Genomic DNA, 138,620 nt, shown 5'->3' on the forward strand with positions numbered 1-138,620 from the left:
GTTTTTTTTTTTTTTTTTTTTTTTTTTTTTTTTTTGAGATGGGGTCTCGCTCTGTCGCCCAGACTGGAGTGCAGTGGCTGGATCTCAGCTCACTACAAGCTCCGCCTCCCAGGTTTACGCCATTCTCCTGCCTCAGCCTCCCGAGCAGCTGGGACTACAGGCGCCCGCCACCTCGCCCAGCTAGTTTTTTGTATTTTTTAGTAGAGACGGGGTTTCACCGTGTTAGCCAGGATGGTCTCGATCTCCTGACCTCGTGATCCACCCGTCTCGGCCTCCCAAAGTGCTGGGATTACAGGCTTGAGCCACCATGCCCGGCCTATATATATATATTTTTGGGACAGAGTCTTGCTCTGTTGCCCAGGTTGGAGGGCAGTGGCACCATCATAGCTCACTGGAGCCTTGACCTCCCAGGCTCAAGCAAGCCTTCTACTTCAGTGTCCTAACTAGCTGGGATTACAGGCATGTGCCACCACACCCAGCTCTTTTTGTTTTTTTGTTTTTTGTTTTTTTGCAGAGACAGGGTCTTGCTGTGTTGCCTAGTCTGGTCTTGAGCTCCTGGGCGCAAGTGATCTGGCTGCCTCAGCCTCCCCAAGTGATGAGATTACAGGCATGAGGCGACCGCACCCAGCCTCATTCTGAATTTAAAATCGCCGTTGTCTAACGTTTCTCCATCAATCCCAGCAAGTGTTTTCCCAACTCCTCATCCAGTCCCTCCCCTCTGCGCCATGACGCTCCTGCCTGCTGCTGTGTGTTCTGCAGAGCTCTCGGGTGAGCGGGGGGCGTTAACATCGCTTCCCTTTATACTCCAGGCTGTGCAGGAAGCCCACGCTGCTACAAGCCTGTTTTCAATGAGCTCTTTATGGGGCACTAGACCAGACTGTCGGAAACACTGATTCGTTTTCATCCTCTCACAGGAAGCGGGCACTGCCTAGGCGGGCTGCTGATGCCAGGGAGACACTGTCCCCTGCTCACCCATGGCAAAGAAAGCCCCCAGCCCTCAGAAGAGAGACCAAGAGTCCAGGCCTAGGGGGTGAAATGAAAACAGCCAGGGCCCCAGGGTTACCAGCAAGCCCTTTCTTGGGGCTGGCCCTTCCCATGTGCCTCTGACCATGGTGAGAGTGAGCCCGGTTCCTGGCCTTACTCCCTGTGATATTTCGGGCCCAGGAAGGAGGGGGTGGGGCCTGAGTCAAGGGCTGCACAGGCAGCAGCTGTGGCTCAGGAAGGAGCCCCTCTGGGAAGTGAAACTGTCCAGAAGGTGTCACATGGGCACATCTGTTGCCTGTGGCAGGACAGTGAGCCCCCAGGCCAGCCCCCTTACCTCAGGCAGCATGCTGTCCTGCTCGCCAGGGTCCTGGTTCTCTTTCTCGGGTGGCGGGATGGTGATGGAGAGGTTGGGTGGCTTCCGGCTCTGCAGGCGGCTGCTGGACACAGAGGACACGCTCCCGCCATTCTTGTCAGCAGAGGCCATTGTGGGCAGGCGGTGGGAGGGCTGGAATGGAGACCGAGAGAGCAGCGGTGGGCGGTGGAAGGGGTGGCGGGGTGTCAGGACCCTGACGCCAGGGCACGCAGAGCAGACCGAGAACCAACCTGCCTAAAGTTGGTTCAAACATCTCTGCGGGGCCAGGCGTGGTGGCTCGCGCCTGTGATCCCAACTACTCGGAAGGCTGGGGCAGAAGGGCTTGAACCCAGGAGGCAGAGGTTGCAGTGAGCTGAGATCGTGCCACTGCACTCCAGCCTGGCAACAGAGCAAGACTCTGTCTGAAAACAACACACACACACACACACACACACACACACAAAACCAAAAACAAACATCCCTGGGGACTAAACCCAGCCTGAACCAGGCTGAACCTCATGCCCAGTGGTTGGAGTGAAGTCTATTTCTGAACATCATTTGCATCCCGGACCATATGGGTCTGGGAGGTCCTCAACTTACTACTTCATTCAATTTCTGATCTCTCCGCTCCAGGCAAGAAACAAAGCCTGAAAAGAACACGAAGATGCAGGCCAGGGACGGTGGCTCACGCCTGCAATACTAGCACTTTGGGAGGCCGAGGTGGGCCAAGAGATGAGAAACCTACCGTGCTGGTCCCTGTCCCCCAAGGTCGCCCAGTTTATTTTTCTTGTCTTTTTTCTGTAGAGGTGGGGTCTCTCCATGTTAGCCAGGCTGGTCGGGAACTCCTGGGCTTAAGCCGTCTGCCTGCCTCGGCCTCCCAAGTGCTGGGATTACAGGTACAAGCTCACTGCGCCCAGCCCCAGTTCAGTTTTCAAAGAGAACTAAAACTGGCTGGGCGCGTGGCTCCTGCCTGTAATCCTAGCACTTTGGGAGGCCGAGGCAGGTAGATCACCTCAGGTCAGGAGTTTGAGACCAGCCTGGTCAATGTGGTAAAACCACGTCTCTACTAAAAATACAAAATTAGCTAGGAGTGGTGGCACATGCCTATAATCCCAGCTACTTGGGAGGCTGAGGCATGAGAATTGCTTGAACCCAGGAGGCAGAGGTTGCAGTAAGCCAAGATCATGCCACTGCGCTCCAGCCTGGGCGACAGAGCTAGACAATGTCTCAAAAAAAAAATAAAGATAACTAAAACTGCCACCTGTCTGGCACTTTTTCCCCCATAGTGAGAACATTGTTTAACAATAAAAGTGGCATATGCTTATTGAAAAAAAAAAAAATCACACAGCCGGGTGCAGTGGCTCACACCTATAATTCCAACACTTTGGGAGGCTGAGGTGGATGGATCACTTGAGGCCAAGAGTTCGAGACTAGCCTGGCCAACATAGTGAAACTCCATCTCTACCAAAATACAAGAATCAGCCAGGCATACTGCCTCATGCCTGTAGTTCCAACTACTCGGGAGGCTGAGGCAGGAGAATCGCTTGAACACGAGAGGCAGGGATTGCTGTGAGCCAAGGTCATAGCACTGCATTCTAGCCTGGGCGACAGAGTAAGACTCCGTCTCAAAGAAAAAAAAAATCCAGCTGGGCACGCTAGTTCACGCCTGTAATCCCAACACTTTGGGAGGCTGAGGCGGGCAGATCACGAGGTCAGGAGTTCGAGACCAGCCTGGCCAACACGGTAAAACCCCTTCTCTACTAAAAACACAAAAAATTAGCCGGGCACGGTGGCTCAAGCCTGTAATCCCAGCACTTTGGGAGGCTGAGACGGGCGGATCACAAGGTCAGGAGATCGAGACCATCCTGGCTAACACGGTGAAACCCCGTCTCTACTAAAAAATACAAAAAACTAGCCGGGCGAGGTGGCGGGCGCCTGTGGTCTCAGCTACTCCGGAGGCTGAGGCAGGAGAATGGCGTAAACCCGGGAGGCGGAGCTTGCAGTGAGCTGAGATCCGGCCACTGCACTCCAGCCTGGGCGACAGAGCCAGACTCAGTCTCAAAAAAAAAAAAAAAAATTAGCCGGGCGTGGTGGCGGGCGCCTGTAGTCCCAGCTACTCGGGAGGCTCAGGCAGGAGAATTGCTTGAACGCGGGAGGCAGAGGTTGCAGTGAGCCAAGATTGTGCCATTGCACTCCAGGCTGGGTGACAGTGAGAGACTCCATCTCAACAAAAAGAAAAAAAATTCAGTATTCTATAAAGGAGAACATGAGCACGTGACCCACCTTTCCCCCCACCCTCTGGAAGGCCTCTCTGGGCCTGGAAACTACATACTTCAAAATTTTACACATACTCGTAACTTTTTTTCTTGTTTTTTGAGACAGGGTCTCACTCTGTTGCCCAGGCTGGAGTGCAGTGGTGTGATCTTGGCTCATTGCACCCTCCGCCTCCCAGGTTCAAGCAATTCTCCCGCCTCAGCATCCCGAGTAGCTGGGGTTACAGGTGTAAGCCACCATGCCCTGCCCACACTCTATCATTTTATCTGCATTGTAGACAAATTTTTCTGTTAACACATACAGATAGACCTTTTTTTTTTTTTTTTTAAGATGGGGTCTCACTCTGTCACCCAGGTTGGAGTGTAGTGGCGTGATCTCGGCTCACCGCAACCTCCGCCTCCCAGGTTCAAGTGATTCTCCTGCCTCCGCCTCCTGAGTAGCTGGGATTACAGGCATGGGCCACCATGCCTGGCTAACTTTGTATTTTTAGTAGAGATGGGGTTTCTCCATGTTGGTCAGGCTGGTCTTGAACTCCTGACCTCAGGTGATCCACCTGTCTCGGCCTCCCAAAGTGCTGGGATTACAGGTGTGAGCCACCATGCCTGGCCCTAGGCCTCTGTCTTTTTTGATGAATACAAAGATTTCATAGAGTGGAATGCACCAAGATTTACTTAAGTCCGGATTGCTGGTTATTTAGGATGTTTCCAGAATTTGAGACATGGGTCTGATGTTGCAACTAACACCCTTGCATACACCACATGTGCTTGTTTTAGTATTACAAGATCAAGTTCTGGAAGGAGAATGGCTGGATTGAAGGGTAAGCGCACACCGAATTTCAGAGCTCTTGCCCAGTACTCCATCTGGGGCTTTCCTGTGCATATGCCGCCAGTCCCCAATTCCCCTCTGACTCCACCAGAATTAACACCTCTGCCTGTTTCATTGCCTTCCTTTCATCTCTTGCTCTGCCCCATGACTGCCTTCTTGTTAAAACCCCCAGCTGTGGCTGGGCGCAGTGGCTCACGCCTGTAATCCCAGCACTTTGGGAGGCAGAGGTGGGCGGATCACCTGAGGTCGGGAGTTCGATACCAGCCTGACCAACATGGAGAAAGCCTATCTCTACTAAAAATACAAAAAACATTAGCTGGGCGTGGTGGCGCATCCCTGTAATCCTAGCTACTCTGGAGGCTGAGGCAGGAGCATCGCTTGAATCCGGGAGGCCGAGTTAGTGGTGAGCCGAGATCTCACCACTGCACTCCAGCCTAGGTGACACAGTGAGACTCCATCTCAGGGAAAAAAAAAAAAAAAAAAGAGCAGATGGCTTCACACACTGAAGCACTGTGTCCACACAGAAACCTGGACAGGAAGTGCCCGGCAGCACGGCTCTGCAGAGCCTGAGCAGGGAAACAGCACAAGTGCTCGTCAGCAGATGAAGGCACAAATATAAAATGTGATTGAGCCACACAATGGAGCATCCTTCAGCCACGAAAGGAAGGAAGTCCCAATAAAGCTACAACATGGGTGAGCCTTGAGAACATTGTGCCCAGGGACAGGAGCCAGTCACGGTGGCCACCTCTGCATGAGTCCATTCATATGAAAGCCCAGAATAGAATAGGGAAATCTACAGACAGAAGCAGGGTAGTGGTTCTTAGGGCTGGGAAGGTGGGGACTGGGTGGGGGGTGACAGCTAAAGGGTGCAGGCTTTCATTAGGGGGTGATGAAAGCAATCTAAAACTGTGGTGATGGTGGCACAATTCTGTGAATATGTATAAATATGCACATATACACACACACACACATATATATTTTTGAGACAGAGTCTTGCTCTGTCACCCAGACTAGAGTGCAGTGGTGCGATTTTGACTCACTGCCAACCTCCGCTTCCCAGGTTCAAGCGATTCTCCTGCCTCGGCCTCCCGAGTAGCTGGGAATACAGGTGTAAGCCACCACGCCCGGGTAATTTTTGTATCTTTAGTAGAGATGGGGTTTCACCATGTTGGCCAGGCTATTCTGGAACTCCTGACCTCAAGTTTGCTTCAGCCTCTCAAAGTGCTGAGATTGCAAGTGTGAGCCACCGTGCCCAGCGTCTGTGAATACATTAAAACTACGGAGGGTTGGGAGCGGTGGTTCATGCCTGTAATCCCAGCAATTTGAGAGTTTGAGGCAGGAAGATCACTTGAGCCCAGGAGTTCGAGACCAGCCTGGGCAACATAGTGAGACTCCATCTGTACAAAAAAAATTAAAAAATTAGCCAGATATGGTGGTGCATGCATATAGTCCCAGCTACTCAGGAGGCTGAGGCAGAGGGATGGCTTGAGCTTGGAAGGTCGAGGCTGCAGTGAGCCATGATCTCGCCACTGCACTCCAGCCTGGACAACAGAGTGAGACCCTGTCTCAAAAAATAAATAAATAAATAAAAACACTGATGGTACACTTTAAATGGGTGAATCGACTGGTGTGTGAATTCTCTCTCAGTGAAGCAGGTGCTCCATAATGTTGGGCCTCTGAATGAGCCAGTCCAGTCACTGTCCCAGACCATCACACAGCGGAGGGGCTGGCTCTTCTTAGCCTCTGCGTTGCAGTTCAAGTGCCCTCCTGCCCCACCTTGAGCAGTGCCGGTCCCACCTCACCTCCTTTCCTGTTTTTTTTTTCTTTTTTTTGAGACGGAGTTTTGTTCTTGTTGCCCAGGCTGGTATGCAATGGCACAATCTCGGCTCACTGCAGCCCCTGCCTCCTGGGTTCAAGCAATTCTCCTGTCTCAGCCTCCCGAATAGCTGGGATTACACGCATGCACCACCATGCCCAGCTAATTTTATAATTTTAATAGAGACCAGGTTTCTCCACGTTGGTCAGGCTGGTCTCAAACTCCCGACCTCAGGTGATCCACCCGCCTCGGCCTCCCAAAGTGCTCGGATTACAGGTGTGAGCCAGCGTGCCTGGCAATTTTTTTTTTTTTTTTTTTGAGACGCAGTCTCACTCTGTAGCCCAGGCTGGAGTGCAGTGGCATGATCTCGGCTCACTGCAACCTCTGCCTCCCAGGTTCGAGCGATTCTCCTGCCTCAGCCTCCCAAGCAGCTGGGACTACAGGTGCATGCCACCATGCCCAGCTAATTTTTTTGTATTTTTAGTAGAGATGGGGTTTTGCCATGTTGGTCAGGCCAGTCTTGAACTCCTGACCTCAGGTGATCCACTCACCTCGGCCTCCCAAAACGCTGGGATTACAGCCGTGAGCCACTGCGCCCATCCCTTCCCTGCCCTTATTCCTCCCTATCGCTCCCTGAATTAACTTGCTTCATTCACTGTCCACCGCTGTTCAGATAGAGAGTGTGGGCCCCGCAGGAGGCATCTGGATGTGGCCACAGCAGCCAGTGCCCTGGGTCCAGCCACCCAGCCGCCCAGCTTCCTACCTTTGAGTCTGAGTTTGCCTGCGGCTTCCTGGGTCTTGCTGTGAAGGGCTTTAGAGCATGTTCTTGTCTTCTCCTTGCTCTGTACAGATGCTCCGGCGTGAAGCCTCAGTCTGTGGAAGGGCAGACGGACAGATAGGTGGCTGCAAGGACGGATAGACAGCTCCAGGCCATGTGGTACAGCTTCCTGGGCACTCACAGCTGGAAGAAAGGAGGGCCGGTTCCAGGGAGCATGCCCACCACTGAGTGCTTTAACCTTCCTGACCTCAGTCTTCCCATCTGTAAAATGGGGCCAATTCCACCTGCCTTACTGGTGAGGGATTAAAGGTGCTAATCAGGCTTCTCCAAGTGCCAAGCAGCAAGGGGCACTGGCCTCAGGGTATTTACAGCCAATCACCTAACAACAGTCCTCTGGTCTGAGAACCTGATTGGAATGGGACATTAAAGTCAAGATGGCCCCTGTTGTTTTTCTCAATATTACTTGAATGGTACAGAAACATTTAACTTTCAGCCAGGTGCAGTAGCTCACACCTGTAATCCCAGCACTTTGGGAGTCTGAGGCAGGTAGATCACCTGAGGTCAGGAGTTCGAGATCAGCCTGGCTAACATGGTGAAAACCCATCTCTACTAAAAATACAAAAATTAGCTGGGCATGGTGGTGCACACCTTTACTACCAGCTACTCGGGAGGTTGAGGCAGGAAAATTGCTTGAACCTGGGAGGTGGAGGTTGCAGTGAGTCGAGATTGTGCCATTGCACTCCAGCCTGGGCGACAAGGAGACTCTGTCTCAAAAAATAAACAAACAAAACCACATATTTTCAGGCTGGGTACAGGGGCTCACGCCTGTAATCTCAGCACTTTGGGAGGCCGAGGTGGGCAGATTATGAGCTCAAGAGTTCGAGACCAGCCTGGCCAATATGGTGAAACCCCATCTCTACTAAGAATTCAAAAATTAGCCAGGGCTGGGTGCAGTGGCTCATGCCTGTAATCCCAGCACTTTGGGAGGCTAAGGTGGGTGGATCATGAGGTCAAGAGTTCGAGACCAGTCTGGCCAATATAGTGAAACCCTATCTCTACTAAAAATACAAAAAATTAGCCAGGTGTGGTGGCAGGCGCCTATAATCCCAGCTATTCAGTAGGCTGAGGCAGGAGAATCACTTAAACATGGGAGGCAGAGGTTGCAGTGAGCTGAGATCGTGCCATTGCACTCCAGCCCAGGCAACAGTGCGAGACTGTCTCAAAACCAAAACCAAAAAAAAAAAAACAACAAAATAACTAGCCAGGCATGGTGGCACATGCCTGTAATCCCAGCTACTAGGAAGGGTGAAGCAAGAGAATTGCTTGAATCTGGGAGGTAGAGGTTGCAGTGAGCTGAGATCCCACCACTGCACTCCAGCCTGGGTGACAGAGCAAGACTCAGTCTTGAAACAAAACAAAACAAAACAAAAGAACCCCACATATTTAACTTTCAAAGTCCAGAAATTACTAGCTGCCTACTGATACTTAAGGCAAAGTTCAAATGATCTGGAAGTGTTTTGTTGCTTTGATTAGTCATTTATTGAAGTTAAAAGCCATACAACATAAAATCAACCATTTTAAAGCACGAAACCCAGGGGCATTCCTGTTTGTTTTTAAGACGTCCTGACCAGGTCCTCCTTTGAGGGGAACCCCAAGGTGCCGCAACCCCTCTCGAGGCCAGGCAGGATTAAGTCCTTAACTGTGCTGGGCCTTGTTTGGGCCTTTACACGCATTACCCTTCAAAATACCTTCCAGGGAGACGTTAGCGTCTCTTCCATTCTGTAGATGGCGAATGGAGGCTCAGAGGGTTTCAGTAACTTGCCCAAGCTCACATAGCCAAGAAAGGGTGCAGCTAGGATGCCCGATGTCTGGCTCCGGGGCCTGGGGGCTCCTAGGGGACGGGCTCCTTCCTGCCCTAAGACTGAGGCTAGAAGACCCCCCTCTCAGGGAGCCAGAGAGGGAACTTGGTCCAGCATTCCAGTGCTTTCCAAACAAAGCTCCTCAGAGGCCTGGGGGTCCCCAGAGGTGCCTAAGGGGCCGCTATGGGGCAAATCAGAGGCTGGGGAGTAGCCCAGGCCCCCCAGTGATTCCATCAAGCAATGATGTTCCTTGACCCCCTGCATATTTGGGACATTTGGGGAGCAGAATGCTGGGTGCAGAGGAGAACTATTGAGGCAGAGCTAGGATGTGTCTCCCGCCTCTTTAAGGCTAGCAGTGCTGGCTTCACCTCCTTCCATCCCGAAGTGCTAGGGAGTCCTGACCCTACCCCTCCGGGCAGACTGCCCGGCTGAGTATGACGAGGTCCTCAGAGATCAACCCACTGGGCTAGGTTGGTGCCAAGGAGCCCTGGCAGCCACACCGGGACCCCACTCGGTTGAAGCTGTGGCCAGGTCCCCTCGTCCTGAGCCTGCTCTGGGGACAGCTCCAAGACAACAGCCTCACCTGGGACCTCTGCAGGAAAAGTTCATAGTTTGGTCTCCTTTGGGACCAGGGTACACCAAGAGGGCATGGGGAGGGCACTGCCCTGGGGAACTGGCACTGGGGGATGGGAGGCAAGTAGTGGAAGAAGCCGGGTGCAAGGGTGGGGCCTCTAGACTCCAGTTCAGTTAAGGTTGCCAAGCAGGTAGGAGCTTTCTGGAACTCAGATCTGATCACACCTCCCTGGAGGTCCCTTCAGGCCGGCCCTCCCTGCCACACCCTCACCAGACAAACCACATCCCTGTGCCATCCCCAAGCTCTCACCTCCTGTCATCTGAAGTGTTGCGCCTGGCACACAAGGCTCCACTTTCCCTGCCTGGCCAAGCCCCACTAGGAAAGTGAAATGTCACCTCCAGAGAGAATCAGTCACTTTATTGCCTGCTCTCTCCGCCATCTCGCAGATTTACCCACGTGTGGGAGTCCCCTACCCAACCCCGGGCAGCCCAGGATTCTGCAAGCAGGGGGCCCTCATCAATGGCTGACTGAATGGGAAGCGGAAGCTAGTGCGAGGGTGGGGCTGGGGGTGGTCAGTCAGTCCATAGCAGCCCCGGACAGAAGTGGTCTCCCCCATCCTGCAGCTGCTCCAGGAGGCCGCCCCCTCTGGAGGGCTCCACGGAGAGCTCCTACCCTGCTGGCTGTGCCCCCTCCTACCCTGCTGGCTGTGCCCCCTCAGCAGGGCCAGGATGGAGGACGCTACATGCTGTGCCAGGATGAGCGTCCAGTGGACCACCCCACTAGACTCCCCACCTAGCTCCCTAGCCGGCCGCAGGCACTGCTTTTGGTTCTGGGGTTCTGCCCAGCCAGCCTCCCTATCCCAAGGCCAGGCCATCCCAGCTGAGACCCCCGCCCAGGATCCGCTGCACTGCTGGCATCTGTGCCAACCTCCTGATGACAGAGGCTCCCAAAACCCACACTGAGGGAGAGGAGAGCCTGGTCAGCCCCAGGGCAATCCGTGGGGGGGGGGGGGGGGGGTTCCAAAGAGAGGTGGTTTGAGACCAGAGAGCAGAGACAGGCCCAAGGCGGGTGGGCACGTCTTCCTGGGCGGGAGCCTGGCATCAGGAGCACTGTCTGAACCACAGAGCACAAGAGGCCTGGGCGGCGGCCTGACAGCAGCTACACTCTCCGGCCTCAGTTCCCTTCTCTGAGGGAATGGGATAAGGTCATGGCCCAGCTTTGACACCTATGAAGCCTAAACACGGAGTGTGAAAGCATGATTGCACCAGCCGCTTTCCACCATTGAGATCAACGGCCTCCAACTCGTGCAGAAATTGGGGTAGGGGTGCAAAAGCCCAGTCCCCTCCTTGGGGCTCAACAGGGAAAGGAGTGGGGACTGTTAGACCCACTCTGGCCTTCAGCATGGCTCAAGTCCAGATGGCAGGAACCAGACAGAAAAAAAGTCCTGGCGAGCTGGAGCCGCCCCACACGGCACTTGTCTCCGAGCCCTAGAAATGCTTGCTCACTGCAGGGGAAATGGTGACACCCTGGGACCAGGCTTCCTCCTGGCCCGCAGTCACATCTGCCGCTGTCTCTCTAAGACCCCCAGGCCCACCTCCGCACCCAGCCCACAGGCGGAGCACTGCCACCTGCCCAGCCAGATCCTGACCTCACTGTGGCCAACCCCAGAGAAGGGCCTTCAGCCCCAGCCCAGCTGGGAGATGCCAAAGGGACCTGGGGAGAGGGACTGGGGCTTAGGGTGGGACAGATTCTATTTCCTCCTCCTTTAGGGTGGGGTGGGGAAATTCTGAGACAAAGTGAAGTGCAGAGTTCAGATCACCCCCAGGTCTCATGGGTTGAGGCCTCTGCACACTCCCCTGCCCAGGCTCAGGGCCTCCCCCACTGCAGATAGCTCTGGAGATAGCATAACCCAGCTAGCAGCAGCGGAGCTCAGGCACATCCAACAGAAATGCAGACTCAGACACCATTTACCACTGCTGCCCAGAGAATCCGGTTTCCCCACAAAGGGTGGGGCTGGGCACTCCCAACCAAGCCTGTCCTGCACAGCTGGGTAAGCAAGGCCACCCCCAGGGAGGTCCCCAACAGAGCCCTACCAGCCAGCCCAGGCAGGGTACAAGGGTCCCCCCACCATGCGGACTGTACAAGCCACACTCCTTCAGGAAGGCCCAGCCTACTGCCCCTCCCACCTCCCCCAGGTGCAGTTCCCTTTCTCTCTCCACCTGGTGCCACCAACCTCCCTACACTCCCCACCCCCACACAAGTGGGTTTCTAGAGGCTCCGAGTCTCGCTAACGAAGGGTGCAGTCCCCACAAGCCCTGGGCTCTATGGGCTTTAGGGGGCGGGGCAGGGAGAACGTGGCAGGTGCAGCCCAGAGGGAAACAGGCAGAGGCTTGATGCAAGGGCTTAGCCTGCATGTGGCCAGAAATGGGGACAAAGGGGTGGGACAGGCCCTTGGATAAGGAGTAAGCAGCCTCTTCCCCTCCAGACAAGAAAGAGGGAGACCACTATTACCCACTAGATATGACCAGGAAGTTTAGGGGACCTCCTGAAGGGAGGGGCTCTAGCCACCTGAAGAGAGGAAGTGGGGAACCACCCCCTGGGCCGGAAGCTGCTTCCAGCCTGGCTCCGGAGCTGCGGGTGGGTGAAGCGAGTCACCTGGCGTCCCTGGGAGTGGGCAGTCAGGACAGAAGGAGGGCGGTGGGAGGCGTGGGGCCACGTCTTCCCGGTTGAATCACAGGATGCTAGGGTGAGGGCTGGGGACGAGGAAACTGCTTCTCTCCCCAGCTTCCCTGCCATAGAAACTGAAACTCATTTTCCCTGCCTGTGGCCCTGCTGGGAACCAGGGCATTTTTAGAAAGCGGCAAAGAGGAAGCTGGGCCTCACCCAGTGTGCAATCCCCAGTAAAACCCGTAGTTCTGCTGACCCCGGGGTTTCTCCAGCCCCAGAGGCCCGGAAGGACAGCTCATGGGACAGCTGTCCTCACATCTCCCCATGCATCCCCAAGCTGGGCCTCACGTAGCCAGTGACGCCGCTCTGCACACTTCCTTGCCCTGGCAAGAGGTAGAAGGGGCAAGAGTAAAGGGCAGGAAAGTGGCAAGAAGGCTGGCTGGGGGCCTGGGGGCAGGCTTTGGGGAGAGTCACGAGAGACAGAACAGGAGGGCAGGGCTGGCAGGAGCTGCGGCGTGAGCTCCACCGGCAGAGTTAGCAGAGGGGAGAGGGGGCTGGGGACTCTGAGGGTGGGACACCTAGCTGTCTGTCTCCAGGAGCCAAACAGGAGCTGCTCTCCCTCCCTCTCAGCACCACCTCCCCAGAGGCCGGAGCTGGTGGTAGGTGGGCGCAGACACGATCTCAACCCACTCTGCCGGTACATGCTTCAGCCCACAGCCGCTGATGGAGAGAAACAAAACGGCCTGTGGGTTCACACACCTCCCCAGACATCCCACTAACAGCGGGCCCTGGCCCAGAGAGCCGTTTCTTTCTCCTCCTCACGCCTCCAGGGCTTGCCCCAAACTCAGTTCAGAAGCTCAAGAACCCCCAGGGGCAGGTTCAGGGGCTTGACCATCCCCTGACTTCTTTGGGCTTTTTCCCATCAGGCCCCAGGCTCTGGGCTCCCTTTAACCTGGTTAGAGTGGCTGGGGTGTCATAAGCCAACCACAGACACGGGAAGCGGGCGCTGCGCTCCAGGGAGCCACCAAGATCAGGGTATGAGGGTGTGAACCTGCGTGTGTGTGTTGCGGGGGGCTGGGGGGTGACATGTCATGTTCTTAGGGTGGTGCAGCCTGATGCCCCCTCTGCACCAACCATCTGGGTTTTCGCAGGACCCGTTGCCAGCAGGGATGGCAGAGATACAAACGTCCCTCCTCTGCTGGGGTTCCTGGTCCAGGAAGCAGGCTGAGCTGGGGGCGCCCGAGCCCTGCATCCCCAAAGCCCAAGGTGCAGCAGTTGCTGGCAAGATACAGGGGAGGGCATCAAAGGAGGTGGCAGTGCAGCCAGGCCTCTTGAGCTGGACACAGTGCCAGGCCCCACCCACCACAGTGCCCTCCCCTGGAAATTTCTGGATTTCAAAAGCTGCTGGTGGAGGCTGGGCACAGTGGCTCACGCCTGTAATCCCAGCACTTTGGGAGACTGAGGTGGGCGGATCACCCGAGGTCAGGAGTTCTAGACTAGCCTGGCCAACATGGTAAAACCCCATCTCTACTAAAAATACAAAAATTAGCCAAGCGTGGTGGCGGGTGCCTGTAATCCCAGCTACTCAGAAGGCTGAGGCAGGAGAATCACTTGAACCTGGGAGGCGGAGGTTGAAGTTAGCTGAGATCACGCCACTGCCCTCCAGCCTGGGCGACAGAGCAAGACTCCATCTCAAAAAACACACAAACAAAACAAAACAAAACAAAGCTGCTGGTGGAGGCAGGCAAGTGGCAGCAGCTGGGCAGGGATACAGGTGCCTTCCACATCCCAGGGAAGATGCAGCTGCTCCCGAGCCTGGGGCTGGACTGCAGGCTTCGGGGCAATGAAGGGAAGGGGGCACGCGCAGCCGCCGGACCCCAGTTCTCCTGCTCCCTCAGCATCGTTGTAAAGGGGAGGAGTTAGAAGTGGCCCCTGGGGCCCAAAAGGCCCTGTCCATTTGGGGTCAGACACCAGGACACTGGAGGGTTTCCAGGGTGGGGTGTGCACCACACGGTGCCACAGCAACACAGGCTCCGTGGGAACTGCCCTTTGCTGCAAACATTCATGAAAGTCTGCCTCTCTGCATCCCGGCAGCCGAGTTTTCATGGCCGTTGGAAGCAGCGGCGGACCAGCACAAGCCCAGCGGTTGGGGCAGGATGGGATGCAGCCTGGGGTCTGCGTGAGAGGTCCGGTTCACTCCCGCTGGAGCTCCTTGACACTAAGGTGTGACCAGGCCATTTCCATTCGTGACTGCCCCATGTACACAGACAGGGCTCTGTCCTGCGCTTACAAAGTAGGAGCCTGCCCGATTTCCACCTGCCTCCAGATGGTGAAAATCTGGCCTGATAGCGGAAGACAGGGTCATAGGCCCATCTCTAACTGCTGTGTGATCTTGGGCAAGCCACTGAACATCTCTGAGCCTCAGTCTGCGTATGCATAGGATGCTAGTATCCTCCCAGGGTCTAAGATCTAGGTGACTACATCACCATGAATGCGGGCTTACCCCAGGAGCAGCTCAGTTGAGGTGCGAGGTCTCACTTACTGCACAGAGAGGTAAGTACCTTGCCCAGTGTCACCCAGCCAGAAATAGGCCTGGGCTGGCTGGGTGTGAGCATGCAGAGCCCAGGGAGCTGACGGTGGCCCTGGCCCGCACCTTGACACACTCAGAGCACTTCTGGAGACCCAGTTCTGCCCCTGGCTGCATGGAGCCCCTCAGCAGGGAGGAAAATGCCAGGCAGACACTTCTGAGCTTGTAAACAGTCATTAAGGAACCAATAAACCTAATTTCCCAGATCCTTGCCCTGGGGCTCCCTGCTTCCCAGGGAAGAGGCTGGCCCTAGCCCCAGTGGCTGCCAGGGTTTCAGGACACTTGGACACCAGCCCATCAGGTTGCTCGTCCCAAGCAGGCCTGCAAAGCCAACCGCTCACGGCCCGCACCTTGCTTTGGGGCAGCGTGGGGCTCTCTTGCTGAGGAATGAGGAGGAACAGAGGACCAGAGACAGGACTCAAACCTGCCTTGGCCACCTACCTGCTGGGAGACTTTGGGCAAGTGGGTGCTGCGGAGCCTGCCTCCTCTGCTGTGAGATGCGGTGACGTCCCACCATGGAGGGAGCCGGGGAAGATGACAGCAGATATGAATGGACGCTGCCTGGCACACACCCAACGCCCAGTTGGAAGCTTCTTTTATTCCTGGCTGAGCTCTGCCACCATCGCTCACTTAGTCTCTATCTGAGCCGTGAGCCCCACAGGGGACAGATCTCTATTCGACAGGTGGGGAAACTGAGGCTCAGAGAGATGAAGTCACCTACCCAAGGTCCCACAGTTAGGGAGTGGTGGGGCTACAACCCCAGCCAGGGCCCTACGCTCTTAACCTCCACACTCTGCAGCCTCCTGCCACCCTGGAACTGGTGAGGGGCAGGGGAAAAAGAACGGGTGAGGACTCTGAGTGTTTGGGGTGCTGGAGTGAGTCCCGTGTGCAAAGGCCTTTAATTCATGAAGAAGGGACAGCACCTAAGTGCCTGGGTGGCACTGCTCGGCTTGCAAAAGACTTTTACAAACATGAGCTCATTTAGTTGAGGCTGAGGGTGACAGGCAGCTGTCATCATCCTCACGGGCGGGCAAGGTCAAAAGGGGCTTAGGCCAGGGTTCAAAGTCCTGTTTCCACTCCAAACCCCACAGCACATCCTCAATCCTCCTCTTCCAGATCGCTCTCTTTTTTTTTTTTTTTTTTTTGAGACGGAGTCTCGCCCTGCCGCCCAGGCTGGAGTGCAGTGGTGTGATCTTGGCTCACTGCAACCTCCGCCTTCTGAGTTCAAGCGATTCTCCTGCCTCAGCCTCCCGAGTAACTGGGACCACAGGTACCTGCCACCACACCCAGCTAATTTTTTGTATTTTTAGTAGAGATGGAGTTTCACCGTGTTAGCCAGGATGGTCCCCATCTCCTGACCTTGTGACCGCCCGCTTCGGCCTCCCAAAGTGCTGGGATTACAGGCGTGAGCCACTGCGCTCGGCCCCAGATCTTCTTATGGCTACATGGAGCTGACAACCTGGGGAGCCTTGGCGGAGATCAGGGCAGGAAGCCATCCCCGCACCACCTGCTAGCACAGGGTTGGGGGCCACATGGTGGAGGCAGAGGAGAAAACCAAGACTTGAAGTAGCTTTATCCTGCTCCCAGCCCCAGGAACCTACGCCAGGGAAAGAACAGCTGAGGGGCACCAGCTCCATGATCTGCTCCCTACCCCACCGTCAGTGACACACACACTGGCAGGCCAGGAAAACCCCCGGGCAGAGGTCAACAGTTCATGCCCAGATGGAAACCCACCCTCGTTTCCCTTGGTCACCAAGGCACTGAGGTCCCCCTACCCCAGACACACTCCTACGGAATAACAATAACAACAACAACAGTGCCACTGCTCCATATGCATGTTCCCGTCTAGTCCTTGACAGCCCATGAGGCAGGGCCTTGGCCATCTCCCAAGGCTGTGCTATGGACTGGCAGCCATGCCCCTACCTGAAGCCACCCTAACACCATTATCACAACGGCTCCCCTCACTGCTCCTGCCATGGCCGGGCACTGCACTGAAGGCTGCACACCTTCACCACAGGAATCCTCACCTCACACAACCCTCCAGGTAGATTACTGTTAGTGACTCCACTGTGCAGCTGGGGAAACTGAGGCACAGACTAGTTAAGTGACCCCATCCTATTGAGCACACACATGGATGACTGTGCCCGGCAGCCCCTGGGCCTTGGCCCAGCTCCTGAAGTTTGGAATCCTCCTCCATCCTTTTCCACTGGTCACAAGGTTCCCCTCACACTCCAAACAGTGTCTCCGGCCCACCTCCCGCGCTGCCCACTGGGCTGAAACCACTTTCCTGGAGGAGCCGGGCATTGGGGCTGGAACTGCCTTCCAGTGGCTTTTGGACCACAAACAACTCCCAGCTGGGCGCCCGGATACATTTGCCGAAGGACGGGCCGTGGACACGGTGGCGCTTTGTACTTCCCAGAAAATGTGTTTTCCTTTACACCCATCCAGGTCTCCTGGGAGGCAAAACGATGTTCCAGGCAGGCTTGGTTTCCCTGTGAAGCCGCCCGTGCCCTGAGAGCTGTCCCTGACTAGCCACCACCACTGCCGAGGTCAGCCTGCACTTGGGCAGGCGCAGACATCCCCGCCACTCCTCCCCCAGCCTGGCTCAGCTGGATAGGAAACCGGGAGCCGCTTCCGACAGCCAGTGCAGCCGGTGCAGATGCATGAGCTCACTCTGGAAACCCCCGGGGCAGACAGGGCAGTGCCGAGGTCTGCTCCAGAGTGCGTGGCACAGAGATCTGAGGAGAGTGTGGAGGGGGAGAGGCAGCCAGGAGGGCACACGTCTTCCCTGTGCTGTGCCAGCGGCAGGCGGGGGCCAGGCCCAAAGGGAAGCACCAGGCGGCTGAGCCATGCCACTCGGACACTCACGGGTAGGTGTGCGCAGCTCCTTGACTTCTGCTGTCATCTGTCACCTTGTCTGGGGCAGAGTTTACAGAGCAAGGAGGACAGAAACCTTGGTGGAGAGGCCACCACAGTATCCAGAGCTGAGGTCACAGCCAAAACAGCACCACTGACCCCAGAGCAGGACTCGGGTCCCAGGTCACCCAAAGCATTTGTAGTGTGATTTTTTCCTCCTCTTACAGGAACAAAAGTCCCCCTCCTGGGCTGGAGAGAGAGAGAGTGTCTGTGTGTGTGTGTGTGTGTGTGTGTGTGTGTTTCTGTGTGTTTCTGTGTGTCTGTGTGTATGTGTGTCTGTGTGTCTCTGTGTGTGTTTCTGTGTGTGTCTGTGTTTCTGTGTGTGTGTGTGTGTGTCTACACCAGATATAGACAGGTAGGAGTCACTGAGGGTCTGTTTGTGGGGCTCTTGGGCTGGGCCTGAGGGTGGGCAAGTGGGTTCACACCCGAGCTCCACTGCTGACTTTCTGAACAACTTTGTCTAAGTCTGGGTGCTCAGCCCTGTCCCTCAAGAGGCTCACAGCAATGGAGGCCACTTTTGTTTTTTGTGCAAATGAAAAGGTGGGAGTTTCACTTCGGCCTTTTACAGTCGAGAGACCAAAAAAACAAAAATAAAAACAAAAACAAACAAACAAAACCCCACCAACACCAGCAAAAAGAAGCCAGGCTCAAAAACTTCCACCAGGGTTCCCAGGCAAGAAGGCCGAGTCCAGAAGTGAACAGATGGGTGTGATGGCTACTGCAAGAAAACGGGGCGGGAGGGCAGCGAAGTGGCTCTGGCTCCTGGGCACGGACGCGGCTGCTTCATCCGATCCTCTCCCACCGTGCCAGCCACCCCTCCTTGTTGCCAGAAAACTGGAAGTACATTCCTCCAGCTCAACACAAACAACTCTGAGTCATCCCTACCGGGGGGCCGCCTGGCCTGTGCTTTGATGTCTCCCATCTCTCACCTCTGCTAACACCACAGGCAGGGTGCTCCCACCCCGCCAGCAGCTGGACCCACTCCAGGGCTCGTCCGCTAGCCCAGGGTGCCCTCTTTATTGCAGGAGGAAAGCAGCCTGGGGAGCTTCCAGGAATTAGGAGCCCTGATACTCCTTGGATGTCGCTTTCAAAAGGTGTACATCATTGGAGGAGTTAGGTGTGAGTTCAGAAGGGAAAATTCCAGCAGGTCACATGGTATCAGGCACCCATGCCAGCCTCAGCAATTCAGCTTTGGGAAAATCTATGGGAACAGGGTTCATCCTTTGCCCACCCTTCCAGCCCAGGGATATTTGAGCTCAAGGGCTGCCTCGGCCCAGCCTTCCTGGGAGGCTGCCCTGGGGTTAAGCACTCCAGGCCTGGGCTGCGAAGGGGTCCCCTGTTCCCAACCTCTACCCCACAGCACCCAGACCAGCTTCCTGCAGGGCCAGTGGAGATCGGGAACAGTGGTGGCTCATGGCACCAAAGGAGGACTCTTTTAAGGGGAATAAGTGTCCTCACACTGCCTTACCCCTTATCTCATTCAGGTTTATTTCAAGTTCCTCTTCTAACCACTCGGGAAAACTGAGGTAGTTTCCCCAGTGAGGGAGCATCATTGAGAAGGAACCTGACCGACCAGGTGCTGCACAGGGTTTCCCAGCCTCAGCACAGCACAGCACAGCACAGCACAGCACCGCACTTTGGGCTGGATAATTCCTCGTTGTGCGGACTGTCCTGTGCCCTGAAGATGTCTGGTGGCGTCCCTGGCCTCTACCCACTACCTGCCAGTAACAACACTCACTTCCCCTCCCAAGTGTGTGACACCCAAAATCACTCCAACATTGCCAAATATCCCATGGCAAGCAAAGTCGCCCCTGGTTGAGAGCCACTGCTCTAAAACACGCCTCCCTTTCCACTCCACTCCCTGCCCTACAGACAGTGATGGTCAAATAAGACAGATGCTGGTCTCATTATTTTACCAGCAAATGGCACACACTGGGGGCCTGATGCCAGCCGCCCAGGCAATAGCAGCCCCTCCCCATGTGGGGTCAGCTCCCCCCGCCTTCTGCTCCTCAGACACACCCGCTGCCACCCTCTCAGTAGCTCCAACCTTAGAGCCCCCTCCGTTAATCTTTCATGGAATGGGGCAGGACCAAAACCTAGGCTTCCTTTGCGCCCTGGCGTGGGAGTGGGGCGGGGTCTGTACCCTAGGGGACTCATCCGTCTCTAACCCAATGCCCTGGGGGAACATCCGAGGGGTCAAATAGGTAAAAGGCAAGCCCAAGCCAACCTTCCCCAGCCCCTCCATCCAGAAGTCAGGACTCCTGGGCCCAATTTCTGAGCTCCGGTTCAGCCCCGCTGTGTGAGTCCGGCTCCCTCAACCCCATCCCCGCACCTGTTTCCACCTTGGCCGGCTCAACCAACAAACTTCGGCCTCAGATTGCCCGGTGCTCTCCCGGGAGAAAACGGAGGAGAGAGAAGGGTCTGAACTGCAGGCACTTCTGGGACGCAGGCGGCACTGCTCTGCGCAGTTCCCTCTCTTCCTCCGGAGGTTTAAACCTCTGCCCAATCGTCTTGCCCCTACATCTGGCGCCCCGTTACCCAAGGACCCCTTAGGCGTCCTGTTCGAGCCGAGCCCTAGGGGCCAGCAGACCGGGTTCAGCGGCCCCGCCGGCGCCTTCCGAGCCAGCCCGGGCCTCCAGCCGAGCCCACGTGGGACCCAGGCGCTCCGCAGGGCGGGCACCGGGCACAGGGCACCCTCCCTGGCCGCGCACCACCGCTCCAGGGCAGGCTCGGGCACAACCTCGAGACCCTTCCAGCGCCTGTGGCTGGGCTGCCGTGAGCCCTGCCCCGCTCGTCGCCCCGCGCTCACCTCCCTGCGGCCCCAAGTCCCCGGGACGCAGCTCCGTGCGGCGCCTGCGAGCGGCTGGGCGGTGGCTCCTCGGGGGCGGGGCGGCAGCGCTCCGCCTCTTCCCTACCTGCGCGCGGGCGGTCGGGGGGCGGGGCCGGGCTCCGGGGGGCGGGGCCGGGCTCCGGGGGGCGGGGCCTGCCGGACGCAGCCTTTGCTCTGTCTGCTTCCTGGGTTCCCGCCTCCGCCTTCCACCCAGCTGGGTCCCCGCCTGGGCAGAGCCCTGTTTTCGCCCGAGCTGGTCTCTTCAGGGCGCCGTCCTTTCTCTCTTAGCGTCCTCACTCCACCCCAGACCAAACACGTCATCTAGGTCTGGATTGCTGTCTTTAAGTCGCCCCTCCCCCTCAAGAAAAAGCACCCAATCTCCCATCCCCTTCCTCCAGCGCCCTCATCCTCAGGCCAGGTGGGCCTGTTCCCTTGACCTTTTTAGTCTCTAGTCACACTGTACCCGGGAAGCTGGGCCTGAACACCTCTCCCTCCTGGACCCCGAGGCCTCTCCCCTAGCTCTGCTGTGCCCTTGGGTTGGGAACAGGCTCTCCGTGGAGGTCCTATCTGCTTTTGCCCTGTAGCTAAGGCCAACATTTTTGACTCCTGCCGCCCCCACCCCCGCAAACGCCCCGTAGAAGCATTGACAGAACCCACCCAGCTGTGGCCCTTCCAGCTGCCATGTGGGCCAGAGCCAGACTGGAGACTGGGGACGCTGGCGACACCTGGCCCCTTGACTTGGGTCTATCTGCCCAGGTGGTTCCTTCTCTCTTCCCTGGACTCCAAGGGCCTGACTCTTGGGACTAGACAAACAAAACCTTGGCCAGGGCAGCTAGGACCGAACTCCAAGGTCTGGATGCCCCGTTCTCAGCCCCATTGTTTATCATCTCGCCTGTCCTGCTCCAGGAGGCCAGGCCAGGAGAAGCAGAGTTTGAAGAGACTCAGCCTTGGAGGGGCGGGGGTGGGGGTGTCAGGGCCAAGGCAAAACCTCTGGACCGTAGAGAGCTCCTGAGCCACCCTGCCCCCCAACCCAAGGACTCTGGTGTTTACTGCTGACCCGGGTGGAGGTGGGGAGCACCTGGCTGCTGGGGATTATCCTGAGAGATGCATCTCTCCTCCCCAGCTTTGGGGCCACAAGGAGGGCACAGGCTGGAAGGAGGGGGAGTGGGCCAAAGCTGCGGGTTGCTCCTAATAACAAATGTAAGGGACCATTTATTGTGCGACCAGCATATTCCAGGCTTATGTGCAGACAGGAACAAAACCAGGGTCTGCCCACAAAGTGCCAGCATTTTACAGGGAGATGTTGGAACTCAATACTGTAACAGGAGGGGTGACAGCAGCTAGCCATTCCAAAGTGCTTTAGTCTATATAATCTGCGGTACTGGTCTATGAAGTGGGCACCATTATGATCATCCCCATTTTAGGGATGAGAAAACTGAGGCAGAGGGCGATGTGAGGGGAGCAGCTGGGGTTTAAACTCAGTCACGATCTGACTTTAGACTAACAAACACGCTACAAACGCCTGAGCTGGGTCCTCTCTCCTGGAGCTCTACTGGAAGCTCTGTAGGAGTCCCCAGGAGGGGAGGGATTCATGGTGGTGTTTAAGCTAGTGTCAGGGATTTGTCCCATGCAAATATGGCATGCTGCCCGGCCACATAGGTGCAGGGATGCTGATCACAGCCTTGGCTGCAGCAACACGCACCTGTGAGGCCAGAGAGGGAAGAGTGTTAAATAGGCCAGGGGTATATTTGTGATAATGTGACACAGCTGTTAAAAGCAATGAGGCAGCTATCCATGTACTGATAAAGGAATTATCTCCAACTTATAGTAAGTTTAAAAAAGCAAGCTGCATGTTTAGTGTAATCCCATTTACCTAAATTTAAATAGAACAGACATATATATGTTGGTAGATCCACAAAAACTTTCTGGAAGGATATTTGTGGGGTAACCCTGCAGGGGTTAGGGGGAGAGAGGCACTTGCTTTTCATTTTGTATCATGTGCATATATTACTTATATAACTTAAAGAGAAACACTGTCTAAACTCTGTTTTTTTTTGTTTTGAGACGGGGTTTTGGTGTCACCCAGGCTGAAGTATAGTATACTCACGGCTTACTGCAGCCTCGACCTCTGGGGCTCAAGTGATCCTCCCACTTCAGCCTTCTGAGTAGCTGGGACTATAGGTGCATGCCATCCTTCCTGGCTAATTTTTTATTTTTATTTTTGTAGAGATGGGGGGCGGGTGATGGTGGCGGAGTTTCACTACGTTGCTCAGGCTGGCCTCAAACTCCTGTATTCAAGTGATCCTGCTTTGGCCTCCCAAAGTGTTGGGGGAATACACTTTGCATATTTTACTTTTATAACTTAAAGAAAAACACTGTCGGCCGGGCTCAGTGACTCATGCCTGTAATCCCAGAACTTTAAGAGACCAAGGCAAGGCAGATCACCTGAGGTCAGGAGTTCGAGACCAGCCTGACCAACACGGAGAAACCCCATCTCTACTAAAAATACAAAATTAGCCAGGCGTGGTGCACATGCCTGTAATCCCAGTTACTTGGGAGGCTGAGGCAGGAGAATCGCTTGAACCCGGGAGGCAGAGGTTGCAGTGAGCTGAGATGGCGCCACTGCACTCCAGCCTGGGCAAACTCTGTCTCCAAAAAAAAAAAAAAAAGCAAAGAAAAAGAAAAAGGAAAGAAGTGAAAAACACTGTTGGCCGGCCGCGGTGGCTCACGCCTGTAATCCCAGCACTTTGGGAGGCTGAGACGGGCGGATCACGAGGTCAGGAGATCGAGACCATCCTGGCTAACACGGTGAAACCCCGTCTCTACTAAAAATACAAAAAAAAATTAGCCGGTCATGGTGGCGGGCGCCTGTAGTTCCAGCTACTCAGGAGGCTGAGGCAGGAGAATGGCGTGAACCCAGGAGGTGGAGCTTGCAGTGAGCCGAGATCGTGCCACTGCACTCCAGCCTGGGTGACAGAGCAAAACTCCGTCTCAAAAAAAAAAAAAAAAAAAAGTAAAACACTGTCTAAGCTTTTTTATTTTTATAGACCTACAGGTGTAGGGAAGATCTTCACAGATCGGGATGAGGAAAGGGATTTCTGGTGGGAAGAACAAGAACAAAGACACAGCCAGTAAACTGGCTGTGGTGGGGAAGCTTCTGGCGCTACGGCTTGGCTACATCGCAGGCTGTGTGAGGAGGAGGACAGGAGAAGCCCGGGAGGCAGGCGGGCCTCAGGGTGGAGGCTGCTGTGTGTCCAGATAAGAGTTTTCCTTTATTCTATAAGCAACGGGGAGCCATGAGGCATTTTCAACTAGGAAATTGCACCCTCATATTTTCTGCTTGTGTAGCCTCCTTTGAAACATGCTTTCACAGACACTATTTCATTTATTATTATTATTACTTATTTATTTTTAAAACGGAGTCTCGATCTGTCGCCAGGCTGGAGTGCAGTGGCACGATCTCCACTCACTGCAACCTCCGACTGCTGGGTTCAAGCGATTCTTGTGCCTCAGTTTCCCGAGTAGCTGGGATTACAGGCATGCGCCACCACACTCAGCTAATTTTTTTTTTTTTTTGAAATGGAGTTTCTCTCTTGTTGCCCAGGCTGGAGTGCAATGGCGCGATCTCAGCTCACCACAACCTCCGCCTCTTGGGTTCAAACAATTATCCTGCCTCAGCCTCCCGAGTAGTTGGGATTACAGGCATGCGCCACCATGCCCGGCTAATTTTGTATTTTTTTAGTAGAGATGGGGTTTCTCCATGTTGGTCAGGCTGGTCTCGAACCCCCAACCTCAGGTGATCCACCTCGGCCTCCCAAAGCGCTGGGATTACAGGTGTGAGCCACTGTGCCCGGCCTATTATTATTTTTTGAGGAAGTTATTTGCTCTGTTACCCAGGCTGGAGTGCAGTGGTACAATGGGAATCACTGTAGCCTGGACCTCCTGGGCTCAAGTGATCCTCCCACCTCAACCTCCTGAGTAGTTGGGACTACAGGCCACCACACCTGGCTAATTTTGCTTTATTATTTGTAGAGGTGGAGGTCTCACTGTGTTGCCCAGGCTAGTCTTGAACTCCTGGACTCAAGCAATCTTCTTGCCTCGGCCTCGGCCTCCCACGGTGCCGGGTTTATAGGCATGAGCCACTACGCCCAGCCTATTTTATTTTTTAAATCTTGACAACAATTCTGCAGATAGGCAGGTCAGGCTTTACAGATGAGGACACTGAGCCTGCTGTGGAATTAAGAGCAGCGACTCGGAGTTTGACATTGAGAAGCTTTGGTCCTCAGTGAGTACTGCCTAAGAGGAAGGTAGGAGAATGTGCCCCAGAGAGGGAACCACCCTGGGAACTGCACACCCTGAGACTCCCTCAAGACTCACCTTGTGATCCTCGGAAGAAAACAGCAGAGGGTTTGGAAGCCATGAGTTGGCGAACTCAGAAAAGCTCCGACAACACACCTATGAAAGACGCCCTGGTATTTGTCCATGGGAATAAAATATTAGGGGTCTATGGTTAGTTTTTTTCATTTTTAGAATGTGAGTGGGCTGGGTGCGGTGGCTCACACCTGTAATCCCAGCACTTTGGGAGGCTAAGCCAGTGGATCACTTGAAGTCAGGAATTCGAGGCTCGCCTGGCCAACATGGTGGAACCCCTATCTCTACTAAAAATACAAAATTAGCCGGGCATGCTTGTGTGTGCCTGTAATCCCAGCTACTTGGGAGGTTGACGCAGGAGAATCGCTTGAACCTGGGAGGTGAGGCTGCAGTGAGCCGAGATCACGCCTCTGCACTCCAGCCTGGGTGACAGAGCGAGACACCATCTCAAAAAAAAAAAAAAAAAAAAAAACAGTGAATATTTTGAAAGAAAGGATGCTGGATGCTGACTTCCTTGTCAAGGTTCAGAGAAGTGTAGGACTGTGCCCAAGACGGCACAGGTGGTGAGAGAGAGCAGGGCTGAGTGCTGGGCCCCACACCCAGACTCTTTCCAGCCATCCCGGCGGACCATTCCCATCTTTCCGAAGGCCCATTCTGGCTGTGCTTAGAACAGATGGGTTTGGGCAAAAGTGGGGAGACCAGGTGAGAGGGGCCAGGGGAGTGGCCGGGGGAGCAGAGTAGGGGGAGGGATGAGAAGAGCATCCCCTCTCTTCGGAATTTAGCTGACACAAGCCCCCAGACTTCCTCTCCATATGCATATATGAATTTACCTCCCCTTACTCCTGGGCCTCCAGCAGGGAGAGTCGGCGGCGGGAGTGGGACCAGGTGGGAGCCCCAGAGAAAGGAACCACAGGATCTTGCCGGCAGGGCTACAGCGATTGATGGTGCGGCTTTGCCATCTGGTGGCGAGAAGAGGTACTGCACCAAGGAACCCACCTGGTCTGGAGAACCTGGGGAAGCTGCAGTCTTAGTGCTCCCCACACCTCCTTTCTCACCAGATATCCTGGCAGTCCAGCCCAAAGGTTAAGGGCACAGGGGCACAGGCTCACTCTTAACAGGACTCATCAGTGGTTAGCAAGATGCCAAAGCCTCTGTAACGCCTCTCCTTGCCACCCTGCTTGCCTTTACGACATCATGCCCGGGAGGGCACCAGTGAGTGACCTTCTCTCTCCAGGGGTCCATGGGCCACCAGACCCTTAGGCACGCTGGGAGCTGCCTGCCACCACGGGAGAAGCCAGGATGCCCATCATTCCCAGGTGCTGGGGAGGAGGTGGATGTGGTCAGACTCCTTAGGCCCAGAGATACTTTTCAGCTGTTTCCTCCTGGTGCTATTCCTTCCCTCATGGTGCCCTTGAAATCCATCTCCACCTGCCTGCCAGCAGATTGCTCCTCACCAGTATTCTCACCCCACCATCAGCCCTCCACTGGGTCATCCTAGTCTCAGCCAGGGTTCGGTCATTCCCACCAGCCCTTGGGAATGGACTTTGAAAGCTATTTCAGAGCCCCTGTCACCTGCTCAGCCCAGCTATGCTCATCTTTCAGGCACCCATCACTGCTGTATCTCCCTCCCCAACCTTGGAGGCCTCGGTCACCCTGGGAGGAGAGCGAGGTCCAGGAGAATGGCGCTGGCCTCGGGGGCACACAAATGCTCAGGTACACCCAACTCATCAATAATTAGCTCGTGAGGTTAAGCAAGTTACTTAACTTTGGAATACTGAGGCTGTCCTAGAAACATGCCACCCAGAAGCCATAAACCAGAAGATCGACAGATTAACATAAATGCCACCAACTTCCGTGCCACAAAAAGCACCGCAGACAACGTTAAAATCCAAACAGCTGGGCGAGGTGGCCCATGCCTATAATCCCAGTACTTTGGGAGGCTGAGGCGGGAGGATCACTTGAGGCCAGGAGTTCGAGATCAGCCTGGGCAATGTGGGCAGACACCATCTCTACAAAAAAAAAAAGAAAAAGCCATCTAATTTTCTATTTTTGTAGAGATGGGGTCTTACTATGTTACCCAGGTTGGTCTTGAACTTTTAGGCTCAAGTGATCCACCCTTCTTGGCCTCCCAAAGTGCTGGGATTACAGGTGTGAGCCGCGGCGCTGACAGTTTTAACTTATTCATCATAGGACCCTCTGTCCCCCTGCCACAGCAACCAGCTGCAGTCCTACTGGCCCGTCCGCCCGACTCCTTCCGTTTCTTCAGTTGCCCTGGTTGCTTCAGGTGTAAGCCCGGGGTGGCCTCTGTGCCTTCCCCAGTCCATCCTGCATAGGCCGCCAGCTCTGTGGCCACTACTGCTCCTGTTCCAGGATCTCCAATGGCTCCAGGTCACCTCCCAAAGACAGTCCGAGCGCCTCAGCCATCGAGGGCCCCAAGACCTGGCACCAACACACTTCCCTGGTCTTACCTGGCTTGTTCTCCATCACAGATTTGACTTTCTCTAGCTCCCGGTCTCTGCTCACTCGCCCCCAGGGTCTCCACCACTGACATGGTCTCCCTGCCTCACGGAGCCTCGAGCCGCTCTGCGCCCTCTTTCTCAGAACCTTCCTTGAAGCCCCTTCTGGACAAGCGCCCTCCTCTGTGGTGTCCACGCCCATGTACGCAACCTCCCTCTTCTCTCATGGAGAGGTTTGAGAGGAGAAACAGGACCTCATTTAGTCTCTTTTTTTTTTTTTTTGAGACGGAGTCTGGCTCTGTCTCCCAGGCTGGCGTGCAGTGGTGCAATCTTGGCTTACTGCAAGGTCTGCCTCCTAGGTTCACACCATTCTCCTGCCTCGGCCTCCCAAGTAGCTGGGACTACAGGTGCCCGCCACCACGCCTGGCTAATTTTTTGTATTTTTTTTTTTTTTTTTTTTTGAGACGGAGTCTCGCTCTGTCACCCAGGCTGGAGTGCAGTGGCGCAATCTCGGCTCACTGCAAGCTCCGCCTCCCGGGTTCACGCCATTCTCCTGCCTCAGCCTCCTGAGTAGCTGGGACTACAGGCGCCCACTACTGCGCCCGGCTAATTTTTTGTATTTTTAGTAGAGACGGGGTTTCACCGTGGTCTCGATCTCCTGACCTTGTGATCCGCCCGCCTCGGCCTCCCAAAGTGCTAGGATTACAGGCGTGAGCCACCGCGCCAGGCAATTTTTTGTATTTTTAATAGAGATGGGGTTTCACCGTGTTAGCCAGGATGGTCTCAATCTCCTGATCTCGTGATCCACTCGCCTCGGCCTCCCAAAGTGCTGGGATTACAGGCGTGAGCCACCGCGCCCGGCCCTAGTCTCTAAAAAAAATAATAGTGGTGGGGTCTCGCTCTGTTGCCCAGGCTGGCCTCAAATTCCTGGGCTTAAACAATCCTCCTGCCTCCACCTCTCAAGTAGCTGGGAATACAAGGGCGAGCCACCGTGCCCTGCCTAACATGATTTACTGATGGATGGGATGCGAGGGGTGAAAGAGAGGACAGTTGAGGAGGACTCCAGGGCTTCTGGCTTGTTTAAATTGGCAAACGGAGTCACCACTTTCGAGGGGAAATAGCCAGGGGAGAGGAGGCTTTGGCAGAGGTTCCGCTTTGTCCACACGAAGTGTGAGGGGTCCAGGAAGCAACTGGAGGCTTCAGCCTGAATCAGGACAGAGATGTCAGGGCTGGGATTTAAATTTGGATGAGCTCACTGAGAAAAGAGTGTGGGAAGAGAAGAGGGGCAAGGACAGAGCCCTGGAGCCATCAGCTTTGAGGCCGGAATAAAGGGACCAGGGAGAGGGAGGATGCGGGGAGGGAGGATTAGGAAGGGGGAGGTGGCATTGAGCTGAGATCGAGCTACTGCATTCCAGCCTGGGCTACTAAGCAAGACCCTGTCTCAAAAAATAAAATAAAATAAAAATAAAAATTACAAAATAAGGCCTGGTGTGGTGGTTCACGCCTATAATCCCAACACTTTGGGAGTCTGAGGCAAGTGGATCACCTGAGGTCAGGAGTTCAAGACCAGCCTGGATAGTGAAATCCTATCTCTACTAAAAATACAAAAAAATTAGCCGAGTGTGGTGGTGGGTGCCTATAATCCCAGCTACTCGGGAGGCTGAGGCAGAAGAATCGCTTGAACCCAGGAGGCGGAGGTTGCAGTGAGCCAAGATCACACCATTGCATTTCAGCCTGGGCAACAAGAGTGAAACTCTGTCTCAAAAAAAAAAAAAAAAAAAAAAAAATACAAAAAAATCTAATAGAAATTTGGTAGAAAGGGTAAGAACAGACCATTCACAGAAGAATAAGTAAAAATGATCAATGAATATAGAAGATATCCAACCTCACTAGTAATTAGGGAGATGTAAATTAAATCTGTGATGATCCCTAGCAACCAGACCTCCATGTCTGAATGGCAGGTGCCACTCAAGGAACCCTGGGGAAGTGGCTCCCTGGGGAAGTGGCTGGCTCCAGGGTCAGGGTCAGGGCCAGGGCCAGGGCCAGGGCCAGGCAAGTGCATGGGGAGCCTGGCATATACTGTTTTCAGTAGAAAGAAGGAAGCTTTAAAAGATTAATGGGGCCATGTCAAAAAGACACAGGAACCAGCTGGAAGGGACTCCCACTGACCAAGTTGTAACAATTTGAACATCAAAAAGAAAAATGACTGGCCGGGCGTGGTGGCTCACGCCTGTAATCCCAGCACTTTGGGATTCCGAGGCAGGCGAATCACAAGGTCAGGAGATTAAGACCATCCTGGCTAACACGATGAAATCCCGTCTCTACTAAAAATGCAAAAAAATTAGCTGGGCGAGGTGGTGGGCACCTGGAGTCCCAGCTACTCAGGATGCTGAGGCAGGAGAATGGCATGAACCTGGGAGGCAGAGCTTGCAGAGAGCCAAGATTGCCCCACTGCACTCCAGCCTGGGCGACAGAGCAGCGAGACTCTATCTCAAAAAAATAATAACAATAAATAGTAAAATAAAATAAAAATAAAATTCATTTGTTCCTGAGACACTCAAACTGGAGAAATCCAGAGAAACTCTTGGGACCCCACCGAAGCATTTATTCAACCAAAGTCTTGGCCAGACACAGTGGCAGGTAATCCCAGCACTTAGGGAAGCTGAGGTGGGAGGATCACTTGTGCTCAGGAGTTTGAGACCAGCCTGGGCAGCATAGCAAGACTCAGTTTCTGAATGAAAGAAAGAAAGAGAGCAAGAAATAAATAAATAAATAAATAAATAAATAAATAAGCCGAAGATGGTGATGTGCATCCGTTGTCCTAGCTACTCAGGAGGCTGAGGTGGGAGGATCACTTGAGCCCAGGAGCTTGAGACCAGCCTGGGCAGCATAGCAAGACTCAGTTTCTGAAAGAAAGAAAGAAAGAGAGAAAGGGGGGGGGGAGGGAGGGAGGGAGGGAGGGAAAGAGGGAAGGAAGGAAGGGAGGAGAAAGAAAGAGAAAGAGACAAAGAAAGAAAGAAAGAGAAATTAGTCGAAGATGGTAACGTGCATCCATTGTCCTAGCTACTCAGGAGGCTGAGGCAGGAGGATCACTTGAGCCCAGGAGTTTGAGGCTGCAACGAGCATGATTGTGCCACTGCATTCTAGCCCAAGCCAGACAGCAAGATCCTACCTCTTAAAAAAAAAAAAAAAAAAAATTATCAGGCCCAAAGAAGGAAAAAAATTTAGCATCTATCCGGCCTTTCCAGTAGAAACTCTTTCGAAGCAGCGGAATAGTCCGGGTTGAGGAAGGAATGCTTGCTTTACAGAAGAATGCCAGAGGTATTAGGTATTTCTGGCTGCAAAACAATGTATCCCAAAACTTAGCTGCTTGAAACAGCACACACGTTTATTATCACACAGTTCCTGTGGGTCCAGGAAACTGGGCGTGGCTTAGCTGGGTCCTTGGGCTCAGGGTCTCTCATAGGCTGTCTGTCAACGAGGTGTCGGCTGAGTCTGCAGTCATCTGGAGACTTGACTGGGGGACACTCGCGCCGTGACAGGATTCAATGTCTCTCTGGCCTGTTGGATTGAGGTTTTCTTTCCCTACGGGCAGCTGTCCAGAGACAGGGACGCTATATGGGAGTGTCAGCTGGGCAGTAGCACAGGACTCCGGGCTCAGAAGCCTCTGTGCTTGGTTTAATGCTCTGCTATCGCCATATTGGAATTCGTAATCATTTTTTCTTTGAACTTGTGTCTTATAGTGAAGTCCAGCTGGACAGTGGAGCATGCACCCTACCCACAGCCGACATCCACTGGACTTTCGTACAGCGTTCTCCATGCCCATGGCACAGTGGTCTAGCGGACCTAGGTTGGGTGGGAGTCTAGCAAGATTCAACGTGCATACAAGGTAAGGGAGTTAAGGAAGCCACTGGCTTCCCTGGAGTGTTGGAAGAATCAAGAAGTGAAATAAAGGCGGGGCGCGGTGGCTCACGCCTGTAATCCCAGCACTTTGGGAGGCCAAGGTGGGCAGATCGCCTGAGGTCAGGAGTTTGAGACCAGCCTGGCCAACATGGCAACACCCTGTCTCCACTGAAAATACAAAAACTAGCTGGGTGTGGTGGTGTATGCCTGTAGTCCCAGCTACTCTGGAGGCTGAGGCAGGAGAATCGCTTGAACCCAGGAGGTGGAGGTTGCAGTGAGCTGAGATTGTGCCACCGCACTCCAGCCTGGGCAATAGAGTGAGACTCCGTCTCAAAAACAAAAACAAAAGTGAAATAAAAACAGGTGAGTTAGTTTTGTGCAGCGTTTCCACTGCTGTGGTAAGAACAACAGATGCATGTACGAGCTATGAAATACCAATTGTGTAATTCTGCTGATTCTGCATTAAGAATTCAATGTTCTTCTATTTGTGTGTAAAAACTGGCATTGCGCAATATAAAGATGAACAGTAAAATTCATGCTAATAATTTACATTTGTATTTTAAAATAAATGACATTGTCATCCCAGCTACTTGGAAAGCTGAGGCAGGAGGATTACTTGAACCCAGGAGTTGGAGACCAGCCTGGGCAACAGCCTGGGTGGGGGGTGCTGGCCTCCTGGGCTTTCTGCTCCCTGGGATCCCTCATCCTAACTCCCGGGGAGTCGTGTGTGGGGGCACTGGGTTCAGCAGAAGGAACAGGTAACCCAAAGCCAGCAGGTAACCAAGCTTTCACAGAGATGGTGAGAGGCTGGCTCCCGGTTGCACAGCAAGTCCAGGGAGATTGGAGCCCGTCTGGGTCTCTCGGGACCAGTCTAAAACCAAGCAGCCTTAGACACTGCTTTGCTGGCTCCACCGTCACCAAGGAGAAATAGAAGAGGCTCTTCCAAGGAGCTCTTCTCTCCCAAGGCCCTCAGAGGGTAGGGGAGGCAGAGGCTGGGTCCCATCTCATCTCCCAAGCTGCCACCGACGTCTGGGCCCTCCCTTTCTCCCTTGGCCCAGATGTCACTCCGGGGTAAGAAGCTGGGAACAGAAGTCTCTTGTCACTGGTTCCCCTCGATCACACCCCTGTGCTCTTCCAGCCTCAGATCCCAGCTGCTCTCACCACCCTCATCATCCTTCACCGTCAGCTGCTGCTGGTGTGGGGCCTTTGGAAGGTTTGAGCAGGGGCTGAGGAGGTCGATTTTCCTGAAGAAAGCTTTGCTGGAGGGGGTGACCTTGGAGACCACCAGGGAGGCCACGGGGAGCCCGGGCCAGAGCAATGGCTTCCTGCCCTGCTGTCTCCTCTCTGCTTCTCTGTAATGGTGGGGACTGTGGGAGAGGCTGGGACTTTGGGGTCAGCCTGTGGCTCCTGCCTTGCTCCATGGCCATGGGCGGCTTGTTGATGAGCCCAGCTGTTTGGCTGTAAGATGAGGTCATGAGGTGCATCTCAGAGGGTGATGGAGGAGAACAGACGAGGCCCATCCAGAACAGCCCCCCCTACCTCGGGGACTCTGTCCTTGCTCGTCTGAACTCAATCCACCGTTCACATGTTTGCTTACTATGTTCTTCGTCCTTGGGGATGGATGCTTCCTCGGGCAGGCCCTACCTGTCTGCTCTGGCACCCAGATCAGAAGGGCCCAGCTCCCAAAGGGCTCAAGAGGAGGAGGAGGAAGGGACTCTGGGTGGCAGATCCCTGCCTCTTCCCTGGCTCCTTCCTCCCAGTCCACAAGGGTAGTGGGCTAAATGGTGGCCCCCAGAGATATGAGTCCCAGGAACCTGTGCATGTGACCTTTTTGGAAAAAGGTCATTGCAAATGTGACTAAGCTGAGGGTCTCAAGATGAGATCATTCCAGATTGAGGGTGAGCCCTAAATCCAGTGACATGTGTCCTTAGAAGAGAAACACAAAGAGAGAGACTTGAGACGAGAGCAATACACAGAGAAGGCCACATGACTGCGGAGACAGAGGCTGGAGTGACGCTGGCCCGGGCCAAGAGCTCCTGGGGCCACCAAAGGCTGGCAGAGGTGAGGAAGGATCCTTCCCAGAGGCTTCGGAGGGAGCGTGGCCCTGGCCCCCACCTTGACTTCAGACCTGTGGCCTCCAGCACCCTGAGATAATCAATTTCTGCTGGTTTTTTTTTTTTTTTTTTTGAAATGGAGTCTGCTCGCCGCCCAGGCTGGAGTGCAGTGGCATAATCTTGGCTCACTGCAACCTCTGCCTCTTGGGTTCAAGCAATTCTCCTGCCCCAGCCTCCTAAATAGCTGAGATTATAGGCACCCATCACCATGCACAGCTAATTTTTGTATTTTTATTAGAGACAGGGTTTTGCCATGTTGGCCAGGCTGGTCTCAAACACCTGACCTCAGGTGATCCACCTGCCTCAGCCTCCCAAAGGCTGGGATTATAGTTGTAACAGGCTTTTCTGGCCTGCGCTCCCGGCTCTCCTGGAGGCAGAACCCCCAGGTCCCTGCCCTACCATGGGGCCCCCAGCCGGTCTCTTCCTTCACTTCTTTCAGGACCTGCTAGCCAGGAAGGGGAAGGGGGCTCCTCAGGACCCCAGCCTGAGCCCCGGGTGGGAGGTCTCATTGAGCAGTCCCCATGAGCCACCCCACTTGCTTCTTGCTCTTTGCCTCCGCCTGACTTATGTTCAGTTTCTTCCCCTGCTCTTCTAATTCATTCAGCCATATTTCCCAAGTGTGGGCTGTGGGCAGGAGGGCCAGACAGTGAGGATAGAGGGACAGGGAAAAGGGATCCTCACTGTATTTAAAATTTTGGCATTTTTTTCGTCATGGATTTTGGTGGGGGGAGCGTATTTTTGTTGTTGTTGTTTGTTTTGTTTTTTGAGAGAGAGTCTTGCTATGTTGCCCAGGCTGGTCTCAAATTCCTAGGCTCAAGTGATCCTCCCACCTCAGCCTCCCAAGTAGCTGGGGCTATGCGTGTGAGCCACTGTACCCGGCTAATTTTGATTTTAAGAGTTACTGTCGCCAGACGTGGTGGTTCACACCTGTAATCCCAGTACTTTGGGAGGCAAAGGCAAGTGGATCACTTGAGGTCAGGAGTTCGAGACCAGCCTGGCCAACACAGTGAAACCCTGTCTCTACTAAAAATACAAAAATTAGCTGGGCGTGGTGGCAGGTGCCTGTAATCCTCGGGCAGCTGAGGCAGGAGAATTGCTTGAGCCTGGGAGGTAGAGGTTGCAGTGGGCCGAGATACACCACTGCACTCCAGCCTGGGTAACAGAGCAAGACTCTGTCTCAAAAAAAAAAAAAAAAAAAAAAAGAGAGAGAGATACTGCATTAGGCCGGGCACAGTGGCTCACACCTGTAATCCCAGCACTTTGGGAGGCTGAAGTGGGTGGATCACCGGAGGTTAGGAGTTCAAGACTAGCCTGACCAACATGATGAAACCCCATTTCTACTATAAATACAAAAATTAGCCGGGTATGGTAGCTCGCCCTGTAGTCCCAGCTACTCAGAAGGCTGAGGCAGGAGAATCACTTGAACCTGGGAGGCAGAGGTTGCAGTGAGCTGAGATCATGCCACTGCACTCCAGCCTGGGCTACAGAGTGAGACTCTGTCTCAAAAAAAAAAAAAAAAAAAGAAGGCGAGAAGGGGAACCAGGAGGAGAAATCAGCCTGGAAAGATGGCCCGGGCCAACTCAGGCGGGCTAGTGAGCCAGGCCGGGACTCTGTTTTCTGTTTGGCTGTGACTTCAGTAAGCTAGGGCAGGGTTTTGATGGGACAGGGAGGAGTCCACACGATCTGATTCATATGATGAAAGCATTTCCTGGGCCCTGCGTGGAGACCACAACGTGGGAGGGCAGAGCGGAGGCCGACAACTGGGAGGAGGCTTTGCAGTCGCCGGGAGAGATGATAGCTTTCTTTCCTGGCTCATTTCACACTAAACTGGGGACCAGCCAGAAAGCCTTGGGAACTTGTCAGACCCACATGCGCTGCCACTGAGTCAACTGCTACTATCATCCCCGTGTGACCTGAACCGAAACCCACTCACTTGCGAAACTGCTGGAGGCTTCTTCACTAAAACCAATATGCGTGCTAAGATCCTGGAGTAACATAAAATGTAGTGTGTGTGCCACGTAAAATGTGCGCGTGCACAGGAAAACCACTGCCAATATTTACAGGAAAACACTGACAGGGACTCTCAGGTGGAGGGATCATAGGGGACTTTTATTGTCACAGCCCTGACTTCTGTCCTGCTTCAGACCAGTCTCCAACCGCTTCCTGGATACCTCCCTTTGTGCTTTTCTTTCCCCCTCAAATTTCCTGCAATTTTTTTTTTTTTTTTTTTTTTTCCTGAGACAGAGTCTTGCTCTGTTGCCCAGGCTGGAGTACAGTGGTGTGATCTCGGCTCACTGCAACCTTCGCCCCCGGGTTTTTAAGCAATTCTCCTGCCTCAGCCTCCTGAGTAGCTGGAATTACAGGCACCTGCCACCACGCCCAGCTAATTTTTGTATTTTTAGTAGAGATGGGGTTTCACTATGTTCGAGACCAGGCTGGTCTCGAACTCCTGACCTTGTGATCTGCCTACCTCGCACTCCTGAAGTGCTGGGATTACAGGCCTGAGCGACTGCACCCGGCTGCCTTTGTTTTGTTGTTGTTGTTTGAGACGGAGTCTTGCTCTGTTACCCAGACTGGAGTGCAGTGGCGCGATCTTGGCTTACTTCAACCTCCGCCTCCCGGGTTCAAGCGATTCTCCTGCCTCAGCCTCCCAAGTAGCTGGGACTATAGCCACTTGCCACCATGCCCAGCTAATTTTTGTATTTTTAGTAGAGACAGAGTTTCACCATATTGGCCAGGCTGGTCTTGAACCCCCGACCTCAGGTAATCTGCCAATCTCGGCCTCCCAAAGTGCTGGGATTACAGGCGTTAGCGACTGCGCCCAGCCTGTTTTTTTTTTTTTTTTTTTTTCACTCTTGCTGTCATCTTATACATATTGCCTTTGTAATCATATAGAATTCCCAGGAATGCTACTTCAAAAACTTTGTATAAGGCCAGGCACTGTGGTGTACGTAGTCTCAGCTACTCAGGAGGCTCAGCTACTCAGGAGGCTGAGCCCTGGAGGTCGAGGCTGCAGTGAGCTGTGATTGCACCACCGTACTCCAGCCTGGGTGACAGAGTGAGACCCTGTCTCTAAAACAAAAAGAAAAACAAAAAACTGTGTTAAAGAATTTTTTGGCCAGGCGCGGTGGTTCACGCCTGTAATCTCAACACTTCATGAGGCTAAGTCAGGCAGATCACAATGTCAGGAGTTCGAGACCAGCCTGGCCAACATGGTAAAACCCCATCTCTACTAAAAATACAAAAATTAGTTGGGCATGGTGGCTGGTTCCTGTAATCACAGCTACTTGGGAGGCTGAGACAGGAGAATTGCTTGAACCCAGGAGGCGGAGGTTGCAGTGAGCCTAAATTGTGCCACTACACTCCAGCCTAGGCTACAGAGTGAGACTCTGTCTTGGAAAACAATTTTTTTATTTTTTATTTTTTATTTTATTAAGATGGGGTCTCTCTGTATTGCTCAGGCTGGAGAGCAATTTTTAATTTTTTTTTTTTTTTTTTTTTTAAGATAGGGTCTTGCATTTTAAGTGGCATGATCATGACTCACTGTAGCCTCCACCTCTTGGGCTCAGGAGATCTTCCCACCTCAGCCTCCCAAGTAGCTGAGACTACTAGTGCACGCTACCATGCCCAGCTAATTTTTGTAAAAGAAAAATTTTTAAACAGAAAATTATTGTTATTGCTTTGGACAATGAACAGTATTGTACTTTCTGTTTTTGGATTTAGACAAAGTCAAAGACTCACTTATCTTTGCCCCCCAGCCCCACCCCTCCTACCCCTGCTACAGAAAAGGCTCAGGGGAGTCAGGGATGGGCATGGGTCCTTCAGGTCCCTGTTTGGGGCTGGGCCTGTTTTCCTCAGAGGAACGGCCGCTGAGGTTGGACAAGGAGACTGATGCGCTCATAGTAGCTGGATGGCGCTCTGGGTGGTAAGCGTGTCATCCCACCCATGTGACCTATGCCCTCACCCACCTTATGAGGCCCAGTAATTCAGGACGTCCTGGCCTTGCAAGAACTTTCTGTTCTCTGAAGGAGAAAGTCACCTGGCAGGGGCTGCTCTTGCTTCCAGTTCATGGTGCACGGCTCAGTAACCACATGCCATTCCCTGGCCAGTCCACCACCTTCCACAGCAAACCCAGTCCTGCCTGCTCTTGGACCGCCAGTGCGCCCTTCTCTCCTCAGACCTCCCCAGGTACCCACAGCCCAGGCCCCTCAGGTCAGGAGCTGTCTCACAGCATTGAGAAGCACCAGCTGGGGTGGCCACCATCATCCCTCGTGCCTTGTTGCATGTCTTCCAGCTGTGGCAGAGCCCACCTCCCCCTTCCCAGGCAGGCCCTTTAAGGCCATCCCCCTGCTAGAGTCTGAAGTCTGTGTCCCCCCAAAATTCACATGTTGTAATTAACCCCCAGGTGATGGTGTTAGGAGGCGGGATCTCTGGAAGGGAGTTAGGTCATTAGAGTGTCCTCACGAATGGGATTAGTGCCCTTATAAAAGAGGCCCTCTCAGAGAGACCTTTGCCCTTCCACCAGGTGAGGACAGCGAGAAGGTGCCCTCTGTGGATAAGCAAGTGGGTCCTCACCAGACTAGAAAGCTCCTTGGTCTTGGACCTCCCAGCCTCTAGAACTGTGTGAAATACATTTCTATTGTTTATAAGCAGTCCAGGCACCTGGTTTATGGAACATTGTTAGGGAAGCTCAGATGGATGAAGACATCCCCTTTTTTTTCTTTTTTAGATGGAGTCTTGCTCTGTCACAGAGGCTGGAGTACAGTGGTGCCATCTCAGCTCACTGCAAGCTCCGCCTCTCCGGTTCAAGTGATTCTCCTGCCTCAGCCTCCTGAGTAGCGATCACAGACATGCGCCACCACACCCAGCTAATTTTGGTATTTTTAGTAGAGATGAGGTTTCACCATATTGGCCAGGCTGATCTCGAACTCCTGACCTCTCGACCTTCCCATCTTGGCCTCCCAAAGTGCTGGAATTAACAGGTGTGAGCCATCACACCAGGCCAGTGTCCCCTCCTTTTCTTTATTGAGGACTTCCCTCCAGCCCCTCCTCCTGACCCCCTGCATTGCCATCTCTCTCCTCTCTCTCTCTCTCTCTCTCTCTCTGTCAGGGGTCAGGCCACACAGAGGGGCTGGCATCTCCCTCTCCTGACCCCATGTCCTCCTGCATCTCAGCCTCCTATCTCTCCCTGACCATCATCCTTTACCCATACTTCCCACCCAGACCTCTCCCCTCCAGTCTCTGAACCAGACAGGTCACAGTCCCAGGCACCACCCTGCCATCTGTCCTCACCGCTCTGAACCTAAGTAGAGCGCCCACACAGCTGCCCACTGCCCCAAAATGCTCTCCTTGCAGCCTCCTGGTTTTCCTCCTGCTCCCTGGCCCCTACTCTCCATGATGCCCCTCCCCCATCCTCCCTCCCACTGACCTCCTCCTTCTGATCCCCTATCCCCCTGGCTTCCCTCCCACTGACCTCCTCCTTCTGATCCCCTATCCCCCGGCTTCCGCCCCACATCCTTCCTCCACCTGGCGTCTCCTCACCCTGCTTCCCTCTCTCCCTGGTCCTCCTTCTCCTTGCCCTCTCCCTAGTCCCCCTTCTCCCTCATTCGCCCCTCACTGGTGCCCCCTCTGCCTGATCCTTCCTATCCCCCCATCTCCCTGATCCTCCCCCTTCCTAATCCTCCCTCTCCTGATCCTCCCTCTCCCTGGTCCCTTTATTCCGGCCTCAAAGTTGATGGCTCCAGGACTCTGTCATCGCCCCTCTTCTCTTCCCACACTCTTTTCTCAGTGAGCTCATCCAATCCCAAATTTAAATCCCAGCCCTGACATCTCCGTCCTGATTCAGGCTGAAGCCTCCAGTTGCTTCCTGGACCCCTCACGCTTCGTGTGGACAAAGCGGAACCTCTGCCAAAGCCTCCTCTCCCCTGGCTATTTCCCCTCGAAAGTGGCGACTCTGCTTGCCAAGTTAAACAGGCCAGAAGCCGTGGAGTCCTCCTCAACTATCCTCTCTTCCACCCCTCACATCCCATCCATCAGTAAATCACATTAAACGGGGCGTGGTGGCTCCTGTCTGTATTCCCAGCTACTTGAGAGGCAGAGGTGGGAGGATCGTTTAAGCCCAGGAGATCCAGGTCGGCTTGGGCAGCATAGTGAGACCCCATCACTATTATTTAAAGAGACTGGCTGGGTGAGGTGGCTCATGCCTGTAGTCCCAGCACTTTGGGAGGGCGAAGCGGGAGGATCCTGACCTATGAGGTCAGGAGTTTGAGACCAGCCTGGCCAACATGGTAAAACCCCGTTTCTACTAAAACTACAAAAACTAGCTAGGTGCAGTGGCACACGCCTGTAATTCCAGCTATGTGAGAGGCTGAGGTGGAAGAATCACTTGAACCCAGTGGGCAGAGGTTGCAGTGAGCCGAGATCGCACCAATGCACTGCAGGCTGGACAACAGAGTGAGACTCTGTCTCCCAAAAAAAAAAAAAATAGAGACTAAATGAGGTCCTGTTTCTCCTCTCAAACCTCTCCATGAGAGAAGAGGGAGGTTGCGTACATGGGCGTGGACACCACAGAGGAGGGCGCTTGTCCAGAAGGGGCTTCAAGGAAGGTTCTGAGAAAGAGGGCACAGAGCGGCTCGAGGCTCCGTGAGGCAGGGAGACCATGTCAGTGGTGGAGACCCTGGGGGCGAGTGAGCAGAGACCAGGAGCTAGAGAAAGTCAAATCTGTGATGGAGAACAAGCCAGGTAAGACCAGGGAAGTGTGTTGGTGCCAGGTCTTGGGGCCCTCGATGGCTGAGGCGCTTGGACTGTCTTTGGGAGGTGACCTGGAGCCAGTGGAGATCCTGGAACAGGAGCAGTGGTGGCCACAGAGCTGGTGGCCTGTGCAGGATGGACTGGGGAAGGCACAGAGGCCACCCTGGGCTTAGGCCTGAAGCAACCAGGGCAGTGGAAGGAATGAACAAAGTTGGGCAGACAGGCCAGTTGGACTGCAGCTGTTTGCTGTGGGGTGGGGGCAGAGGGTCCTATGATGATGAATAAGTTAAAACTGTCAGCGCCGCGGCTCACACCTGTAATCCCAGCACTTTGGGAGGCTGAGAAGGGTGGATTGCTTGAGCCCAGTAGTTCAAGACCAGCCTGGGCAACACAGCAAAAACCCATCTCTACAAAAAATACAAAAATTAGCCAGGCATGGTGGCGCGTGCCTATAGTCCCAGCTATTTGGGAGACTGAGGTGGGAGGATTGCTTGAGCCCAGGAAGTGGAGGTTACAGTGAGCCGAGATTTCGCCACTGCACTCCAGCCTGGGCAACAGAGTGAGACCCTGAGGATGATGTCTCTGTTCTTCCCCAGGAAATAGTGAAATGGGACCTTGGTACTGGTGCAGTAGTGGGGGCAGTTTCTGGTAGGCCAGGGCTGATCAGACCTCAGGTGGGCCCCAGGCAGGCTTACAGGGTGGCCTCCAATGAGAGCTTTGTCCACCCCAGCCGCTGAGAAAGGCTGGTTCCAACAGTGTTTCTACAGCGTTTTTTCACAGAGGAGATTGAGAGCTGGTCACTCCGTGATGGAAGGAAGGGAAAGTGGAGAAGCCCGCTCAACATGAGTGGGGTCCCAGGGACTTAAGGCTGCAGTAGGGGTGCGCAAGAGACAGTGGGAGTCCTGATATTTATCAGACGGTCAGGAGATGGTTGGGCTGGGAGCTGCCTTCCCCTAGTCCGCTGTTCAGTTCCCAGGCTCCTGGGCAGCTGCACCGGTCTCTCCTTCCAGCAAGGCTGGGTCATGTGGCTTTCCCTGATCCCCAGAGACTGGACTTCCTTATTTCCAAGCATGTCTTTACTGTGCACTCCCCACCCTCAGTTTGTTGTTTTGTTTTGTTTTGTTTTTTGTTTTTTGAGACAGTCTCACTCTGTCACCCAGGTTGGAGTGCACTGGTGCTATCTTGGCTCACTGCAACCTCTGTCTCCTGGGCTCAAGCGATTCTCCTGCCTCAGCCTCCTGAGTAGCTGGGATTACAGGCGCCCACGACCACGCCTGGCTAACACTTTTGTATTTTTAGTACAGACGGTTTCATCATATTGGGCAGGCTGGTATCGAACTCCTGACCTCAGGTGATCCTCCCACCTCGGCTTCCCAAAGTGCTGGAATTACAGACATGAGCCGCCGTGCCCAGCCTTCCCACCCTCACTTTGGGAGCCCAAATAGGCCTTTGCTCCTTGCCACCAAAAGCTCCTGCCCCAGTGTCTTCAGCCCTAAGGGCCGAGTCCAAACTCATACCCTGCTAAAACCAATTCTTTTAGCAAAGCCATCCAATGAGCAACTATGAAACCTGCTGCCCGGTGGGTGAGTGGGGGCGACTTTCTGGAGGTCAAGAAGAGTGTGTGCTGGGCACGGTGGCTCATGTCTATAATATCAGCACTTTGGGAGGCTGAGGAGGGAGGATCACCTGAGTCCAGGAGTTTGAGGTTACAGTGAGCTGTGATCACAACACTGCACTCCAGCCTGGACAACAGAGCCAGACAGTGTCTCAAATTAAATAAATAAGATTTAAAAATGAGTGCTCTTCAGCTGGGGTTCCTTGAACGCACTACAATAAGACACTACAATAAGACAGAACCTGGAATAGGGTGTGGCGAGTGAGGCACTGGCCTGGGGCCCAAAATTTAAGGGGCCTAGTAATCAAGAGAAATAATATTGGAATACAATATTTTTAAAAATCAATGTTAAAACAAAAATATCAATGATGAAAAAAATTGATTTTACTTTTTTTTTTTTGAGACAGAGTCTCGCTCTGTCGCCCAGGCTGGAGTGCAGTGTCATGATCTCAGCTCACTGCAACCTCCACCTCCTGGGTTCAAGCGATTCTCCTGCCTCAACCTCCTGAGTAGCTGGGACTACAGGCTTGTGCCACCACGCCTGACTAATTTTTGTAGTTTTAGTAGAGATAGGGCTTCACGGTGTTAGCCAGGATGGTCTTGATCTCCTGACCTCATGATTTGCCTGCCTCAGCCTCCCAAAGTGCTGGGATTGCAAGGGTGAGCCACTGCGCCCGGCCCAGAAAAAATCATTTTACTTTATGTTTTGAGATGGGGTCTTGTTCTATTGCCCAGGCTAGAGTACTACAGCACGATCACACCTCACTGTAGCCTTGACCTCCTGCGCTCAGGCAATTCTCCCACCTCAGCCTTCCAAAGTGCTGGGATTACAGGGGTTCTTTAAAAAAAAATTGACCATTTATTAACTTTTTCCACTTGGTTCCAACTATGGAGGTGACATTTTCCTGAGTGTCCTGAGGCTGCACAGAGAATCCCCCACTTCCTTCTCCTGCAGATAAACTGGGAAAGGATTCCTCCAGCTTCCTTGGTCTCAGGCTGCAGCCCGGCTGCAGCTTCCGAAAACGAGGGAGGAAGTGGTCACCCCAGGAAGGTAACGGGGTCCACAGCTCCGGAGGCGGCTCCCGGGTGAGGAGCCCTCCGCGGCCAGCAGGGGACGCTGTGGGCCTGCGCCGCCAGAAACCGTTTTGCCAGGGAAGAAGCCGCCGTGCACCCCAGTTCCTGACGCCCACGTCGCTCACAGCCCCAGCTCGCCCAGGAGCTGACCCACTTGCTCAGCTCCTGGGAGAGATAGCTAACTCTGGGTGTAGAGAACAAAACCAAAGACCAGACGTTGCTCCTTACCCACTAGTCCCCTGCACCCAGGCATAGCCCCTAGAGAATACCACGCCTTCCCCCAGCAAGGCCTGTTAGGTATCTTGTTTGCCCCAGGTCCAAGTAGCATCACCAGACCGGGTCTGGCTGATTCACTAATTGCCAGTGTCCTCTCTGTTGGGAGTGGAGAGCAGGGAGAACCTTCCAGAAGGGCCACATTCCCGAAGGATTCCAGTTTTGATGAGTTCAGAAGCCCCTTCACCATTCTCAAGTCAAGTGATGTGAAATGAGGAGGGCCGGCTTTCTTCCCAGATGGTCTCCCCTACCCCCGACCTCAGATGCCCCTTTTCCTCCGATAGTCCCTACGACCCATGGCTCTATGGCCCCCATTGACTCCGGTTCCAGCTCTGGCTTTCCTGGGCCCACCAGGGGCCCTGGGCCCAGGACTTGGAAGCTCCCCTGGGTTCCTTCTATTTCTTTTCTTTTCTTTCTTTCCTTTCTTTCTTTCTCTCTCTCTTTTTTTTTTTTTTTTTTTTTTTTTTGAGATGGAGTCTTGCCTTGCCTGCCACCACGCCTGGCTAATTTTTGTATTTTTAGTAGAGCTGGGGTGTCACCATGTTGGCCAGGCTGGTCTCAAACTCCTGACCTCGTGATCCGCCTGCCTCAGCCTCCCAACGTGCTGGGATTACAGGCGTGAGCCACCGTGCCCAGCCTCTTCTCTTTTCTTTTTCTTTCTTTCTTTCTTTCTTTTTTTTTTTTTTTTTTTGAGACAGAGTCTCATTCTGTCGCCTAGGCTGGAGTGCAATGGTGCGATCTCAGCTCACTATAGCCTCCTCCTCCTGAGTTCAAGTGATTCTCCTCCCTCAGCCTCCTGAGTAGCTGGGATCACAGGCGCCCGCCATCCCACCTGGCTAATTTTTGTATTTTTAGTAGAGACAGGGTTTCAGTAGAGACAGCGTTTCACCATGTTGGCCAAGCTGCTCTCGAACTCCTGACCTCAAGTGATCCACCTCAAGTGATCCGTCTGCCTCGGCCTCCCAAAGTGCTGGAATTACAGGCATGCACCACTCCTGCAGTGAGTGAACATGAAGTTAGAGGTGACTGTGGCTCAGAAAGGCTGCGTGACTTACCCAAGGTCGCATAGCAGTGAGAGATGGAGTCTGGACCCAGAGCCAGCACGCTGTCTTTTGGCATTGCCTCCCTGGGAAGGCTGGACCTGCACTGTCCTCTCTGCCCTGCACCGTTTTAGTTCACACAGCTCACTCTTGGCCCGTGCTGGGTACTTGTCTTGCTTTCTTTTTTTTTTTTTTTTTTTTTGAGACGGAGTCTTTGCTGTGTCGCCCAGGCTGGAGTGCAGTGGCACGAACTCGGCTCACTACAAGCTCCGCCTCCTGGGTTTACGCCATTCTCCTGCCTCAGCCTCCCGAGTAGCTGGGACTACAGACGCCCGCCACCTCGCCCGGCTACTTTTTTATACTTTTAGTAGAGACGGGGTTTCACCGTGTTAGCCAGGATGGTCTCGATCTCCTGACCTTGTGATCCGCCCGTCTCGGCCTCCCAAAGTGCTGGGATTACAGGCATGAGCCACCGCGCCCGGCTGTCTTGCTTTCTAAGAGTGGTTATTTATTGATTCTTTGGATTTCTACTTAGTTCCTCCCCTGTGCCAGGCCCAGGAGACAAAGGCGGAGGCTGCACTCAAGGAGTTCATGGTCTGGGAGACAAGATTCTTCCTGCGTGTCAGCTGAGTCTTCCCAGGCAGCCCGCAGGCCTCCCAAGGGGCAGAGGCTGTTTCCTGCTTCTCCTGCAGCCCACCCGGGGCTGGTGACCTCCTGGTCCCTTCTCAGGGAGCTGCTGCTGCTGCCGCCTCCATCATTGGGTGGGGGCTGGGCAGGCCTGACCCAGCAGGCTATGAGGTGAGGGATAGAGGGCTGGGGAAGGGGTCTGGGAGCTGAGAGCTCAGGGAAGGTATTGGGGGTTTAAGGCTGATGAAAGCAGGCTTCCTTTCTCAAACACCCAAGGGCTGATCTACCGCATGTAATTTGAGCAGCAGGGCCGGGCCCTCAGCTCTACCTGTGCAGAGCCTCCTGTGTTCAGGTCTAGAAGGTCAAGGTTCAGGCCAGGTGCGGTGGCTCACGCCTGTAATCCCAGCACTTTGGGAGGCTGAGGTGGGCGAATTACCTGAAGTCAGGAGATCAAGACCATACTGGCCAACATGCTGAAACCCCGTCTCTACTAAAAAATACAAAAATTAGCCGGGCATGGTGGTGCATGCCTGTAATTCCAGCTACTTGAGAGGCTGAGGTAAGAGAATCGCTTGAACCCATGAGGCAGAGGTTGCGGTGAGCCGAGATCGCACCATTGCACTCCAGCCTGGGCAACAACAGCGAAACTCCGTCTAAAAGAAAGAAGGTCAAGGTTCAATCCTTGGCTCTATCACTAAAGTACTGGGACAAACAGGGACCTTTTGTGTGGATATCTCACCTCTGATTCCTTTCTCCCTATTGTACTCTTGCTGGGAGATTTCCAGAACCAAACCTTAAAAACCTCCTGACTTCTTGTTGTTGTTGTTGAGACGGAGTCTTGCTCTGTCACAGAGGCAGAGGCGCTATCTTGGCTCACTGCAACCTCCTCCTCCTGGGTTCAAGCGATTCTCCTGCCTCAGCCTCTTGAGTAGCGGGACTACAGGTGCGCGCCATCACGCCCGGCTAATTTTTGTATTTTTAGTAGAGATGGGGTTTCACCACGTCGGCCAGGAGGATCTTGATCTCCTGACCTCAAGTGATCCGCCCGCCTTGGCCTCCCAAAGTGCTGGGATTACAGGCATGAGGCATCGCGCCCGGCCTTGCCTCCTGACCTTTTAACAAGGCTGACCTCCCCCAGCCCCCACAAAACCCCAGTTCCAGTTTCCAGCTCTGTGTTCCTGATGAACCAGGTGAGGAACCCACAGCAATCTTAATCCCCAATTTAGAGAGAAGCCCAGGGGGAGCCAAAGGTGAGACACAGGTGATGGGGCGCCCTTGGTGTGGGACAGGGGATGGGGCGCCCTTGGTGTGGGACAGGGGATGGGGTGCCCTTGGTGTGGGAGGTCAGGGGAGGACTTTCAAGAAAAAGGCTGGAGCCCAGAACCAGGGATGGGGGACAGAGGTGAGGGCAGGTGGCAGGAAGAGACTGCATGAGTGTGCACAGGTACAGCAAGAACAGGTCTGTTTAATGACACAGCTGGGTCTGGTTACAAACATCAGAAACTAGAAAAGGAGAACAGGCAGTTACACAGATGAAGATGAGGATGGGCCAGGAGGGGACACAGGCATAGTAGCCACAGCAGCAAAACATCCTTGGAGACGATACATGTGACCAAGGGGCACACATGGGGGCCCCCCGGCACGGCTGGCGCACATAAATAGACAGGGCCGACTGCCGGCCAGGAGGAGAAGGGGGTGGGGAAAGCCCTCGGCCCTTGGGGCTGAGGGTGAGACCCAGGCATGTGGTCCCGCCAACCTGCTGCCCAGCAGCCCGGATTCCCCGGGGCTACCCTGGTGGCCAAGGCAGGTGGAGCTGGCGGTCGAGGTTTCTGGACGGAGGCCCCTCCCCTAGTGCAGTCATCCCATCCAGAACTTCGCTCTGCCCTTGCCCATTCTAGGGCAGTCAGCGAGTCAGTTCCTCTGAGGGAGTAGGGGGAGCCCACTCCTTTCTGCCTGGAAGTGGAATTCAGGAATGTGGGGAGCTGGTCTGAGAAGGGCTGGGCTTTGCCGCCAAGCCGGGTCGCCCCAGCCCTGCCCCTCCAGGCCCAGGTCCTCTGCGCTGCTGCGGGATTTCCTCTTTGCCAGACACTCTGTTCTCTGCACAACCGGAACCGCTCCCTGCCCCACTCACAGGTGGGGCCAAACCGAGGCTTCTGGGCCCCGTGGATACACATTCTAGATATGTACGTGTGTGTATATATATGTATATATATATATTTATATATAGCTCGTATATAGAATATATCTGTATATATGGTAGATGTGTGCGTGATACTCTAGATGGTGATGTGCAGACCTGCATGCCGGCTGGGCTGATAGAAACGGGGCTGGTTTATTCCCCAAGGGACTCCTAGACCTGTCCCGCTTCCCGCCAGCCGCTCAGCTAGGTCCCTCTAACAGTGAGTAGAAAAGCTAAGAAGAGTGGGCCCCGCTCTGCGAGGAAGAAGGGTCCCCCACCCTGCCCGCCACGCTGGGGTCAGCATCCAGGCAGCCAGCGCCGCCTCCTGGCAGCTCCAGGCGGGGGGACCGTGGCCACCACAGAGGCCTCCTTCGGGGAAGTTGAGTCAGGGATTCCTCCAGCTTCCTTGGCACCCAGAAATGGAGCATCAAGGAGGGTCTTCAGAACTCGGCCTTCTGCTCAAGGTGCTGCCAGGGAGGGGGGTGGAGGGAGGGGTCCTACGGCCCCGAAGAGGGCAGTGTGGCCGGTGGGCTGTGGACGAGATAGGAAGGGAAGGACATACGTTACCAGAAGCAGGGAAGGACCCTCGGGGGAAAGGGGGAGGACCTGGGGCTGGCGAGGCTCACTTCCTGCCAAGAGAGCCGGCACAGTGCAGTTGAAAGCAACTGTGAGACGCAAGTTCTAGTCTCCGTCCTGCTACGAACCTGCTGTGTGATCTCAGGCAAGTCTACTGGCCCATGGGAGCTCCGGATCTTTTTCTCTAAAATGTGAATAATGTCTGTCTTGTGACAAACTGGGTAAAAAAGTGTTTCACAAACTGCATAGCACCATACCAATGTGAGCTTTTTCCATTAATTCTGAAATGTGGCGCATTCTGTCGGGCCTGTCTCGTCCCTCCTCGGGCCACCCATGTGTATTCTCGTATTCTCGGTACACACAGCCCCCACTGCAATCATCGTGCCTCCCCGCCCCCACCCACGCGAAGGCGCACACCCTGGAGCAGAGACGGCGCAATAAACGGTGACGCCTGGCCCACCCCTGCTTCCCTGATAAGAGAAGTTGGGCGAGGGCCTTCTAAGACTCTGCTCTGTAACTCTGTCCTACCCTCAAGCCCATGGGGACCCTGGCAGCCAGCGGCTCTGCAGGCTCAGGCCAGGGACACTAGGGGTGGGCTAGAGAATGTAAAGGGATGTGGGGCAACCCCACCACCTGACGGCTGGGAGCTAACCCCCATGGAGTGTCAGTTTCCACGGTAGCCCATCTCCATTCAGTCCACAAGGAGCAGAAGTGGGCGGAGGAGGAGACTTCGGCAGTTTCAAAATGTTTGGGGTTTGGAGAGATCTTAGTCCCTAGGGCAGGGTGGGGAGGGCAGGATGGGCAGCGTGCTGGGGAACTTGGGCCATGTGTTTCTGATTCACTGGGGCTCGCGCCCAGCCAGCTCTTTCCAGTCCCTCTTGGCCCTTGTAAAAAAGCCCTTTTCTCTGGAAGCAGGAAGTCTTGTGTCCTGGCTGTAAACAAACTCATCTTTGGCAGCAGAGCCTGCCCGGGGAAAGGGGTGGGAGGGCAAGCAAGCCCCCTCCCCTCCTTTTCCCCTGTCTTTTCCCTGGACCCTCTGGGTGACAGCTGGTGGGGGGTGAGGAGGCAACCACAGCTCTCCACGCTCTGCCAGTGCCCTCCTCTGGTGGGCCAGCATCTGCTTGTTTCCCATTGACTCCCAGGTCTCAGGCAGGCCAGGGCCCAGCTGTGCACATCTGGAGTTGGCTTGGCTCCAGCCAGCAGTTCCTGAGGACTCCACTCTCTTGGGGTGGTGCTGACGGGAGAAGGGGGAGGGGAGCAGAAGCCAGCCCGGGGCCAGTGTGGTCAGCAGCAGGAAGGGCAGGAGGCCTGGCGTCCCCAGCTGCCCTCAGGGGACCTCCTCCAGGAGCTGTGCCTGTGAACAGGAGGGCCGGCAGTCTTGGGGGCCCGTGCGGAGCCCGGCGGGAGACGCCGCCTTTTCCATGGGAAACTGCTGGGAATGTTTCTCTACCACGCGTGTCCCGGGCTGCTGGCTGACCCCTGCTTCCCATTCCCGCCTCCGCTCCTCTCGCTCCTTCCTACTCCAGCCTTGCCTCCGCCTCTCCATTCAGCTCCCAGAGTCAGCCTCCCCTTGGGGGCCCAGGGAGGCTGAGTGTTCCCAACCGCCACGTCTGGGGGCTAGCCCTCCCCTCACGCTCCGAGTCAGCAGGAGTCACAGAGGGCGGCCACCCTCCTTGAGCCACCTCCTGGGCCCAGAACTGGAAGCCCAGCCTCCAGGTCAGCCTGGAAGTAAACATCCCCTTACTTGTGTGCGTGTGAGTGACACCCATGTAGCTCCCTCGTGGGCTGGGGCATGTGTGTGTGTATGTGTCCTCGTGATCCTCCTGGCTCTAGCCCTGTTGAGGCAGAGGGCATTTAGCAGCACTGGTCGGCATGAGATGAGAAAACAGCCCCTTGTGATTGGCACCCAGGGAGGATTGGCACCCAGGGAGGAAGTGGCTGGGCTGGCCTGGGCTGCCTCTGAGCCTGACGATTGGACCTTCCCGCCGGGAGCCTCTGGCGCCTCTCTGCCTGGGCAGCTGTGGCTTTGGGTGCTCTGAGCACTCCCTAGCTCTAGGGAAGGGGAAGGCTCTTTGGGAGGATTTTTGCTCAGGGCCCATGGCTCTGTGCAGCCTGAAGTCACAGGGGAGCCATCTTGAAGGCCTTTTCCTATTATGCCTGTTCTTACATGTCAGACCCCAGAGTTGGCCTGCCTCAAGTGTGCCTGCCCAGGTGGTCAGCCCCAGGGCCCCAGGAGAGATGGGACAGGATAGGACATGGCGGGGAGGCTGCCCAGCCCACCCTCGCCCGCCTCCTCACGTGGTGGCGTTGGGGACCTGCTGCACCCAGCCCACTTCCTTGTAGGCAGCGGTCACGTGGCTGTAGATGAGGCCACGCAGCTTGGCCCAGGCTCTCTGCGTCTCAGGTGGGAAGTCATTGGCAAATTCCTCGGCGACCACCTCCAGAATGACCCCAGAGAGGATCTGGGGGCAAAAGGAGGAAGGGGGAGTGAACGCCTGGGCACCCTGCGTCCCGCAACCCCCGGGCCCCTCTGCCCCATGTGTGGCCAAGAGGATCATTCTTTTTTTTTTTTTTTTTTTTTTTTTTGAGACGGAGTCTCGCTCTGTCGCCCAGGCTGGAGTGCAGTGGTGCCATCTCGGCTCACTGCAAGCTCCGCCTCCCGGGTTTACGCCATTCTCCTGCCTCAGCCTCCCGAGTAGCTGGGACTACAGGCGCCCGCCACCTCGCCCGGCTAGGTTTTTTTTTTTTTATTTTTTAGTAGAGACGGGGTTTCACCGTGTTAGCCAGGATGGTCTCGATCTCCTGACCTCGTGATCCGCCCGTCTCAGCCTCCCAAAGTGCTGGGATTACAGGCTTGAGCCACCACCCCCCGCCAAGAGGATCATTCTTAACACAACAGTCTGGCAGCTTTGGGAACCCAGTGCTCTCAGGACAAGGGTTGCCCTGGACTGAGTCCCTCCATCCTGCTGCCAGGCACTGCCCCTCCCTCTCGCAGCCACTCGGGGGATCACCTCTGCTGCCCCAGGGAGCCCTCCCAGAGCCTGCGAGCTGCAGATGGCCATGAAGTGTGGGCCGTGGCGGCTCTGCAGCAGATCAGGGCGCATACCTTGAAGTACACTGGCTCCACCTTGTGCTTGAGGGCATGGGCTTTCCCCACAAGGGCCAGCACAGAGGACACCTTGTCGGGGTCGTGCAGGTTCTCCACGACAGTGTTGAGGGCCCCCATGACTCGGCAGGCGTGCTTCCGCAGCTGGGGGCTCCGCTCCATCTCCAGGGGTTCCTCCATGTGCTTGAACTGGCTGAAGTACTGCTTGGCCGAGGGGAAGTTCACAAAGAACCTGGCAAGAGGAACAGGGGTGGTCGCTGAAGCTGGAGGCTGCCTCGGGCCCACCCTGAAGCTGCCAGGACAGTGGGGGCTGAAGAAGTGGACCCCAGTCTCCCCCACCCCTGCACCATCACTGTTTTCACTACCATCCGTAGACCTCAGCATAGATCCTCCTCGCTCTGGCCAAGCTGGCTCGCCCCTACCAAGTCTGGCCGTGTCTATCTGCCAGGCTTGCTCAGGCTGGTGGCTTCCTCTCCCAGGCCTCTGTCTTCCTCGCTTCTTGCTTCCTTCCCAAACTCTACACCCTCTTCAGGGCCTGCTCTAGTCATAGCTGAGAGGGTAAGAGCTCAGGTTCTGGAACCATGAGTTGATCTGAAATTAAATCCTCTCCAGTTGGTCTGAAACTGTTCTGATTCTCCCAAAATACTGCTTTCATGAAGTCATGCTCATGCTCGAAAACATTCAATGGCTCCCTATTGTCTGCCAAAGCGAAACTCCTTAACCGGGCATTCCAGACTTCTGAACTGTCCCCCACCCACTTCTTCAAACTCATGTCCACATTCCCCACTATACTCACATCATCCCTGTCCTGGCTCAGTGGCTTTACTTACCATTGGGAAAATGTTCCTCGGGTGAGCCACATTCCTTTCTACTACCCTTTTCCTGTGTCAGACATGCCTTACCTGGAGCAGACTGGCCCAGGCGAAATGCTTTGCCCCCGAGGCCATTGGCACCACTCAGGTGACCTTCCCTGCCCTCCTTCCAGCCTGTCAGACGGGATCCCAAGGCTCTCACGCACCCTCTGACCCCCTGCCCTAGCTGGAGCACTGCAGTGTGGAAAATGACGGCTTTTTTTTTTTTTTTTTTTTTTTTTGAGATGGAGTCTCACTCTGTTGTCCAGGCTGGAGTGCAGTGGTGCAATCTTGGCTCACTGCAATCTCTGCCTCCTGGGTTCAAGTGATTCTCTTGCCTTCGCTTCCTGAGTAGCTGGGACTACAGGCATCTGTCACCACTCCTGGCTAATTTTTTGTATTTTTAGTAGAGACCAGGCTGGAGTGCAGTGGATCTTGGCTCACTGCAACCTCTGCCTCCTGGGTTCAAGTGATTCTCTTGCCTCAGCTTCCTGAGTAGCTGGAACTACAGGCATCCATCACCACGCCCGGCTAGCTAATTTTTTGTATTTTTAGTAGAGATGGGGTTTCACCATGTTGGAGGCTGGTCTCAAATTCCTGACCTCAGGTGATCTGCCTGCCTCAGCCTCCCAGAGTGCTGGGATTACAGGTGTGAGCCACCACGCCCGGCCGACAATGACTTTTGTACCTCCTCTCCCTGTCGAGGCTGGACATCATGTGAGACATGGGCATGGACTCAATCAGAACTTACATAACTTAAGTGAATCCCCAGAAAATGTATGGAGTGTCCTGGACTTGTTCTTCCAGGTTGTTCTCCCCCTTCATGTGTCCCCTTTGTGATCAGAGAGAGCTGATAATTTGCGGAAGCAGCCCTTTGGCCAGGAGTCGAGTCTCAGATGTGAGGGCTAGAACAGATGTGGAGAGGGCATCTGGCCGGGTCGTCCCTGCTGGTGGTGGAGCTGCTATTGGCGGGGGAAGTTTGCACAGTGACCAGGGCACAGTCTGTGTGGAGACTCAGGAGGGCCCCTCCCAGAGGCCAACTGTGATCTTGGGCAAACTGCTTCACTAGTTCCCTGTCTGCAGAAGGGCGAGAGGAGGGCTGCGCTTACTGCTTCATGGATACACGGGTGAGGACACGTGAGGCGATGGGTTTGAAAATACATTGAATTTTCTGGAGAAGCACTGTAATGAGGGACAAATGTGAAAAACCCAATTTGGACTTAAACGAGCATCTCAAACTTTGGAGGTTTTACAATTGCAATAAAAAATAATGATATGGCCGGGCACGGTGGCTCACGCCTGTAATTCTAGCACTTTACGACGCCAAGGCGGGTGGACTGCTTGAGCTCAGGCGTTTGAGACCAGCCTGGGCAATGTGGCAAACCCTGTCTCTACAAAATACAAAAAATTAGCCAGGTGTGGTGGCACACACCTTTGATTCCAGCTACTCAGGAGTCTAAAGTGAGAGGATCACTTGAACCCAGGAGGGCAAGGCTGCAGGGAGCCAAGATTGTGCCATTGCACTCCAGCCTGGGTGACAGAGTGAGACCCTGAATCAAAAGAAATAATGATAATAATAATAATAAAAGGCCAGGTGTGGTGGCTTATGCCTGTAATCCCAGAACTCTGGGAGGCCAAGGCAGGAAAATCACTTGAGGCCAGGAGTTCGAGACCAGCCTGGGCAACATAGTGAGATCCTGTCTCCAGAAAAAAAGAAAGAAATTGGCTGGGTGTGGTGGTGACCGTCTGTACTCCTAGCTACTTGGGAGGCTGCAGCAGGAAGATCCGATCGCATCATGAGCCCAGGATTGGAGGCTGCAGTGAACCTTGATGGCACCACTGCACTCCAGCTTGGGTGACAGAGCAAGACCCTGACACAAAATATTAACAATGATATATATATATATATTTGCCTGATGTATTACAATGTTTTTGTACTTTTTCTTTTCTTTTCTTTTCTTTTTCTTTTTTCTTTTTGAGACAGAATCTTACTCTGTTGTCCAGGCTGGAGTGCAGTGGCGCAATCTTGGCTCACTGCAACCTCTGCCTACCGGGTTCAAGGGATTCTCCTGCCTCAGACTCCCAAGTTAGCTGGGATTACAGGTACCCGCCACCACACCTGGCTAATTTTTGTCTTTTTAGTAGAGACAGGGTTTCACCATGCTGGCCAGGCTGGTGATGAACTCCTGACCTCCGGTGATCTGCCTGCCTCAGCCTCCCAAAGTGCTGGGATTACAGGTGTGAGCCACCGTGCCCGGCCTGTTACTGTATTTAATTGCCACAGCTAAGCAGGTATTACTTCTATTTTACTGATGCGGAAAGAACAGGGAACATTTATTGAGCACTTACTGTATGATCTCACGAATCCTTGCAATTCTCTCCTGAGATAGGCACTGTTTTAATCCCCATCCTATGACTTCGGAATTGATGTCCAAGATTGCCCAACAAAGTAGATGGCAGCGCCAGGAAAGGGCCCAGGCAGGCCCTACCTTGACAGTTTCCCCACACTGCCTGGAGAGACAGCTGTGCCAGGGGATCGTGGCCTGGTAATCAGGTGTCTCCTGCCTCAACACCCACCACCGGGTTGTGGCCCTGAGGAATGACAGTCTCAGGGAGCCCCCACCCAGACCCTCCTCGGTTCTGTCGCCCCTGGGGCCCATGTGCCTGGCTCCTTCCTCCTGGCTCCGCGGTGTTTCCACCTGAGACCCTCCCGATCTCAGCCTGTGCTGCCAGGGAGGAGTCTCCACAGCCAGCCCTGGGGAGTTTCTCAGCTCCCAGAGACATCTGGGCTTCCAAGAGAGCCTGAAATAGGCCTGTCTGAGTGTGAGGAGGAAGGTGTCAGAGTTACAACCAGGAGGGAGGGTGGGTGTTCCCTCTTGGTCTCCTCCTTGGCAAGGAATGGAAGTGTGGGGTCTGCCTCAGGCTCCAAAAGCAACGCCTCCTCCACCCCCACCAACGTGGCAACTTCTCCAGGTTGGGGATGTGGAGGTGCAGCTGCCTCCCTCCTGCCCTGCAGGCTCATAAGGGCTGACGGCACTGGCCTGGCACAGTGGGGAGGGCAGAGGTGAGAGTGCTGGCCAGAGGGCTGCAGCTGGGGCCTTGACCTTGAGGATGTGTACGTTGTGTGTGGGAAGACAGGGCGCTGTGTCAAGACTGACGGGCCTAGGATCTGAGGAGGGACCTTCAGGAGCCCTTATGCCCCTTTCCTCCCCTTCCCCCACTGCCCAGGCCCTGGACAGAGACAGGAGGAGAGAAAAAGGAAAGCAAAGCCCTGCGGGGCTTGGGCTGGCAGGGAGTGGCTAAGACAAAGCTGGGCCAGGCTGTCCTGGGGCTGGGCTCTAGTCCACACAGAAGTGGAGTCAGAGTAGTGAGGGGTTACTCTGGGCACTGAGCGCATTGGTAATGACCTCCCCCAGCCCAGGCCCAGGCCCCTCTGCGAGACAGGAGTGGGGAACTGGAAGAGGGATGTAGAGAGAGAAAGAAATCCTTGCTGAAAACTCGGACTGCCCAGACATGGCCCTGGTCTCGGTGTTTCATTTCCCCCTTGGCATCTGCCCTTCCCTGGTCCCCTTCCTGGGGAGGGTCAGTGGTGCCCCGAGATGTGGATGGTGAGCCCTTCCTCCATGTATCCGCACAGGTACATGGCAGGGGTTGGGACAGAAAACCTCCAAGGTCCTGAAGACCCTGCCTCACTTCTTCATGGTGACACATGAGTGTGCCAGATGCATGCGAGGCCGGTGGGCTGCAGGTGCTGACACGCGGCTGACGGCGCCCTCCGAGGATGCAGTCTGGCGCGTCTGTGGCTCTGCTACCCACTGTGTGCTTGTATGGGTGCCAGCACGTGTGGGGATCGGTGGTTCCGAGCGTCTGAGGCCCTAGTATCCCAATGTCCCTCTTAGCTTCCTGCCACTCCCAGCTGTGTTGCTGGGCCTGGGGGCTGCTGAGATAGCTGCCCTATCCTCAGGAGCGCTCCTGTAACTCCTTAGAACCCTTAGAAAGGCTTCCTGCTCTTTTTCCACCAAAATCTGCTTCTGAGTTGGAATCAGGGCATATCATGGTGGAACTGGATAGGTCCCAGGCTTGGGAGAGGCCACGGGGAGAAGAAGCTGGAGACGGAGCTGGCCTGGGAGTCAGGCATGCACTAAAGCTGCCCTTCCAGAGCGAGGCTTCACCCCGTCTGCACATGACAAGGCTGCCCTACTCTGTCCTAGATTTGTCCACTTTCCTCTGCCAAGAACAGGGGCTTGAGGGTGAGCATGGTCTGGGGCTCCTCTGCCTGCACCCCCAGGGACCAGCACGTGTGGGAAGAGAGCATGGATTTGTAGCTAGAGTCAGTGACTAGCTTTCGAGGCTTGGCCACATCACCTCTGTGAGGATGGTGTGTGTGCTCTATGCGCAGGTGTGTGAAGAACGGGGTGCTCTCTGTTTGTGGGTTTCTTGGGGGCATGTGGTGCCTGAATGACCCCTAAGCCCAAACCACTGCATTTCCTCCCTAGGTGGGGGGTTTTAGGGTTAGGCCCTGTCTCCTGAAGCTTCTCTTTTCTTCCCCTCACCCTCCTAACTCAGCAGGAATTGTATCCTAGGGGACTGTTTGCTTCTCCACTCACCTGTGCCTGCCCTGGGAGCTCCTGCTGGCCCATGCCGTCCAGCAGGAAGAGGGCAGCTGGGAACACTGGACCCCCGTGCTCTCCTCCTTCTCAACCTCTGCTCTTTGCTCTCTGTTCTTCCAAGAGGCTTTGAATCTGGCAAGCGGCGAAGCTGGAGACAGGGGTCTGCTCCTCTTTGTCCCCCTTCTGAGTTGAGCCTCGGTTTTCCCATCTCTAAAATGGGGAGCCCCTGCTACTCCCTTTGAAAGGCCAGAAAAATGTGTGTGTCTGACAGCTTGGCTGGGTGTCTGGGGTCGCTGGCCGAGCAAGGAGTTCTGAGGCCGGGGAGAGGAGGAGGACCGAGGTGCTCTCCTGCATCTGGTTCCTAGTTCCTGGTGAGCACCGCGCCGGAGCCAGGGAAGGCTCAACCAAGGCTTCGTTCACCCCAAGGCGCCCCACGCTGCCTGCCCCGCCGACCTCGGACCGGCCTCATTCGCGGCTGGGGAGGTGGCGCTGGAGCTCGGACCCGGGCCCAGCCCGCCTCTGCCCGGAGCCGCTACCGCCCTCCCTGCCCAGGGCCCGGCCGGGCCGGGCGACACCTACCTCACCAGGATGGCCACCCCCACGTCCTCGCAGTTGGCATAGAGCCGGGCCCACGTAGCCTGCACCGCCTTCCTCTCCGCCTCGGACAGCTCCTCGCTCCGCTCCCTGCGCTCGATCTCCATCTCGCCTGGCACTTTCTCCATGAGGAGCTCCAAGCCCAGCCCGGCTTTGCTCGGCGGCAGCGGTGGCGGGGCGCGGGGCGCTGGGCGCGGGGCGCGGGGCGCCGGGAGCCGGGGCCGGCTGCGTGCGCGGCGGGCGGGCGAGGGGTAGAGCGCGGAGGGAGGGAGCGTGTGTCTGTGCGCGCCGGGTGTGTGTGTGTGTGCGTGCGTGTGTGCAGGGTATATGTGCGGGGGGCGGGGGACCGCCAGCGGGGGGGCGGGGATGTGGTCTGCTGGAAAATGTTTAAAAAAACAAATCCGCTCCAAACCCCCAGCCCCGTGTGGGTGAGCCAATGCCGGCAAGGTGAAGGCTGCGCGGGGTGGGGGCGACGCGACTGCCGCCCGCCCACCCGCAGGCCACGGCGGAGTTGCACCGCGGGGCGGGGCTCGGGTAGGTGTGGCCGGGGCGCTGGGGGTCCCCGGAGGAATGGGCGGTCACGCGGCGCTGGGCGGCGCGGGCCGCACAGGAGTGCGCCGGGGCGGGCGCGAGCTGGGAGCGCTGGGTCCCGGGTCCCAATGCTTGCGGCGTCGCGTGTGTGCGCGTGCAGACCCTTCCTGCGGCGGGGAACTGACTTAAAAGTCCAACACTCCCGAGCTTTCGCGGCAAGGCCGACCGCCAGCCCGCCCGTGTGGGCGAACGCGAGCCCCTCCGGCGGCCACGCGGACCGAGCTGGGCTCCCCTCGCCCGGGCCTCTCCCCTAGCCCCCGAGCCAGCAGCTGGGGGCCGCGGCGCCACTCCCACAGCTCTGGTCGCCCAGGCTCTGAGGGGTTAGCACGGGTCGTTCCCCCCACCCGCCCACCGCCCCGGCTGTCGGAACTTGAGCACACCTCCGACCTCGGGCCCCAGAGGCCTGCTCTCCCTTTCCTACCCCCCAGCACCTCCATGCCCTTGGTGCACGCACGCGGCGGCGGCGGCGGCGGCCAGAAGTCCCCCGTGGCTTATGAATGACACGGACAGGCAAGAACCAGGCGCTGCCCTGAATTCTGGCCCAGCTGGTGGCGGAGGAAGTCCGGAGAGGCACCGGATAGGGCAGAGAGGACCTGGCGGTCGAAAAGTCTTGAGGAAGCCGCAGGCCGCTGGGGACACCTCAGCCAGCACCAAGGGCCCGATTCTGGGCCTAGGGGAAGCAAATCCTTCCTCCTGGTGGGCCCTGTCCAGGGCAGTGTGAGATTGGGCCAGAGGTGGGGGAGAATCCCATGGTGGCTGCCCTGCAGCGGCTGCTCAGTCCTGGGGACAACCTGAGGCCAGACAGGGCCTGGCAGTGTCAGGAAGAGATGTCACTCAGGCTCCCGGTGACCCTTGTCCTCGCTCAAGACTTGATGTCCCATTGCCCGAGCATTGCTAAGGGTTGGCTCTGCGCTTTCGCTATGGTTCGTGTATTTATTCTTAAAATCTGACTTTAAGGTCCGGGGGAGGCAAGGAGAACTCACCCTGGCCAGCCTCAGTTGCAGCCTGGGCCCTTCCTGGGAGCTCAGGGTTCAGGTGCCTGGGGGACCTTGGGGCAGTGCCTCTGACACTGCTTCCCCCTTGCTGAGGGAAGGAAAATCTAATGCCTCCTGGAGGGTCTTGGAGGGGGTGGAGGGGAGTGGGTGGGTTCAGATTCTCACATCACTCCCAGACCCATGTCTCAGCATGGCCATGGCTGGCTCCATGCTCCACATACACACCCAACAGTTTCCCAAAGTTGGTGTGACCAAGTGGCTGCCCAACAGGTCCCCTTGGGATGTGGAAAGAAAATAGGAGAAATTTTATATCTCATCCTTTGCAAATGTAATGTAGTTGTATGGTGTAGGAATGAATCTGTATAGTAGTCTAGCCCATAATTTGTAAGTGGCTGCCCCTATCTATTTTGTGAATGCACACTTGAATCCTGCCTTTTACTGAAAAGGGTGTGTAATCAGCAAAGTTTGGAGAGGATTGTCCAGAGGGTAAAACTGCCAGCCCTTCACTGTTGAGTCTCCCCTATCTCTCTGGCTTCATTCTCGAATATCCCTCCCCTTTCTTCCTCCTCTCCTGATGCTTCCACGGTGACATCATTGCTTCACCTCCACTCACCTTGCAGTTACTGGCAGATGCTCCATGCTTTCATGTCAGTAGCTTCGGCAGCATCTTCTGTCTGAGGGCTCCTCTGCCTTGCGCACTGCAAATTCAGATGCCCTTGCTCCTCTTTAGGCCCTTGCCCTGATGCCTGCAACTCTGAAAGTGCCCTGTAGGCGCCTTGAATAACTCCTGGGTCACTCTACTGCAGTCATTGTACTTCACAGCACATTTGTCTAGACTGGCAGCTCCTTGCAAGCAAGGCCCAGTCTCATCAGATCGACACTCCGAATACGTGCTCAATGCCACACTCCACGCCTTGACCCTACCGCTGGAGGGGAGAACCTGGGCCCAGCGAGCTTAATCAGTCCTCACAAGGTCGCGGCCGCTGACCCACTAATCAGCTTGAGCCTCCTAATCCATCCTCAGCAGGAACCGCAGGACAGACGGCAGTGGCTCCTGAGAGCTGGCTGGGGCCATTTTGGCCCCTCGCCTGTGGCCTTCTGCAGACTTGGTCTGGGAGGGGATGGGGCAGCTGCGCCATGTGCACCACCCTTTTCCTGCTCAGCACCCTGGCCATGCTCTGGCGCCGCCGATTTGCCAACCGAGTCCAACCGTGAGAAACTGACTGGGCTATGGCTGGCGGTTGGTGGTGGTTGGGGGGAAGCATGGGGCTGGGCTGCCACCAAGCTGAAGGTGGGCAGAGGCTGCCTGGACCTTCAGGGGGGCTGGGAGGGCATTTTGAGGAACCCTTGAGAGCTCAGTCTCAGAGCAGGGGAACTTACAGCTTCAAAGGCTCTAGTTGCAGCCTCCAGTCCATAGCCCAATACGGCCGGGACCTGTGGAGGGACAGGGAGGGACTGGGCACAGCCACAGCTCTTCCTGCCTACTCTTGCTCCCACAGAGAGCCCAGCGACGTGGATGGGGCAGCTAGGGGCAGCAGCGTGGACGCGGACCCTCAGTCCTCAGGCAGGTAAGGCAGGAGTCTGGGCTGGGGGAGGGAGGGTGCTGCCAAGGAAGCTGCGGCTGTGCACGCCTTGGGGTGCACGTGTATGCCTGTCTGCGCGCCTGTGCGTGCACCGTATCCTGGCCCTTGCCCTAGGCACCCTGCTCCCTGTCGGCCTGGTGGGCAGGCTGGATGTCTGTTTTCTGCGATTGGGAATGGGAGCCCTCAGCCCGCTCCTCTGGACCAAAGCCGCTGTTTTTCTATCTCCAGTAAGGGGCGGTCCCCCGGGGCACCTTCTGTCGGAAGGCACAGGGAAGTGGAGGGAGGGATGAGGCAGGAGTAGCTCTGTGTGGCTTTGCTCGCCTTTCCTTGCCCTTCCCCCTCCTCCTCCTCTGCCCCCGCCCCGCCTCGGCTCCGAAGCCTGAGCCTCCAGCAGGATTCGCTGTCCAGTCCCCAATAGAAGGCGCGGGAGGAGCATGACATCATCAGCATTGAGTGCCATTGGCTGGGTAGCCCCTGCGGGCAGGACGCTGTCTCCAGTGGCCAGAAAGTTAACTCTTCCCTAGGCTGGAGCCATGTGGTCTTTAGGGGGTGAAGTTGGGGGAACTTCCAGACTTTTCCTTCCCTGGGTGCCCAGTGTCGTTTGATGATAGGGGTGCCTATCCCAACGACACACTGGAAAAAATCAGCAAATCTTTATGACGTTCCAGTGCATGAACGGTTCCTTCTGTGCCTATGGACTCGCCTAGCATGGGAGACCTGTCTGAAGAGTGACTTTTTTGCTCCCAGTGAAACAAAGAGTAAAAAAGATCCGATGACATCTTTGGGTCAGGGCCCACTGGTAGGAGGGTGTCTCCACACAGGGAGGACTCAGGTGGCGGGTACTGTGACCATCCATGTCTGAGTGGGGACCTGCTAGCAATGTGTCCCTTTGATATGCGGAAACTGGCAACTGAGAGAACTTCAGTCTTTCTGTCTCCTGTCATCTGAGTCCTGGGATTCTGAGTCCTGAGATTCTGATGATCAGGAGGCCCAATGGGAAGCCCTGGGCCTGTACAGGAAACGGCGGCATTTCTGTGACACCTCAACTCGATAGACCAGCTGGGATCATCATAATAGAGCCTGATTGATATCATTAGTTAAATCAGCGAAAATGACCACCCCTGGGCCTCCCCTGATAGGAGGCCCTCAAATGCTAAGTGGTCCACGCTATTGAGCCCAGGTCTGGAGTTGGGCAGGGATAATTTAAATCCTGGCTTCCCTCTTACTAATGGAAAGACTATGGGGGAAATTTACAAAAACAATCGGTTTATTTATATGTAAACTAGGATTAATAACAGAGTGGTTGCCAGGTTTTGGTGAGGGTGCAGAGTGATTGCTCCATAAATGCTAGCAGCTGTCTTGTTTCATGCTCGGGACCTGTGCTTTAGTTTTCTCCAGAGGTTTCTTATATATTAAGTCGCTCGGAAGGCTCAGTGACCCCAGAGGATTGGCAGGACATGTGGTTTTAATCTTTGGTTAATGGTTGTGGAAACGGAGGGACAGGGAGATTTAGGTGGCTTGCTCCCGATCATCTATCTCATTTGTGGTTAATGCGGGACATTTAGGCCCCTGACTTCCAGGCAGGGTCTCTTCTACATGAAATGGACCTGGACCTCCTGGCAGGAAAGAAAAGGCCAAATCTGAGGACCATCTGGCCAGGCCAGGCCTGGCGTGACTTAGCCAGAAGGAAGCAGTTGCCTATTAACTCCCTGGGACCCAGTTAACTGGAAAAATTGGTCTGACATCGAGGAACCACCTGCTGAAGGTGGCTGCCGTGGAGGGCTGGCGGTGGGGGTGACATTTCTACTCTCCAGTCACACTGTCCTAAATGCCAACTGATTCCTTAGGTGGTCCTGCCCCTGAATATTGGGGTGAATTGATAGGGATGGGAGGAGGAGGAAGAGGAGAGTCAGAAACATGGGAAGGTCGTGCCCTTCAATCCTGACCCAGTGCTTTCCTCTGTTTAGGGAGAAAGAACCTCTGAAGTAAGCCCTCACCTCTGCAGGTGGGGCTCAGGCCCAGAGACTGGGATCAGCTGGCCCAGGCAGGTAGGGCAGGGCTGGGAGCTGGGGAGGGCAGAGGGCAAGGCTGGGGACAGGCAGGAAGAAATAGGCAAGGCCCGGCCATGTGGGAGGATAGCAGGCAGTGTTCAGCTCTTGTGGGCACTGACGGAGGTTCAAAGTAGGCAGATGGACTCGTGCCTTTGGCTGCTACCTTGAGCCTGTTGTGTTCCAGGCCATGGGGCAAGGGTTAGTTTGAAGAGAACCAGGTGTGGTTTGACCATATTTTCTAGGCTTGGGGATGGCAAGGTGATCGTGCTGGGGCATGAGGGCAGTGTCAGAGGACGTCCAAGGGAGAGGCAGTGTTCTGGGACACCCACTCTGAAATGCAAGTCTCATCCCCAGGTGTGGGAGAAGTGCTGATCTGTTCTGGTTTTCTGTTTCAGCTCAGGTCCTGGTTCGTCCCCTAGCCCAGGAGGATGCTGTGGGAGCCGGAGCAACAGCAAGAGGGAGAATGGGGGGAAGCAGCACTAGAGAAGGTAGATGCCAGTCTCCCCTTCCCCCAGGCCCTGGGTATGGGCTCCTGAGCAGGACCTGGCCGGGCCTGGCAGAAAGAGCAGACGTGCTCACTGTTCTGGGACGGGCTTCCTTCCCTCTGAGTTCCTGAGGCTTCTTTGAGGGACTGCTAAGCCTGAGAAAACCTAGGGTGAGGGACTTGCTGGGTCCACCAGGCTGATTCCGGGGCAGCCAGCAGCCCAGGCAAGAAGTAGGAATAAATAAGGAGTGAGGAGACCCCAGGAGCAAGGGACAGCTGATAGCTCACGTTTACTAAGCAAGGGCTTCCATTCATTCTGTAATTTAATCCTCAGTCACCCACAGAGCCTGGTAATGTTATTATCCACAATTTCTAAATGGGAAAACACAGAGAGAGGTTAAATAATTTGCCCAACGTCACCTAGCTAGGAAGTGGAGGCTCCCAGGCTCACACTGGAGCTGCAGGGCCCACGCTCCTACCCACCATGGCAGGCGGCCTCCCCCTGGAACCTAACACAGTTTGCACGGGTTGGGGGTGGTTTGCTGGCCTGGCTGACTGCCTGTCAGCCCAGGAGCTATTCTGTTAAGCCTCCGCTTGTGGTCCGAGGTGCTGGTGTCAGTTTGCCACAGCCGCACTTGCTTCTGTGTCATTTGCCTTTCCCCAGTTCCCAGAGCTCATCCTGTCACTGGCTGCTCTGCGGAAATTATCAATAAGAGATGCCAGTTGGATCTGTGACATGTCTGCCTGCAGCTGGATGGGAGCAACTGACAGCTTGTCCTCCGAATGTGTTTTCTGTATGTGCGCGAGCGCATGTGTTCCAAACGGGCAGTAGCGTGTGGGAAGGAAAAACCCTGACACTTGTTTTTGTCAATTTGCTGATGCTCAGTCCCGGCGGCTGCCTTCTTTGCCCCCAGCTGCTCTGCCATTTCTCTTTTTCCAACCCTGCGCGATCCTGAGCAGAGATAAAAGCAGATTTCCGCTTCTGCTCCCAGATCCAGGCGCAGACCCTGCAGGCAGCTGCTCCAGACATCTCACAGCTATTAGTCTTCAAAAGCCCCCCGTGCCTCTGTGCACACACGTCTCTCCTCCCCAGCCAGCCCCCTCCCAGCCCAGTGGTGTTGTCTCTGCCTGGCTGGCCCTTGCCCTTGACTTCCAGGCAGTAGGAGATGGAGTTCTCTAGACAGCAGCACCTCAGCCGCCGCTCTGCCTCTGAAGGGAGGGAAGGGAAAGGGTGAGGGATGCCACAGAGGAGAGGGAACCGCTGGGGAGGTGCTCAGGGTGGGGGAGGAGGTGTACCCCGCTGGGGAGGGGCTGCTGGTACCTCGGGGAGCCTGGCTGGGATGTGTGCGAAGGCAGTTCTGTGGGAGCCTCTCAAAGTAGGGCAGGCAGGAGGCAGGGGGAAAGTCACACTAGGGAAGGAGCCTGCAGAGGCAAAGCCACAGCGCCAGCCTGACCCAGGCCGTGAGCCTGTGACCGTCTGTCTCAGCTCCTGTCAGCCTGTCCCTCTCTTTGGAGGCATCGGCCTTCCTGGTGACAGGCCTGTCAGGCTGAGGGCCAGAGGGCACTGTTCCTGGGACCCCGTCTGTGTTCCCCGATCCTATCTGCATTTATTCTCTAATCTATTTGCCATGTTCCTGTCACCTCATCCTTGTTGCCATTTCCAAGTTGCCCATCTCCTTCCACTGGTGTGAGGAATTGTCAGGCCAAGGTCATGGAGCTGGCTTATGGCCCAGATGCACCTCCCCAGGGCAGCGCCCCTCCACAGCCCTGTTCCAAGAACCTGCACCGGAGGCGGTGGCTGCTCCAGGGATCCCATCCAGATGAAGGGCGGGAAAGAGGGAGGAAGGGGCTGCTGGCGGCCAGAGGGGCTGTAGTTGCCTGGGCTTGGAGGTTGCCTGGGCAGCTGGGGTGCCATGTGGGCTGGGTGGGGGGGCTGTCTCCCCCAGGGAGCAGGCTGGCTTTGGTGGGAGCAGATTGTGTTTACACCTTCCCCGCACACCCAGCCCACGCTCGCCTCTTATTCCCGGGGCCTCTCCCACCCCTGGGCTCTCTGCGCAATCTGTACATTTGCAGCTTCTGCTGCAGAAAGTTGCCTCTCTCAGCCTAGAGCTCCCCACAGAAGGCTCCTGGGACCTGGGTGCCCCTTCCTCGGCCCACTGGCTCCCATCACAGGGGTTAGTGTGAAGCTCAGGGCAAGGGTGGACCTCCAAATGGGGGAATTGCTTAAATCCTGACTATGACACTGTCCCCACGGAGGCTGAGTCCCTTGGCTGAGTCCTTTTTCCTCCCTTTCCTTGCAAAGAGCTGTTGCTTGGGAATCGGAGCAGGCGTGCTCAGCGGCTTGGGAGAGGGCAAATAAAGGGCAACTACAGAGGGAGAGCTGAGGCAAAGGGTGGGGTCCCTTCTGGTCCAGGGTGCTGGCTACTGTGAAATAACAGAGTCCGAGAGCAAGGTGTCCAGAGTCAGAGCTCCTAGGTGTGAACCTTGTTCCACCAGGACATCCTACCTCTGTGGTCTGGGTTTCTGAACACCTCTGTGCCTCAGTTTCTTTAGCTGTAGGATGCAGATCCTACTGGTATCTGTGTCTTAGAGTTGTTGTAAGGGTTGATTCGATAACGCGTGGAAGATGTTTAGCACGTTGGGTAAGTGTCCCATATATGTGAGCTGGCACAGTCCGGTTTGAACTGTAAATTACTGAACAGTGGTAGATTCAGGATGGCTAGAGTTCCTCACATCCTCACTCTGTGGTCCTTCCTGCTGTCTCTCCACATACACAGAGCTGGGTGACCAGTAGTTCTGCAACAGACTAGAGGATGGCAGAGGGTGGCATTGCTGGGGTGGGGAAGCCCCCTCTAAGCCTGTACTGGAGAAGACCACCTCTACCTCTCTGTGCCCAGAACCGTGTCCCAACCTCCAGTGGGGCCTTGACCTGGACACCGCCACTCCCAGCTGGCTCTGCTTCTGGAATGAACCTTAGCTCCTTGACAAGATGGGAGGCGCTGCCCTGCTGTGGTGCCTTCCTCCGTGTGAATGCTAATCTCTCTGCTGGGGGAGACTGAGTGACAGGGAAAGGCTGCTTGGAGCTGCAGGGCGGCTGAGGGCAGCAGCCAGGAGCAGGGAGGTGCTGCTCCTGCGACTGAGGCTCAGGGTGGCTGCCAGTCTCTCCTGGAGACTGGAGCATGACCAGGGAACTAATGAGGTGGCGGGGGTATGGTGGGGGTGAGGGAAGTAGCCACCACAGCTGTGGCTGTCCACTGTCACCCTGGGGAGTACCCACCCACTCCAAGTGTGCGGTTGTGTGTGTGTGTGTGGTTGTGTGTGTCTGGTTGTGTGTGTGTGTGTGGGTGCGCAGACAGTCCTGGGCAAGGGCAAACAGCAGAGGTGCTGGGCCGAGACTAGATGGGTAGGGCACGGTGCCCGCTCTGAGACAGGCATGATGGCGAGAGAGCGAACCCTGCTGGTTCCTCAGGCTCCCGTAGCCCCTCTGCTGTTGGGAAGAAGCCCAAGACCTAGAGCTAGAAGAAGATAATGCTTCTTTGTGAACCTCAGAAGAACATCAAAGTGGTTCGCACAGAAGCTTATGTTAATATAATGAAGATACTAACCGTATGATTAATAACCACTAACATGCATTGGGCGCTTACTATGTGCTAGGCACCGTGCCAGCTGCTGTATTTTACGCACTGTTTCATTTATGCGGCAGGAACGGTTATCGTTTATCCAATAAGGAAAGTGAGGTTCACCGAACTTGCTTAAGGTCACTCATAGCTGGCAGCGAAGCCAGGACCTGAGCCTGGGAAATTTGATGCCAAAGCTTGGGATAGAGGGGGCCGAGTCTCGAGGTGGGGGCTGTGAGGAAATTCTGGTTGTGACCTGTCTACAAGGCACAAGGAATGGAGCTGTGGGCCTGCCTGCCCTGCCTTTGCAGGTGGGCTGGTGTTGGCCAGGGTCATCACCACTGTTCTGTCTTCAGAAACTCACATTCAAGGGCAGACCAGACTCTGGGCCCTGAGAGGCTGGTTCTTGCCTGCCAGGTGAGGGGGAGAGGACAGCTGCCCCTTTAGGATCCCCCAGTCTTCCACAGGGAGGACGTGGTGGCCCCTGGCAGGGATGACAGACAGCGAGGTCATCACCCATAGTCACTGCCACTGCCACTGCCACTGCCACTCTGTTGCCTCCTTCAGCTAGGGGCAGGCCCTGGGGAGAGGACAGGACGGTAGCTAGCAGCCCAGCTGGAGACGGGAGCCTGGTGAGGAAGGCTGTTTTGATTTGTTTTTGCAGGGGGAGGGTGCAGGGCATGGAGACCAAGGAGGTGGTTTGAGGGGGATCCGCTGACAGCTGGCAGCCAGTCCTTGTGCCTAAGGAGCACAGACCCTCTCTGTGGGACACATGTGCCCCCTAGTGGGGATTACGACTGTAGTGGGGGGCTGAGAAAATTTTTAAAAATTTACTAACAGACTCAGCCTGTGAGCCTGGGTAGGAGAGGCCAATCCTATCCCTATGTGAACACACACACACACATTCACACATACACACACATTCACACACAGAGACACATACATTCACACATACAAACACATTGATACACAGAAACACATACATTCACACACACGCGTGCACAGACATACACATATACAAACATACACATACATACACACACAGACACATACACACTCACACACAGACACATTCACACACACATACACAGACATACACATATATATATCCATACACATACAGACATACACAGACACACATAACACACATTCACACATAGACATATACATACACATACACATTCACACACACATACACACACATTCACACACACACATTCACACATACACAGACATACACATATACATTCACACACATACACACACATACACACACAGACACAGACACACACAATCACAGATACACATGCATACGCACACACACACACATTCACACATACACATACAGACATACACCCATATGCACAGACACACACATACAGACATATACACATATAGACACATAACATACAGATACACACACACACATATACACAGATACACATAAACACACATACATATGCACACAGACACACACAGAAACATACACATACACAAACATACACACAATATCATATGCAGAGGCAGAAGCCATTTGAACTCAGCATTAAAAGAAATAAATGTGTTAATTTGGTCATTTATTTAACAAGTGTGTCCTGGGAACCTGCAATGTGCAAACCCTATGTCAGGTGTCAGGAGTGACACTCGAGGAGAGACAGACCCTGCCCTGCCAACTGGTCCTATAGGAAGGCCCCAGCCTAGGTGGCCTAGTTCTGCCAGCCCAACCCTGCCTATCCCTGTGACCTTTTGTTCTCCAGACCTCGGTTTCCTCATTTGATAAATATTTGTCAAGCCCAGGTGGGCTGGAGTGAAGACATATAGGACTAATGATCTCCTCAGGAAAAGAGCTGTTTAGTAAAATGAAGGGGATGGACCAGAAGCTCTCTGGGAGCCCCACTGACTTTCCCAATCGAAAGCGACTATAATGAACTGTGTCTGGAGGTGCTGTGTGCCAGGGACTGTGGATCCAGAAACGGATTAAGACCTGCCACAACCAACCAGAAAACTGGGCAAGATATAAGAAACAGACACTTGACAACAGGCAGCACACAGGACAGTGACCCCATGACTGCCTCAGCTTCTGCCTGGAGACAGTTCCCTGACTGTGCCCTGGGGAGGGGAAACCCAAGTGGACCACAGTGGCTTTGCTAAGGTGAGGAGGAGACAGAATCAGAGGTCAAGACAGTGTGAGATTCGTAAGGATATACACACAGATCAATGGAATCCAAAAACAGATGCAGCAAAGGTAATCCAATGGAGAAAGAAAGGTCCTTTCAACAGGATACAAAAAGCACTAACCAGAAAAGAAAATTAATACACCGGACTTTATCAAAATTAAACCTCTGCTCTTGGAAACACCGGGAATAAATATTTGCCAAACAAAAATCTGAGAAAGGACTAGTATCCGCAATACATAAAGCACTTTTACAATTCGATAATAAGACAGCCCAATAAAAAACGGGCAAAGGTTTTAATAGACACTACAACAAAAAATATACATACAGCTAAAATACATAGAAAGATGTTCAACATGTGGCTGGGGGCGGTGGCTCACGCCTGTAATACCAGCACTTTGGGAAAGAAAGAATGTTTCACATGCAAATCAAAAGCCCAATGACATACCACTACCTGCCCACCAGAATGGTTAAAGCTGAAGGCTGACCATAGTAAGTACTGTCCAAGATGTGACCCTGTCATACACGGCTGGGGACTGGTGAAGTGTTACAACCACTTGGGAAACCAGCATGGCGGTTTCTTATAAAGTTATCCCAGAGGAATGAAAACTTACATCCACAAAAAAGACTGCAAAGATGTTCATGGCAGCTTTATTAGTAATAGCTGCAAACTGGAAACAATGCAAATATTCCTCAACATGGGAATAAACACACTGAGATATATTAAGATAGAATAATCCTTAGCAATGAAAAGGAAATGAACTGCTGATGCCAACAACATGGGTAAACTGAGAGAAGCCAGACACAAAAGAGCAGCTACTGTGTGATGATGACATGTGCATGGAATTCTAGGACAGGCAGAACCCGACTGTTAGTGACAGAAGGCATTAGTGGTTGACTGGGGCTAGGGTTAGATATCGTGGGGGTTGACTGCAAGGGTAAGAAGTTTTGTTTTGTTGACTGCAAAGTAAGACGGAGTCTTACTTTGTCGACCAGGCTGGAGTGCAGTGGTGCAATCTCAACTCACTACAACCTTCACCTCCTCAGTAGCAGGGATTATTGGCATGCACCACCACGCCCAGCTAATTTTTGTATTTTTAGTTGAGACAGGGTTTCATCATATTGGCCAGGCTGGTCTTGAACTCCTGACCTCAAGTGATCCGCCTGCCTCGGCCTCCCAAAGTGCTAGGATTACAGGCATGAACCGCCGTGCCCGGCCTAGAAGGTTTTTGTTGTTGTTGTTGTTTTTGAGACGGAGTTTTGCTCTTGTCACCTAAGCTGGAGTGCAATGGTGCAATCTTGGCTCACTGCAACCTCACCTCCTGGGTTCAAGCAATTCTCCTGCCTCAGCCTCCTAAGTAGCTGGGATTACAGGTGCCCACCACCATGCCTGGCTAATTTTTTGTATTTTTAGTAGAGACGGGGTTTCACCACGTTGGCCAAGCTGGTCTCGGACTCCTGACCTCAGGTGATCCACCGGCCTCGGCCTCCCGAAGTGCTGCACCTCACCTAAGAAGGTGCTTTTGAGGTGACAAAAATGTTCTAAATCTTAACTGGGATTGTGGTTACATGGGTCTATACACTTATTGGACTAATGAACCATACATTGTGAATGGTTATACTGTATTGTATGTAAGTTACACCAGAATAAAGATGATTTAGAGTTAGAAACAAAACAAGAATGAAGATTGATGCTTGTTTTACTCATCCTCTAGCAGAAAAGCCAGACATGCAAACAAATCATCATAAAACAGTGGGATGAGTATTCAAAGTATGCTGAAATAACACGAACTCCCATTTATCAAGTGCTTACCTTGTGCCAGGCGCTGTGCTAAGTGCTCCGAAGCACTGACCTAAAGAAGTCCCGTGATGTTTGGATGATGAGGACCTCCTCCTCATTTTACAGATGAGAAAATAAGACTCAGAGAGAAGTGAGGTGACTTTTGCCAAGGTTACTCAGTTAGAATCAGTAGAGCTGGGACTTTCCTCCAGGTCGTCCTGGGTTGCAGACAATGTGCTAATCCACCTGCCACCAGGAAGGTGCCACGAGGAAACAGCTCGGGAATTGTTGCAGCATCTCAGTCAAAACTTCGCAGAGGAGGTATTTAAGTAGAAGCTGGAATTTGCTGAGCAGAGAAGAGAATGCAGCGAAGGGACTTTCAAGGCAACAGGAACAAACACCACCACAAGCAAAGGTTATGCAACAGCTGTGAGAAGGCAAGGTTTCTGGGCATGGAGAGACATGCCCAGGAAATAACAGAAGAGATCCATGGAACATTATATCGTCTACAAATTCATTTATTTTTATTTTAAAAAAATCAGTTTTTGAGTAATACTCTAGAGGCAGTGGCTCTGCCAAGCAGGGAAGTCAAATGCATTGCTTTTCTTCCTGGAAGCTGTTTGGCAAGCACAGACAATCCACAACTCCAACGCCATCTATTCTCAATGCATAGGGTCTGTGTCGTATTTCTCCTCCTCCAGAAAGTTAAAGCTAGGTGAAACTTGAAAGCATTGATCCCAGGTTTTGTTTTTTATTTTTATATTTTTACTTTTCTTCCATCTGCCTGGTCATCTGCATGGTCCCAGATTTCTGAACAGGATTTGCAACACTGTTTCATGGTCCTAAGAACTCTCAGGAAAAAAATCCTCTATGTTTTCATGACAGGTTTTCTAGGTGGGTGAATTAAAGTCTCTGGAGTTAAGCAAAAACGTTCCACTGTCATAGTGTAATTTTTTAAGGCAACACAGCATGGTGGCTGAGACCATGAGTTTTTAGCTGGATTGTTTGAGTTCAGATCTCAGTGCTTCACTTATGATTCCTTTAACCTTTCTGCACCTTGACTTCCTCAGCTGCGAAATGGGAAGGTGATAATGACAGGGCTGTCATGAGAATCAGATGAGACAGTGAATAAAAGGTGCTTCCAGAGTACCTACCACAGAGTAAACATTTCATATACACATAGCTGTTGTTACTTCAGAAAGGACGCTTGCACACATCAGCTCATTTTCTGTATTCTGCCATGATCCATTCTTCTGGGAAGAATTATTTTTAAAAGATATCATTTAGGATGATTTGACTGAAATAGAACACCCAACTTAAAATGACTTAATAAGATTTCTTTTTTAAATCTCACTTTTTTTTTTTTTTTTGAGATGGAGTCTCGCTCTGTCACCCAGGCTAGAGTGCAGTGGTGCGATCTCCGCTCATTGCAAGCTCCGCCTCCTGAGTTCAAGCCATTCTCCTGCCTCAGCCTCCAGAGTAGCTGGGACTACAGGCTCCCCCCACCACACCCGGCCAATTTTCTTTTTTTTGCATTTTTAGTAGAGACGGGGTTTCACCATGTTAGCCAGGATGGTCTCGATCTCCTGACCTCGTGATCCGCCCGTCTCAGCCTCCCAAAGTGCTGGGATTACAGGCGTGAGCCACTGTGCCCGGCCTAAAATCTCACATTTTGTAATTCACTCAAACTGAGATGCCATTGCTTGCAAGACACATCCTGCATTTAAGAATGTGAAAATGCAACTGGCTGTGGTGGCTCATGTTTGCGATCCCAGCACTTTGGGAGGCTGAGGTGGGCGAGTTACCTGAGGTCAGCAGTTCAAGACTAACCTGGCCAGAATGGTGAAATGCTGTCTCTACTAAAAATACGAAAATTAGCTGGGCGTGGTGGTGCACGCCTGTAATTCCAGCTACTTGGGAGGCTGAGGTAGGAGAATCACAAGAACCCAGGAGGTGGAGGGAGATTGCAGTGAGCCGAGATCATGCCACTGCATTCCAGCCTGGGTGACAAGAGCAAAGCTCTGTCTCAAAAAAAGAAAAAAAAACCATACGTGTATGTGTGTGTGTGTGCGTGTGTATATATATATGAAATGTACAAATGTGTCTCTGAATCAAAACAAGAGGTCTGAAGTTCGGGGGTGTCGGGACTGGCGGCTTCTGCAGGTCAGCAGCATCACTGAGGACTCATGTTCTTTCTTTTCTCTACTCTGCCATCGCAGTCCTTCAGCTTCTACTTAATGGAAGCCTTGCAGATGCAAGATGGCTCCAGCAGGCCCAGCATCACTTCTTCACAGTGTCCCAAAGCCAGAAAAAAGGCTGTTGTTTTTAAAAGCAGGAAAACTTTCCCAAACTTGGCCAGAATTGCATCGGAGACCCTTTCCCAAAACAATTTCCAGCGAAGGGAATAGACTGACCATGTCTGGTACAGATGAATGAAGATTTGCCCCGGGGGCTAGGGAGGGGCTTGCCCCTGCTGAAGCAGACCCTTGCCCAGCAGCTGAACAGAGCCTAGGTTCATCAGATGGAGGAAGAGACTGGCCGCTAACAGTGCCTGACATACAGATGTGCTTCCTGTGATGCTGCTGCTGTCACCGTTCCAAATGTAAGCAGTCAGCTGCTTGGGATACTACCTACCTTCTTTTGTGTTCTTATTAATACAATTAAAGATTGCTTTCTGGGTGGAGAAATTAACCTCAATATTCTAAAGACTGTTTTCTTTATTTTTATGTATTTATTTTTTTGAGACAAGATCTTGCTCTGTCACCCAGGCTGGAGGGCAGTGATGCAATCATGGCTCACTGCATAGCCTCAATCTCACGGGCCCCAGCAATCCTCCCATCTCAGCCTCCCATCCAGCTGGGGCCACAGGCATGTGCCACCACACCTGGATGTTTTTCATTTTTAATTTTTTATTTATAGAGATGGAGGTCTCCCTATGTTGCTCAGGCTGGTCTTGCACTCCTGGGCTCAAGCGATCCTCCTGCCTTGGCCAACCAAAGTGTTGGGATTATAGGCGTGAGCCACTGCGACCAGCCCAAAGACTGTTTTCTATTACTGTGGGTTTCAGATACCATGTCTTAAACCCCGTCAGTGACCACCCCAACACAATAGGCCAGTTGACTGAATTCTCCCTTTGTATCAGAGCCTGGGTCCCTGAAAAGCGCTGGGGACTTCTGCCTTCCTGTTTGTAAAGGGTCACTAGACTGTGACTCTTTCCATGTCAATAAATAGAGGTCTGCACTAGCCTGGTATAATGGCTGCATAATAATTCCACGGTAGGTAAAACTCAAATGTCCTAGCTCTCACCAGCAACGAGTGCAAATGAGATCACAGTAACATCCACATTTCAGTCTCAACAGCTCTGAGCCCTTGCCGGCTCATTCAGGAATTCTGATGCATTCTCTGAAGTCTCCCCAGTTATTTCTGGGTTGGCTGCACAGTGTACTTTACATGTGCTTAGGCACATGGCCTCTCATTGTATTTCACTCCAGCCTCTTGGCCACTGGCCAGCTGCCCTGGCATCCCTATCTGCCATGAAGCTGCTGTTGGGGAAGCAGTGTCCAGTCAGGTGTGAAGGCGACTTGGTGGCCTGCGGCGGAGCGAGGAGCTATAAAGAATGGCCCTCACTATACACTGGGTGGCATCCAGGCCCAATATAGCCCTGCTAGAGCCCAGAGCCTCCATCTTCCACACATCAGCTCTGCAGCCTCCCACCCTCACTCTTCCTGCCATGAAGTGGCTCAAATGGCAGAGCAGGTGCCCACTGTTCCTCCTTTCAACCTCATTTCTGATTTTGTCCCCAACCACCCCTACAAACACATGAAAATCTTCTTCCTTCTCCCTTCCTCCCCCAAAACAAAAGTCCTTATACATAAGGTCACCTTATTCATTAGTGGTAAAAGCATGGATTCTACAGGCTGGGAGCAAAGTCTGACCCTGCCGTTACTGGTTATGTGAATTTGGGCAAGTTACCGAATTTCCCAGTGCTACTGTTTCCTTATCCGTAAAATGGGAACAGTGATAGTGTTACTAGAGAGGAGTCCTGATCCAGGTCCCAAAAGAGGGTTCTTGGATCTTGAGCAGGAAAGAATTTGGGGTGAGTCTATAAAGTGAAAGCAAGTTTATTAGAAAAGTAAAGGAATAAAAGAATGGCTACTTGGCCGGGCATGGTGGCTCAGGCCTGTAATCCTAGCACTTTGGGAGGCTGAGGCAGGCAGATCACTTGAGGTCAGGAGTTCAACACCAGCCTGGCCAACATGGTGAAACCCTATCACTACTAAAAATACAAAAATTAGCCAGGCGTGGTGGCGTGCACCTGTAATCCAGCTACTCAGGAGGCTGAAGCAGGAGAATGGCTTGAACCCGGGAGGCGGAGGTTACAGCACCACTGCAGCCTGGGTGACAGAGCGAGACTCTGTCTCAAACAAACAAACAAACAAAAAGGCTACTCCACAGAGCAGTCCTGAGGGCTACTGGTTTCCCATTTTTATGGTTATTTCTTGATTATATCCTAAACAAGGGGTGGATTATTTATGCCTCCCATTTTTAGACCATATAGGGTAACTTCATAAGGTTGCCATGGCATTTGTAAACTGTCATGGTGCTGGTGGGAGTGTAGCAGTGAGGATGACCAGAGGTCACTCTTACTGCCATTGTGGTTTTGGTTTTGGCAGGCTTCTTTACTGCAACCTGTTTTATCAGCAAGGTCTTTATGACCTGTATCTTGTGCTGACCTCCTATCTCATCCTGTGACTTAGAATGCCTTAACTGTCCGGGAATACAGCCCAGTAAGTCTCAGCTTCATTTCACCCAGCTCCTATTCAAGATGGAGTTCTCTGTTTCCAGTGCCTCTGACAGTAGTACTTCACCGCATTGTGAGGATTAAACGAGTTCATACATGTACAGAAATCAATGTAAGGAGTGGCACCTGGTAAGTGCTATGAAGTATTAGCTCTCATTACTATTTTGTCTACAGCAGGTCACCAGCCCGCTAGCAGCTTTTGGAAAATTCACACTTAGAATTCCCACTGCAAGTCTCAAAGGAAAGGAACTATGTTTGCAGGGACAGAACACATTCTTCCTTTCAGTATTACACAAAATGATGTGTCTTCAAGGGTAAGGTAGAGAAACCCAATGGCCAGAATTACTGCTGAATGAATTAATGATTATTTGCGAAGACTTACTGTTAGCATAGCAGGTAAACACCAAACCCTGCACTGTTAAGAAATTAAAAAGAAAAAAAAAAAAAAAGAGGCTGGGCATGGTGGCTCACACCTGTAATCCCAGCACTTTGGGAGGCCAAGGCGGGTGGATCACCTGAGGTCGGCAGTTTGAGACCAGCCTGACATGGAGAAACCCCGTCTCTACTAAAAATACAAAATTAGCTGGGCGTGGTGGCGCATGCCTGTAATCCCAGCTACTCGGGAGGCTGAAGCAGGAGAATCACTTGAACTTGGGAGGCAGAGGTTGTGGTCAGCCGAGATCGCACCATTGCATTCCAGGCTGGGCAACAAGAGCGAAACTCTGTCTCAAAAAATAATAATAAAAAAAAATTAAAATAAAAAGCCCTTGAAGAGCTTACAATCAAATGAAAGGAGGTAAACATAAACAAATGTGGTAATTTGAAAATAAGTATCTGCAACATATCACCATCTGCAGGACAATATAATCCACACCGAAGGCCACAGAAATCACTGTTAATGGGTGGATGAGAACGGGGAGACTGGAATGGAGAAAAGGCTCTTGGTCTTGCAAATTTAAATTAGTTTTCAAATAGGTGCAAATTCTGGCCCTGATTGTTGTCATTTTTGCCTTATTTTTATTTCAAAAATGAAGCCAGACCGGGCGCAGTGGCTCACCTTTGTAATCCCAGCACTTTGGGAGGCCAAAACAGGACGGTTGCTTGAGGCCAGGAGTTTGAGACCAACCCGGGCAACACAGTGAGACCTCATCTCTGCAAAATAAAAATAATCATCTGGGCGTGGTGGTGCTCGCCGGTCACCCTGGCCACTTGGGAGGCTGAGGCAGGAGGATCACTTGAGCCCGGGACGTCGAGGCTGCAATAAGTTATGATTGCACCACTGCACTCCAGCCTGCGTGCCAGGGTGAAACCCCGTCTCAAAAACAAACCAAGAAAACCCAGAAACCAAAAAAAAAAAAAATGAAGCCAAAGTGGTTGCCTCAAAAATAACACCCAGAAGAGCAGTGGGTGTTACATCATTCTCCGTTCTTTTCGTAATTCAACTCGTGACACTTGCCTTTTTTTCTCTTCTCGGAATGAAAAGCACACTCGGCCCGGACCCTCGGGCAGCCGCGGAGGCGGAACCCCCGTCGCTCTCGAGCGCCCCCTGCCGCCCGCGCCTCGGCCTCACGGGCCTCGCCCCAATCTTAAAAACACCTGAGCGGGAGGTTGAACGATTCCCTTGGAATCTCTCCTCTTCACTAACCCAGCGAACCACTCCAAATGCCCCTATCCTCCCCCAAATAAAATCCGCAGAGCAATTAAAAAAGATATTCGGCCAAGCCCCGGTTTCCTCATCCGTCCCTGGCCCCTCGAACTTTCTGTGCTTCCCCAGTCTCGATCAGGGACAACCGGTGCTGATGCTCAATGACTTTCTGGCAGAAGTGAACCTCCAGCTTCGTTTTCTGACAGCCGTGGTTCTTTATAGGCCTGGTTTCCCACTCCGACCCTCCACTGCCCCTGGTGGCGGCCACCATCTTACCCCCAGCTCCAGGGTCGCGCTGAGGACGCGGCCAGCCCCCAGTGACTGCAGTTTTGAACTACATTTCCCATCAGCCCTTTCTCAACATCGCGAGAGTTCCGGAGAGAGCTTGCCGAGAAGACTTGTGCGCAGGCGCGGTCTCGCGTTCTTTTCGAGGTCGGCCGCGTGGCTGGAAGACATGGCTACTGGCGTTGGTGTTGAGCACGGCGAGCAGCTTCAGGCCTTTAGTGATGATGGTAAGGCTGCCTGAGTGGGAAAACGGGGTCTTCCTTGACACGACACTAACACACTTGGCCTCCCTTCCTCAGAGACGAAGTGGTGACGATAAGCTCGTTTCTCTCTGGTAGGGTGATTAGGAGGGTTAAAAGTACTGGATGAGAAAATGCTTTCCAAACGGCGAGAAAGTGTTACGTGAAGGGAGAGAGCTCAAGCCCGTCCTAGGCGTCATAGGGTCGGCTTCTGCCGGGGAGGGGGGCCTGACATTCTGGGCAGCCTCGTGCGCCTCCGCCGTGCGTGTGCTGAGCGTGCACGCCCGGGGGTCTTCGGTGCCCGCGCACGGGCAAACTCTGACGATGGTGATTCTTAATTCAGCATCAGGAGTGTTAACGTGTGAAGACGTGATTCCACTTGGAGTGCCTTGAGGACGGCCCCGATCAGTAGTTTATATTTAACGTTACAGATGGGAATCAATAGGATTGTAAACTTCTTCTGGAAAGCCGTAGTTTTAACAACGAGCCTTTTTTCCTTCCCCAGGGGCCTTTCTTTGTTTGGCATCTGCAGAGACGGTGAAAAGCAGAGCTCCAGGTTGAAGGAGCAGAGTAATGGATGGAGCCCTAACGTGAGTAAGAATGGGTTCAGGCAAGGCCTGAGTGGTCACCAAAAATGAGAAAGCACAGATGGTGCTATCACATACATTCACGTCCTGCTTTATTCTGAAGTTCAAGTGTGAGAATACATGTTGACATACAAGCCAGCTATGGTAAGAAGTTACTCAGAATTCAGAATACTAATTATTTTAATGATAAAGATGAGTAGGGTCTGTGCCCGTGTAATTTGGGGCCACTAGATGTCACTGTAACCAACGTGGATCCTTGTTAGGGCATGCAGGGATGGAAAGAGACGTGGCAAATGAATTTTGGATTGCTGGGATTTAGGCATCTTTGTTATTGTCTGAGCTGAGGATGATCTAAAGTTATCCCTGTCTGAAATGGTATCTTTTGTGAGGAGGTCTGACTCGCTGAGGCTCAGCCGTTTAATACAGATCTGGAGAATAAACCTTAAGGTGGTTTCTGTTAGAATGAAGCCTGTTATCCTTCTCTTTTAGATTAAAGGTGTTGGCTGTGGCCTTGGAAACAGTCATGTGAAAACCCATCACCTTAAGGTGTTGAGTGTAAGGATCTTCATGATGAAGTTTGTTTAAACGGTGAGATTTTAAATTCTTTCATAGACTTGAGTCTGCTTATGGTCCCCTTTAAGTATTGGTTTGTTAGTTTTGGGGATGTGTTGGTCTTCCAGGGTTATGTTTGCTCAGATAATGGAAGTAGTATGGAATTCCTTTTGCTAGGGTCCTTGCCAAGCACTCTCACAAAGAGTATTTTTTGTTTGTTTGTTTGTTTGTTTTGAGATAGAGTTTTGCTCTTGTTGCCCAGGCTGGAGTGTGATGGTGCAATCCTGACTCAGAGTAACCTCTGCCTCCCGGGTTCAAGCTAGTCTCCTGCCTCAGCCTCCCAAGTAGCTGGGGAATTTCTCCATGTTGGTCAGGCTGGTCTCGAACTCCCGACCTCAGGTGATTTGCCTGCCTCAGCCTCGCAAAGTGCTGGGATTACAGGCGTGAGCCACCGCGCCCGGCCATAAATAGTATTTCTAATATCAACCCCATGTGAGGTAAATTTTTTCCCCCACTCTGCTGTTAAGTAAGTAAAAGTGAGGCTTAGAGAGTTCTCTTGCCCAAAGTTATACAAGCAGTTACTGAGTTAGACTGGCAGTTCTCAACTGGGGAGGGATGGTGTTCCTGGCCTCCGGTGAATGCTGCTATTAATAAATATCCTGGCCGGGCCTGGATATTTATCTCATGCCTGTAATTCCAGCACTTTGGGACGCCGAGGTGGGTGGATCACCTGAGGTCAGGAGTTCGAGACCAGCCTGGCAAATGTGGTGAAACCTTGTCTCTACTAAAAATACAAAAATTAGCTGGGTGTGGTGGTGGGCACCTATAATCCCAGCTACTCAGGAGACTAAGGCGGGAGAATCTCTTGAACCCAGGAGGCAGAATTTGCAGTGAGCTGAGATCGCACCATTGTACTCCAGTCTGGGTGACAAGAGCGAAACTCTGTAAATAAATAAATAAATAAATAAATATCCTACAATGCACACGACAGCCTGCATGAGGAATAACTGATCCACCCAGTATGTCAGTAGAACTGAGGTTGAGAAACTTCTGTATACCACACATTAGGCTAACTAGATCTGGGCCCTAGTCTCAGCCTGTTTTCTCACCAGTCTTATTTCTTCATCTGTGAAACAGGGTTAGTGATTTCAAAACCTGACTATTACATCAGAACCACCAACAAAGTGTTAAAATATACACATTCCTGGGCCTCACCTCCAGGCATGGGTGAGAATGGCTCTGGGGTGGAGTCCGGGAATCATGTGGCCAGTCCAAGAGCAAATGGGTAGTAACTAGATCAGGGGTGTCATCTTTTGGCTTCCCTGTGCCACATTGGAAGAATTGTCTTGGGCCACACATAAAATATACTAACACTAATGATGGCTGATGGGCTAAAAAAAAAAATCTCATGATGTAAGAGTTTACAAATTTGTGTTGGGCTGCATTCAAAGCCGTCCTGAGCCACATGCAGGCTGTGGGTTAGACAAGCTTGAATTAGATGATCTGATCTGTTTTTAGTGCAAGGATTTTATTATAGTGAGATTGTAGTGCTGGCTATTTTTTTTTTTTTTTTTTTTTTTTTTTGAGACGGAGTCTCGCTCTGTCGCCCAGGCTGGAGTGCAGTGGCCGGATCTCAGCTCACTGCAAGCTCCGCCTCCCGGGTTCCCGCCATTCTCCTGCCTCAGCCTCCCGAGTAGCTGGGACTACAGGCGCCCGCCACCTCGCCCGGCTAGTTTTTTGTATTTTTCAGTAGAGACGGGGTTTCACCGCGTTAGCCAGGATGGTCTCGATCTCCTGACCTCGTGATCCACCCGTCTAGGCCTCCCAAAGTGCTGGGATTACAGGCTTGAGCCACCGCGCCCGGCCAGTGCTGGCTATTTTTAAGTAGCTCTTGGGCAAATCTCTAATCCTCTGTCTTAAAAAACTGAAAGCCTGGAGGGTGCGGTGGCTGACACACGTAATCCCAGCACTTTGGGAGGCTGAGGCAAGTCGATCACCTGAGGTCGGGCATTCAAGACCAGCCTGACCAACATGAAGAAACTCCATCTCTACTAAAAATACAAAATTGGCCTGGCGTGGTGGCGCATGCTTGTAATCCCAGCTTACTTGGGAGGCTGAGGCAGGAGAATCACTTGAACCCAGGAGGTGGAGGTTGCAGTGAACTGAGATCGGGTCATTGCACTCCAGCCTGGGCAACAAGAGTGAAACTGTTTCAAGAAAAACAACAGGCCGGGCGCGGTGGCTCAAGCCTGTAATCCCAGCACTTTGGGAGGCCGAGACGGGCGGATCACGAGGTCAGGAGATCGAGACCATCCTGGCGAACATGGTGAAACCCCGTCTCTACTAAAAAATACAAAAAACTAGCTGGGCGAGTGGCGGGCGCCTGTAGTCCCAGCTACTCGGGAGGCTGAGGCAGGAGAATGGCGTAAACCCGGGAGGCGGAGCTTGCAGTGAGCTGAGATCTGGCCACTGCACTCCAGCCTGGGTGACAGAGCGAGACTCCGTCTCAAAAAAAAAAAAAGAAAAACAACAAAACAAAACTGAAAGTCACATTCTTGCTCCGCAGAGTTTGCGTGAGGGAAGTGAACAATTTGATAAAAAAAATAGTTTGCATGTGCTGTGGCTATTAGTGCCATGGGCCAGCAGGTTGAGGGGAGCTGGGTCCATGATGATGTCAAGTTATCCCTGTCTGAAGGCAAAGAAAGGCCTTTCAGTGTGGAATTTGAATATCTGAAACTCAGTTTCCCAAGTTTGCCTTACAGAAATTTTAAGCTGCTTGAGAGTTACTCTGCGTGTATCTTCTTAAGTAGTTTTTTTTCTTAATTTCTCTTCTTCCCAGGTGCAGTGAGCCTCAGTTTCTGAAGCCGGAAAAGGATCCTCTAGTAGCCACATTGTGGCAGTTGACCTGAACCAGGACCTGGACCCGGACCCAAATTGCCATGTCTTTAATGCATGTAAGTAGACGAACTGGTAAACAGGCTTGGTTTGGGGGTGTGGTAATCTTTTTTGCTTCCCCTGCTCTGGACTTAAAGCAATGGATGCCAAGGGGCAGGGAGACTTTAGTGGCATTTTGTTGCTAGGTGTCCGCAATAAGAGACAAAACTGAACTGCTTTGCCGGAAACAAGTGAAATGATTGCTTTCCTGTTTGTAAGCTTTGTTTTTACATCTTTCATAGCCCTAAGAAGTCCCACAAGCCTGTGATGGTTAGTTATCCCTGTCTGAAAATCTGGACTGAGGGAAATCATCTATTCTGAGGCTTAAGGGTTTGGCTCCATGTTTTTTTCCCCCTTTTTTCCCCTCAGCATATCCTGCTGAGAGCCCAGTCTAGAGAGCATCATTCCTCTAAAACGTGAAAAGCAAGTGTGTGCTTGCCCTGCTTTCTCTAGTCCTTTGATTATGGCTCTGAGGGTACAGGCTGTATGAGGTGGCGGAAATGCACAAGTAGCCAGGATTTGATTTATGCCCTTATTGTGGAATGAAAGTGTTTGTTACTTATTTCAAGAAAATGAATGTGCTCTTAGAAACAGAGTGGAATGTAGGATGTATGCCAGCTTGTGGCAGTGAGCATGCTTGACGACTCTGACCTTGCCTCTGCTCCAGGGTACTGACATTTAGGGGAAACCACGGCTGTTTGGTTTCTATGTGCTTTGTTAAGGATGCCAGGGAGGTCTCCTGAGTTTGTAGCTTAGATCCTGTCTGAATGTCAGGACTGGTGTGTGAGCAAGAAAGAAGCCAAGTGATGCTGGAGGGTGGGGTGCCCGGCTTTGTTCCCATTTGAATGCCAGGCTTGAAGTGCACACAGATTGCCTTTCTTTTCTGTTGAAATGGGAGGTGTGTGCAAACTCTTTGTGTTTAAGGTTGTGTTTTTGCTGGACACCAAAGAAGCTGTATTCTGGGTTAGATTTAATGAGCCTAAAAACTGGCCCCAGTAGTTTACAGCCTGCAAGTAAAACAGTGAAAAGGGCAGCTTATCAAGTGGTTATTGTCTGCTGAGTGGACTTGGCTACAGAACTCAAGTAAACCATAAGATTTGACTTGAAATGTTTATATCCAGAGTTGTTTACTGGCCTCTTACCAGCAACTGCTCCCTCAGAGGTACTGTCTCCTTAAAATGAGTCATCCTGGATCCCCACCAGCCTGCACCAAAATGATGTGATAGTGCCCCGTTATGCTCCCCCAACGCACACATGCCTGCTGGTGGTGAGAATGAGTGCTCTTAGACTGACTGCCTTTTTCTCCCAAATTAGTTGTTACATAGCATTCAGTTTTGAGTCACTTCCTTGGCTGTTACTTCAAATTATTCTCCTGTTTTATAGGTTAGCTACTAGCCATGCCAGATGGGATCAGCACAGCCCTGCCTCTGCTGCTAATTGTTCCTCTAAAGTAATCGCCATGCCTTCTTCGGGCTTCATCTTTAAAGGAATGAAGTGACTGAGATTATTCTGGAAAAGCTTTTGGCAGTTAGTGAAATTAGAGTACAACTAAGAACATTTTCAGACCTCCACTGTGGATGACCTGGGTATAATCTCACAAATCAATGGGAATGCAAGGATTGTAAACTGAAATGAACGCGATTATACTGTGTTGGAAGAGCCTAAGAGGAAACCGATGCCGTGAGTTTCAGAGAGTAACGCTTAACCCCAGTTACACAGGGTACCATCTTGTGTTTTCTCTTTTTCAGTTACCCACTACGTTGATTTTGTGATCTGCTAATGGGTTGCCACCCACAAACATTGCTTTAGCACTTTTACTTCAAATCAATGAAGGACTGAGAAAAGTTCTCCTGGTGTCTCCACAGAGTGGCTTCCAGGAACAGGTCTTTGCATAGAATATCAGTGGTTTCCTTTTTTGTTTCAAATAATGGTCAGAAGATATCCAGTGTTGACTCACCAAGGCAATCAGGTTCCTTTTTCCTTTTTTTTTTTTTTTTTTTTTTTTTTACATTTTATATTTTTGCTCTTTTTTATTTTAGTTTATTTTATTTATTTTTTGAAACGGAGTTCCACTCTGTCACCAGGCTGGAGTGCAGTGGTGTAATCTCAGCTCACTGCAGCCTCCGCCTCTCAGGTTCAAGCAATTCTCTTGGCTCAGCCTCCTGAGTGCTGAGACTACAGGCGCCGCGTACCTTCTTTAGTAGAGACGGGATTTCACCATGTTGGCCAGGATGGTCTCTATCTCCTGACCTCGTGATCTGCCTGCCTCAGCCTCCCAAAGTGCTGAGATTCCACGCAGGAGCCACCACGCCCAACCTTTTTTTTTTTTTTCTTTTTAATTTAAATTTAAATTTTTTTCATTTTTTTGAGACAAATTTTTTTTTGTTTGTTTGTTTTTTGTTTTTGAGACAGTCTTGCTCTGTCACCCAGGCTGGGAGTGTGGTGGCATGATCTCTGCAACCTCTACCTCCCAGGTTCAAGCAATTCTTGTGCCTCAGCCTCCGGAGTAACTGAGACTATAGGTGCATGCCACCACACCTGGCTAATTTTTTATATTTTAGTAGAGACAGGGTTTCAACCATGTTGCCCAGGTTGGTCTCGAACTTCTGAGCTCAGGCAATCCACCCGCCTTGGCCTCCCCAAGTGCTAGGATTACAGGTGTGAGCCACCACACCCAGCTATTTTTTCTTTTGTTTTTTAATTTTAAAGTTGGGGTCTCAATTTGTTACCCTGGCTGGTCTCGAACTCCTGGACTCAAGCGATCCTCTGGCTCCAAGCCCACTACCAGTCTCAGGTTTTTTACTAAAAGATCACTACCTTTTTTTCCTCTTTTTTTTTTTTTTTTTTTTTTTTTTGAGAGGGAGTCTCGCTCTGTCGCCCAGGCTGGAATGCAGTGGCCGGATCTCAGCTCACTGCAAGCTCCGCCTCCCAGGTTCCCGCCATTCTCCTGCCTCAGCCTCCCGAGTAGCTGGGACTACAGGCGCCCGCCACCTCGCCCGGCTAGTTTTTTGTATTTTTTTAGTAGAGACGGGGTTTCACCGTGTTAGCCAGGATGGTCTCAATCTCCCGACCTCGTGATCCGCCCGTCTCGGCCTCCCAAAGTGCTGGGATTACAGGCTTGAGCCACCGCGCCCGGCCATCCTTTTTTTCCTCTTATCTGCTGCCATGTGAGACGTGGCTTTCACCTTCCGCCGTGATCATGAGGCCTTCCCAGCCACGAGGAACCGTAAGTCCAATAAATTTTTTTTTAAAATCACTATATAAGATACTAGGATGGATTGTGACCGTTGAGGGGTGCTTACATATCCCACATTTGACTACATTCTTTCCAAACTAAGTATTCTATCCAAAGGAACATACTGCTATCATGGAGACCAAAGAGGGACTATTTAAGGTTGCCAAGGTGAAGCGAGCTGAGAGGCTCTGTTCTGGTGCCAGCAACTCTGAAATCTTAATTCCTGCTGTCCAGGCAGCAGAATGCCATGGTTTCCCCAAGTAGGTAGCTGCTTTAGCAATTAAAGCCCAAATGTCTGTTCTGTTCATCAGAGGTCTCTGAATTTCTGAAGGGGTATTTCGTTTCTGGTGACTGAGTTAATCCCCATCCCTCTTGTAAAGTGTGCTAATAGAATCAGCCTTTCAAAACTACAGAACCAGACCGTGCCCTAAATTGACCAACATGATTGATGTGCCTCGGGAAGTCTCTTGCCAGCTGTCCCTGTGAAGACCTCCCCCCCTCCCGCTGCTGCCTTGCACACTGAAGCATCTCACACTGTGCAGAGCCATTTAGTCATCAAGACAGTAAATCCCAGGGCTGGGTTAAGTGCTGTGTGATAACTTGGATGAGACTTCTTTAAAGCCACTTACAATAAAATTAGGAAACTGCCGTCAGCTAAGTTCAAATTTACCGAAGCCAAGATACAAGGATGAGGGTTTATTACCTGGTAACATCATCCTGTTGGTGACAAGGTGGGGATACGTCTCTAATGGGACTTCCCTCAGTGGCAGGCAGGCTGCCAGGCAACTAACCCCCATCGAGTGCCAGACCCTCCCAGTGTTCTGAGAGTGATCTGCATGCTGAACACCCTGCATTTTATATGATTTCTCGACCCAGCCAAAAAAAAGAAAATGGTCCATCATGTACACAGTTATCTAGTCTTAAGTTACATTCTTTTTTCTCCCACTTTATTATGGAGCAGAAGTAAGCCTATCATGTTCTTAGAAAGGCTCTTAAGAGGTGTCCTGAAGTCCTTGAATCACTTTAGCCTCTGGGGTAGGATGCGCCACCAGGAGGATTTGGGCTGGAGCTTGTGTGTTTGCCTTTCACCTGTACTGCTGTTTGATCTTGGTGAACACTCCACCGACATTTCCTAAAGTTGCTCAGTGCAAATCCAGCAAAGCAGTCCATTTTCCCTTGGCCAAGATTGAGATGTGTTGTTTTAGATGCATAGAGGAGTTTTCTTGGATGAGCCAAGGACAAGCTGGGGTGTCCTGGATTGAACAGACCTCGATGATAGTCGTGAATTCACCCCAGTGCCCTCTGTTGGAAAGAAAGGAAGGTGAAGATTGAAAAGTTAAGAAAAAAGCTTTTGGCCACTTGAGAGGATCAGGGCCGCAAGTCTTGAAGAAGCAAAGGGTTCAGTGCCTTGGGGTCAGCGCTGGTACAGCCGAAGGATGCCAGCGTTGTGTAGGTCTCTCCACAGGGCAGCTTCCAGGGACAGATCGTGGTTTGCATAGAATATCAATGGCTTCATTTTTCGTTCGAAATAGTGGTCGGAAAATTTCCAGTAGTTGCTTGTGATGAATCCATAGGCACTGACCTGGGCAAGGATAGTCATTGGATTAGTATTTGTTGAGCATCTAGTGTGAAGTGACATAAGTTTAGAAAGGTGTCCCCCTGCTGAGGTGAGGATAATGGTCTAGGGCTTATTCCCACTTAGCAAGTGGCGAGATGGATTCAGGGGTGACTCACTGTGTCCCCACGTCGCATAGCTGGTGATTGCCAGAGCTGGGTTTGGAACTGGAGGGTGGATGCAAAAGCCCATTACTACTCTCTCCCCATCCTAATTGGGGACTGCAGTCAAGACACTCCTGCATTAAAATAGGAAAAGGCCCGGTATGGTGGCTCACGCCTGTAATCCCAATGCTGGAAAGCTGAGGTGGGAGGATCACTTGAGCTTGGAAGTTTGAGACCAGCCTGGGGAACATGGTGAGACCCCGTCTCTACAAAAAGTTAAAAAAAAAAAAAAAAAAAATGAGCCGGATGTGGCGGTACCTGCCTGTGATCCCAGCTACTTGGGGATCATCACACCACTGCACTTAAGCCTGAGCGACAGAGTTGAGACCCTGTCTCAAAAAAGAAAAAAGAGGGAAAAGATACAGGCCTGAGTCATGGAGTGGCGTTTGGCCTCCAGCTGTCCGTAGCAGCTTAACATGGGCCATGGCCTCTCCTTGAAAGCTGCTGCTTGGCCCCTGCCTCCACGAGGTTCACATGGGCCACATCCCATCAGGAATGACTCTTAGGTGCTTTCCAAGTATTGTGTGTTTGTGTGTGGGAGGCTAAACCTACTGCCCCACCCCCGCTCTGGGATGTCCCCATAAAAGAATGTCCTTATTCAGCCCAGTGTGTTGAGGAGATTGGCTTTCACAAGGGCAGTTTGATTATTTGAGCCTTAAATACCATATTGAGTGGCTGCCTTGGAGAAGAGCGGAAGAAGGAAGCCTGGGGAAGATGTCAGGAGCCAAGGCAAGGCTGGTCCAGGACCTGCCTGCCCTTCAAAGGGCCCTGGGTGGTGGGCAAGGAAGTGGGCAGCACCGGCAGCACTCTTGGAGCTGGGGATTCCGTGAACAGAGGCCAAGAGTCCCAGGTCCGAGGGTAAGGAGTATCAGGGGATCCTGCAGGGTTCTGTTCTATGTTCTGCCGGCATGGGCTTCTGGAAGAGAAGGCCTCTTACCTGGTCACAAGTATGCAAAGCTGTCAGCAGCATGAGAGCCCCGGTACTAGGCATATATAGGTCTCCAAAATTGGTGTTAATCAACTTTGATTTCAAGAACCTGGAAGCAAAACGACGTTTCAGCTCACCAGCTTGATGGTTGTATCATCACGCTTCACAACTACACGTTCAGATAGGTGGGAAAACTTCAAAAACTCAGGGCCTTCTACTCCTATCAGTTCTTTATTTGGTCCAAGCGGACCAAATGCAAAGTTCTTTGAGACCTTAGGTAAGGTGGGGGGTGAGAAAGAGGAACCACAGGTGAAATCCTTCCCCCTTTTGGCAACAGCCTGTTTTCACCCCAAGCTACTAAGTAACCACACTGCCAAGGGCATAGGTGGCCTGTTAATTTAGCCTGAGACTGCGGTTTCTCTCTACCCCACATCTTGATTAAGTAGAAATCACATGGCTGGGCGCGGTGGCTCAAGCCTGTAATCCCAGCACTTTGGGAGGCCGAGACGGGCGGATCACGAGGTCAGGAGATCGAGACCATCCTGGCGAACACGGTGTAACCCCGTCTCTACTAAAAAATACAAAAAACTAGCCGGGCGAGGCGGCGGGCGCCTGTAGTCCCAGCTACTCGGGAGGCTGAGCCAGGAGAATGGCGTAAACCTGGGAGGCGGAGCTTGCAGTGAGCTGAGATCTGGCCACTGCACTCCAGCCTGGGCGACAGAGCCAGACTCCGTCTCAAAAAAAAAAAAAAAAAAAAAAGTAGAAATCACATGTGAGGGACAGAGAGCTCAGACCCTGTGACTGGACCCACACAGTCCAAGAGTGAGGCCGGGGTGTGACCACCGGCTCTGACCTCAGGCCTGAGTTGACATCAAGCTGTGCCAGGCCGATCACCTGACTTCTCTGAGCCTGTCTTCCTCTGTAGCATGGGACTAGTTGGAGGGGCTTCATTTACCTCCCTAGATCCACTCACCCCTCTCCAACAGCTCCCTGCCCTGGGATTCGAGCCTCTGGTCCACAGCAGGGTTTCTCGGTCTCAGTGCTGTTGACGTTTGGGGCCAGGTGCTTCTTTGTTGCTAAACGGGGACGTTCAGCAGCATCCCTGGCCTCTACCCACTGATGGCACTTGCCCCCACCACCCTTTCAACAACCCTGGACGAGGGCCATATGCACATCCATATTGAGAACTCCTGGCAGGAGGGAGGGAAGGGAGGGGAGGGGTGGAGGCTGTTGCCTGGGTCCCTCCCCGCACCTTGTGTCGGTATGTTTGGGCCTGAAGATTCTGATGGCCTGCTGCTGACAGCCCCACTGCTGCTGTGCACGTTATGGCCCCCAACTCCCAGTCTGCCTTTGTGAACAGTTCCTAGTAAATACACCTTGAGTTATCCTGAGTTTCCTGTCCATTTCTTGGGGACTGACATATATCACACTCTCTCTATCAAGATGCTAAATAAAACAGTAAATGAAGTGACAGTGCTTCGCACACAGCACTCGGGACATTGGAGCTCTGGTTATTGGTCAGTGTGTGGGGCTCGTGGGAGGGCTCTGCCTGGATGTAGGGTGGGTATGTAAAAGCGGGAAGGAAAGGGACGCTGTTCTTCAGGCACCCCACTCCGTACCTTTCTGTCAGGTAGCTGATGAAGTCCGGATGTAGCAGCTTGAATTTACTGGCAGAAGCTTCTGGTCCAAAATAAGTGTGCGGCCTAGGACCCATGATAGAAGTGGACAGAGCGCCCAGAGCCGTCGTATTGCAAGGGGGAGATGGAGGGGAGGGTCAGGGTGCCAGAGTAGCCGCGGTACCCTGAGCGGTAGGAGCGGGGCTGGGAGTAGTAGCGGGAGAAGGGGGTGTAGAAGGTGGCAGGCAGCACGGTGGGGACCACATGTGGCTTCCCGCTCACCAGGACCTCCACGGGTGGGGTGTAGGAGAGAGAGGAGGGGGGCATGAACAGACCGGGGGGAGTTGGGAAGGGGCAGTGAAACTGGGGGTGGTGGGGGGGCGGGGGAAGGAGAGGTAAGTAGAGCGAGTCAGGAGGGGGTGGGGGCTTCCGGGCAGGGCAGGGAGAGGGACAGGCAAAGCATGGGTTTTGGGGAAGTGGTGCTGTGGGGGGCTGGAAAAAGGGGGGCTCCTTCAGAAAACGGGGCACATAGGGGGTGATATAGGATGGGATGTTCTGAATTGGTCCGATATAGGAAGATGAGGGGGCAGGGCTGTAGAAGGACTTGGGGGGCACAGTGGGGGTTAGGGAAGGGTTTCGAGAGAGGGATTTGAAACCAGACTGGGAGGGAGATTTGGAGGTGGGTGGGGTGGAGGATTGGGCGGCCCCGCGGGGCACGTGTTGGACCTGAGGACTGGGGTTCAGGGAGGAAGTCCGGGAAGAGGGCTGTGAGGCACTTGGGGTGGGAGGGTGGGAGGGGGGCCGGGAGGAAGAGCCCCGAGTGGGGGAAGGGGCTGAGCTCTCATGAGGCTGCTGGCCTGGAGGGGTGACAATGCTATTGGAACGGGACTGGGAGGGAGACTGGGTAGGGGACGGATTAGGGGTGTGGGAAGGGGAGCTCATTGGTGTTGGGGAGGCTTAGGTCCACCCGATGTCTCTGAGGCAGCCCCAAGAGCCCAAGCCCAGCGTGTCACAAAGCCCAGCTCAGACCAGCAGTGGAAGCAATTGTTGGGTAATCACCAGGGCGGGGGGCGGGGTGGGCCTGGCTTTAGAGCCCTTAACCCGTAAGGACCACCTGTAAAGCCGCTCTGTGGGGGTGGGTGAGATGTCCTCAGGGAGACCCCAGAGATAGGGCTGGTTGTCTGGGCCACAGCAGTGGCGTTGATTTTTAGGGACCTGATCTCAGGGACAAGAAATTATCTCAGAACCCCCGGGAGGAGGTTCAGATGAGGGTCAGGTGGTGGCTCAAGAGAGCTGGACCCAGGCCTGCTGTGCAGGAAGGTGGGAAAGAAGACAAAGGGCCCATTGTTTCCGCCTCTCAGGATGCTGGGCCTTGAGTCTGCTCTCCCGTGTCACAGGCATGACCCTGGGACGGATGCCCACCAGGAGGAGTGGCACAGACTGGCCCCGACTGGCTTCCAGCACAGTGTGCTCAATGGGACGGCAGACCCTGCCCAGTTTGTGACCTGGAGCCGCCGGGGGCAGCCGGGCTGGGCAGGGAGAGCACAGCCTGAAGCCGAGGAGCCAGACCTCGTCCCATTCAGAAAAGCTGCCTCTCCCGCCCCGAGCCCACCACCCCAGAGGGCTACTGGGAACCCGGAGGGTCACCTGGGCTTTCCAGGGGTGGACAGAAAGTAGAATTTCCCAGTGCTGAGTTACGTGAATAATTGGAGATGATTGAATTCTTAGGGCTTTTCTTGCTGCCCTTCACCCGCCTCCTCTTACCCCATGATGGGCCCTGGGAGCAAAAGGGAGACAACCATAGCGCCCCTGCCCCTCCACCACGCCCCACACCACCATGGCCTGGCTGCTCACCTGTCCCCTTTATCTAGGCCCTCAGGGACAGGCACGCCCAGAATGGCTGATCTCAGCATCACATAGTCGCGGATGTCTGAGGGGATGAAGATATACTGCAGGTCCTGTCAGAATAGAGACAATGAGCCCAGAGGGGAACCAGGCCATGCTTAGCTCCTCCGTGTGGACAGCCCTCCACCCAACCTTGCCCGCTGAGCCGACCGGAGAATTTCCCTTAAATAACTTTCATTCCCACCCAGAGGTACGGTACTGGTTTCAGTGTAGGCCTGCAAATCCTCTAATGCTCCTTCAGGAGGTGGCACCCAATTGCCTTCCCCTAGAGTATGGGCTGGACTTCGCGACGCATATACAGGACTTTTCCGATAAAAAGGAAAGTGATGGTGCATGGCTTAGAGACTAGGTCATAAAAGGTGCTGTGGCTTCCTTTACGTTCTCAGATCACTCACTCTGGATGAAGTTAGCTGCCATGTCGTGAGGACACTCAGCCTACAGGGAGGCCCAAGTGGCAAGGGCCTGTGAGACGCCGCCTTGATGTCAGCCCCAGTCAAGCTTTGGGTCTCTCAGACGATGCAGCCCATCATCTCCGTCACTTGAGCCAAAACCTTCCACTAAGCTCCCCCCAAATTCCTGACCCATTGAAACCACAAGATGATGTTTGTTGTTTAAAGTCACCAAGTTTTGAGGTCATCTGTTACACAGTAATAGATAACTCATACGTGTACTGTGGCTACACCGAAACTGAGGCCGGGCGCGGTGGCTCACGCCTATGATCCCAACAATTTGGGGAGGCCGAGGCGGACAGATGATGTGAGGTCAGGAGTTCAAGACCAGCCTGGCCAACATGGTGAAACCCTGTCTCCACTAAAAGTATAAAAATTAGCTAGGCGTGGTGGTGCGTGCCTGTAATCTCAGCTTGTTGAGAGGCTGAGGCAGGAGAATCACTTGAACCCAGGAGCCAGAGGTTGCAGTGAGCTGAGATCACACCATTGCACTCCAGCCTGGGTGACAGAGGGAGACTCCGTCTCAAAGCAAAAACAAAAACAAAAAGTCTAAAGCTGCTCCATTTTGTTCCACTTCACAGAAGAGAGGTTCTAGTGTGAGGACTCACTGTGGTGTAGACACTATGGTAGGACACTCCTTAAGCCCCTGGTCAGGGGAAGAAGCTTCTAGAAACCCAGCTCAGCTTCTTCCAGCACCGTAGATTCCCTTTTCCTGGGATCCCCCTAACCCTGCATGTAGCACCCACAGCACCTGAGGAGGGAAGCTTTGAGTTACGGCCCCTGGGTGTGGGTGGAGGAACCTGGAGGCCAGCAGGTAGGGCCAGATGCTGGCTCCCATGCACTGGCTGCCACCTGGTGCATGTCCCTCAGTGTCTCTGACCCTCAGTTTCCTATACAGGGCTATTGTGAGATTTCGAGAGGCCACACCACATTCTTCCAGGGGCCAATGTGGGGAAATGGAAACAACGCCAGGGCTCGGGTCAGAGGGGCCTAGATCTAGATGGTTCCAGCTGGGTGACCTTGGACACGTTCCTGAACCTATCAGCGTCTCTGCTTTGTCATCTGGAAATGGGGACAAGGGTCCCACTGAGGGCTGCTGTGGTGACCGTGTGTGTGCCCTGTAACATGCTAGGAACACAGGAGGAACTCCATAAATCCCCTTCCCCTGGGAATCGCTAGGACAGGCTGAGCTCCCCAAAGAATGCCAACTCTCAAGGTGGGGGGTACTCTGGGTTCAAATCCTGACCCTACCGCTGACTCACTGAATGAAAGGTGCCAGGCTTTTATCCCCTCACCAGTGAAACCATGGGTCGCACGGTCTCTGTAAAGTGCCTGGCAAGTCGTAAGCATTTGGTAAATGCTAGCCATTCATGTCCCATGCTGCAGAGGAGTCCTGTGCCGCCTGAATCCGCGGGGAGTCCGGGACCAGATCCTGCCCTCATCTTCAGTGGCCATCTTGTGTATCCAGAGTCCTAGCACACCCTCTGCACCCACTGGACCAGGGTGTGTGAGCCCTGTGGCCCCCCACTGAGGGGACTCCAGGAACAGTGGTGCCATTGTTAACTATAATGGCATGCCTGCCAGAGGCCTCACCTGTCCTTGTGGCACGGAGGTGAAGCCCAGGTTCCAGTAGGAGACAAGGGAGTTCTTCATTGTGTTCACAGTGAAACCATAGAAGGAAGTCTTGGTGCCCACATCGCGCTCGAAGCCTTTGATCACAGCTCCATTGAGTCTGGTCAGCACAGAAGCCTGTCAGTGTCTGTGGTTACACCAGGCCGTCTGTTCTGCTTCCATCTCCACGGTTCTGCCTGGCCTGTCCCCCCTGCCTCTGTACGACCACTCCTTCTGCCCACGGCAGTACCAGTGCCCAGTTGTCAGCCAGAATCCCACTCCTCCAGACCTCATGGGGTGACGCCCTGTGAGTAGGTAGAGGTGGCCCTGGTGGCTGCTTCCTCCCGGGTCCCCTGCACAGGCACCCATGCTCTGTCCTCAGGGCCTACTGTTTGTGTTTGCCTTGTCCATGTCCATGTGCCCGTCACAACTGCTGAGCTGCCCAGGCCACTGCTGCCATAGCCCACTGCCCCTGGGGGAGACCCCCCCACCCTCCGGGCAACTCTCCCTCCCGCCCCTCCCCAGCCCGTGCCCCTCATACCTGAACACATAGTCATGGGCATCGATGTTGGGACCCTGGCGGGACCCATTCAGAATGCCTCCGTTGCCCACCACGGCACACCGGATACACTTTGGAGGGGAGTCCCTGGGCGGAGCGAACAGCTTGGCGTTCTCTGAGCTGTTCAGAAGGCTCAGGGTGGAGGCGATGGCTGTGGGTGCAGATGGGGAGCAGCCATAAGAAGGGCTGGCATCGGGGCACCTGGGGCCTTCCCTAGGCTGGTTCTGGTGCCCCATGTCCCCTGAGGCCTGACCCCAGCTCCTCCCAAGAAGCACAGAGGGTGGAAGGGGAAGGAGATGTCTGGGTGGGGGAGAACAGAAAAGCTGACAGTGGAAGAGGGGGCTTGGCGGCCTTCACTTGTCTTAACCCGAATAACTTATCCTCTTAAGACTATTCCTAGAGAAGTGGGCTCAGAGCTTTAAAAAGACTGGGCCGGGCATGGTGGCTGATGCCTGTAATCCCAGAACTTTGGGAGGGTGAGGCGGGCAGATCACTTGAGGCCAGGAGTTCGAGACCAGCCTGGGCAACATGGTGAAACCCTGACTCTACTAAAAATACAAAAATTAGCCAGGTGTGGTGGGCATGCCTGTAATCCCAGCTACTTGGGAGGCTGAGACGCAAGAATCACTTGAACCCGGGAGGTGGAGATTGCAATGAGCCAAGATTGTGCCATTGCACTCCAACCTGAATGACAGAGCGAGACTCGTCTCAAAAATAAAAAAGACTGTATATTGCAAAAGAAAAGAATCGGAGGCCAGTGGGGGTTTGGGTGCAAGTGTAATGTAGAGGGGGCTCTGGGCCTGCGGTGTGGGAGTTCCTGCAGCAGCAACCGTGAGTGAGGTGGTTTGAGGCCCCACAGCCTCTTTCCTTGGCCACCATTGGACGCTGCAGCCTTTCTTGCCAGGGAGGCCCCAGGTCGGTGAGGGCTGTTGGCGGGGGCAGCCCCAGGCCTCTCACTGACCCCTGGGTGCTTGGACGGAGGAGGGAGGTGAGGCAGGAGTTGCATAGCTGGGGCTTCTGGGAGGAGAGGGGGACAGAGAGGCCCTGTATCACCAGTGCTATGAGGGCAGGGAGGTCTGGCCTACCTCAGGGCCAAGAGCAGGAAGCTGAGAGAAGGCAGGTGAGAGACAGTGGGCCTGGATTACCTTGGTAAGAGAGCCCCCGCCAGCCATACGGGGCTTTGTGTTGGCTCAGGCGGTCCCAGAGCTCTGGGGTGAAGAGTTCCCCCGACAGCAGCACTGGAACAGAGAAATTGAACAGGCCACGGAAGTGGGGGTGCCGCTGAATGGCCAGGTGAAGCAGGTGTCGGCAGGCCTGGCCCTGTGGGTAAGAAGGTGAGGGCTGAGCCTTGTTAGGTGGGGGCTGGGATGGGTGGGACTCCCCGCAGACCCTGCAGGGTAGTTGGGAGTTGTAAGGGAAGGCCTGCCCTGTCCCCTCCAGATCAGGGCCATCCTTGCATTTTTGAACTGAGCTGGCTGCTAGGGGGTCTGGGAACTTTCTGGATTTAGCCTCCCTAGCTCTTCCTCTCCCAGAGGCCATGTCCCCTTGGCCTGATGGCTCTGGCCTCATACTCCTTCACCTCACGCTTGAGCAAACTTGGGCATTTTCTGATGCATGGGTCTGACCTGCCTGCCCTTTGGTGGAGGAGTTTCAGCCTGGGCTGGGCTGAGGCCATCACCTGGATGCAAACCCTAACCCTGCTGGTACTTGCTGTATGATTTGCGCATGAACAGGCTGCCAGGAAGATCCGTGGTCTTTCTTTCCAGTGGTGCCTTCAGGGCCTAGAAATGTCCCCCCAAAATTCATTACCCAGAGCCTTGGAATGTGACCTTAGTTGGATCTAGGGTCTTTGGAGATGGAGTTAGTTAAGAGAAGGTCATATAGGGTGAGGTCGGGCCCTAACTAGCATCCTTATAAGGAGGCCAAGTGATGATGAAGCAGAGATCTGTGTGATGCGTCACAAACCAAAGAGGACGTGGAGCCGCCAGAGCTGGGGAAAGGCAGGAGAGGCCTTCTTCCAGCCTTCAGAGGCAGCGTGGCCCTGCCAGCACCTTGATTCTGGGCTTCTGGGCTCCAGAACTGTGACGATTCAATTTCTGTGGATCGAAGCCCCCCAGGCTGTGATCATTTGTTCCAGCAGCTACGGGGAAGGAACACAGCACCTCTGTACTTGTGGGCCTTGAGGGAGGGTGAGGTCAGGAAACAGGCCCCAGCCTTGTCTGCCCATGATCTCACAAGGTCAGAATCACACACAGTCATGGCCTGGGCAGGCCTTCTATTACTCCTGAATGGGGCTCTTTGTTAAGCCATTGGTTTGATCAAAGGGCAAAGCAGGAAATAGCTGTACAGTAATTTCTGCTATAATGCAACTTGTGAGTGGCTGAATATCACCATGCTGTGCAAAGCTATGCAACCATGACCATGGGGCAGCCGGGCATGGGGGCTCACCCCTGTAATGCCAGCACTTTGGGAGGTCAAGGCGGGAGGATAACTTGAGGCCAGGAGTTTCCATAATATAACAAGACCCCATGTCTGCAAAAAAAATTGTTTTAATTAGCCAGGCATGGTGGCCCAGGCCTGTGGTCCCAGCTACTTGGGAAGCTGAGGTGGAAGGATTGCTTGAGCCTGGGAGATTGAAGCTGCAGTGAGCTATTGAGACTGCACTCCAGCCTGGACAACAGAGTGAGACCCCATCTCAAAAACAAAACAAAACAACAACAATGGCAAAACAAAAAACCATGGACTTTGAGAAAATGGGATGAGTGACATAACACTGAAAAGCTGTCAGGAATGCATAAAACCAAAGATACAAATCGAAGAAAGACAGAAGCACAGTTTTACGGATGTCCCATGGTTAAAGAATACTTGAGATTGATGTGGAAGTGGGAGTGGAAGTGGGTGTCGGAAGGGGGCAGTTTGTGTGATATTGTGAAATGGTGGAAAGAAGGTTGTCTGAAATCGGAGGGAATTGTGCCACCAGGCTCACTAGGGCAGGTGAACTCAACATACTCAGTGAAGCTGATGGAGATCTCAGGTGCACATACACAAAAAAATACTTTTTGTGTATTCTTGCGTGGCTCTGCTGAGTTGGGTGTGGTTTCTATGTTAATCTAGAGTTTTCACTGACAAAATCACTCAAAAGAAAATCCAGGCTGGGCACAGTGGCTTATGCCTATAATCCCAGCACTTTGGGAAGCAGAGGCGGGTGGATTCACCTATGTTCAGGGATTTGAGACCAGCCTGAGCAACGTGGTGAAACCCCATCTGTGCTAAAAATACAAAATTAGCCTGGCGTGGTGGCACATGCTTGTAATTCCAGCTACTTGGGAGGCTGAGGCACGAGAATCACTTGAACCTGGGAGGCGGAGGCTGCAGTGAGCCAAGATGGCTACAGTAGCCTGGGCAACAAGAACGAAACTCCATCTCAAGAAAAAAAAAAAGAAAATGCAAAATTTATGTGATGCTCAGATTGTTTCCTAATATGTCATTTCTTTTTTTTTTTTTTGAGACAGAGTCTCACTCTGTCACCCAGGCTGGAGTGCGGTGGCGCTATCTTGGCTCACTGCAAGCTCCGCCTCCCAGGTTCACGCCATTCTCCTGCCTCAGCCTCCCGAGTAGCTGGGATTACAGGTGCCTGCCACCACGCCTAGCTAACTTTTTGTATTTTTAGTAGAGGCGGGGTTTCACCGTGTTAGCCAGGATGGTCTCAATCTCCTGACCTTGTGATCTGCCCTCCTCGGCCTCCCAAAGTGCTGGGATTACAGGCGTGAGCCACCGGGTCCAGCCCCTAATATGTCAATCTTGTTGGAACAAACTAACAATTTCTTTTTCTTTTCTTTTTTTTTTTTTTGAGACAGAATTTCACTCTTGTTGCCCAGGCTGGAATACAATGGTGTGATCTCATCTCACTGCAACCTCCATCTCCTGGGTTCAAGCAATTCTCCTGCCTTAGCCTCCCAAGTAGCTGGGATTATAGGTGCCTGCCACCACGCCTGGCTAATTTTTTGTATTTTTAGTAGAGATGAGGTTTCACTATGTTGACCAGACTGGTCTCACACTCCTGATCTCAGGTGATCCACCCACCTCGGCCTCCCAAAGTGCTGGGATTACAGGCGTGAGCCACTGTGCCTGGACCAAATTAACAATTTCAAAGTAAGCATTATAGCAGAACTGACAGCTGGCTTGCGTTTATCCCATGGATGTGGTGTCAAAGTTTCCTTAGCTCTGACCACCAGGAAGCTCAGAGCTAGATATATGACATGTCTCCCACTTTGTGACACATTTTTTCCTGCGCTTATTTTACATTGTCTTATTTTCATTTCTTTACTTCTTCTCCTTCCCTCATTTCCTCATTTCCTCATTTTATTGTATTTTATGTTTGTGCCCTTTTTTTTTTTTTTTTTAGACAAGAGTGTTGCTCTGTTGCCCAGACTGGAGTGCAGTGGAGCAATCTCAGCTCACTGCAACATCCACCTCCCAGGTTCAAGCAATTCTCCTGCTTCAGCCTCCCTAGTAGCTAGGATTGTAAGCATCCACCACCATGCCTGGCTAATTTTTATATTTTTAGTAGAGATGGGATTTCACCTTGTTGACCAAGCTGGTCTCAAACACCTGACCTCAGGTGATCCACCCACCTTGGCCTCCCAAAGTGCTGAGATTACAGGCGTGAGCCACCGCACCTAGCCATTTTTGCCTTCTAATATGTGTCCAAAAGCCACCTCAAACCCTTTGTTTTAGACCAGATGGGGACATATGTCAATTAGCATTGAACAGCTCAAGGGTCAAGGTGGAAAAGACTTCAGGAATCTTGAAGGTGACCTGGTCCAAGCACTCCTAAGGTGCTGGAGGTCTCTCTTCAACCTACCAATCAAGTATCCACTGGCCTCTGTATTTATTTATTTATTTGTTTATTTTGGAGACGGAGTCTCACTCTGTCTCCCAGGGTGGAGTGCAGCGGCACGATCTCGGCTCACTGCAACCTCTGCCTCGCGGGTTCAAGCAACTCTCCTGCCTCAGCCTCCCAAGTAGCTAGGATTATAGGTGCCCGCTGCCATGCCCGGCTAATTTTTTGTATTTTAGTAGAGACGGGGTTTCACTGTGTTGCCCAGGCTGGTCTCGAACTCCTGAACTCAGGCAATCCGCCCGCCTCGGCCTCCCAAAATGCTGGGATTACAGGTGTGAGCCACTGCGTCCAGCGGCCTCTGTTCTTAAGACAGGGCCCCCATGACCTGCCCAGGGCTACTTGCTGTGTCTCTGAACAACTTGGCTGTCACTAAGCTCTAGCATGCAGTGAAATCTTTCTCCCTGAGGCCCCAGTCCACATGTCCCAGTTTAGTCTCTTGGGCATGGAAAACACCTGTTAAGCCTGTATTAATCCAGAACAACACAGTCATCATCCTGATTAACGGCAGCACATGGAGCCAGGGTGGGGTGGAGTGGGGTGGGGTGGGGGAGGCTGTATTGCACAATGGTTCTGAGCCAGGTTCTAGACAAGAGGCTCAAACCCCAGGACTACCTCTTTTTCTTGGTGCCTCATTTTGCTCATTTGTAAGGGCCACATTCTAGGGTTGCTATGAGGCTTCAGTGAGAGAACACAGGTAAAGTCCCCAAATCAACGCTGTCTGTTACTTACGGTTATGAGGCAGGGCCCTGAAGCTTCTCAAACCTTCTGGGCAAGCAAGGGCATCTTTCCAGAGCTTGGAGTTTGCTCCAGGGTGAGCAGTTTAAATGGGACTTTTATACGAAGTAGATATTTTGAGGAGTAGAATATAAAATTCACAGGACTATTTAAGATACAATCTTAAGACTCCGAAGAACTGTTCAGCTGCTACACCCCATGAGTATATATTTATTCATCTTTCCCTGCTGTTGGGCCACAAGAAACCCTATTAGTCAGGTCTGAGCGGCCCTGAAGGGATGGATGCTCAGCTCGTAACTTAAGGCGTTCCGAAGAGCTCCTGCCCAGCAATCTCATGAGAATGTTCTTGTTCGCTCTTCTTCCCTCCTCCTCACTAATCTGAGGGTGCTCAAAACTGCCACAGGGTAGTCGACCACTGTACCTTTCCTGTCCAAGAATTCGATGCCTTGGGTTGCAAGAATGTTTGAAATGATGTGGTGTCCCTGGGGGAGAAAGCAGAAAAAAAGCAGGGGTCAGCAGCTCTGACCTACCCCTTGGAAGCTTTTGGACTGACTGACTCCCTTAGCTCTAGGGGCGGACAAAGTTTGTCTGTGCCTATCGTGGTGGCTCACACCTGTAATCCCAGTGCTTTGGGAGACTGAGGCGGGAGGATCACTTGGGACCGGGGGTTGGAGACCAACCTGGGCAACATAGCGAGATCTCATGTCTACAAAATTAAAAAAATTAGCTGGGCATGGTGGCAGGCACCTGTAGTCCCAGCTACTCAGGAGGTTGAGGCAAGAAGATTGTTTGAGACCAGGGGTCAAGGCTGCGGTGAACATAATTGTGCCACTGTACTGTAGCCTAGGTGACAGTGAGACCTTCTCTCAAAAAAAAAAAAAAAAAAGCCTGTTTGTTATTTTGATTTTTTCACTTCTGTACTCTTATTCTTTTTGTTGTTGTTGTTTTTTGTTTTTTTGAGATGGAGTTTCGCTCTTGTCACCCAGGCTGGAGTGCAGTGGCACAATCTTGGCTCACTGCAACCTCTGCCTCCCGGGTTCAAGTGATTCTCCTGCCTCAGCCTCCTGAGTAGCTGGGATTACAGGCATGCGCCACCATGCCCAGCTAGTTTTGTATTTTTAGTAGAGATGGGGTTTCTCCACATTGGTCAGGCTGGTCTCCAACTCCCTACTTCAGGTGATCTGCTCACCGTGGCCTCCCAAAGTGCTGGTATTACAGGCGTGAGCCACTGCGCCCAGCTCTGTGCTCTTATTCTTGCCATGTCTTTTCTCTTTAGGCACACAGGATACTGTCACTTTCTTAGGTTTACTTCACTGTGTAAACTCAGAGATCAAGACATCCCTCAGCAACTGGCAGAAATGTGGAGTTTATAGAACAGTGAGATGGTGGTTTAAAATATATGAAAATAAAAAAGATTGCCAGCCACCTGGAACTGTGACCATCTGAAGGATCTCCCTGACAGGGCCCCAGAGGTAGGCATTAGGTCTGAGATGACTGGGCCTCCGTTCCCCTTTGTGTGGGTCATGCCCACCAACCCTGAAGTACAATCCTGGTTAAGGTTATGGCTCTTGCTATGGTTTGAATGAGTCCCTCAAAGTTTACGTGTTGGAAACTTAATCCCCAATGCAACAGTGTTGAGAGGTGAGAACTTTAAGGGGTGATTAGGTCACTTGGGCTCTGCCTTCATGAATGGATTAATTTGGTTATTGCAAGAGTGGGTTAGTTATTGTGGGAGTGGGTTCCTGATACAAGGATGAATCCAGCCTCTCTTCTCTGGAGCATACATGCTCTCTTGCCTTTCTGCCTTCCATCTATGAGGATGCAGCAAGAAGGCCCTCACCAGACACAGACCCCATGACCTGGGACTTCCCAGCCTCCAGAACCATAAGAGGTAAATCTCTGTTTTTTGTAAATGATCCAACTCAGGTGTTCTGTGATAGCAGCACAAAACAGACTAAGACAGCTCTGAAACCTCACTTCCTGGGTTTGCAACCTGACTCCACCACTTGGCTGCTGTGTGATCTTGGGCAGTTGCTGAACTTTTCAGAACCTCAGTCTCTGCATCTATACAATAGGGATAATCATATTGAGCTCCTTGGATTGTTAGGAGGATTCAAACAGAGTGTATGTTAGCACATATAAAAAGTGTCCTCTAGGTGGCCAGGCACGGTGGCTCACTCCTATAATCCCAGTACTTTGGGAGGCTGAGGCGGGCGGATCACGAGGTCAGGAGTTTGAGACCAACCTGGCCAACACGGTGAAACCCCATCTCTACTGAAAATGCAAAAATTAGCCAGGCGTGTTGGCACATGCCTGTAATCCCAGCTACTCAGGAAGCTGAGGCAGGAGAATCACTTGAAACCGGAAGGTGGGGGTTGCGGTGAGCAGAGATCGCACCACTGCACTCCAGTCTGGGCGAAAGAGCGAAACTCGATCTCAAAAAGAAAAAAAAAAGAAAAAAGTGTCCTCGAAATGTTAGCTATTATTACTTCCTAAAGGAGGAAGAGAAAGGATCTTGCTGTATCAGCCTCTATTATTAGTGTCCCTTCTAGAGGGCAGTAAGGGGATAGTGTTCCTGTCCCCTCCCAATGCCCAATTCCCAGGCACTAGGTGGCCCCTGAATCAGAGCAGAAGGAAAACATGAAGGAAGGAACAGGGGTCCTTACCCTTTCCAAAGGGTGGCCAGGCTTCTCTCAGACCCCTCCCTTCACCCCAGCAGCCACAGGGAGCAGGTGCAGGGGACACTGAGTTGGCATCTTGCAAGAGAAACAAAGGTCTCTTGTTGCCTGCTTCTAGGTGCTGAGGCGGCTGAGCCACAAGGGAACCCGGGATCTGGCCTCCCTTTGGTTTCCAGGTTTCCTATAAAACCCTGGCGGGATGGCACAGAAAGAGCAGGGTTGATTCTTTCCCCCATCCCTCTCTTGCCCCCTTGGACTGTCCACCTGTCCGCCCACATAATCCCATAGTTCCTGCTCATGAGCACAATCTGACCCCCTCTGAGAAGGAACTAGGACAGTGGTGCTCAGACTAGTTGCCTATGAAACCCCCCAGGGAGGTTTGAAAAACCCCATTGTTCAGCCCTGACTCCTGAGATTCTGATCTGATTGTTCTGGAGTGGGGGGGCGGGCATTGGTGAGTCTAATCCCTACCCTCCCACCCTAACCAGGTGATTCTGCTGTGCAGCCAGGCTGGAAAGCCTGACAGAGGAGCTGCGGAACAGGGTGGAGTTAAGACATGGAGCGGTGGGGGCTGGTGGGGGCCGGTGGGGGCGGGTAGAGCTGCAAGGGAGGTGATGGGGAATGTCCAAGTTCAGTTTTGCTGCCCTGAACTCCCTATCCTCAGGGAGGCCTGGTGCGACTTCAGAGCATCCCTAGTGCTCAGCAACTTCTCCCAGACACGCTCCCACCGATCCTTCCAGCCCCTGCCTGTCAGGAATCCAAGTGCCTGGGGCACGTGGGAGGGCATAGGAAGGGGGCCAGCCTGCACATGCCCTTCTGGGAGGTTTTACCAGACTGAGGAGATATGGGGACCATGTGCTGCGTTTTTCAGAACGCTAATTCTACTCACAACTTAGATCATATACTTTTTTTTTTTCTTTTTTTTTGATGGAGTCTCTCTCGATCACCAGGCTGGAGTAGTACAGTGGTACACCTCGGCTCACTGCAACCTCCACCTCCTGGGTTCAAGCAATTCTCCTGCCTCAGCCTCCCAAGTAGCTGGGACTACAGGTGCATGCCACCACGCCCAGTTAAGTTTTGTATTTTTAGTAGAGACGGGTTTCACCATGTTGGCCAGGATGGTCTTGATCTCTTCACCTTGTGATCCACCCGCCTCAGCCTCCCAGAGTATTGGGATTACAGGTGTGAGTCACTGCACCCGGCCTTATTATTTTTTTATTTTTATTTTTTAGACAGGCTCTCACTTTGTCACTCAGGCTGGAGTGCAGCAGCAAGATCTTGGCTCACTGCAACCTCGACCTCCTGGGCTAATCCTCCCATCTCAGCCCCCCAAGTAGCTGAGGCCACAGGCATAAGTCACCATGCCTGGCTATTTTTTTGTTGTTGGTGGTATTTTTAGTAGAAACAGGGTTTTGCCATGTTGCTCAGGCTGGTCTCAAACTCCTGGGCTCAAGCAATCTGTCTGCCTCGGCCTCCCAAAGTGCTAGGATTACAGGCATGGGCCACCGTACCCGGCCTTCATATTCTTAATACTTAGCCCTAGAATGTTCTCTTTTTAAAAACATAACGTTGACAATGGATAGTAACTGGCAGCCCTATGTTGATTCTCACTGTCTCTTCTATTAAACAACAACAACAACAACATTAGCCGGGCGCGGTGGCTCAAGCCTGTAATCCCAGCACTTTGGGAGGCCGAGACGGGCGGATCACAAGGTCAGGAGATCAAGACCATCCTGGCTAACCCGGTGAAACCCCGTCTCTACTAAAAACTACAAAAAAAAAAAAAACTAGCCGGGCGAGGTGGCGGGCGCCTGTAGTCCCAGCTACTCGGGAGGCTGAGGCAGGAGAATGGCGTGAACCCAGGAGGCGGGGCTTGCAGTGAGCTGAGATCTGGCCACTGCACTCCAGCCTGGGTGACAGAGCAAGACTCCGTCTCAAAAAAAAAACAAAAACAAAACAAAACAAAAAAAAAAACAACAACATTTAATAGAAATCCCCATGTGCGGGACCCACTGATCCAGATTCTGCCATGAGGAAATTCCCAGACTGGGCTCCATTCTAATCTGCACTAAAGAGCCCCCTCCTTGGGCTCTGTAGAACCTGTCCCAGCTGCCCATCTTCCTGGACTGTCCCCTGTAGCCAGGATGTCCATTTGCAGTCCCTAGCTGGGGAAGCTCATGTGGCCTGCTGGCTCTGCCCAGAATGCCATCCACCTCCCACTCTCTCCCAGACTAAATATCCACCTCTCACAGCAAGGCTGAGTCCTGACCTGCCTCGCACTGGGGTTTAAGCTACAGTGCAAATATAGTGAAACAGCAGGAAAGGGCCAGGTGCTTGAGTCATACTACATTTTGAAAAGAGGAAAGATCTTTTTTAAAAAACAAAACAAAAAAACATTGTTGCATTATAATAGAAGTATAGTAAACTTCATACTTAAAGTTGTATTAGATACCTTGAAATAATTTTGTGTTTTAAAAAAAAATGTATTACTCAGGAGGCTGAGGTGGGAGAATCATTTTAGCTCAGGAGGTGGAGGTTACAGTGAGCCAAGACAGACCCACTGAACTCCAGCCTGGGTGACGATTGAGACTGTCCCCAAAAGATTATTTTTATAAGAAAAGGAATTCATTTCATACAGTTATGGAGGCTGAGAAGTCCGAGGTCGAGGAACCACGTTTGGTGAAGACCTTTTTTTTTTTTTTTTTCTGCTCCTTGTGGAGCAGGGCTACCCCATAGGCAGTGGTCCAGAGTAGCCCAAGGGCCGTGGTGTTGGTGGGGCAGGATGTCACATGCAGAGTGGGGCTGAGCTGCTAGATGAGGTCTCTTCCTTTTTATAAAATTATTTTTAATTGGCACATACTTGTGCATATGTACAGGGTACAGTGTGATATATTTTTTTTTTTTTTGGAGACAGAGTCTTGCTCTGTCGCCCAGGCAGGAGTGCAGTGGCCCCATCTCGGCTCGCTGCAAGCTCCGCCTCCCAGGTTCACGCCATTTTCCTGCCCCGGCCTCAAGAGTAGCTGGGATTACAGGTGCCCACCACCACGCCTTTTAATTTTTTGTGTTTTTTAGTAGAGATGGGATTTCACCGTGTTAGCCAGGATGGTCTCCATCTCCTGACCTCGTGATCCGCCCGCCTCAGCCTCCCAAAGTGCTGAGATTACAGGCGTGAGCTACCGCGCCCTGCCACAGTGTGGTATTTCAATACGTGTATGCGATGTGTAATAAGCAAACCAGCTAATTAGCGTTTCCATCACCTTGAACTTATTTTTTTTTTGTTTGAGACAGGACCTCCCTGTATTGCCCAGGTTGGAGTGCAGTGGTACGATCACAGCTCACTGCAGCCTCGACCTCCTGGGCTCAAGGGATCCTGTGCTTCCCCAAATAGATGGAAGCACAGGCATGCACCACCATGCCCAGATAATTTTTGTATTTTTGGTAGAGATGGGGTTTCGCCATGTTGCCCAGGCTCATATCAAACATGTATTATTTCTTTGCATTGAGATACTTTGTGTTTTAAACATCTTTACATACAAGTGACAAGGATTCCTTTTCTTTTGAGACAGGGTCTCGCTCTGTCGCCCAGGCTGGAAGGCAGTAATGCAATCACAGCTCACAGCGTCGAATTCCTGGCCTCAAGCAATCCTCCCACCTCGGCCTCCCAGAGTGCTGGGACTACAGGCATAAGTCGCCATGGGGTGCCAAGGATCCTCTTTCTTAATGCCTTCAGTCCTTGTCAGGTTTTGTACCCTCGTTACGCAATTCTGACTACAAGGAGATGTAGGAACTTCAGGTGGCGCCGCTAGAACACCCTTTGTTCTAAGAGCGCTGGACTCCTGATCACTGGCAAGCTGTTTCACATTCTTCTGCGACTTTTGTGTGTCCTTTGACTGCATCTGTGGAGACCAGATACTTACTTTGTTTTCTTCCCGTTAGGCCCCCAGCAAGGTTGGTGGGGAGTGCACAGATGGAAAAGCGCCGGAAAGGGAAAGGCTGGGGCTGCAGGCCTCTCCCTGAGGCTGCCGGCCCCTTCCCTCCTCCCAAACCCAGACTTCCCACGGCTTGGTCCGCTTTTTTTAGGCTAAGTGAAATCGTTTTGCGGCTTCTTCAGTCACTGGAACCACCACCTGCTAGAGGCCGGCTCCCAGGTTCTCCTCGTGGGGCACCCAGGAGAGGAAAGTGCCCAGGGAGGAGGAGGGAGTGCAGCGCAGCAGGCGGCGCGGGGAGGAGAGCGCGGATGGAGCCAGAAGTCGCCCCTTGTTCCCCCGGGGCCCGCCTCTTCGCGGATCGCGCCCGCACTCGGCTTAACTAGATACCAAGAGCAGAGGCCGGGGAGAAGGGAGCGGGCGCGAGGCGGGCAGAGACTGCAGCGGGCGGGAAAGGCGACTGGCCGCGGCCGGGCCGGGGGTCCCCACGAAGTTGGAAACCAGAGACTTGGGTCCCTGCCCAAAAAGCAGTATCTGACGTTACCGAGGGAGAGTTCCCGACAAAAAAGGAAGTTTTTATCTGCTTCGGGGACCCAGTAGATTTCTACAATAGAAAGTGTACTCATCATGCGGGGGAGGACTTCACCAACAAGGGTGCAGGGGCGAGGGCTTCCTTGGACCCAGGCAAAGGCCGCGGGGTCCGGGCAGCACGAGGTTAAGGCTGGGAGGGGGTTCTGGCGACAAAGGGCCGCGGCCCGAGTTCTTGCTGAGAGCTGCCCCAGAAGGGTCGACGCGGAGGTTGGGCTGAGGACTGCGGGCCGCCGGGGAGCCCTGGGCTGGGCGCCCTCCCCGCGCCCTGGTCGCCCCCACGCCCTCCCGCTCTGCGCGCGGCAGCGCCTACCTGGCTCCGGCCGCGGGCCCCGGGTACCGCTGCACCGCCGAGAAGTACAGAGCAAAGAGAAGCCCCGAGCAGGCAGCCGTGAGCAGGAGCAGCAGCCAGAAGAACGGCCCGCGCGGGAGCCCCATATAGCCCCGGCCCGCGAGCGCCCCGGCTGCCGACGTCCCGGGCAGAAGGGAGAGGCCCGGGTGGGTCGGGTGGCACTTGCGGAGGCGGCCGTCCTGTCCTGCCCCGCCCTGCCCGCCCGGTGCCTGCGGCACCTCCCCGCCCGGCAGCTCCCTCTCGGCCCCAGGTGAGCGGCCAGACGCTCCTGCACCCTCGGGGGCTGGGCGGCGAGTCCCCTGGGGCTAGAGTGTCGCCCCGGCACCCGGAACGTGCAATCCTCTGGCCCTGCCCCCTGCCCAGGGACTTCGGCAGCGGCCACTCCTGCAACTGCGCTCTCTCCAGCGCCCAGCCCCGGGAGGCCGCCAGTCTCGGCTTGGTCAGGGCGCTTTCCTCGCACGGTCCGGGTTTGGCTAGGTGCGGGTAGACGCCACCACCTGCCGCGCTGGCTGCGCTCTGCTCTCTCCGGGCCAGGCACTCGACTTCCAGACTCCGTGTTGGGTGGGTGGCGGCCGGAGATCTGCCCGGCGCACTCCAAAGGACCCTCAGACCTGTCAGTCTGCGGACACCAGGACAGCTGGGAGGGGGGACAAATCAATGAGGAAGTCAACATTACATTAAAAACCATTGCAGCCAGGCACAGTGGCTCACGCCTGTAATCCCAACACTTTGGGAGGCCAAGGCAGGTGGATCACTTGAGGTCAGGAGTTCGAGAGCAGCCTGGCCAACATGGTGAAACCCCATCTCTAGTAAAAATACAAAAATTAGCCGGGTGTGGTGGCGAGCACCTGTAATCCTAGCTACTCTGGAGGCTAAGGCAGGAGAATCGCTTGAGCCCGGAAGGTCGAGGCTGCAGTGAGCCAAGAGTGTGCCACTTCACTCTAGCCTGGGCAACAGAGTGAGACTGTCTCAAAAAAAAAAAAAAAAAAAAAAATTGCAAAAGATGGACTTCCAGCATGAGAACGCTGCAGCCCCACTTTCCAGGGAAAGTGGACTCCAACCTGGTCAACATGGCAAAACCCTGTCTGTACCAAAAATACAAAAATTAACCAGGTGTGGTGGCATGTGCCTAGACACTTCTAAGTAAACAAAAACAGGATTTATTGCTAGCAGACACACATTACAAGAAATATTAAAGGAATCTTCAGGCTGAAAGAAGATGGTAATTCAAATACACATGAGACAAAAAAAAAAAAAAACACCTCTGGTAAAGGAAATTCTGTAATTATAAAAAACAGTATAATTTTATAATTATATATTATATAATTATATTTACATACAGTCATCCCTTATTATACATGGGGGATTGGTTCCAGGACTGCCTGTATAACCAAACCAAATCCGCACATACTCAAGTCCCATAGTTAGCACTGAAAAACCCATGAAAAGTTGGCCCTCTGTGTATGCAAGACCCTGTCTGTGCGAAAATAAAAATAAATTAGACGGGTAGAGTGGCACATGCCTATACCCCTGGCTCCTTGGGAGGCTAAGGCAGGAGGATCACTTGAGCGCAGGAGTTTAAGACTGCAGGAGCCGGGCACGGTGGCTCAAGCCTGTAATCCCAGCACTTTGCGAGGCCAAGGTAGGCAAATCACAAGGTCAGGAGATCGAGACCATCCTGGCTAACATGGTGAAATCCCATCTCTACTAAAAATACAAAAAATTAGCTGGGCGTGATGGCACACACCTGTGATCCCAGCTACTTGGGAGGCAGAGGCAGAGAATCGCTTGAACTCGGGAGGTGGAGGTTGCAGTGAGCCAAGGTCATGCCACTGCACTCCAGCTTGGGCAACAGAGTGACACTCCGTCTCAAAAAAAAAAAAAAAAAGACTGCAGGATCCATGATTGCACCACTGCACTACAGCCTGGACAACAAGAGTGAGACTCTGACTTAAAAAAAAATAACAAGTAAGAAAGAAAAAAGTAATGCAGGGCTCCAGGGATGGCCTGTATACATAGCTGAACAGGTGTGCAGCTGATAGAGATCTGGGCCTCAGATGGAGACCAATTCAGGAGTCACAAACAGAAAGCTGGTTGTTGAAACCATGAGAGCAAAGAGTTGCAAGCCGGAGTTACTGGGAGCTAAGTGTCAAATTCAGAGAGACAGAGGCAGCAGAATTAGAACCGGAAAATGTGGACTCCCTTTGGAAGGATGATGGTTGCTAGTGACTTCAGTGGGTACAATTTCAATGGCATGGTAGGTAAGGAAGTCAGATGCAAAAAGAAGTGGAGACAGAATAGACTCTCTACCAAGAACTTGAACGAAAGAAAAAGAGAATAACTATGAAGGGGGCCAGCTCAACGGCATTTTTTGTTTGTTTTGCTTCGCTTTGCTTTTTAGGATGAGCTATTTGGGGCATATTCGAAGGCTGTGATAAGGACCTTGCAGAGGGCACAGGCAGGGCTGCTGAAGCAAGAGCTGAAGAGTGGGAGGTCACAGTGAAGAGGCTGGCTGTCCCTGGGAGGAGGAGAGTCTGGAGCAATAAGGTGAGGGTGCATGGGCATGATCATGCTGTAAGCAGAGGACTAACTGCCCTTTTGTTCCGGGCTCTTTTCAAGAATGTTGGTATAGGCCGGGTGTGGTGGCTCATGCCTGTAATCCCAGTACTTTGGGAGGCCGAGACGGGCGGATCACGAGGTCAGGAGATCGAGACCATCCTGGCTAACATGGTGAAACCCGTCTCTACTAAAAATACAAAAAAACAGCCAGGTGTGGTGGCGGGTGCCTGTAGTCCCAGCTACTCAGGAGGCTGAGGCAGGAGAATGGCGTGAACCCAGGAGGCGGAGCTTGCAGTGCGCCGAGATTGCGCCATTGCACCCTAGCCTGGGTGACAGAGCGAGACTCTGTCAAAAAAAAAAAAAAAAGAATGTTGGTATAGCAAACTGCCTTGGAAGATAAAGATAGTGCCTCCCTCTGGAGCAGAGGGCCCATTTCCTCACCGTCCAACATAATAAAGATAATGTCTCCCTCTTGGACAAGGGCAGGTTTGCTTGCAGCCCATTATAAAAGATTGTGGTTCCCTTATCTCAGGGATTCTCAGCTGTCCTGCAATGGCATGGTAGGTAGGTTGTGTGTGCAACACCCACCTGGGCCTCTCTGTCTGACTCTCATGGGGCTTGAGGAGTAAAGAGAAGTGACACAAACATGATGTCTATGTTGCTTGCTGCGCCATGAGTAATAAAGTCCTTCGTCTCTGATCCAGTAGTCTTGTGTCTTCTACCAGCATCCACAGAACTATGGCAGGCTCATTGGTTAGCTTGTAAGTAGAGCGAAATCTGCACAGTTCTTAACAAAAGATGACTTTGAATTTAAGGGCATGGGAAGTTGAAGGTCACTCCTGATGGGCTCCATTTTCTCACGGGTATGGCTGGGAAAAGAGGAGGCTTGAGGAAAGAAGTAAGTTCTAGAATCATTGTTGAGCAGGAGAGAAGCTGGAGCTGAGCAAGGATAAGGAAATGGCTGATGTTGAGAGCCAGCTGAGGCCAAACTTGTGTTCCCAATTCACTCTGGAATGAGCTACCCCCTGCCCCCAACCCCCACGGCACTCAGCCAGGCCAGGGGCAGGCAGCACAGGAGAGGCAGAGGCAAGAGTGAATCCAGGTCAGAGTTTTGCTGGGCAGAAAGCCAGGAACACAAGAGAATCTGGGTTACTGATGCGGGAGTAGCTCAGATTATAACCCAGGGAGTCCTGCCTAGATAGGAAAGAAAGCTGCTGAGAGAGGATTGGCCCACTGGGAGAAAATGGAAGGATGGAGACCCTGGAGGTCCTGTGAGGCTGAAGATGGGAGGAAGGAGAACTCCAGGTGGGTGGACAGGAGACTTTGGTGTGAGGGGAGTACTGCCATTTAAGACACTGGAGGTGGACCCGGGTCATTAACACAGATGGGGGGGTTAACTCCCACACAGGAGGAGAGGACCCTCTCCCCAACCCTTAAGACTGGAGTTCTGAGGCCTGGTGCAGTGGCTAGTGCATGTAATTCCAGCAATTTGGGAGGCCTAGGTGGGCAGATCACCTGAGGTCAGGAGTTTGAGACCAGCCTGGCCAACATGGTGAAACCCCCCTCCCTACTAAAAATACAAAAAAATTAGCCAGGTGTGGTGGTGCACTCCTGCTGTAATCCCAGCTACTGGGGAGGCTGAGACAGGAGAATCACTTGAACCTGGGAGGTGGAGGTTGCAGTGAGCCGAGATCACGCCACTGCACTCCAGCCTGGGTGACAGAGTGAGACTCTGTCTCAAAAAAAAAAAAAAAAAAAGACTGGAGTCCTGGCAGGGAGAGGCTGGGCTATGGTGGCGGCCAAGTTTGTAAGTTTGTAGGTGGAAAGTTAAATAAATGACTAATGAATGATTCTCCTTTTCTCCATGAAGTAGAAGGTAAGGCACTTACTGAGAACAAGGACTAGGAGGGGGATTTATGGGCACAGAAAGAGGGTCTGAGGAAATGTGAGAAGCCAATGATCAGGGGATAAGTAACATCTACAGGAATTTTGACAAGCAAATCCATAAAGATTGAAATGAAAGTCTTGACACCATCAATTCCAAGTAGTGCCCATCTGCAGGGTAGCAAGGTGAGCCTGGCTCTGCTGAGCAGTCTTGGGGTGAAGGAAAGAACTGGGGGCCCAATCTGAGTGACCTCCAGTGACGCTGACTTGGTAGGAGAACTGAGCCTGGATGGACTGAATGGCCATTCCTGACCACAGGCCCAGGCCCTGGGAGGTTTTCGGGAAGCCTTGCAATCAGACAGGTACCTGTTGCTGCACCCAGACTTCCTCGGATACACGAAGAACAGATTAGAGCAGAAAGCACGTGACACGGTAGCATAGGTCCTTCTCATCCTTGCAGCCTTCTGACAGTTAGGGGTCTGGGGCATGTCACAGCTTTCTGAATAGTGCCCACTGGAGCACACCAATCTCACCCACCACTCACTGCCTGGGAATGCTCCACTTAGCATGGGGGCTGAGTTTCCCAGCCCTTTCTGATGCTGGAGCCTGCTAGACCAGGGGTCCCCAATCCCAAGCCTGGTCCGCGACCTGTTAGGAACCCGGCCTCGCAGCAGGAGGTGAGTGGCGGGCGAAGGAGTATTACCGCCTGAGCTCCGCCTCCTTCAGATCAGCCGCGGCATTAGTCTCAAAGGAGCGCGAACCCTTTGTGAACTGCGCATGCCAGGAATCTAGGTTGCGGGCTCCTTATAAGAGAATCTTAACTCATGTCTGATGATCTGAGGTGGAACAGTTTCATCCCCAACCCCCCTACCCCCACCCCTGTCCGTGGAAAAACTGTCTTCCAGGAAACCAGTCCCTGGTGCCAACAAGTTTGGGAACCTGCTGTGCTGAACCTTTCAGGTGGTCTCTCTGACTGGCCTCGTTCTGTGAAAGGAACTCAATGCGATTGAGGGGACTGGCCACCCTGGATGATCACCAAATAAGCGCTGACAGCCTCAGTTTCCCCACGCAACACATCAGGGCAGGCTCCCCACCTCACCCCCTTTTGCCCTCTCTACCGCCAGCCCAGAGACTGAGCTCTTGGGGTTTGCTCCTTCATCCTGAGATCCGGCCACTGCACTCCAGCCTGGGCGACAGAGCAAGACTCCGTCTCAAAAAGAAAAAAAAAAAAAAAAAGTGTTCTTATTGTTAGTAATACATACTGAATATTTACAAACAAAAGAATATGATATATGGGATTCTTTAAAAATAACCAAGTCTGGGCCGGAAGTGGAGAGTGGCTGGGGACACAGATGAAATGAATTGGCTGTGAGTGGATCATTGTTGGGGCTGCATAATGGGCATATGAGGGTTCATTACAATATTGTCTCTACTTTTGTATATATTTGAAATTTTCCCTAATAAAAACGTACATTTTTCTTTTTAGCTGAAATATGCTTCATTAGATATTTTAAAACTATAAAGTTATCCTTAACTTCAATCAAAGGCTTTAAAAGTATATATACATGCTTTTCACATAAGATGAACTATGGATTACGGATTTGCAAAACCAAGATATCAAAACTTCAAGTACTGTATGTTCTAAAACAACCATGTGTAAGCATTTTGTAAAAACACATTTTTACTAAAATCAATTTATTTCTCAGTATCTGAAATTGGCATGAATGTCAAGCAAGTTCCGAATCAAAATGTATTAGATGTTCTAATTATGTATCAGAGGCTGTTTTTGTCATTTCAATCAAAACCATTTTTAGATGATTAATTATTTTATGAAGAAAAGCAATGATGAAAATTGTTTCAGTTGTATTTCAAGAGTTTATAAAAAGACAAATTTATGTATTGAATTGAAGCTGAGTAGTAACCGAGTTTGGAAAAAGAAAATACAGTTGATGGCTTAAATTTGAATATGAACCGGATATTCTAGATCAGTCAGAAAATGGATTATTAGCACTTGTGATTCACACAGTTAGAACCTACTGCTTTTCAGGGTTTAAGAAGTTTCTTTTTTATTTTTTTCTGTATACTCATTAATGGGAAGACTTTTTTTTTAACTTCTTGAAAATGTCAACATTTTGGAAAAAAACGTTATTTTATCATAAATGAGAAGCTAATTTTTTTTTGAAACCGAGTTTCCCTCCTGTTGCCCAGGCTGGAGTGCAGTGGCACGATCTTGACTGACTGCAACCTCTGCCTCCTGGGTTCAAGCAATTCTACTGCCCCAGCCTCCCAAGCAGCTGAGATTGCAGGTGTGTGCCACCACCTGCAGCTATTTTTGTATTTTTAATAGAGATGGGGTTTCACCATGTTGGCCAGTCTGGTCTCAAACTCCTGACCTCAGGTGATCCACCTGCCTTGGCCTCCCAAAGTGCTGGGATTACAGGTATGAGCCACTATGCCCGGTCAAACCATTTTTGTTTAATCTCAATTCTACACGGTTGTCAATAGTGCCTATCCAATGAAGCCTTCATAGAAGGCCCAAGAAGACAGAGTTTGGGGAGTTTCTGGATAGCGGAGCATGTGGAAGTTCCAGGAGGGTGGGGTGCCCAGGAAGGGCATGGAAGCTGCGTGTCTCTTCCTCATACCTTGCCCTATGCATTTCTTCATCTGTGTCCTTTACAATTAAACTGGTAAACTTAAGTGTTTCCTGCCTCTGTGAGCTGCTCTAGCAATTTAATTGAACTTGAGGAGTGAGTCATGGGAACCCAAATTTATAGCCGGTTAGTCAGTAGCACAGGTAATACAACCGCTGGGGGTTGCGACGGGAATTGGAAGTGGGAGGGAGCAGTCTTGTGGGACTGAGCCCTCAACCCGTGGTCTGATGCGGTCTCCAGGCAGATGGTCTCAGAAGTGAACTGAATTAGAGGACACCCAGCTGGTGTCCGCTGCAGAACTGATTGCCTGCTTGTTGGCAGGGAGAGATCCGCACACATCTGGTCACAGAGGTCTTCTGTGTTGATTGTTGTTGAGTGAGAGCAGAGGAAAAACGTGTGTAGGAAATGCGCACGAAGGAAATGTGCACGTGTGAGAGGGTGGGGCAGGTCTGGGAGCCGGATCCTCATCTTCCCTGGGAGACATTGGTAGATATCTAAAACATAATTGTCAATGCACACATGTAATTTCAAAGTGTGGAGGTAAATGCCAAAGGCTCAGCTGGAAGATTTGAAAGTGGCAGACTCTGTGTAGATGAAATAGCAGGAGAATAGCTGGGGCCTACTGATTTTGAAAAACAAAATTCTCACAGGAATTCACAAGTTGAATTTTGTCCTCAGGCCCAGCATCTAGAAAATAAGCCCGAGCTCTGACACCTCTCATTCATGGCTCCCAGTGAGCTGGACCTCGCCTGCTGCTCTAGTAAGATTCTTGCCTTATATTTTCTGCAACAGCATCACCTACTGTCTTGTAGGCCCCACATGTGCATGTTGCCGTCTCACCCCATTCTTGCTTCTGCGTTCCTCTTTGCCTGGCTTGCTATTTCTTCCCTCCACCCTCTACCTGCCCTACCATCACCTTTTTCTCCTGCCTTCCTGTAGGTTATTTTACTTTTAGCATTCTGTTTTTGTTTGTTGTTTGTTTGTTTTTTAAGAGACAGAGTCTCACTCTGTCACCCAGGCTGGTGTGCAGTGGCATGATCTCAGCTCACTGTAACCTCTGCCTCCCGGGTTCAAGCGATTCTCTCGCCTCAACCTTCCGAGTAGCTGGGATTACAGGTGTGCACCACCACACCCAGATAATTTTTGTATTTTTAGTAGAGATGGGGTTTCACCATGTTGGCCAGGTTGGTCTTGAACTCTTGGCCTTAAGTGATCCACCCGCCTTGGCCTCCTAAAGTTCTGGGATTACAGGCGTGAGCCACCACACCCGGCTCCATTGTTTTCTTTATTCCCCATGTTCCATGTTTTCTTCTTTTATCATTTCCTTCCTGTTCGAAGAGCTTCCTTTAGTTATTCTTTCAGGGTAGTTCTGGGGACGGTTCTCTTAGTTTTCTTCATCTTGTCTGGACACTACTGCTTTCCTTGGGTCAGTCTATCATTGTGGCAACACCAGGTTGCCTTCATTACTGTAGCTATGTAAACATCTGGATATCTGGTGATGTAAGGCCTCTGGCTTTGTGGGATTTCTTCAGTATTGCCTTGGCTATTCTTGGCCTTTTGCAGTTCCAAATGTTTTAGAAGCCGCTTGTTATTTCTACAAAAATCCTGTTGGGATTTGGTTGGGATCACATTATAGATTAATTTGGGTAAATGGGATATCTAGAAACATTATATATAGTTCCATGTATTTGGGTGAATTTCTCAATAATATTTCATAGTTTTCAGTATGCAATTGTGCTCATTTTTCCGTAAATGTATACCTAGGCATTTGGTCCTTTTTTTTTCCAACTTAAACATACTTTATTTACTTGATTAAGAACTTATTGTCCATAAAATGTCTTATGTGATTGATCTTAGCTTCGTTCACGCTGACTTCAGGGGGTCTGGTTTTCTATACCCTGTTTGATTGCTGCTGTTGCCGTTGGTTTTCTTTCAGGATCAAGGTGGGTGCTTTCATAGATCTTATTTTTCATTCCTTCTCTGGCAATTCTTTCCTGGATTCTTTGCTTTGCATAATTATACCTCCAATGAAACCAGCTTCCCAAAGTCACCAAGATAAATCCCCCTACTCCAACATCACATGATCTTCTAATTCTACCTTCCCCTTCGTGTGGCTCGCTGGGCTCCAACAGGGGGGCCATGGGAAAGATTCCGCGCCTGCACCCGCCCTCTGTTTGGTGCTTTTTGATGTTATTGTAAACAACCTTGTTTTTAAAGTTTCATTTCTTTATTTTTTCATTGCTGATATATAGAAATGCAATGGTTTGTGTAATTATCTGTGTTTTGAGATCTTGCTAAATTCATTTTTAAATTTATATATTTTAGGCCGGGCGCAGTGGCTCATGCCTGTAATCCCAGTACTTTGGGAGGCCAAGGCGGGCGGATCACAAGGTCAGGACTTCAAGACCAGCCTGAGCAACATGGTGAAACCCCATCTCTACTAAAAATACAAAAATTAGCCGGGTGCGATGGCGCGTGCCTGTAATCCCAGCTACTCAGGAGGTTGAGGCAGGAGAATCGCTTGAACCAGGAAGGTGGAGGTTGCAGTGAGCCGAGATCACGCCACTGCACTCCAGCCTGAGTAACAGACCGAGACTCCGTCTCAAAAACAAAAAATTATTTATTTATTTATTTATTTATTTATTTATTTATTTATTTATTTTTTAGTGATGGAGTCTTGCTCTGTTGTTCTCTAGGCTGGAGTGTAGGGGTACGACCACAGCTCACTGCAGCCTCAACTTCCCAGAGTCAAGTGATCCCTCCACCTCAGTCTCCCAAGGAGTAGCTGGGACCACGGGCGCATGCCACCAGGCCTGGCTAATTTTTATGTATTTTTGGTAGAGATGGGGTTTCACCATGTTGGCCAGGCTGGTCTCGAACTCCTGTGCTAAGTGATCCACCTGCCTTGGCTTCCCAAAGTACAGGCATGAGCTACGGTGTCTGGCCTAGTGTTTAATGAGTACAAAGTTTCTGTTATGCATGATGAAACAGTTCTGGAGATGGACAGTGGTGATGGTTGCACAACATGATAGTGTTTGCAATTGTTGAATACATAGAGGGAAGGGTCCCCCTCCTGCCAGGGAAGCTGAAGGACTGATGGCCCTCTCCCTGCTCATGGCAGCCAGAACACAAGCACAGGGCAGAGTCTGCCACCTGGGTGCTCCTGGGACTTCGAATCTTGAGAGATTGATACAGAGATGCAGAGATAAACAGAGTTTCTTTTTTCTTTTTTTTTTTTGAGACAGAGTCTTGCTCTGTCACTCCGGCTGGAGTGCAGTGGCACGATGTCAGCTCACTACAACTTCCGCCTCTCGGGTTCATGCCATTCTCCTGCCTCAGCCTCCTGAGTAGCTGGGACTACAGGTTCCCACCACTGCTCCCGGCTAATTTTTTTTTTTTTTTTTTTTAAGTAGAGATGGGGTTTCACCGTGGTAGCCAGGATGGTCTTAATCTCCTGATCTTGTGATCTGCTCACCTCTGCCTCCTAAACTGCTGGGATTACAGGCATGAGCCACTGCACCTGGCCAAGATAAACAGAGTTTCTTACAACTGTGCATGGATAGATCAAGAGTCCACTGGGCTGGTGGCAGATCCCTGGTGGCAGCAATACAATGGTGTTGTCCCAAATGGACAGTTCCAGCGGCAAGATCTCGGATGCCAGTCTCACTGCCTGGTCACATGATCACTTATTTGAAGTCAACTTTATACTCTATGAAAGCACTGAGAACTGGATTAAGAAACAGAGGACGTAACTGAGATCGTATGTGTGTGTAGGCATGGGTGTGTGGTGAGGGCAGTGCCACCCAGTGACCTCCAGCTGGTACTCTGAAGCTGTGCATGCCTCCCCAGCCTCCAGTCTACTCCGGCTGAGTCCTCTTGGGAAACTCCCAGAGGCTGCATGTTTCCCCGGAATGCAAGACCAGGCAAGCTCTCCTTCCTGCTGCTGGTCCCTAGTGACAGTCTCCCACCTCAGCACCAAAACAAAGCAAGTCCTCACCTGCTCCTTTCCCCAGGGAGCCCTGGATCTCAGATGTACTTGCCAAGTCCTGTGTGATTGCCTCCCTGGCTGCTGTCTTACTTCAGAGAGGCAGTTGTAGGGACAGAGAGAGTCAGGGACATCTGCTACAGCCACTGTTCCCCCAAGAATCCCTTAGCTGGGTTCCCTTGGAATAAAAAAGGAAGGGGGAAGGAATGCCAAGGAAGAGAACACTTCGAACATCTCTGAGCTTCAAACACGCCAAACGGCAGTAGAGCACTTAAGAGAGTGGACTCGAAAGCCCAACAATCTCAGCTCTATTTGTTAACCGTGTGAACCCAGGGGAAATTACTTAGACTCTCTATGCGTCGGTTTCCTCACCTATAGCACAGAAATGATGATAGTACCAACTTCATGAGGATTGCTGTGCTCATTAAATGTGCTTGCAACAGTTCTGGAAACAGGAAGTGTTATATAAACGTTGGCTGATACAGTCCTGAGCAGACTGAAAAGTGATGTGTTGGGGACAGACCTAGGCCTTGAGAAAGACTGGACTCTTTGTGGAGGAAGAACTACACTGCCAGGCATCGGACAGGGTAAGAGCTGGACTCTGCATGCAAACCTGGTGTCACCAGATCTGTTGGACTGCTGACAAAGATGGCATTGGCATTGAACGCACACTCCTTTGCAATGTGACTTTATCACTCCTCCTAACAAGAGGCTGAGTCTGTTTACCCACCTGCTGAATGTCGGCAGCTGCATATGAAACGCCACGCCGGAGCAGAAAGAAGCTGATCCCAGCACAAATCGCTGATCTATAAAATCATAAGCAGATACACGGTCATTGTTTTAAACCTTCAGATTTTGGAAGACTTGGAGGGCAGCTTCACAGGTAGTGAGGTTGTTCTTGGGCCCTGTCTTTGGGGTAGAGCTGCTGCTTACACCCGGGGAGCCCCAGGAGTGGTGGCATTTTCTTCCTGGGCTCCAGCAGGCACCTCATGACGTGCTGTTTGTTTATCCCTTACCCACAAAGATGAAACCATTATTTCTTTCTTTTTTTTTTTTTTTTTTTTTTTTTTTGAGATGGAGTCTCGCTCTGTCGCCCAGGCTGGAGTGCAGTGGCCGGATCTCAGCTCACTGCAAGCTCCGCCTCCTGGGTTTACGCCATTCTCCTGCCTCAGCCTCCCGAGTAGCTGGGACTACAGGTGCCCGCCACCTCGCCCGGCTAGTTTTTTGTATTTTTTTTAGTAGAGACGGGGTTTCACCATGTTAGCCAGGATGGTCTCGATCTCCTGACCTCGTGATCCGCCCGTCTCGGCCTCCCAAAGTGCTGGGATTACAGGCTTGAGCCACCGCGCCCAGCCGAAACCATTATTTCTTATATCACTTCTCTCTCTCTCTTTTTTTTTTTTTTCCTGAATCAAGCTCTTACTCTGTCTCCCAGGCTGCCTTACAGTGGTGCCATCACAGCTCACTGTAACCTTGACCTCCCAAGCTCAATCATCCTCCTGCCTCAGCCTATTGAGTAGCTGGGACTAAGGTACGCACCACCACACTCGGCTAGTTTTTTGTATTTTTTTGTAGAGATAGGGTTTCGCCATGTTGCCCAGGCTGGTCTCAAACTCCTGGGTTCAAGCGATCTGTCTGCCTCAGACACCCAAAGAGATTACAGGCATAAGCCACCGTGCCTGGCCATCACATCACTTCTTGAGAAACTCTAGATGCTGGACCTGGTTGCTGGGGAAATACAAAGCTGTAAGCAGGTTAAAAGACAGTGACTAATTTGGGAGGACTGCACAACCAAAGGAAGGGAGACACCCAGAACTGCCCTCTACTGAAGGAGAATGAGGAAGGGACCAGATGGGAACTTTAATCAAATAATAGTAAGTGTCCTTGCCAGGCTCAGTGGCTCACGCCTGGAATCCCAGCACTTTGGGAGGCTGAGGCAGGCCAATCACCTGAGGTCAAGAGTTTGAGACCAGCCTGGCCAACATGGTGAAACCTCGTCTGTACTAAAAATACAAAAAGTAGCTGGGCATGGTGGCGCACACCTGTAATCCCAGCTACTCAGAAGGGTGAGGCAGGAGAATCGCTTGAACCAGGGAGGTGGAGGTTGCAGTGAGCCGAGATCACGCGACTGCACTCTAGGCTGGGCGACGAGAGGGAAACTCCATCTCAAAAAAATAAATAAATAAACAAAAAAGAGGAAATGTTGCAAGCTTCCAAGGGCAAGAGCATCTCCTTAAAAGGGAAAGAGAATTAGCCTAACATTGAACCCTCTCTTGTTTCTAACATTAGAGGCTGGAGGACAATTTGGCAAGAGAACGAGGTTCTTATGAGATGTGTGGGTATGTTTATACGTTCACAAATGCCCCCAGCCAGAAGTGATGTGTGTCTCCACGCCCAGCTAAGCACTGTGATGCATGACTGTGCTCTGGTTGTCTAAATGGTGTCTGCCTAAGTAAGAAACATACCTATTCCCTTGACCCAAACCCCTTTCTTGCCAAGTGTCTCTTCTGGACCCAAATTGCATCGCCTGACGTGGTCCTGATTTCACTAGCCCCTGACTCTGAGACAATGATACTCATTGTTGTTTTCTGACACCCCTGAAACAACAAGCAAGGTTAGAGGAGTACGATGAATCTGTAAGAGAGGAATTCTCCACCCATGCCTGGGGTTGGCTGTGTCAAGAGTTTGTCTTTCATCTCCTCCTACGCTCAGGAGTGCTGTGCTTACGCGAAATGGTAGGGCGTGCAGACCCTGTTTCTTCCTGCCCTCGTGCTCAGCTAAGGGTAGACATCATGCATCACCCTGGGTGTGCTATTTGCCTTGAGTTATTTTATTTATTTATTTTTTTGAGGGGAGCTGGGGGGACAGGGTCTTACTCTGTCACCCAGGCTGGAGTACAGTGGCGCCACGATCATGGCTCACTGCAGTCTTGAACTCCTGGGCTCAAGCTATCCTCCCACCTCAGCCTCCTGAGTAGCTAGGACTATAGACGCACACTACCATGCCTGGCTAACTTTTGAATTTTCAGTAGAGATGGGGTTTTGCCATGTTGCCCAGGCTGGTCTTGAACTCATGAGCTCAAGGAATCCGTCTGCCTTGACCTTCCAAAGTGCTAGGATTACAGGTGTGAGCCACTGCACCCAACCTGCCTTGAGATTCTGAGGAAGCTGGTGTGTGTGTGTGTGTGTGAGTGTGTGTGTGTGTGTGTGTGTGTATGTGAAGGGGGTCAGGGTCAGGCCTCCGGTTCCCAGTTCCCCAGTGCCAGCACAGAACTATTCTTTGTGTCCACCCAGTATGTGATAATCCAGAGAATGCCACATTTTTGTATAAACTGATTTGCAAACAATTTTGTAGATAAGTATAAATGCTCAAGCTTGGTAAAGTATACTTTTCTCCTTCTGTGAACACAATGTTTGACTTTAAGCTTTCTTTTAAATACAGTCAAGGCGGGGAACAGTGGTTTATGCCATTAATCCCAGTGCTTTGGGAGGCCGATCGCTTGAGCCCAATAGTTCAAGACCAGCCTAGGCGACATCATGAGACCTTGTCTCTACCAAAAAGAGAGAAAAAAAATTAACAGGGTGTGGTGGCACATGCACAGGAAGCCAAGGTGGGAGGATCGTTTGAGCCCAGGAGTTCGAGGCTGCAGAGAGCCGTGACAGCGCCACTGCACTCCAGCCTGGGTGACAGGGTGAGACCTTCTGTCAAAAATAAATACATACAGTCAACAGGACATGTGAGGACTGCCATGGAGAACCAGCATGAATGCAGCACTATCCTCTGAGTACACTTTAGACTTTCCATTACTGTCACTGGAAGGGGGTCCTGATCCAGACCCCAAGAGAGGGTTCTGGGATCTCATGCAATAAAGAATTTGGGGTGAGTCCAGAGTAAAGTGAAAGCAAGTTTGTTAGAGAAGTAAAGAAACAAAAGAATAACTATTCCATAGGCGGAGCAGTCCCAAGAGCTGCTGGGTGGCTTTTTTTTTTTTTTTTTTGTATTTCTAGTGGAGATGGGGTTTCACCATGTTAGCCAGGATGGTCTTGATCTCCTGACCTCATGATCCGCCTGCCCTCGGCCTCCCAATGGGTGGCTATTTTTATGGTTATCTCTTGATCATATGCTAAACGAGGGGTGGATTATTATGTTTTCCAGGAAAGGGGTGGGGATTTTTTGGAAATGAGGGTTCCTCCCCCTTTTAGACCATACAAGGTAACTTCCGGACATTGCTGTGGCATTTCTAAGCTGTCGTGGTGCTGGTGGGAATGTCTTTTAGCACGCTAATACACGATAATTAGCATATAATGAGCAGTGAGGACTACTAGAGGTTACTTTTGTTGCCATCTTGGTTTTGGCTGGCTTCTTTGCTGCATCCTGTTTTATCAGCAGGGTCTTTGTGACCTGTATCTAGTGAGCTCCTATCTCAACCTGTAACTAAGAATGTCTAACCCCCTAGGAATGCAGCCAGCAAGTCTCAACCTCATTTTACCCAGTCCCTATTCAAGATGGAGTCACTCTGGTTGAAGTGCCCCTAACATTACTAACACAAACATCTGTCCTGCTTCTGAATCTCTCTTGATCTCTCCAATGCACCCTCAACCCAGCAGCAACTTTTGGACCCTTTGCCTACTCTCACTGTTAGAAGCTTCGAAAAGTCGGCCGGGTGCGGTGGCTCAAGCCTGTAATCCCAGCACTTTGGGAGGCCGAGGCGGGCGGATCACGAGGTCAGGAGATCGAGACCATCCTGGTTAACATGGTGAAACCCCGTCTCTACTAAAAATACAAAAAACTAGCCGGGCGTGGTGGCGGGCGCCTGTAGTCCCAGCTACTTGGAGGCTGAGGCAGGAGAATGGCCTGAACCTGGGAGGCGGAGCTTGCAGTGAGCCGAGATCGCGCCACTGCACTCCAGCCTGGGTGACACAGCGCGAGACTCCGTCTCAAAAAAAAAAAAAAAAAAAAAAGAAAAGCCCCACCTGATTCCTCACTGCAAAAAAGAACAAGATCAAAAACTGCCGATCTTAGGCTGGGCACGGTGGCTCACACCTGTAATCCCAGCACTATGGGAGGCCGAGGCGGGCAGATCGCTTGAGGTCAGGAGTTCAAGACCAGCCTGGCTAAGATGGTGAAACTCCGTCCCTACTAAAAATACAAAAATTAGCCGGGCATGGTGCACGCCTGTGATCCCAGCTGCTCAAGAGGCTGAGGCAGGAGAATTGCTTGAACACAGGAGGCAGAGGTTGCAGTGAGCCAAGATCACACCATTGCACTCCAGCCCGGATGGCAAGAGTGAGACTCTATCTCAAAAAAAAAAAAAATTTTTTTGTTTTACAAAGTTAATTTTTTTTTTTTTTTTAGACGTAGTCTCTGCTCACTACAACCTTTGCTTCCCAGGCTCAGGAGATTCTCCCGCCTCAGCCTCCTGTGTAGCTGGGATTACTTGTGCCTGCCACCACACCCAGCTAATTTTTGTATTTTTAGTAGAGACGGGGTTTCACCATGTTGGCCAGGCTGGTCTCGAACTCCTGACCTCAAATGATCCTCGCGCCTTGGCATCCCAAAGTGCTGGGATTACATGTGTGAGCCACTGTGCCCCATCTACTTTTTTTTTTTTTTTTTAAATAATAGTGAAGGGGTTTTGCCATATTGCCCAGGCTGGTCTCAAGTAATCCTTCCCCCTCAGCCTCCCAAAATGTTGGGATTACAGGTGTGAGCCTCCATACCTGACCAGAGTGGGAGCTATGGTTTTTTGTTTGTTTGTTTTTTAGATGGATTCTCGCTCTGTCACCCAGGCTGGAGTGTAGTGGCACTATCTTAGCTCACTGCAACCTCTGCCTCCCAGGTTCAAGCGATTCTCTTGCCTCAGCCTCCCAAGTAGCTGGGATTACAGGTGCTCACCACCACGCTCGGCTAATTCTTTGTATTTTTAGAAGAGACAGGTTTCGTTATGTTGGCCAAGCTGGTCTCAAACTCCTGACCTCAGGTGATCCTCCCACTTCTGTCTCCCAAAGTGTTGGGATTCCAGGCATGAGCCACCACATCTGGCCAGAGTGGGCGCTATATTTTATGGCAGCTTCTTTTATTGAACAGATTATATGTTCCTGTCCAAATTTTATTTCAAATTTATGAGAGAACTAGGCTTCTGAGAAAGCCAGTTCTAAATGTATTTCTGGTAGAGTTTTCATAGCAAGAAAGAGAGACTAGATAATACCATGTGACCTTATATAAGAAAGGGATGTCCGGTTCAGGGTTGGACTTACTCCCAGAACTAGAGGCAACTGTGTGAGTTAAAACCACCCAGAAAGGCCTCCGTATTAGGTGGCCTCTCCCAGAAGCAGAGCCTAAGCCAGGAATTTGGGGCATGTGGTTCACTGAGGCAGGGCTGGTCAGGAAACACCTATAAAGGAGAGAAGAAAAAGATAATCAAGCGAAGTCTCAGGTGAAAGGCTTGGCCGGAACTGCCAGGATCTCAAGCTAGATCCCAACACAGAATTGTCCTGTCACCTTTTGTACCCCTTAAGTGAGACATCAGCTCCCCAGGAGTGGGGATGGGGTGGAATGTCCCAAGCATGTCAGGGCGAGAGGCTCTCCAGGAGCCTCCAGAGAAGGTCACAGGTGTCAGCCATTAGGCTGGGTAGTGTTTTGCTTTCTGGTAAAGGGCATTTGGGTGGGTCCCTGGCAATAGTCTGTTATTCACACAAGCCAGAGTTCTGCTTTTGATAGTATTCAGGAAGTTATGGAACTATGGTATTAGAAACGCTAACTAAAGAGATGTCATCTTTTTTTGAGGCCGAAGACAATGATCCTTCTCAGAAGCAGGTGCCTTATTCCACCTTCCCCCAATCTTGTGTGTTTCTTTGGACAGTGTCCTAGATGGTAGCATTAATTGCACCCCTGTTATGCCACCAGCTCTTTCTTGGTAAGCTTCTGAAGCACAAGTTAATAAAATGAGTGTAGCTGATGAATACGCTAAATGATAATGTTCTGTTTTCTTCCTGCCTGACGTGTAAGATAATCTGTTAGATGTCTGTAGTGATGTGTGATGGGGTGGGAAGATTCCATTTTTTGCATCTTTATTACAGTGGGTCTTATGTACTAAAGCATTTTAAAAGATTCTCCTTATTTCCCAAGAACACAGATAAGATGTTTGTTGCGTTTTTAGGTTGTGTAATTCAGGTGATTGTTTGGTATATTCATGTTGTGAAACTGTAACCACTATCTTCTTGCTATTTATTCTTACAGCTCCCTGCCCCTCCCCAATTGCATCACATTGCACGCTTAGCTTAACTGTCTGCCTTCCCTTAGATGTGAGTGAGTCTATGAGGACAGGAACTGTATGCCGTTCTAATCAATTTTCAGCACCTTGCCCAGCCTGGCACAGGACAGGCACTGAACAGAAATTTGTTGAATAAAGACCCTGAGCAGTGACTCATGCCAATAATCCCAGAACTTTGGGAGGCTGAGGCAGGAGGATTGCTTGAGCCACGGAGTTTGAGACCAGTCTGGGAAACAGAGTGACAGCCTCCTTATGCTTTATTTTAAAACATTATCCAGGCATGGTGGCGTGCACCTGTGATCCCAGCTACTCAGGAGGTTGAGGTGGGAGGGTGGCTTGAGCCCAGGAGATTGAGGCTGCAGTGAGCTGTGATCAAACCAAGTCACTCTGTTTTTTTTTTTTTTTTTTTTGAGACGGAGTCTCGCTCTGTCGCCCAGGCTGGAGTGCAGTGGCCAGATCTCAGCTCACTGCAAGCTCCGCCTCCCGGGTTCCCGCCATTCTCCTGCCTCAGCCTCCCGAGTAGCTGGGACCACAGGCGCCGCCACCTCGCCCGGCTAATTTTTTGTGTTTTTAGTAGAGACGGGGTTTCGCCGTGTTAGCCAGGATGGTCTCGATCTCCTGACCTTGTGATCCACCCGTCTCGGCCTCCCAAAGTGCTGGGATTACATGCTTGAGCCACCGCGCCCGGCCCCAAGTCACTCTGTTACAGGCAGGTCTTTGTTCTTAGAGCTCCCAAGACGGGGGCGGGCTGCTCCCAAGATTGCAGCAAGCCTTTTGTTCTCTGACCTGGGGTTCTTGGCCTCAGGGATTCCAAGGAATGGAACCTTGGGCCATGCGGTGAGTGGTATAGCTCTATTAGAAGCCGTGGGTCATGGAAGAGAACCGTGAAACCCAGTGACTAGTGTTCAGCTCAATCAGGACGAACCTAGGACTTAGCTGTACAGGAGAAATGGCGAGCCTTTAGCCCAACTGGGAGCAGCAAGGGGTGCCTCGTTGGATCAGAAATGCAGCAGACACCCTGCCCAGAGTCAACAGTGGGTCTGGGACGGTGGTGAACAGCAGTGGTGGACGGTGAGCGAAAGCTCAGCTCAAGCAGTAACAAACACGGACCAGAAGAGTGTGCAGTTGCAAGATTTAACAAAGTGAAAACAGAGCTCCCAAACAATGGGAGGGGACCCAAAGGGGGTTGCCACTCCCTGCTGAAATGCCTGGGTTTATATCCCGATCATTTTCCCTCGCCCTGTGCTCTCAGGCGATATATGATTTGACTATTTCTTTACCTCCTGCTTTAGCCTAATTTGTATTTTAGTGAGCCCTCTTTACTACCTGATTGGTTGGGTGTGAGGTGAGTTACAAGCCCTGTGTTTAAAGGTAGGTGCAGTCACCTTTCCCAGCTACATTTAGGAATTCTTAGTTGGCCTAGGAAATCCAGCTAGTCCTGTCTCTCAGTCCCCCCTCTCAGCAGGAAAACCCAAGTGCTGTTGGGGAGGTTGGCCGACGACCACTCTAACTGCTTCCTGCTGAATTGGGGCGTAGCAGGGGTTGTGCAGTTGAGATTTCCTCGGGAGGGGTGCCTTGGATGTCACTAACGTTGGAGCATGGGCTAGCAGGCTGGTCCAGGGGTCCGCGGTAGATCTTAGCCATGGACTGCATCTGGGGCTCCATTTGAAGAATGATTGGTAGTTTTACGGCTTCGATTCTGGAAGAGACAGACTTAAGAAGGAGGTTACAGATAGAAGGAGGTTGAAATGTATGGTCTGAAGTGCAGGGGATTATTTCTTTGGCACACTTCACAGGCCCTGACTATCTGCTTGACAGTTTTGAAAAGGCGTGGTCCAGGAAATAATGATTTGGCCATCTGATGGGTGCTATCAATGCCTAAGTGAAAGGTTTGGTGAAGGGTTTTAAGTAATATCTATTGGTTAGCTGCAGGCAAAAGTATTTTTCCTTCTTTGATGGCTAGCCATCCTGAGGGGAGGAAACTATGTCCTCATGAGGTTCCCCATTCTATTTCTCCTGCTGAGTGCTGGGGCTTGGTTTCCTGGAGGGGATTACCCCAATACTAGGGGTCCTTCTATAAGGATTTCTAATGGAGGGTCCTGCCTTGCAGCTCTTTTGGCTTCAATATCTGCTTGGCGGTTCCCTTCCGTTTCCCTTTCCTTTCTGATGACCCCGGCAGTCAGACTGCCACCTCTTTAGGTTTCTGTACAGCCAATAATAATCTCCTAATGGCTTCCTGATGTTTCATAGGTGTTCCCTCGGAAGTTAGGAATTCCCTTTCTCTCCATATTGCTGCGTGGGCGTGGAGGTATAGGTAAGCAGACTTAGAGTCTGTATAGATATTTATCCTTTTTCCTTCTTCTAATTCTAGTGTATAATGGCCCCAGCTTTTGCTAGGATGTCTCTCCCTAACAAAGGAGTGGGGCTTTCAGGCACAATTAGAAAGGCATATGAAGAGAGTAAAGTTCCCCAGTCACAACTTAGTGGCTGGGAGAAGTATCTAGTGACTGCTCATCCTAGGACCCGTCGGATAGTGACAGATCTGGAGGGCAGTTGTCCGGGACAGAAAAGTAAGACTGAGAAGGCAGCACCAGTGTCCAGGAGGCAGTTAACCCCCTGGCCCTCAATGGTCAAGCTTACCCTGGGCTCTGTGAGGGTGATGGCATGGGCTGGTGCTTGCCCTGGGCACCCTCAGTCCTGCTGCTGGATCATCTGGTTAGTGGCTTCTGACTCAGAGAACCTTTGTCCCCGGGAGCCGTGGGCCTTCCAGTGATTCCCTTGACATAAGGTGCATGGATGAGGGGGCGGCTTACTTCTATTCGGACAATCTTTTTTAAAGTGTCCTTGTAGACCGCACTGGAAGCAAGTGCTATTAGGCATTTGATTTTTCCAGCCTTTCCCTGTTCCAGAGCCTCCAAAGTCCGCTTGCCTGAGGGCCATGACTAAAGCAGTGGCCTTTATTTTTTTATCCTGTTTGTCCTGTTCCGCCTGCTGCTCCTGATCTCTATTATGAAATACTGAGGTTGCCAAGTTCAGTAGGGTTTCTAAGTTTTGTTCCGGGCCTAAGGCGGAGTTTTGTAGTTTTTTTCCTAATGTCTGTAGCTGACTGGTAAACTTATCCTTTCAGATTAGTTGGCCTTCAGTAGAGTCAGGTGACAGAGAGGTGTGCTTCCTCAATGCCTCCCTTAGTCTCTCCAGAAAGGCAGTAGGATTTTCTTCCTTCCCCTGTGTTATACTGGACATCACTGAATAATTTATAGGCTTTTTCCTAGTTTTCCTTAGTCCTTCTAGCACGCAAGTTAGTCAATGTTTGTGGCACCAATTTCCATGTTCTGATTCTGTGTCCCAATGAGGGTCTACACTGGGAACTGCCTGCTGGCCTGTGGGGAATCGTTCTCTTTCATCTGTTGTCATCCTATCATTGACCTGACTGAGATACCAGATATCGCCAAACTCTCGGGCTGCAGTTATGGCGGCACTTCCCTCATTTGGGGTTAGTGTCTGACTTAGCAGTAACATTATATCTCTCCATGTCAGATCAAAGGATTGTCCTAACCCTTGTAAAACATCAATATAGCCATCAGGGTTATCTGAGAATTTACCTAGGTCTATTTTAATTTGCTTCAAGTCTGACAGGGAAAAAGGTATGTACACTCTGACTGGGCCGAATTCTCCAGAATACATCTTAGGGGCATTTTGCCTGGGGGGAACGTTTCCCATCTGAAAAAAGAACGTAGGGATGCCAGCACCCCAGTCATTTTCCGATGAGCGTTAGTCCTAGCGTGTCCTCTATGGTCCTAATGCTTCTTCCTTTCCAGGGTGCGTAACCACCCATGGACCTCTGCTTATCGGATTAGTTACGCTCACTGATGTAGCAGTACTGTACCCATTTTTCCACCTCTCTTGACCACAAAGAAAGGGGGCTGCTGGATTCTAGTGGTCCTTTACCAGCTTGCCCAACATTGCCTTGTTCTCAGGGGTGAGTCCTAGAGCTGGGCTGGGTTCCTGAGTATTTCATAACAACCCAGCTGCCCCATCAAGATGCATTCCCATAAACAACAGTTCTTATGCAAATTCATTTCAGAGAGGGTGTAGGTAACCTTTTGGGTCAGGATTGAGATACAATTTTTTGATTCTGTAAGTAGTTTAAGGCTTGGCTGAGTGCAAGCAGCTCGCAGGTTTGAGCAGACCAGTTATTAGGCAATTTTTCTAACTCTGCTTCTACAAAGAGTTTCCCTAACAATTACTGAATACCCATTGTGTTTTTTCCTCCTCGATCACCTGGGAGGAGCCATCTATCCATCCTGTCCTGAAGGGAGTTCCTCTTAGGTCTGGTCGGACCTTTTTGTATGGTAATTAAGATTTAAATCCTCCGTTAGGAAACCTGCTGGGTTAAGGGAATTTTCAGTGGTTAATGTTAAATCACCCTTTTCTAACATAATAGACCTATACTTTAAGATTTTTGACTTAGTAAGCTATATTTTTGCTTTTTGACTTAGGATAGCTCTGAACTGGTGAGGTGTGCTCACAATGAGGTTTCCTCTAAAGGTTGTTTTTCTACATTTAGCAAAGCAGTTGCCGCTACCGACTGAATGCATTTGGCCCATCCACGGGTTCCGGGTTAAGGATTTTTGATAGGAAGGCTACTGGTTGTCAGTGGCCTCAGTGCTTTTGGGCTACACCCTTGTTTACAGTGACAACAAGGTAGTAATGGAGTGTTGTAGGGTCAAGGAGAAGACCTTCAATGATCAATTATAGGTTGTAAATTTACCCTGGCTTTTAAAGGAATAGGGTACACTGTTTTTTTCCTTACTACTTCTATCTTTCTCTTTCTATCTCTCTCTGGTCTCTCTCTTTGTAGATGGATTTTGGGAACACAGTGGAAGAATGTTCGCTCATTGCCCCCATTTGCCACTATAGGAATATGCGTCTCCCTTTAATTTACTCAATTTCTTTTCATCCTGATCTATTATGTTGTTGTAGACCCAGTTCCAGTGGTTAAAGTACTGGGTTATCAGTTCTAAGGCCCTGGCAAGAGTGGTGGTGAATGGGTCCCACATAACTGCCCATGTGAATTTTTGCCCAAAATTCACTTCTGCTCAGAACCTGTGAATATGACCTTACAGGGTCTTTGCCGATGTAATCAAGTTGAAATGAGGGCACAGTGGATTCGTTTGGGCCCAAATCCAATGACCGGAGGCCTTATAGAAAGAGGGAAATTGGAGCATGAACACACACCAGGGAGCTGGTGGAGGCAGAGGTTGGAGAGATAGCAAGGGCACCAGGAGCTAGGAGAGAGGCATGGCCCTCAGTCTCTAGGAGGGCCTCCAAGGGCCAGGGGCCGAGGAGAGGCAGGTGCACCGAACAACTCAACGACCCTGCCACTTGCGAGTCACCCTCCTTTTTTTGCCTCGGAGACCAGGGGACTGTTCCGCGGTGCTGGCTGCACGTGCCAGGGATAACCATGGCTCGCTTCTCATTGGACGAGGCTCCTGTCAATCACAGAAAGGCTTGGGATGGGGCTCTCATTGTGACTTCTGGGCCTTTTTTCTTTAACTGGTCAAGTAAAGGGGCGGGACCTGATTGGCTGCAGGTTTGAGCGACAGTCATCTCCCCCTCTAGACTGGAAGGAGACCGGCAGTCTCTGAAGCTCCTGAGCTGACGACTTCCGATGTCCCAGAGTGGCTCTGGGGGGGATTTAGAGGTTTTTGGAATTTCCCATCAAAGGTGGAGGCGGGTTTTACACCTCAACCTAGAACAAATCGCCCGAGTGGCTTTCCTAATTTCCCTTTGTGAGTAACTGAGATTAGAACCTCCAGGGTGGCTTTACTAAGACTTCTGGACCTGACAGGATTCTTCTAGAATTCCTCAGCTGCCAGGTGCTCTCACCTTCCCTCAATCCCGATGAGAAGCAGAATAACCAGATGTACAAAGAATTTGAATTCCATTTGTACAAGTACAGAGAGACAGCCGCCAAGGAGCTCTGTAGGAACGCGGACTTTGAGCATCTCAGAGGGGACCCTCTGGCGCATGGCTTTCCCGCCCGGGAGGCTGCTGGTGGCTGCCACATCAGGTCTCACTGAGCAAAGATGAAGACTTTGCAAAAAAAAAAAAAAAAAAAAAAAAAAAAGGATAAAATTGTCTCCCTTTTTTGTATTTCCCTTCCCAGAAAAACAGCCTTGACATATGCTGCGGAGACAAGATCCGTGAACAGGTGGTAAAGGAATATGAATGGAAAACCCTGGAGGCGTTTGGGCTTCCGCTGTAGAGCCGGGAGCTGCCTGGCTGTGCTTTTAACACCTGACTTCCAAAAGTGACGTTTTCCTGGAGGAACAGGGGCTCTGTTTACTATGATGGAATTCAGCATAGCTGTTGTAGGGGAAGAATAAACATTTTTTTCCTTTACCTCTCATAAGTTCTTAGCTGAGCTGGCCTCCTGGAATAAAAAGACAGATTAACAAGGGAAAGACAAGGCCAGGCGTGGTGGCTCATACCTGTAATCCCAGCATTTTGGGAGGCCAAGGTGGGCAGATCACTTGAGGTCAGGAGTTCGAGACTGGCCTGGCCAACATGGTGAAACCCCGTTCCTACTAAATATACAAAATTTAGCCTGATGTGGTGGCACACACCTGTAATTCCAGCTACTTGGGAGGCTGAGGCAGGAGGATTGCTTGAACCCAGGAGGTGGAGGTTGCAGTGAGCCAAGATTATACCATTGCACTCCAGCCTGGGCAACAGAGCAAGACTCTGTCTCAGAAAAACACAAACAAAAAAAAACAAGAGAAAGAGCGAGACCCTGTCTCAAACAACGACAACAACATCCCAAAAAACAAGAGAAAGACAGAGGTTCGTCAACATGCACATTTCCTGCGCACATGGGAGACGCCCTGGGAGTGCCTGGTTCTCGAAGAAGTGGCTTTGAATCCCAACTCATGTCGCATCTTCCACAGAGAGCAGTATATCTTTTTTTTTTTTTTTTTTTTTGAGACCAAGTCTCACTCTGTTGGCCAGGCTGGAGTACAATGGTGTGATCTCGGCTCACTGCAACCTCCACCTCCCGGGTTCAAGCGATTCTCCTGCCTCAGCCTCCTGAGTAGCTGGGATTACAAGTGCCCACCACCATGCCTGGCTAAGTTTTGCATTTTTAGTAGAGACGGGGTTTCACCATGTTGGTCAGGCTGGTCTCGAACTCCTGACCTCGTGATCCACCTGCCTCAGCCTCCCAAAGAGCTGGGATTACAGGTGTGAGCCACTGTGCCCGGCTAGAGAACAGTACCTCTTTAGAGAAGTTACCAGGGAAGAGGACTTTGGGTGTCGAGGGGCAGCCCCTTGGGGAAGGCACAGAGCTGGCAGGTGCAGACTGGTTGGGGAAGCCTGTTCCTGTGGGTGCCTCTGGAGCTGGCTCCAGGCCCACAAGAGCACAAAGATGTCCTCAGTGTTTCAGCTTTGCTCTCCGTGGTAGAAAGGGGAGCAGGATAGCTTCTGTCTCTGTAAATTGATGTCCTGCTTTTATTATTATTATTATTATTATTATTATTGAGACAGAGTCTTGCTTTGTCACCCAGGCTGGAGTGCAGTGGCACAATATTGGCTCACTGTAGCCTCTGCCTCCCAGGTTCAAGCAATTCTGCTTCAGCCTCCTGAGTAGCTGGGATTACAGGCATCCGCAACCACGCCCAGCTACTTTTTGTATTTTTAGTAGAGACAGGGTTTCGCCATGTTGGCCAGGCTGGTCTCGGACTCCTGACCTCAGGTGATCCACCCACCTCGGCCTTCCTAAGTGCTGGGATTACAGGTGTGGTCCACCACGCTGGGCCTTGTCCTGCTTTTGGGCAAACAGGGTGGGCAGAGCTTTCTGGACCTGCTGCTTCAGAACGGCCCTCAGTTCAACAAGCCTGCGTGTTTTGGAGTGGCATCCTCTGGCCTGCCACACTGTATTTCTTGGGGAACCTCAGTCTCTCGGTGCCTTCACCACAGTCATAGGCCATGCTGCATACAGTGTTTGGGAGGAGAATGGGAGAGACCTGGAGTCTTGGCTTGTGGTAGTTCTCTCCAGTGATGTGGTCAAACTCATCTGATAAAGACCATGGGGGACATGTCCATATGTCCACAAATTAGATTCATTAGCTTATTCTAGCAGGGGAGTTACTGGTTCACACTAGAGGCACTGTGGGCTGCCTCCCCATGCAAAATAAGGGACATGTGGTTATTGGTTATAGGATTTGGGGAAGGATGGAATGGCGGTAAAATGTAAATGAACCAGTTATTTGATAGGTTTAAAACAAATATAGTGAGAGCTTGTCTCTACAAAAAGTTTTTAAAAATTATCAGGTGTCGTGACATGCACCTGTGATCACAGCTGCTCAGGAGGCTGGGGTGAGAGGGTCACTTGAGCCCAGGAGGTCAAGGCTGCAGTGAGCTGAGATCACGCCACTGCACTCCAGCCTGGGCAACAGAGCAAGACCCTGTCTCAAAAAAAAAAAAAGAAGAATAAAACAAAAAGAAACCTGCTGGATGAATACCTTCAGACTGGAGTTGAAGGCCTGGTCCTCAAAATTGACTCAAGGTCCTGTTTGTTTGACATAGTTAAGAAAAATGTAGAATGTTGTGCTCGTTCTGGTTATCTGAAGCTCTGCACCTGGGTTGGGACTGGGGCTTTTCTGTGTCAAAGGACCCGCATGCTGCCGACGCAAGAGTGGGATGTTCCATCCTCTGGGCAAGAATGGCTTGTTCCATTCTCACTAATGTGACTTCAAACAGCAAAGCTTGTCATGGTCTTTGATTTTAGCAACCAAGATTTCCCGGTTCTATGTCCTTAATGCTAATGAACAGAGCCACATTTGTATGTATTCGCGGATGAAAAGCAGGTCAGACAATAAGCAGGTGGTTTCATCAGGCCATCAGTATGCGGTATCCGGCTATTATTATTCCCTCCAGACTTCTATTTCTTCCTATGTTTGTAGGGAAGAAGCAGACACAGCTAGAAGGGTTGAGGAGAATGCGGGTGTGGGGCAGGCTGGCAGGACATGAATTTGCCAACTTGTCTGTCATGTTTCAGACAGTTTCAGAGAGATTCCTTAATCTTCCCCTTTATTGTACAAACCATCTGGAGGACAGGAAAATCAGTTTATCAATAGGGAAGATAATTCATGGAAAATGTGTGTGTAATTGTAGGTTGATCTTGAACTGCATTTAAAGCTACAAATTTTTTGTCTGGGCACAATGGTTCATGTCTGTAATCCCGGCACTTTGGGAGGCTGAGATGGGTAGATCAATTGAGCCCAGGAGTTCAAGACCAGCCTGGGCAACAGAGTGAATCTCCGTTTCTACTGAAAAATACAAAACAATTAGCCAGGCGGGCTGGCAGGCGCCTGTAGTCCCAACTACTCAGGAGCTGAGGCAGGAGAATCGCTTGAGCCCAGGAGGCGGAGGTTGCAGTGAACTGAAATCACGCCACTGCACTCCAGCCTGGGCAACAGAGCAAGACTCCATCTCAAAAATAAATAAACAAATAAAAAATTAGCCGGGCCTGGTGGTGCACGCCTGTAGTCCCAGCTACTCAGGAGGCTTAGGTGGGAGGATTGCTTGAACCTAGGAGGTGGAGGTTGCAGTGCACTGAGATCACACCACTGCACTCCAGTCTCGATGACAGAGTGAGACCCTGCCTCAAAAGAAAAAGATTTTCTTTCTTATGTATGTGTGTATGTATTTATTTATATCAGTATGGACTCCTAGATTACCATTTGTTGAATGTGTTGAAATTCATTACCATCATTACCAATTTTCATTCTCAAATAATCTTGTATTGAGCCAGTGGGAGCGTCTCCAGGCTGACTTCTGTGTTCTTTTGATGTGTTCCGTTCTTTAAGCACTTCCTTACTTTCTTTTTTTTTTTTTTTTTTTTTTTTGAGACGGAGTCTCACTGTGTCTCCCAGGCTAGAGTGCAGTGGCGCGATCTCGGCTCACTGCAAGCTCCGCCCCCCGGGTTCACGCCATTCTCCCGCCTCAGCCTCCCAAGTAGCTGGGACTAAAGGCGCCCGCTACCGCGCCCGGCTAGTTTTTTGTATTTTTAGTAGAGACGGGGTTTCACCATGTTAGCCAGGATAGTCTCGATCTCCTGACCTTGTGATCCACCCGCCTCGGCCTCCCAAAGTGCTGGGATTACAGGCTTGAGCCACCGCGCCCGGCCTTCCTTACTTTCTAGAACCATAAAATGTTCCAGGTTCATTTTGTACCTTCCCTACCCCAGCCCTGGAATCAGCCATTTCTCTCTAAGGAGTCCCGGTTGCTTATAGTGAAGAATGCTCTCTAGGAACCCAAGATTACACGTGCTCACTGTTAACGGAGTTTCGTTGATTCTGGACTCGATTCCTTGACAGATCCAGGGAACACATGTATACGTGTGTGCATGTTTATAGGCAGATCCCCACCGATAGATTTCTTTCTTTAGATCTAAAACCACAAGTTCATACTGATACCTTTAATTCTAGTCTAACGCCGAGGGTTCATTGTTCATTATCGTCTTGCCTCTTTCCATAATTGTAACTTTTTTTGACAATGAGACACAGGAGTCCCATTTTCCTTAACATATTTTCTTATTTGTAGAATCCTATAATTCATTGCAAGTGGCTTCAGAATGATAAAGCAGTGTGAAAAACAAACCTCCTGGCCGGGCGCGGTGGCTCAAGCCTGTAATCCCAGCACTTTGGGAGGCCGAGACAGGCGGATCACAAGGTCAGGAGATCGAGACCATCCTGGCTAACACGGTGAAACCCCGTCTCTACTAAAAATACAAAAAACTAGCCGGGCGAGGTGGCGGGCGCCTGTAGTCCCAGCTCCTCGGGAGGCTGAGGCAGGAGAATGGCATGAACCAGGGAAGCGGAGCTTGCAGTGAGCTGAGATCCGGCCACTGCACTCCAGCCTGGGCGACAGAGCGAGACTCTATCTCAAAAAAAAAAACAAAAAAAAACAAAAACAAACCTCTCCACCAACTAGAGTTCAATGTTTGTTATCCTTTTTGTCTTTATTCTGAGGATATATAATTGAAATATTGTTTTGCCCCTTCTGTGGGGTTATGAATTAGGTTTTAATATTGTTAGGTTTTTAAAAATTTTTTTATTTTAATTTTTATTTTTTTATACAGAGTCTTGGGTCTGTCACCCAGGCTGGAGTGCAATGGCTCGATCTCGGCTCACTGCAACCTCTGCCCCTCGGGTTCAAGTGATTCTCCTGCCTCAGCCTCCTGAGTAGCTGGGATTACAGGCACGTGCCATCACGCCTGGCTAATTTTGTATTTTTAGTGGAGACGGGGTTTCTTCATGTTGGTCAGGCTGGCCTTGAACTCTCGACCTCAGGTGATCTGCCCACCTCGGCCTCCCAAAGTGTTGGCATTACAGGCGTGAGCCACTGCGCCTGGCCTGATCCAGCTGTTTCTGTACATCACTTCCCTTTTCTGTCTATAAGTACTGCCTACCCAGGTCGCTGGGCAGAGCTCTCTGAACCTTTACTGGTTCAGGGTGCTGCCTGATTCATTGTTTCTTTGCTCAACAAATCTTCTAAATTTAATTTGTTGAAAGGTTTTCTTTTCTTTTTTTTTCCTTGTTTTTGTTTAATAGAGATGGGGGTCTTGTTATGTTGCCCAGGCTGGTCTTGAAATCCTGGCCTCTAGTGATCCTCCTGCCTCAACCTCCCAAAGTCCTGGGATTACAGGAGTAAGCCATTACGCCTGGCCTGCATTTCTTACTATGAGTCAAACTGAACATTTTTTCCACATGTCTAAGAATCATTTTTACATCTTTTTTGGGGAGTTGCTGTTCATATTTTTTTGCCTATTTTTTGATTTGGTTTTCGGTCTATTTTCCTCAAAGTCCTTTACTCTCTCTCTCTCTATATATATACACACCCTTTATCCATGATATATATGGCAAATATTTTCTCCCACTTTTTGTCTTTTGAACTCATGGTGATTTTTTTCATCATGCAACATTTTATTAATGTTCTTTGTTTTTTTTTTTTTTTTTGAGACGGAGTCTCGCTCTGTTACCAGGCTGAAATGCATCTTGGCTCACTGCAACCTCAGCTTCCCGGGTTCAAGCAATTCTCCTGCCTCAGGCTCCTGAGTAGCTGGGACTACAGGCATGCGCCACCATGCCTGGCTAATTTCTGTATTTTTAGTAGAGATCGGGTTTCACCATGTTGGCCAGGATGGTCTCCATCTCTTGACCTCATGATCTGCCCACCTTGGCCTCCCAAAGTGCTGGGATTATAGGCATGAGCCACTGTGCCTGGCCCATTTTATTAATTTTATGTAGTAAAATTTACCAGTCTTATATTGCCTTTGGATTGTGAGTCCTAATTAGAAATCTTTTTCTTACATTCTGGTCAAAGAGCTACTTACCTATGAATTCTTAGAACTCTTGTCATTTCTTTCTTTCTTTTTTTTTTTTTTTTTGAGACAGTCTTGCTCTGTCACCCAGGCTGGAGTACAATGTTGCGATCTCTGCTCTCTGCAACCTCCACCTCCTGGGTTCAAGTGATTCTCCTGCCTCAGCCTCCTGAGTAGCTGGGTTTACAGGCACGTGCCACCAGGCCTGGCTAATTTTTTGTGTTTTTATTAGAGATAGCGTTTCACCATATTGGCCAGGCTGGTCTCGAACTCCTGACCTTGTGATCCGCCTGCCTCGGCCTCCGTCATTTCATTTTTTTACATTTAGATCTCCGAACCATCTGGAATTTAATTGTTGATGGGAGTTACAGACCTAGTTTGATTTCTTTCTAAATGACCACTTGGCTATCTGAGCACCATTAATCACAGGGCTTGGGTCTATTTCTGGACCTTCTATTCCATTCCACTGGTCTGTCTATTCCTGCTTCAGTACCACACTGTTTTAATTATACAGACTTTATCATATGTCTGAATATTTGGTAGAGGTAGACCTCTCATAGCTTTTCTTTCGCAGGTATTCCTAGCTCTTCTTACATTTTTATCCTCCATATGAATATGTGTATCAGTTTAGGCTCTAGAAAACATGTTTTGGCATTTTATTGGAATCACATTAAGTTTATTAATTAACTTGCCGAGAACTGACATATTTATGATATTGAGTCATCTTTTCCAAGAACATAAGATGATTTGGCTTATTCAGATCTGCTTCGTGTCTTTCAGGAGTGTTTTAATGTTTTCCTCATACAGACATTGTTGCTCTTGTAAATGGGTTTTCTCTACATTATATCCTCTACTTGATTATTATTTATGTTTATGAGTTATTGATTTCCGTATGTTAATCTTATATCTGCTAACTTACTATAATATGTAGCCTATTTATCACAGTTTTCCTCTTCTTTTTCTAATTCTTATGCCTCTAATTGACCTATCTTTTCTAATTCTATTGGCTTATACTAGCAGAGTGAGCTAACCCATCAGTGTATTCCACTTTGGACACAGAGTAGACTCAGTGAGGCTCAGTCCTTAAGTTTAGGTAGCCTGAGTTTAAATTTGAGGAGGCCAATATGGGGGTAAGGGGCTGTCTGCCCATGGCTACTCATTTTCTCTCCTGCTCTGACCTGATGTGGTGTCCACCCTGTCAAAGTCGTTGTGACTAGAGCTTTGTTGGGGAAAAGCATTTATTGCTCTTCAGACCAGATAAGCTGGGGTTAGGCTGCAAACGCCCCTGGCCTGGTCTCCCCGGGGTGGTCCGGGGCCCACCCGCCTCTTGCAGGGTGCAGGGCACCGGGAAGGGGGCAACCCGGGCGGATCCGACCTTCAGCTGCCAGCACAGAGCCGCCGCCTCCCCCCGCCCCCAACCCCCTGCAAGCTCCCGGACCCCGTCCGGTCCCAGCGTCTGCAGCCCCGGGGATGGTTAGAACCTTGCGTCTTCGCCTCACTCTCCGCTCGCTGCCGGCACCTCTCTCAGCCCCGCACGCAGCTCCGTCCTTCAGGTTGCGGGGCAGAGGCTGACAGCCGCCCGGCCCACGCGCGCAAGCTCCTCCTTTGGAGGGGCCGACGCGAAAGCACCTGCGGCAGTGGCGCCAATGGCCCTTCTTCCCCAAGCGCACCCCCGATCAGCGCCCTGCCAAATCGGCTGT

General features: G+C 51.9%; 4 protein-coding genes, 1 long non-coding RNA gene and 3 other non-coding genes across 14 annotated transcripts in view; 5 read left to right on the top strand and 3 right to left on the bottom strand.

Moving 5' to 3' along the window:
* The window catches only part of RHBDF2 (rhomboid 5 homolog 2), a 30,631-nt gene extending 10,115 nt beyond the window's left edge, over positions 1-20,516 (bottom strand). Inside the window, exons 1-4 of one of the 2 annotated variants that reach the window (XM_025363381.1) lie at positions 20,442-20,512; positions 7,277-7,435; positions 7,015-7,154; positions 1,319-1,489 (exon numbers count right to left, since the gene is read on the bottom strand). In XM_025363381.1, the coding sequence (XP_025219166.1) occupies positions 1,319-1,468 (150 nt within the window). In that variant the 5' untranslated portion in view covers positions 1,469-1,489; positions 7,015-7,154; positions 7,277-7,435; positions 20,442-20,512. Of the gene's footprint in view, positions 1-1,318; positions 1,490-7,014; positions 7,213-7,276; positions 7,436-20,441 lie in introns of both variants that reach the window. The other variant, XM_025363380.1, reaches the window with a different exon arrangement.
* Positions 20,517-46,130: 25,614 nt separating this feature from the next.
* CYGB (cytoglobin) lies at positions 46,131-70,223 on the bottom strand. 3 transcript variants are annotated; one of them, XM_025363619.1, is made up of 4 exons: positions 69,910-70,223; positions 50,547-50,778; positions 49,739-49,902; positions 46,131-47,395 (listed from the first exon to the last, which is right to left on the bottom strand). In XM_025363619.1, the coding sequence occupies exons 1-4, from the start codon at positions 69,993-69,995 to the stop codon at positions 47,362-47,364; spliced, it is 516 nt and encodes a 171-aa protein (XP_025219404.1). In that variant the 5' UTR covers positions 69,996-70,223; the 3' UTR covers positions 46,131-47,361. The 3 variants fall into 3 exon arrangements, with proteins under 3 accessions (XP_025219404.1, XP_025219405.1, XP_025219403.1); XM_025363620.1 differs by lacking the exon at positions 69,910-70,223 and adding an exon at positions 56,587-57,126; XM_025363618.1 differs by lacking the exon at positions 69,910-70,223 and having other exon boundaries at positions 50,547-51,768.
* Positions 46,344-72,563, top strand: PRCD (photoreceptor disc component). Of its 4 annotated transcripts, XR_003116296.1 has the most exons (8): positions 46,344-46,587; positions 55,131-55,134; positions 59,687-59,755; positions 61,738-61,818; positions 62,217-62,309; positions 62,970-63,536; positions 64,719-66,554; positions 72,096-72,563. XR_003116296.1 is itself a non-coding variant. In XM_025363621.1 (4 exons), exons 1-3 carry the CDS (start codon positions 59,325-59,327, stop codon positions 61,757-61,759), a joined length of 165 nt encoding a protein of 54 aa, XP_025219406.1. In that variant the 5' UTR covers positions 59,279-59,324; the 3' UTR covers positions 61,760-61,814; positions 62,217-62,552. The 4 variants fall into 4 exon arrangements, 1 of the variants encoding a protein (XP_025219406.1); XR_003116295.1 differs by lacking the exons at positions 64,719-66,554; positions 72,096-72,563 and having other exon boundaries at positions 62,970-64,552; XM_025363621.1 differs by lacking the exons at positions 46,344-46,587; positions 55,131-55,134; positions 62,970-63,536; positions 64,719-66,554; positions 72,096-72,563 and adding an exon at positions 59,279-59,398 and having other exon boundaries at positions 61,738-61,814; positions 62,217-62,552.
* A 4,204-nt stretch (positions 72,564-76,767) lies between these two features.
* LOC112609124 lies at positions 76,768-80,932 on the top strand. Its single transcript, XR_003116169.1, has 4 exons — positions 76,768-76,834; positions 77,352-77,436; positions 77,923-78,021; positions 80,825-80,932. It is a non-coding gene; the product is annotated as an uncharacterized LOC112609124 (long non-coding RNA).
* On the top strand, positions 77,769-77,846 carry LOC112610461. Its single transcript, XR_003116360.1, has one exon. It is a non-coding gene; the product is annotated as a small nucleolar RNA R38 (small nucleolar RNA).
* Positions 80,643-80,726, top strand: LOC112610464. The gene has a single exon (XR_003116362.1). It is a non-coding gene; the product is annotated as a small nucleolar RNA R38 (small nucleolar RNA).
* Positions 80,933-81,175: 243 nt separating the features above from the next.
* LOC112610463 lies at positions 81,176-81,247 on the top strand. The gene has a single exon (XR_003116361.1). It is a non-coding gene; the product is annotated as a small nucleolar RNA R38 (small nucleolar RNA).
* Positions 81,248-84,839: 3,592 nt separating this feature from the next.
* On the bottom strand, positions 84,840-106,692 carry ST6GALNAC2 (ST6 N-acetylgalactosaminide alpha-2,6-sialyltransferase 2). The gene is made up of 9 exons (XM_025361553.1): positions 106,145-106,692; positions 99,061-99,121; positions 94,147-94,321; positions 92,984-93,152; positions 92,425-92,563; positions 90,332-90,435; positions 88,481-88,564; positions 86,871-86,970; positions 84,840-85,736 (listed from the first exon to the last, which is right to left on the bottom strand). The coding sequence occupies exons 1-9, from the start codon at positions 106,267-106,269 to the stop codon at positions 85,569-85,571; spliced, it is 1,125 nt and encodes a 374-aa protein (XP_025217338.1). The 5' UTR covers positions 106,270-106,692; the 3' UTR covers positions 84,840-85,568.
* Positions 106,693-138,620: the final 31,928 nt, after the last annotated feature.

This window comes from Theropithecus gelada, chromosome 16 (assembly GCF_003255815.1).
Source record: "Theropithecus gelada isolate Dixy chromosome 16, Tgel_1.0, whole genome shotgun sequence".
Taxonomy (NCBI): domain Eukaryota; kingdom Metazoa; phylum Chordata; class Mammalia; order Primates; family Cercopithecidae; genus Theropithecus; species Theropithecus gelada.

What these genes read in the sequence shown, in the direction of transcription:
- PRCD (XM_025363621.1), top strand. Translation starts at nt 59,325, where the DNA reads ATGTGCACCACCCTTTTCCTGCTCAGCACCCTGGCCATGCTCTGGCGC. An exon ending in TTTGCCAACCGAGTCCAACC is followed by an intron (nt 59,399 to 59,686) that starts GTGAGAAACTGA and finishes TTGCTCCCACAG; the next exon opens with AGAGCCCAGCGACGTGGATG. An exon ending in GACCCTCAGTCCTCAGGCAG is followed by an intron (nt 59,756 to 61,737) that starts GTAAGGCAGGAG and finishes TCCTCTGTTTAG; the next exon opens with GGAGAAAGAACCTCTGAAGT.
- CYGB (XM_025363618.1), bottom strand. Translation starts at nt 50,930, where the DNA reads ATGCTGAGGTCTACGGATGGTAGTGAAAACAGTGATGGTGCAGGGGTG. An exon ending in TGGAGCCAGTGTACTTCAAG is followed by an intron (nt 49,903 to 50,546) that starts GTATGCGCCCTG and finishes TTTTGCCCCCAG; the next exon opens with ATCCTCTCTGGGGTCATTCT. An exon ending in CAGGTCCCCAACGCCACCAC is followed by an intron (nt 47,396 to 49,738) that starts GTGAGGAGGCGG and finishes TCTCGTCCACAG; the next exon opens with CCCACCGGCCACACTGCCCT.
- ST6GALNAC2 (XM_025361553.1), bottom strand. Translation starts at nt 106,269, where the DNA reads ATGGGGCTCCCGCGCGGGCCGTTCTTCTGGCTGCTGCTCCTGCTCACG. An exon ending in CCTCCGTGCCACAAGGACAG is followed by an intron (nt 90,436 to 92,424) that starts GTGAGGCCTCTG and finishes CTATTCTGACAG; the next exon opens with GACCTGCAGTATATCTTCAT. An exon ending in ATCAGCTACCTGACAGAAAG is followed by an intron (nt 86,971 to 88,480) that starts GTACGGAGTGGG and finishes TTTTGCTTCCAG; the next exon opens with GTTCTTGAAATCAAAGTTGA.